We start from the raw sequence: 117,104 nt of genomic DNA on the forward strand, positions 1-117,104 counted from the left end.
GGACGAGGCACTGGCGCCGGAAGTTCTGGACGAGGCACTGTCGCCGGAAGTTCTGGATGAGGCACTGTTGCTGGAAGTTCTGGACGAGGCACTGTTGCCGGAACGCCTGGTGCGTGGGGCTGGCTTAGGACGTGCCAGACTGTAGACACGCACCACATGGCTAGTACGAGGAACATGGACAGGACGTGCTGGACTGGGCTGACGCACTGAAGCCTGGTGCGTGGTGCTGGTAATGGAGGTACCATACTGGAGACACGCACCCTAGGGCTAGTGCGAGGAGCGGGAACAGGACGTACTGGACTGGGCTGACGCACTGGAAGCCTGGTGCGTGGTGCTGGTACTGGATATGCCAGACTGGAAACACACACCTTAAGGCTAGTGCGTGGAGCGGGAACAGGACGGGTTGGACTGGGCTGACGCACTGGAAGCCTGATGCGTGGTGCTGGTACTGGATATGCCAGCCTGGAAACACACACCTTAGGGCTAGTGCGTGGAGCGGGAACAGGACAGGTTGGACTGGGCACTGGAAGCCTGGTGCGTGGTGCTGGTACTGGATATGCCAGCCTGGAAACACACACCTCACGGTTAGTGCGAGGAGCGGGAACAGGATATATTTGACCGTGAAGGCGCACTGGCGGTCTCGAGCACAGTACTGGCACCACCCTTCCTGGCTGGATGCCCGCTTTCCCCTGACAAATGCGGGGTGCAGGTACTGCGCATACCGGCCTGTGAATACTAGGCCTCGACACCGTGCACCTCACTCCAACGCACGGGACCTGACTAATAATAGGCGGCCCCCAATAAGCAGGGGGATTTCGCTTGCGGCTCAATCCTGGCCCTGCCAAACTATCCGTGTGCCCCCCCCCAAAAAAATTTATTGGGGCTGCCTCTCCGGCTTAAACGCCAGTCGTGTTCCCCTGTAGCGTTCCCGGTCTTCGCTCCATTTTCTCCATGGGCCCTCTCCGGCCATAATCTGTTCCCATGTCCATTTCTCTCGTTGGTCCAACTCAAATTCCCTTTGCTCCTCAAAGTCCACCTGTTGCTCCTTCCTCCGCTGCTTGGTCCGGATTTGGTGGGAGGTTCTGTAACGGCGGTCGTCAGGAATGGACCAAGGCGCAGCGGGTTGAGTGCTCATAATTAACTTTAATGAAAACACTTATACAAACAAAACAAAACGATGGATGACGAATACAGACTTGAAGGCAAACGACAGCAATTCAAGTGACAACCTCCCACAAATTACAAACACACCCTAATATATAGGACTCTCAATCAAAGGCAACTAGACAACACCAGCCTTCAATTGAGAGTCCACACCCCAATTAACTAAACATACAAACAGACTAACTAGAAAGAACATAGACTAACAGAGCAGTGACCAAAAAACCCCGGAATACATAAATCAACTACCCTCTACATAATACACACACCCCAAACCACATAAACCAAATACCCTCTGCCACGTCCTGACCAGCCTACACTAACACAATAACCCTCATACTGGTCAGAACGTGACAGGCGTTGTTTAATGCCCCCTAACCCCCCTCTCGCTTGCTCTCTGTCTGTCTGTCTCTCTCTTTCTCTGCCTGTTTCTCTCTCTCTCGCTCTCTCTCTATCACAATGTATTGTATGTTCTTAGTGAGAGCAGAGTTGACCTCAACATTTTCTGGAACATGAGGGAAGTTTCACGTCAGGAGAGAGACCCTACAGACCACAAGCATCGTCATGGAAGCTCTGCGTGGGTGTGTGTGGGCATGATTTATTTGCTGTTTAAACATCAGTCAGTTCTGTAGAAAAAGGGGTGGGTGGAAACAAGAAGTGTTACGCCGGTCACGCAGAAGATACCTACTTCCTCTACTGAAACACTTCTCAATTCTGCTAATATTAATAAATAAATGGTCTTAAATATTGTATCAACTGCTTCCACTGGGCCGTCATCACGTCTCTGTAAACATTTTCAGTGGTGTAAACTTCTTAAGTAAAAATAGTTTTAAATACCACTTACAGTAAGTAGTTTTTTGGGGTATCTGTACTTTTTCCTTAGTATTTATATTTGTGACAACTTTTACTTAGACTTCGCTACATTCCAAAATAAAATAATGAACTTTTTACTCCATACATTTTCCCTGACACCCAAAAGTACTCGTTACATTTTGAATGCTTAGCAGGATAGGAAAATGGTCCAATTCACACACTCATCCCTACTTTCTCTGATCTGGCGGACTCACTAAACACAAATGCTTTGTTTGTAAATTATGTCTGAGTTTTGGAGAGTGCCCCTGGCTGTCTGTAAATAAAAACATAAAATAGTGCTCTCTGGTTTGCTTAATATAAGGAATTTCAAATGACTTTGATACTTAAGTATATTTACTTAAGCCATTTCCTATTATGGTATCTTTACTGTTACTCAAGTATGATAACTGTGTGCTTTTTCCACCACTGAACCTTTTGCAGGTGCAAGTTTAACAGAAAATGACTGTGGTTAACTACTGTGAAAAGGGGGGTGGGAGAGGAACGTTTCTGTTATACGCCTTGATAGGTTCATAACACGTGCCCTAGAATTGTTCTCAAATGAGCACCTTTCTGTTTATGCTAGCCTAGTATTGGGATGATATTGATAATTATGTTCATAGTTAGAGTTCACGATAAGGAATATTTCAAAAGGAACTGTGTGTGTTACTTTTTGGGCTTGCACACAATACCCCACAATGACAAAGTGAAAACATGTTTAAAAAAATTTGGCAAATGTATTAAAACATGAAATACATAAGTATCTAATTTAATGTTGAAGTCGGAAGTTTACATATACCTTAGCCAAATGTATTTAAACTAAGTTTTTCACAATTCCTGACATTTAATCCTAGTATAAAGTATAGTCTTAGGTCAGTTAGGATCACCAATTTATTTTAAGAATGTGAAATGTCAGAATAATAGTAGAGAGAAAAATTTATTTCAGCTTTTATTTCTTTCATCACATTCCCAGTGGGTCAGAAGTTTACATACACTGTAGTATTTGGTAGCATTGCCTTTAAATTGGGTCAAACGTTTTTTGGTAGCCTTCCACAAGCTTCCCACAATACGTTGGGGGAATTTTGGCCCATTCCTCCTGACAGAACTGGTGTAAATGAATTAGGTTTGTAGGCCTCCTTGCTCACACATGCTTTTTCAGTTCTGCCCACAACTGTTCGATAGGATTGAGGTCAGGGCTTTGTGATGGCCACTCCAATACCTTGACTTTGTTGTCCTTAAGCCATTTTGCCACAACTTTGGAAGGATGCTTGGGGTCATTGTCCATTTGGAAGACCAATTTGCGACCAAGCTTTAACTTCCTGACTGATGTCTTGATGTTGCTTCAATATATCCACATCATTTTCCTTCCTCATGATGCTAACTATTTTGTGAAGTGCACCAGTGTCATGTCCTGACCATAGTAAGTTATTTTCTATGGTAGAGTGGTCAGGGCGTGACAGGGGGTGTTTGTCTGTTTTTGTATTTCTATGTTTAGTTTCTAGTTTTTGTATTTCTAGATTAGTTTTGTTTGGCATGACCTCCAATTAGAGGCAGCTGGTTGTCGTTGTCTCGAATTGGAGGCCATATTTAAGTTGTTTGTGTCACTGGTGTTTGTGGGTGATTATTTTGTGAGTAGTGTATGCCTGCGTCACGGCTTTCTTATTTTGTATTCCCAGTTTATTGTTTATTGCATTTAGTGTCACTATTGAATAAAAGATGTGGAACTACGATCACGCTGCGTATTGGTCCGATCCTTCCGAAAGCCCTGACAACCAGTCCCTCCTGCAGCAAAGCACCCCCACAACATGATGCTGCCACCCCGTGCTTCACGGTTGGGATGGTGTTCTTCAGCTTGCAAGCCTCCCCCTTTTTCCTCCAAACATAACGATGGTCATTATGGCCAAACAGTTCTATTTTTTATTCATCAGACCACAGGACATTTCTCCAAAAAGTACAATATTTGTCCCCATGTGCAGTTGCAAACCGTTGTTGGGCTTTTTTATGGCGGTTTTGGAGCAGTGGCTTCTTCCTTGATGAGCGGCCTTTCAGGTTATGTCGATATAGGACTCGTTTCACTGTGGATATAGATACTTTTGTACCTGTTTCCTCTAGCATCTTCACAAGGTCCTTTGCTGTTGTTCTGGGATTGATTTGCACTTTTCGCACCAAAGTACGTTCATCTCTAGGAGATAGAACGCGTTCCCTTCCTGAGTGGTATGACGGCTGCATGGTCCCATGGTGTTTATACTTGCATACTATTGTTTGTACAGATGAACGTGGTACCTTCAGGCGTTTCGAAATTGCTTCCAAAGATCAACCAGACTTGTGGAAGTCTCCAATAATTTTTCTGAGGGCTTGGCTGATTTCTTTTGATTTTCCCATGATGTCAAGCAAAGAGGCAGTGAGTTTGAAGGTAGGCCTTGAAATACATCCATAGGTACACCTCCAATTGATGCAAATGATGTCAATTAGCCTATCAGAAGCTTCTAAAGCCATGACATAATTTTCTGGAATTTTCCATGCTGTTTAAAGGCACAGTCAACTTATGATACAGCCAATTATAAGTGAAATAATCTGTCTGTAAACAATTGTTGGAAAATGTACTTGTGTCATGCACAAAGTAGATGTCCTAACCGACTTGCCAAAACTGTAGTTTGTTATTAACAACAAATGTGTGGAGTGGTTGATAAACAAGTTTTAATGACTCCAACCTAAGTGTATGTAAACTTCCGACTTCAACTGTACATAAGTATTCACACCCATGAGTCAATACTTTGTAGAAGCACCTTTGCTGGCGATTACAGCTGTGAGTATTTTGGGATTAGTCTCTAAGAGCTTTGCCCAGTTGAAATGTACAGTATTTGCCCATTATGTTTTTTTTAATTCTTCAAGCTATTTCAAGTTGATTGTTGATCATTGCTATACAGACATTTTTAAGTCTTGCCATAAATTTTCAAAGCCGATTTAGGCAACAACACAAAATGTACTAGACCACTTATGAACATTCAATGTCATCTTTGTAAGCAACTCCACTGTAAATGTGGCCTTGTGTTTTAGGTTATTGTCCTGCTGCTCTGTGAATTTGTCTCCCAGTGTCTGTTGGAAAGCAGACTGAACCAGGTTTTCCTCTAGGACTTTGCCTGTGCTTATAGCTGTATTCCATTTATTTTTATACAAAAAAACTCCCTAGTCCTTGCAGATGACAAGCATACCCATAACATGATGCAGCCACCACCATGCTTGAAAATATGAATAGTGGTACTCAGTGATGTGTTGTGTTGGATTTGTCCCAAACATAACGCTTCCTATTCAGGACAAAAAGTTTTTGCAGTATTACTTAAGTGTCTTGTGCAAACAGGATGCATGTTTTCGAATATTTGTATTCTGTACAGGCTTCCTTCTTTTCAATGTCATTTAGGTTAGTATTGTGGAGTAACTACAATGTTGTCGATCCATCCTCAGTTTTCTTATATCACAACCATTAAGCTCTGTAACAGTTTTAAATCCCTATTGGCCTCATGGTGAAATCCCTGAGCAGTTTCCTTCCTCTCCGGCAACTGACTTAGGAAGGACGCCTGTATCTTGTCGTGACTGGTTGTATAGATACCCCATCCAAAGCCTAATTAGTAACTTCACCATGCTCAAAGGGATATTCAGTGGCTGCTTTTTATTTTGTTTTATTTTTAACACAACCACCAATTGGTGCCCTTCTTTGTGAGGGATTGAAAAACCTCCCTGGTCTTAGTGCTTGAATCTGTGCTTGAAATTCACTAGTCGATTGAGGGAGCTTACAGATAATTGTATGTGTGGGGTATAGAGATGGAGTAGTCATTCAAAAATCATGTTAAACACTATTACTGAACACAGAATAAGTCTATGCAACTTATTATGCAATTTGTTAAGCACATTTTTACTCCTGAAATTATTTAGGCTTGGCATAACAAAGTTGAATACTTATTGACTTAAGAATAAAAAATAAATAAAAAAATGTTCTACAAACAAAATTCCACTTTGACAAGATGGGGTATTGTGTGTTGATCAGTGACACAAAATGTCAATTTAATAAATTTTAAATTCAGGCTGTAACACAACAAAATGTGGAAAAAGTAAAGTGGTGTGAACGCATTCTGAAGGTGCTGTAAATAGCAGAAATAGGAAGTTGACGCTATAAGTAAGACGCTATGTCAGAGAGGAACAGGCTCCATTTTAAAAGTCCTGTTGAAGATGATACGTGTAGAACTTTTAGTTCTCTCTCTCCTAACAGTCTTATCAGGTAGGCTGCTTGCTGTACTTTTCCATTTTGCTTGGTAGTGTTGAAGGCCACTCTAAATGTCTGTCGTTGTTGATATTGTCTGTCATCTTTGAGAAATTAGCTACAAGAGGCAGGATTGGGGTGAATTCCATTTCAGTCTAGGATGTCAATTGAAATTATATTACTGGAATTTAAAGAAAATCTTTGAATTGGACTTTTAAATTATCTTCTGAATTTAAATGGGATTGACCTCAAACCCTGACGAGGGCACTTGCCATGATGTCATCCTTATCACTTTAAGAAATCTAATGGTGTGCAGTGGTGTAAAGTACTTAATTAAGTAAAAATACTTTAAAGTACTACTTAAGTAGTTTTTTTGGGTATCTGTACTGTACTTTACTATTTACATTTTTGACAACTTTAACTTTTACTCCACGACATTCCTAATGAAAAATGAAATCATTTTTACTCCATACATTTTCCCTGACACCCAAAAGTACTATTACATTTAAAATGCTTAGCAGGACAGAACCTTATTCCAATTCACACACTTATCAAGAGAACATCCCTGGTCATCCCAACTGCCTCTGTAGTAAATTTTAGCAATTACATTAACTTTTTGTACTAAAGTATATTTAAAACCAAATACTTTTAGACTTTTACTCAAGTAGAATTTAACTGGGTGACTTTATAGTTTTTCTCAATCGCGTTTAACGTACTGTATCTATATCAGAACAGCAATGATCAACTGATCAAATACATGTATAGAACTTCTGATCAGTTTCTTGCCTTTGTACCTGACTTGCATATCTTAGACCGCCTTTTCCAAAATATTAAATACAAATGTCATAACTGAATACACAATTCACTGCTAAGTGTTTTGTTCACAGAACATAAACACATTGTTTTCATCAGAAGAGAAACAGTGCAATTTTGTTCACTGTTTCCGTCTGTCAGTAAATACTACAGCACGGCATTGTGAATCATTCCATCAGTGTCAAACCATGTACAATATATGGAAAGATCTAGGCATGAAGAGATGCAGAGACTCAAGTTGGGTTACCTATATGTAACTTTGGGTTACTCCTAAGTCTCCAACATTGTGACCTTCCATTATAGAGCTTTGCTTTGGTGTGGATTGAGGCCTATATATTCAGTTGTGTTGCTCCATTCTATTCACCTTTCCTTTCTATTTCTATTGTGGATTGTGTTTCCGTATGCCAATGGAAAGTCTACAAAACTATGAGAAAACCAATCTTTGTTTTGAAAACATGGAATTTAATTGTGATGATACCGATGCATGAATCCTGCACACAATGTTCTTATTTTAATACTTGAAAAAAAAAGTCTGTAATAATATTTGGTTTGATGTGTATGAAATTGTTTGGTGATCTATGCATCAAATGGAGAGCAATTTCCCATAATTTTGCATCTTTGGATAGTTATACTTCCAATTTTGAACATCTTGATTTAGTGACCGCAAATTTTTTTATTGATCTTATGGGATTTTTAAAACATACTGTTTTGTCTGCTTGGATTCAAGAGATAAGTATGGTTACGTTCATATTTTTGCAGGGAGTCGTGTTTTCTTTTGATGAATGTATTTGCAATTTTGACAGTATAATATATACTGCTCAAAAAAATAAAGGGAACACTTAAACAACACATCCTAGATCTGAATGAAAGAAATAATCTTATTAAATACTTTTTTCTTTACATAGTTGAATGTGCTGACAACAAAATCACACAAAAATAATAAATGGAAATCCAATTTATCAACCCATGGAGGTCTGGATTTGGAGTCACACTCAAAATTAAAGTGGAAAACCACACTACAGGCTGATCCAACTTTGATGTAATGTCCTTAAAACAAGTCAAAATGAGGCTCAGTAGTGTGTGTGGCCTCCACGTGCCTGTATGACCTCCCTACAACGCCTGGGCATGCTCCTGATGAGGTGGCGGATGGTCTCCTGAGGGATCTCCTCCCAGACCTGGACTAAAGCATCCGCCAACTCCTGGACAGTCTGTGGTGCAACGTGGCGTTGGTGGATGGAGCGAAACATGATGTCCCAGATGTGCTCAATTGGATTCAGGTCTGGGGAACGGGCGGGCCAGTCCATAGCATCAATGCCTTCCTCTTGCAGGAACTGCTGACACACTCCAGCCACATGAGGTCTAGCATTGTCTTGCATTAGGAGGAACCCAGGGCCAACCGCACCAGCATATGGTCTCACAAGGGGTCTGAGGATCTCATCTCGGTACGTAATGGCAGTCAGGCTACCGCTGGCGAGCACATGGAGGGCTGTGCGGCCCCCCAAAGAAATGCCACCCCACACCATGACCGACCCACTGCCAAACCGGTCATGCTGGAGGATGTTGCAGGCAGCAGAACGTTCTCCACGGCGTCTCCAGACTCTGTCACGTCTGTCACGTGCTCAGTGTGAACCTGCTTTCACCTGTGAAGAGCACAGGGCACCAGTGGCGAATTTGCCAATCTTGGTGTTCTCTGGCAAATGCCAAACGTCCTGCACGGTGTTGGGCTGTAAGCACAACCCCCACCTGTGGACGTCGGGCCCTCATACCACCCTCATGGAGTCTGTTTCTGACTGTTTGAGCAGACACATGCACATTTGTGGCCTGCTGGAGGTCATTTTGCAGGGCTCTGGCAGTGCTTCTCCTGCTCCTCCTTGCACAAAGGCTGAGGTAGCAGTCCTGCTGCTGGGTTGTTGCCCTCCTACGGCCTCCTCCACGTCTCCTGATGTACTGGCCTGTCTCCTGGCAGCGCCTCCATGCTCTGGACACTACGCTGACAGACACAGCAAACCTTCTTGCCACAACTCACATTGATGTGCCATCCTGGATGAGCTGCACTACCTGAGCCACTTGTGTGGGTTGTAGACTCCATCTCATGCTACCACTAGAGTGAAAGCACCGCCAGCATTCAAAAGTGACCAAAACATCAGCCAGGAAGCATAGGAACTGAGAAGTGGTCTGTGGTCCCCACCTGCAGAACCACTCCTTCATTGGGGGTGTCTTGCTAATTGCCTATAATTTCCACCTGTTGTCTATTCCATTTGCACAACAGCACGTGCAATTTATTGTCAATTAGTGCTGCTTCCTAAGTGGACAGTTTGATTTCACAGAAGTGTGATTGACTTGGAGTTACATTGTGTTGTTTAAGTGTTCCCTTTATTTTTTTGAGCAGTGTAGTTTGGATGAATGCATTTAGGTTTTGTGAAGGCAAATACATTTTGAAAATGTGTTTCCTGTTTTTCAAAAAGTCATAGAGTTCTGTGTCTTGACAACATTGTTCTAGCTTTTATACAATGTGTTTAAAGTTAAGATACCAAACCTCCATTTGATATGTATTGTGAAAGTCTCACCACATGATCGAAACAGAAAAAGGAAACTCAGAGAAAGTTCCAGATTTAAAAAACATGGTCATGTGAATGTCGTATGTATCCTAAATATATACTAATCTAATTCAATTAATGGACAGTTATCATAAAACATTCTATGCAGTTTTTTCTGCTGAATAATAATTAATTTAGCTAATAATGTATATAGTAATTTATGTTGATACCATCAGAATATTGATGATGATGATGATTATTATTTTATATCCAAAGAGAAACATATACTGTTATATTACTATTATATAAATGATGTGTTTCATCTAGTTATTCCTGTAATAATTACCACCACCATCAGAACAGACATTCTATTACAGTAACAGATTGGTTGTTATGTTTCAGTGGTGATGGGAGATACCATTGGTTACCTGGGAGAGTCTGTCACCTTATCCTCTGGAGCCAATCCATCCTGGCACATCACCAAGATAACGTGGTCCATATACAACAACGACACTTGGATCGCAACATTCAAGGGCAAAAATAGCCACACAGAATGGTTCGGGCAGTTTAAGAGTCGACTGAGTCTCAACACCTCGTCTGGTGACTTGGAGATCAGAGATGTTCAGAGAGGGGATGAACTGGTTTACTCTGTTCTCCTCACACACAGTCAGGGGGAGCAGCAGATCAGTAAGGTACCGCTCACTGTGACAGGTAAGGGTCTCAATCACAACTGTACCCTGTTTTAAAGGTGCACTCTGTAAGATCTATACAGGATTTGCCTCTAGGGGTGCAAAGTGAGCAAAAATGTCAAGGGTCCCCAAAAATGTAACTCATTGGACATAGATCACCCTCCACAGTTTGGGAATTTTACATTTTTACAAGACCTTCCTTTGTTTCTCTTCAAATGTCCAGAGCGTCTCGTTGAGCCTAGTGTTCGAAAGGTCTTCAGCATTTTGAAGGACGGACACTGTGTGATGGCTCTTCAGTGCTCCTCTTCGGTGAAGGGCACCAGCTTTTCTTGGGAACCAGAGGCTTCCTTTGACGGCTCCTTCTGGAGGGGGAGTCCCAACGCCTCTGTTGTCTGGACGTCTTACAGCCCCAACAGAAATGTCACCTTCATCTGTACTGCCAGCAACGGGCTCACTAACGCCTCTAAGGTTGTGAGGGAGACATGCCAAGGTACAGTCATTTCTAGGGCCAGGATTTATTTTTGTAACACGACTTGACCAGGAAAAACCGGTGTATTCATCAACCTTTGGGCGGGGAATTCTTACGCCAGTGTAACGGCTGTCGGGAGAGAGAGTAGACCAAGGCGCAGCGGAGTTAGTGTTCATCATGATTTTAATGGACGAAAGAACACTATACACAAAAACGAGAAAACTGACAGCCAAACAGTACTGTCAGGTTGTCACGTCCTGACCAGTATAAGGTTAATTGGTATTGTAGTTTGGTCAGGACGTGGCAGAGGGTATTCGTTTTATGTGGTTTGGGGTGGTGTGTTTTGTTGAAGGGGCATTTGGTTTAAGTATTCCGGGGTTTTTGGGCACTGTTTGGTTTTCAGGTATTCTATGATTTTGTCTAGTATGTCTGTTTCTATGTTTGGTTAATTGGGGTTGGGACTCTCAGTTGAAGGCAGGTGTTGTCTATCTGCCTTTGATTGAGAGTCCCATATATGAGGGTGTGTTTGTGTTTGTTATTTGTGGGTGAGTATTCTGTGTTTAGCCTTGTGCCTTACCAGACTGTTTTTTGTCGATCGTTCGTTCTTTGTTATTTTTGGTGTTCATTTTGTATTTATTAAAAAGCAAGATGAGCATACACATACCTGCTGCGTTTTGGTCCTCCATTTCCAACGACAAGCGTGACACAGGTGCAATACGTAACAGAAACAATTACCCACAAAACCCCACCGGAAAAACAGGCACTTATGTGTGACTCCCAATCAGCAACAACCAACAACAGCTGTGCCTGATTAGAAGCCACACGGCCAAAATCAATGAAACAGACAACATAGAAAATGAACATAGAACGCCCACCCAATGTAACACCCTGGCCTAACCAAAATAAAGAACAAAAAACCCCTCTCTATGGCCAGGGCGTTACAGCCAGCCAGCTATGCAGTGAGACAGGAAGGAATTATTGTAGATGCTGTTCAAGCTTGCGGCTGATTTTTTTAACAAAGTGGGTCCTTATTTGTGTTCTTACCTTGCCACCATACTATTTGTTCTCTCCCTATGTCTTCAGATGAACAGCCAAATCCTGACGTGGTGGTAGAGGGGGAGAACCGCGTCCCCGGGATCATAAAGTTGCTCTTAGGATTTCTGTTCGGATGTCTTTTAACATATATTTTCAGAGGTGAGTGGGAATTAAATGACAACACATTTTAATTTCTATCAAATTTAACAGTGCCTTGTGTATACAAATATTCTCCCTTAATTTAAATTCAAGCTGAAATGAAGACGCAATCTTTTGTGTACTAGGTGCAAAATAGAAGATATCACTCACTGACTGCCTTGTTTAATGTCTATCATAGAGTCCCTCACATGCTTATCAACCAGGTTCAACAAGTAAGTAGCTTTTCTTCAGAATCTACTTTGCACTGGGCACAGACATCAATCAGTTGTCAACTAATGTGAATTCAACATGAAATCAACCCCCAAAAATCTGCATGTTATTGGATTTAGGTTAAAAGTTAGGTGGGAAAAAAAAGATTAAATGCCCTTACAATGATTTTTTGCAAACCCAATCACTTTTCCACGTTGATTCAATCTCCTCAAACATATTGTATTGGTTGAATTGACATGGAAACAATGTTGATTCAACCAGTGTTTGACCAGTGGGTATGTACATCACATGTCTATACCAAGGTGTGTTGATATTTTTGGGTGTTTTTACAGGGGTCAAAGCATCAACCAGGTGGGTCCTACACTTTCGGGAGTTGAAAAAAACTCCAGCCTACCTATAGAGAGGAGCTGAACATCGTAGCTGTCAAACCAAAACCCCAGCCAACCTGTAGACAGGAGCTGAACATCGTAGCTGTCAAACCAAAACCCCAGCCTACCTGTAGACAGGAGCTGAACATCGTAGCTGTCAAACCAAAACCCCAGCCTACCTGTAGACAGGAGCTGAACATCGTAGCTGTCAAACCAAAACCCCAGCCTACCTGTAGACAGGAGCTGAACATCGTAGCCTGATGAAGAGCATCTGCCCTGACTGACATTTCTCCCTGGCTGTACCATCTACAGTGCCTTGCAAAAGTATTCACCCATCTTGGTGTTTTTCCTATATTGTTACATTACAACTTGTAATTTAAATGGATTTTTATTTGAATTTCATGTAATGGACATAGACATTATAGTCTAAATTGGTGAGGTGAAATGAAAAAAAGAACTTCACCCCCTTTGCTATGAAGCCTCTAAATAAGATCTGGTGCAATCAATTACCTTCAGAAGTCACATAATTAGTTAAATAAAGGCCACCTGTGTGCAATCTAAGTGTCACATGATCTGTCACATGATCTCAGTATATGCAACTTTTCAGGAAAGGTAGGAACCAATCTGCACAGGCAGTTAGGAAAGCAAAGGCTAGCTTTTTCAGACAGAAATTTGCATCCTGTAGCATAAACTCCAAAAAGTTCTGCGACACTGTAAAGTCCATGGAGAATAAGAGCACCTCCTCCCTGCTGCCCACTGCACTGAGGCTAGGAAACACTGTCACCACCGATAAATCTACGATAATCGAGAATTTCAATAAGCATTATTCTATGGCTGGCTCCAGGTCATCTATAAGTCTTTGCTAGGTAAAGCCCCGCCTTATCTCAGCTCACTGGTCACAATAGCAGCACCCACCTGTAGCATGCGCTCCAGCAGGTATATTTCACTGGTCACCCCCAAAACCAACTCCTGCTTTGGCCGCCTTTCCTTCCAGTTCTCTGCTGCCAATGACTGGAACAAATTGCAAAAATCACTGAAGCTGGAGACTCATATCTCCCTCACTAACTTTAAGCATCAGCTGTCAGAGCAGCTTACAGATCATTGCACCTGTACATAGCCCATCTGTAAATAGCCCACCCAACTACCTCATCCCCATATTATTTTTTCATTGTTGCTACTTTGTACCCCAATATTTCTACTTGCACATTCATCTTCTGTTCATCTATCACTCCAGTGTTTAATTGCTAAATTGTAATTATTTTGCCACTATTGCCTATTTATTGCCTTACGGCCTTAATCTTACTTCATTTGCACACACTGTATATGGACTTTTCTATTGTGTTATTGACTGTACATTTGTTTATTCCATGTGGAACTCTGTGTTGTTTGTGTCGCACTGTTTTGCTTTATCTTGGCCAGGTCTCGGTTAATGAAAACTTGTTCTCAACTGGCCTACCTGGTTAAATAAAGGTAAAATAAATAAATAAAAAGTTGGATGGGTTCCGCTGGTGTACAACAATCTTTGAGTCATACCACAGATTCTCGATTGGATTGAGGTCTGGGCTTTGACTAGGGCATTCATTCCAAGAAGCCAATCGCCAAAGAAGCCAATCACCTTGTTAAAGCCAATCGCCCAAGAATCTGCCAGATCCTTTTGTTTTTGTGTTTGTTTTTTAAAGGGACTTTGACGTTCTTAAATGAAAGTGCTATATAAAATACATATATTATTATTATTCACACACCTGAAAAATATATATCTTTTTTCTGTTGTAATTCATGTTTTTCTATCACTAGAAGGTAGCCTTTCTAAAATACTGCACTTTTATCTTTACTGTGAATCATTGTATGATCTATGCGTTATGATTGCTACAAATCGTTGTATTTATTAGGATGTTCTCTCCTTTTTCTCAATATGTAAAGATGGTATTATTGTATTAAGGTCTATTCAATATCTGATTTCACACAACAACAAAAGATAGTTTGTGAGCATATGCTTGATGTGAATGTGGCCTATGTGATTTCTACAAAGCATGTCTGTGGATTGTAAAACGTTTTACTGTACAATAGACACATCTAAACTAAAATACATACAAACATAAATAACTTGTTTTCAAACAGAAACATCGGTAATCTTTAAGAATATCATTTTGAATTGCCATTAGTTGTTATTACACAAATATAAACAGTTAATGCAACAATAGAATGCAATAAAACCTAACAAAAAGTTATGTAACTCTGAATATCTTGAAAATAACAAGTTGTACAACACAAAGATCATGAACAGACGAAGGTTGCAGCTCTGAACAAGTAAGAAAATCAAAACAGACATTTGCAGGTTGTGATGAAATTAAACTGTAACATCTATCACAGAAGGTACACATGTATGATGCAGAGGATGCAGAGGGTTCTATATCTATAGAACCCCAGCTTATGACCACATCCTGTTCAGCTCACAGTACTTCCTGGTAGGAAGAAGAGGGGTCTTCGGGCTGGCGTCCAAATGTGATCTTGTCATACAGAGTCTGCGGCTAAATGTTAAAAGCAAACAAGAACAAACTGTTTCAGCATTATGAAATGTAGACAATTTCCAAGTAGACTACATAGTCTCCCGTTCACACAGAGACTGTTTTATTTTATTTATGTTCAAAGATATCAGGTACGACCATTCATATCTCACTCTCACCATGTTCAGTATTGGGACAGCCAGATCTTCTACGGTCTCATAGATGGACATTACTTGACTGTTAGATCTTGTCTGGAATAAAAACAGCAAAAGGTACTTAAACCCATAAACAAAATGGATGAACATTGCACAAAAACATAAAAATACTGCCTAAAAAATACACAGAAATCAGCAATTACAGTACACAGTATAGTGTAATACAGTGCACATACATGGGTTGTTCCACGAAAGAGTGCCTGGACATCAGAGACAGTCTCCATAGTTACCAGTTGATACATACAGCTGAAGTCGGAAGTTTGCATACACCTTAGCCAAATACATTTAAACTCAGTTTTTCACAATTCCTGAAATGTAATCCTAATAAGAATGACCTGTCTTAGGTCAGTTAGGCTCACCACTTTATTTTAACTTCTCTAGGGCAGGGGCAGTATTTTGACGTCCGGATGAAAGGTGTGCCTGTACTAAACTGCCTGCTACTCAGGCTCAGAAGGTAGGATATGCATTAGTAGATTTGGATAGAAAACACTCTGAAGTTTCTAAAACTGTTTGAATGATGTCTGTGAGTATAACAGAACTCATATGGCAGTCAAAACCCTGAGAAAAATCCAACCAGGAAGTGTGGAATTCTGAGGTCTGTAGTTTTTCAAATGATTGCCTATCAAACATACAGTGACTTAGGGTTCATTTTGCACTTCCTAAGGCTTCCACTAGATGGCAACAGTCTTTAGAACGTTGTTTCATGCTTCTACTGTGAGTAGAAAGAGAACAAGAGGTCATGGAAGTTGATGACTCAGAAAATGACACAAGCTCAGTGGCGCACGTTCACATCGAGTTAGCTGTGTTCCTGTTCTTTTCTGAAGACAAAGGACTTGTCCAGTTGGAATATTATGGAAGATTTATGATAAAAACATCCTAAAGATTGATTCTATACATCGTTTGACATGTTTCTACGAACTGTAATATAACTTTTTTGACGTTTCGGCTGAACTAACTGCGCGAGGACAGTGCATTTGGAGTACTCGACCGAAAGCGTGAACAAAAAGGAGGTATTTGGAGATATAGATGGACTTTATCGAAACAAATGAACATTTATTGGGGAACTGGGATTCCTGGGAGTGCATTCTGATGAAGATCATCAAAGGTAAATTAATATTTATGTTATTTCAGAGTTTTGTTGACACCACAAAATGGCGGGTTTGGTTTCATGTTTGAGCGCCGTACTCAGATTATAGCAAAGTGTGCTTTCGCTGTAAAGTTTTTTTGAAATCTGACACAGCGGTTGCATTAAGGAGAAGTGTATCTATAATTCTTTGAATAACAGTTTAATATTTTATCAATGTTTATGATGAGTATTTCTGTAAATTGATGTGCTCGTTCACCGGAAGTTTTGGGAGGCAAAACATTTCTGAACAATGTAAAATGTGGTTTTTGGATATAAATATGAACCTTATCGAGCAAAACATACATGTATTGTGTAACATGAAGTCCTATGAGTGCCATCTGATGAAGATCATCAAAGGTTAGTGAATAATTTTAGCTGTATTTCTGGTTTTTGTGACGCCTCTCCTTGCTTGGAAAATGGCTGTGTGGTTTTTCTTGTCTATGTGCTGTCCTAACATAATCTAATGCTATGCTTTCGCCGTATAGCCTTTTTGAAATCGGACAATGTGGTTGGATTAACGAGAAGTTTATCTTTAAAATGGTGTAAAATAGTAGTATGTTTGAGAAATTTGAATTATGAGATTTTTGTTGTTTTGAACTTGGAGCCTTGCTATTTCATTGGCTGTTGGGGAGTGTGTCCCGCAGGTGGGACGCTAGCGTCCCACATACCCCAGAGAGGTTTAAGAATGTGAAATGTCAGAATAATAGTAGAGAGAAGTATTTATTTCATCTTTTATTTCTTTCATCACATTCCCTGTGGGTCAGAAGTTTATATGCACTCAATTAGTATTTGTGTCACAAAAAGAGCCGTGTTGAATAGACCAAACTGCAGCGGGAATATGGATGCTCATGTTTTAATTCAAAAAAGGAGTAACGCATCCACTGGAAAACAATATACACGACAGGAACAGTTTTGCAGGCACACAACACGCAGTGCAAAAACAACTACCCACGAAAACCAAACAAACACACACCTACTTATGGGACTCCCAATCAGAGGCAACTAGAAACACCTGCCTCCAATTGAGAGTCCAGCACCCAAAACTACACATAGAAAATCAAACCTAGAACCTATACCAAACTAATACACCCCACACAAAACCCCATAATACAAAACAAATATACCTCTGCCACGTCCTGACCAAATATAATAGAAATAATACCTAAATATTGGTCAGGACGTGACAATTTGGTAGAATTGCCTTTAAATTGTTTAACTTGTGTCAAATGTTTCGAGTAGCCTTCCACAAACTTCCTACAATAAGTTGGGTGAATTTTGGCCCATTCCTCCTGACAGAGCTGGTGTAACTGAGTCTGGTTTGTAGGCCTCCTTGCTGGCATACGCTTTTTCAGTTCTGCCCACAAATTTTCTATAGGACTGAGGTCAGCACTTTGTGATGGCCACTCCAATACCTTGACTTTGTTGTCTTTAAGCCATTTTACCACAACTTTGAAAGTATGCTTGTCCATTTGGAAGACCCATTTGCGACCAAGCTTTAACTTCCTGACTGATGCCTTGAGATGTTGCTTCAATATATCCACATAATTTCCCTCCTCATGATGCCATCTATTTTGTGAAGTGCACCAGTACCTCCTGCAGAAAAGCACCCCCACAACATGACGCTGCCACCCCCGTGCTTCACGGTTGGAATGGTGTTCTTCGGCTTGCAAGCTTCCCCCTTTTTCCTCCAAACATAACAATGGTCATTATGGCCAAACAGTTATATTTTTGTTTTATCAGACCAGAGGAAAAATCTCCAAAAAGTGCGATCTTTGTCCCCATGTGCAGTGGCAAACCGTAGTCTGGCTTTTTTATGGCGGTTTTGGAGCAGTGGCTTCTTCCTTGATGAGCGGCCTTTCAGGTTATGTCGATATAGGACTCGTTTTACTGTGGATATAGATACTTTTGTCCCTGCTTCCTCTAGCATCTTCACAATGTCCTTTGCTGTTGTTCTGGGATTGATTTGCACTTTTCGCACCAAAGTACGTTCAACTCTACGAGACAGATTGCGTCTCCTTCCTGAGCGGTATGATGGCTGCGTGGTCCCATGGTGTTTATCCTTGTGTACTATTGTTTGTACAGATGAACATGGTACCTTCAGGCATTTAAAAATTGCTCCCAAGGATAAACCAGACTTGTGGAGGTCTACATTTGTTTTTCTGAGGTCTTGGCTGATTTCTTTTGATTTTCCCATGATGTCAAGCAAAGAGGCAGTGAGTTTGAAGGTAGGCCTTGAAATACATACACAGGTACACCTCCAATTGACTCAAATTATGTCATTTAGCCTATCAGAAACTTCTAAAGTCATGACATAATTTTCTGGAATTTTCCAAGCTGTTTAAAGGTACAGTCAACTTAGTGCATGTAAACTTCTGACCCACTGAAATTGTGATACAGTCAATTATAAGTGAAATAATCTGTCTGCAAACAATTGTTAGAAAAATGACTTGTGTCATGCACAAAGTCGATGTCTTAACCGGCTTGCCAAAACTATAATTTGTTAACAAGAAATTTGAGGAGTGGTTGAAAAACCAGTTTTAAAACCTCTCTGGGATATGTGGGACGCAACAACAGCCAGTGAAATTGCAGGGCGCCAAATTCAGAACAACAGAAATCTGATAATTAAAATTCCTCAAACATACAAGTATTATACCATTTTAAAGCTTAACTTCTTGTTAATACAGCCATAGTGTCTGATTTCAAAAAGGCTTTACGGCGAAAGCATACCATATGATTATGTTAGGTCAGCGCCTAGTCACAAAAAAACATACAGCCATTTTCCAAGCCAAAGAGAGGAGTCACAAAAAGCAGAAATAGAGATAAAATTAATCACTAACCTTTCATGATCTTCATCAGATGGCACTCATAGGACTTCATGTAACACAATACATGTATGTTTTGTTCGATAAAGTTCATATTTATATACAAAAATCTCTGTTTACATTGGCGCGTTATGTTCAGTAATGTTTGCCTCTAAAACATGCAGTGATTTTGCAGGGAGCCACATCAATTTACAGAAATACTCATCATAAACGTTGATATAAGATACAAGTGTTTTACATAGAATTAAAGATACACTCTCCTTAATGCAACCGCTGTCAGATTTCAAAAAAGCTTTACCGAAAAAGCACACCATGCGATAATCTGAGTACAGCGCTCAGCCACCAAAACAAGCCATACAGATACCCGCCATGTTGTGGAGTCAACAAAAGTCAGAAATAGCATTATAAATATTCACTTACCTTTGATGATCTTCATCGGAATGCACTCCCAGGAATCCCAGGTCCACAATAAATGTTTGTTTTGTTTCGATAAAGTCCATATTTATGTCCAAATACCTCCTTTATCCTTTTTTTATATCTGTGTCCCAGTGGTGGACAAAGTACCCAATTGTCATACTTGAGTAAAAGTAAAGATACCTTAGAAGAAAATGACTCAAGTAAAAGTGAAAGTCACTCAGTAAAATACTACGATTAAAAGTATTTGGTTTTAAAAACACTTAAGTATGAAAGGTAATTGTAATTGCTAAAATATCAAAAGTCAAAGTATGAATCATTTCAAAACCAGATGGCACAATTTTCTTGTTTTTGAAATTTACTGATAGCCATGGGCACAATCCAAAACTCAGACATAATTTACAAGCAAAGTATTTGTGTTTGGTGAGTCCCCCAGATCAGAGGCAATAAGGATGACCAGGGATGTTCCCTTGATAAGTGCATGAATAGGACCATTTTCCTGTTCTGCTAAGTATTCAAAATGTAACGAGTACTTTTGGGTGTCAGGGATAATGTATGGAGTAAAAAGTACATTATTTTCTTTAGGAATGTAGCGGAGTAAAAGGAAAAGTTGTCAAAAATATAAATAGTTAAGTAAAGTGCAGATACCCCAAAAAACAACTTAATACATCTAGATGTTCCGCTAGCGGAACGCCTCGCCAATATCCAATGATAGAGAGTGGCGCGAATTACAAACTCCTCAAAAATCTATTTTCTATTTTTCAAACATATGACTATTTTACACAATTTTAAAGACAAGACTTTCCTTTATCTAACCACATTGTCCGATTTCAAAAATGCTTTACAACGAAAGCAAAACATTAGATTATGTCAGGAGAGTACCCAGCCAGAAATAATCAGACACCCATTTTTCAAGCTAGCATATAATGTCACAAAAACCAAAACCACAGCTAAATGCAGCACTAACCTTTGATGATCTTCATCAGATGACACTCCTAGGACATTATGTTATACAATACATGCATGTTTTGTTCAATCAAGTTCATATTTATATCAAAAACCAGCTTTTTACATTAGCATGTGACGTTCAGAACTAGCATACCCACCAAAAACTTCCGGTGAATTTACTAAATTACTCACGATAAACGTTCACAAAAAACGTAACAATTATTTTAAGAATTATAGATACAGAACTCCTTTATGCAATCGCGGTGTCCGATTTTAAAATAGCTTTTCGGTGAAAGCACATTTTGCAATATTCTGAGTAGATAGCCCGGCCATCATGGCTAGCTATTTTGACACCCACCAAGTTTGGCACTCACCAAACTCAGATTTACTATAAGAAAAATTGGATTACCTTTGCTGTTCTTCATCAGAATGCACTCCCAGGACTTCTACTTCAACACCCAATGTTGTTTTTGTTCCAAATAATCCATAGTTATATCCAAATAGCGGCGTTTTGTTCTTGCGTTCAAGACACTATCCGAAGGGTGACGCGCCGGTGCATATCGTGACAATTTTTTTTCTAAATATTACATTACCGTACTTCGAAGCATGTCAAACGCTGTTTAAAATACATTTTTATGCGATTTTTCTCGTAAAACAGCGATAATATTCCGACCGGGAGACCTTGTTTTCGTTCAAACACTGAATATAGAAAATGGAGTCTTCACATGCATGCGCGCACCCGTGTCATTGTTCTCAGAACGACCACTTTCCAAAAACCCTACTGTTTTTCGCCCAGGGACTGCAGAGTCATCATTCCCCGTTCTGGCGCCTTCTGAGAGCCTATGGGAGCCTTAGAAAATGTCACGTTACAGCAGAGATCCTCTATTTTCCATAAAGAGGCTATAGAAGGACAAGAAATGGTCAGAGAGGGCACTTCCTGTATGGAATCTTCTCAGGTTTTGGCCTGCCATATGAGTTCTGTTATACTCACAGACACCATTCAAACAGTTTTAGAAACTTTAGGGTGTTTTCTATCCACATCTACTAATTATATGCATATTCTAGTTTCTGGGCAGGAGTAATAACCAGATTAAATTGGGTACGTTTTTTATCCGGCTGTGAAAATACTGCCCCCTATCCTAAACAGGTTAATCAGCTGTGTATGACAAGAACAAAATATCAACCAATCAGATAGATACCAAACCGGATATCTACAAACATACCCAAGAATGAATAAATTACACACTTATGAGGTTCCACACTCTTTTTCCGATATTCATCCATACTTTTAAGTACTTTACACCTCTGCTGTGTCCATATTGTCTGTGAGTTTCTAGTGGATTGTCACGTTCTGACCAGTAAAGGGGTTATTTGTTATATTAGTTTCTTCAGGACGTGGCAGGGGGTATTTGTTTAGAGTGTTCTGGGGTTTTGGTTTATGTTCTATGTTAGTATTTTTCTATGATCTAGTCTTTCTAGTTCTATGTTTAGTTTATTGATTTGGCCTTCAATTGGAGGCAGCTGTTCCTCGTTGCCTCTGATTGAAGGTCCTATGTATAGGGGTGTTTTGGTAATGGGAATTGTGGGTAGTTGTCTCCTGTTTAGTGTCTATGCACCTGATAGGACTGTTAGTGTCGGTCGGTCGTTCGTTTTTGTATACGTGTTTCTTTTGGTTTTTCCTTCTTTTATAATAAATAAGAAGATGAGTATACATTTTCCCACTACACCTTGGTCCACTATATACGACACCCGTTACATGGCTAGACCATATGGTTCAAGAGAAAATAGTGTAATTAATTTAAGAAATAGCAATTAACTCTGTAACTATTCTATTAACAGTTTTCACAACAGACAACAGTATGACCCCAAATTCTTTGTTAAGTGTGTAAAACAAATATAATGTCACGCCTGCTCCAGCTCCCCCTATCTGGTGCTAGGCGGCCCATCATTACGTACACCTGTCACCATCGTTACGCGCATCAGTGATTCATGGGACTCCCCTGGACTTTATTACTTATTGATTGCCTCCCCTATATCTGTCACATCCTCAGTTTCTTCCCGTATCTGCATTTACGTCGTTCTGTTATTAATTAAATATTCACTCCTCACATATAAAGAATATTTCATGCTGAAACCCTCATATTAAACATCAGTGGTATTCACTAAGTTGATGGTTTATATTTCAGATACATTTTTACAGCTTTGTGATTGGATTTTTATATTTTAAAATCATCTTACTTAATTATTTCATATATTTTACATGTGATAAGACCACACAGGGGGCCAGAGATAATTGCAGACACCTGTGAAAATCTGAAATACCCAAAAGGGGCACTAGTTACATAAATTACATAAAAATCTTGAAAGTAACCAAAATTCTGGTAGTTTACTGGTAAACTTTGAAAGTTTCCAGCAATATTTCCTCCCTTTGCAACCGTGGGTGGAACGACCCACATGGGCTTACACACATTCAGATACAGAATAACGGCAATGCATACTCACATCTTTCATTCTTGTGTCGTCAGTTAGATCAGCTGTGTATGACAAGAACAAAATATTAACCAATCAGATAGATACTAAACCGGATATCTACAAACATACCCAAGAATGAATAAATTACACACTTATGAGGTTCCACACTCTTTTTCCGATATCCATAATATTCCTAAAGCCAACATTTTGGGTTAAGGGATACTAAGAATACTTCAAGAGCCTAAAATGTCACTTTAAGTATAGACGAGACCCCTATGCTGTACATACCCGTGTTACAGCGCCCCCTGCAGTAATACACTGCCACAGCTACAGTGAGGATCAGCACCACAGCGACGCCTACTGGTACCACGATGTAGATCATATACCACTTCATCCATGTATCATACTCTATAACACAAATGTGATTAGACTGGTGTTTCTTAAACCTGGTCATGGAGACCCAAAGGGGTCCACATTTTATTTTTTGCCCTAGACATGATTACACTAATCAACTCATCATCATACCTTAGTGGAATCACGTGTGTAGTGTTAGCGCATTAACCTAAATGTGCACCCTTTTGGGTCCCCTGGACCAAGATTAAGAAACACTGACCACTAACTTCAGTCCTAGTCTAGTACCCCCAACAGCACACATTTTATGTTGTAGCATCAGAAAAAAAAAATCCTGAATGAACTAATTGAGGGCCTGATGATGAATGACAAGTAGAATCAGGTGTGCTTGTCTCAGGGCTACAATAAAAATGTGTACTGTTGGGGGTACTGGAGGACTGGAGCTGGGAACCACTGGATTAGACTATGCAATATGCTAAAGCCCACAGAGTTCCATATTTACATCTACCCAATGTCATCACATGTATTACATAATACTGTATATTATATCTACCCAATGTCATCACATGTATTACATAATACTGTATATTATATCTACCCAATGTCATCACATGTATTACATAGTACTGTATATTATATCTACCCAATGTCATCACATGTATTACATAGTACTGTATATTATATCTACCCAATGTCATCACAAGTATTACATAGTACTGTATATTATATCTACCCAATGTCATCACATGTATTACATAATACTGTATATTATATCTACCCAATGTCATCACATGTACTACATAATACTGTATATTATATCTACCCAATGTCATTATTATGATATTTAGTTACCTGGGATGGTTGTGTCATTACTACACTTTACAGTTGCCGAGGAAGATTTCTCACTGACTGAGTTGGAGGCAGTGCAGGTTACACTGATGTCTCCGTCTGCTGGTGACAGAGAGAAGTGTATCTGCTGGTCGTCCCTGTACGTCTCATTCCCTCTCTCCCAGGTGTAGGAGAGGTTGGAGCCGACTGACACGTTGCACAGCAGCCACACTGAACAGGACTGGTTGGCCAATAGCTTGATCTCCTTCTGGATCTCCACCTTGGATATAGGCTCTGAGAGAGAGAGAGAGAGAGAGAGAGAGAGAGAGAGAGAGAGCAAGAGAGAGAGAGAGAGAGAGAGAGCGAGAGAGAGAGAGAGAGAGAGAGAGAGAGAGAGCAAGAGAGAGAGAGAGAGAGAGAGAGAGAGAGAGAGAGAGCAAGAGAGAGAGAGAGAGAGAGAGAGAAACAGAGAGAGAGAGAGAATTATTCTAAATGGACCATACCTTCAGGAGAAAGACTATACAAGATAAAACGATGGAATAACACAAAGCAGCCTACCATGGACTTGAAGATGGATGGTCTTGGTTGGGATCTGGTGTCCTTTGTTTGATGCGGCAGAAACTAGAAATTCCCCTGAGTCTTGCAGTGACAGTTCTCTTATTATTAAACTGAGGTTACTGTCGTTCATCTCCAGTCTCCCCTCAAACTGTGATTTTGGTAAGGAAACGTTCCCATCAAATTCTGCAATGACCATTTCTTTATACTTCCACTCCATTGAATTGATACCTTCCCTTTCTAAGCCTGAGGGCAGCTCCACAGAGTCCCCCACTGCTTTGTTGAACAGAGAAATACCCACACCTGAAACACACAAGTACACATGATATTCTGACATTGATCAATGGTTACACTTTACACTACAGGGCTCTTATTACTGTGTAATTATTGTTAATGAAAGTACAGTGTAGAAAGTATTGTAATTGCTCATGATAGACTGTACACAGTGTACCTACAGTGTGCCTACACAAATAATGACACAATAATAGACTGCAATGTAAAGTCTTACCCCATCAATGAATAGATAATAATGGATTTCATTTAAATAGCACTTTTACAAGTTTATATATACTGTATGACACTTTACATATCTGCATTTAACATATCTTTACATATTTGAGTGTGTGGGTCTACTTCACTTCATTCAAGTCCACTCCTCCCCCACATTCAGCAGAACAGGATGAGATTACAGGAAAAGAGAAGTGGGGGTGGATCTTTATCAATATATGCTCCTCTGCTCACATACAAACCAACTGAACTCAGCATAAAAAGAAACTTCCCTTTTTCAGGACCCTGTCTTTCAAAGATAATTCGTAAAAAATCCAAATAACTTCACAGATCTTTAAACAGTGTTTCCCATGCTTCTTTCAATGAACCATAAACAATTCATGAATTCATGAGCTTACAGACGGTAGGCAATTAAGGTCACAGTTATGAAAACTTAGGACACTAAAGGGGCCTTTCAATTTACTCTGAAAAAAGCAAAATAAAGATGCCCAGGGTCCCTGCTCATCTGTGTGAATGTGCCTTAGGCATGCTGCAAGGAGGCATGAGGACTGCAGATGTGGCCAGGGCAATACATTTCAATGTCCGTACTGTGAGACGCCTAAGACAGCGCTACAGGGAGACAGGATGGACAGCTGATCAACCTCGCAGTGGCAGACCACGTGTAACAACACCTGCACAGGATCGGTACATCCGAACATCACACCTGCGGGACAGGTACAGGATGGCAACAACAACTGCCCAAGTTACACCAGGAACGCACAATCCCTCCATCAGTGCTCAGACTGTCCGCAATAGGCTGAGAGAGGCTGGACTGAGGGCTTGTAGGCCTGTTGGAAGGCAGGTCCTCACCAGACATCACCGGCAACAACGTTGCCTAAGGGCACAAACCCACCGTCGCTGGACCAGACAGGACTGGCAAAAAGTGCTCTTCACAGACGAGTCGTGGTTTTGTCTCACCAGGGGTGATGATCGGATTTGCGTTTATTGTTGAATGAATGAGCGTTACACTAAGGCCTGTACTCTGGAGCGGGATCGATTTGGAGGTGGAGGGTCGGTCATGGTCTGGGGCGGTGTGTCACAGCATCATCGGACTGAGCTTGTTGTCATTGCAGGCAATTTCAACGCTTTGCATTACAAGGAAGACAACCTCCTCCCTCATGTGGTACCCTTCCTGCAGGCTCATCCTGACATGACCCTCCAGCATGACAATGCCACCAGCCATACTGCTCGTTCTGTGCGTGATTTCCTGCAAGACAGGAATGTCAGTGTTCTGCCATGGCCAGCAAAGAGCCAATCCCATTGAGCACGTCTGGGACCTGTTGGATCGGAGGGTGAGGGCTAGGGCCATTCCCCCCAGAAATGTCTGGGAACTTGCAGGTGTCTTTGTGGAAGAGTGGGGTAACATCTCACAGCAAGAACCTGCAAATCTGATGCACTCCACGAGGAGGAGATGCACTACAGTACTTAATGCAGCTGGTGGCCACACCAGATACTGACTGTTACTTTTGTTCAGGGACACATTATTCAATTTCTGTTAGTCACATGTCTCTGTGAACTTGTTCAGTTATGTCTCAGTTGTTGAATCTTGTTATGTTCATACAAATATTTACACTTGTTAAGTTTGCTGAAAATAAACGCAGTTGACAGTGAGAGGACGTTTCATTTTTGCTGAGTTTATGTGGAAATGCAAACACCACATCTAAGAGACTTTGGATCCTTGAAAAGCGCTATATAAATGCCAAAGTTTCTTATTATTCCTATTACTTTTATTGTTATTATTATAATTGTTATTATTATTTGAACTATTATTATTACATAATGTGTTTACAGTGTAATTATGCACCAGAAATGCATCATACACTGCATGGGCAACATTATAAATACATGGCAGTCTACAATCAATCATATATTATTAACCTTTAAACAATGTTTTCTTTCATTATGTAAGAATTAAAGAATACAGTTACAATGAAGCAAACTTTAATATGTAGGACATAACAGCAGTTGTTCTTGTCCTGCAGTGTAACTTATTATGCAAGAGTTATTTGGTCACACTTTATTTAGATAGTCCCAAATAGAGTGCATTCAGAAAAGTATTCAGACCACTTGACTTTTTTCCACACTTGTTACGTTACAGTGTTATTCTAAAAGGGATAAAAAAATGTTTTTCCCCTCATGAAATCTACACACAATACCCCATAATGACAAAACATAAACAGGTTTTTATAAATGTGTGCAAATGTATATATATAAAAAAAATGAAATATAACATTTACATAAGTATTCAGACCCTTTACTCAGTACTTTGTTGAAGCACCTTTGGCAGCGATTACAGCCTCAATTATTTTTGCTTTTGACTCTACAATCTTGGCACACCTGTATTTGGGCATTTTCTCCCATTCTTCTCTGCAGATCCTCTCAAGCTCTGTCCAGTTGGATGGGGAGCGTCACTGCACAGCTATTAACAGGTCTCTCCAGAGATGTTCGATCGGGTTGAAGTCCGGGCTCTGGCTGGGCTACTCAAGGACATTCAGAGACTTGTCCCAAAGCCACTCCTGTGTTGTCTTGGCTGTGTGCTTAGGGTCGTTGTCCTGTTAGAAGGCGAACCTTCGCCCCAGTCCGAGGTCCTGAGCGCGCTAGAGCAGGTTTTCATCAAGGATCTCTTTATACTTTGCTCTGTTCGTCTTTCCCTCGGTCTTGACTAGTGTCCCAGTATTTGTCGCTGAAAAACATTCCCACAGCATGATGCTGCCACCACCATGCTTCACCGTAGGGATGGCGCCAGGTTTCTTCCAGATGTGATGGTTGGCATTCAGGCCAAAGATTTCAATCTTGATTTCATCAGAAAAGAGAATATTGTTTCTGCATGCTCTGAGAGTCCTTTAGGTGTTTTTTGGCAAACTCCAAGAGGGCTGTTATGTGCCTTTTACTGGGGAGTGGCTTCTGTCTGGCCACTCTACCATAAAGGCCTGATTGGTGAGGTGCTGCAGAGATGGGAGAAACTTCCAGAAGGACAACCATCTCCACAGAGGAACTCTGGAGCTCTGTCAGAATGACCATCGGGTTCTTTGTCACCTCCATGACCAAGGCCAGCTCTAGGAAGAGTTTTGGTGGTTCCAATCTTCCTCCATTTAAGAATGATCGAGGCCACTGTGTTCTTGGCGACCTTCAATGCTGCAGACATTTTTTGATACCATTCCCCAGATCTGTGCCTCGACACAATCCTGTCTCGGAGCTCTACGGACAATTCCTTCGACCTCATGGTTTGGTTTTTGCTCTGACAATTGTGGGACCTTACGTAGACAGGTGTGTGCCTTTCCAAATCATGTCCAATCAATTTAATTTACCACAGGTGGACTCCAATCAAGTTGTAGAAACATCTCAAGGATGATCAATGGAAACAGGATGCACCTGAGCTCAATTTCGAGTCTCATGGCAAATGGTCTGAATACTTATGTAAGTAAGGAATCCGTTTCTTTATTTTTTATATATTTTTAAAAAATCCTAAAAACCTGTTTTCGCCTTGTCATTATGAAGTATTGTGTGTAGTTTGATGAGAATTTGTATTTATTTATTCCATTTTAGAACAAGGCTGTAATTTAAGAAAATGTGATAAAGGGGAAGGGGTCTGAATACTTTCTGAATGCACTGTAGATGATCTACAGATGGTCATACTATCAACAAACTATCATTTGATAAGCATCTGCTTGCTAAGGTTAAGTTAAGGTTAGGTTTAAAATAATGTTTAGGGTAAAGGTTAAGGTTAGGATAAGGGTTAAAGTTAGTTAAAACCAACAAGGAAGTTAACCGTTTAATCCTAACTTTATCATGCAAGCAAGCAAATGTAATTGATACAAAACATGAGCAGCAGAAAGTAAAGATTCCATACAATACTAACCATAGTGGAGGATAGAGAGTAGGAGTATTCCCTGTTTGGAGAAGGAGGAGAGGGTACCACCAGACATCTCTGTTAGGTGTTGTATGTCTGTTTCATCTGTCTTTACGTCCTCCCTATCTCTCTGTGACTGACTCGTAGCTAGCTAGACTCACCAAAACACGCACTGAGAAGAGTAGAGAAGAGAGAGAAGAGATTTCCTTTGATGAGCGCTGCTGTTCTAGAATACTCCCGATATGTTAGCTGAAAAGGAAGTCACACTCTATAGTCATTCTCTGAAAATACCCCTTCACTCAGCTTGAGAGTTAGACCACGAGGAGTGGGTGTGTTTGGGGTCTTTTACTGTACGGATCAGGCTGATGGTATCAGAACAGTGTCTGTGTGTATTGTCATGTAGGTGTCGTATGCCTGCAGAAGGGTTTGCGTGAGTTCTCCTGCATGCTCATTGTTCAGTGTGGCTGAGGTACATGAAAAACCCGGAAACTTGTGTGTTTTTGGGAGGAAGTGGGTCCTAGCTTACTGACAAAGGTCCCCTTCTACGTTTCAGGTAACATCTTGTGTCACTTCCTGTCTGGTGGTCTCCGTGACACACACACACAGTCAGTCAGTCAGTCAGTCAGTCTGTCTGTCTGAAATTAGAAAGTATTCAGACCCCTTGACCTTTTCCACATTTAGTTACAATACAGCCTTATTCTAAAATGGATTAAATACATTTTTGACATTTCTCTTCTAGTCTATCGATAATAGCCTATAATATTCTATTCTGTTTTATTACCAGGGGTATTTCAATGTAATGTCAGACATTCAATTATAGAGTTTTGCTGTCAGCAATGTGGTTGAAACTGAAATGTTGCCACCCCAGCACTTTTCCTGGTTTGTTAAAGAGGAAGTGATACACAGTACCAGTACTGACCAGCTCATCAGAACTGCTGCAGAGAGGATATGACATTAGAAACTGTCCTTTTCAGACACACCCTTCCCTAAAAAGTCATTATGAAAATCTCAATGGGTCTTCAGCTGATGAGGTACGGCAGTTGAACTTAGCTCATGAGACATTTATAAGTTATATTCTTCAAGATTCAATGGGTATATATCATTAAAGAGATTCTCCAACACTTTTGTATACTTTTTAGCCAGTAGTGGTGAAAGTATCGCTCATGAGCCAAAAGTGGTCCTTGAAATTACGTATTACGTCACATATGTGCAGATTGCTCTCTCTCTCACTCTGCTGTGGGTGCATGATGTTGCTAGATGCTTGATGGATGTCACTCATATGGCAAGGGGCTGAAGCTCATTGGTTGAACTCAAATTGCTAGGAGGCTGGCCCAGGTGGGGGAAATTAAGGGAAAATGGTGCAGCACAGCTTCCAGAGAAACCCTAGACTTCCTTGCTAATTAGGGTAAGACAGTACTTCTGCTCATACTACATAATACATTACAGTATATTTACAAAAATATGTGGACACCCCATCAAATGATTGGATTTGGCTATTTCAGCCACACCCGTTGCTGACAGGTCTATAAAATCATCACATAACCATGCAAACGCCATACCCAAACATTGGCAATAGAATGGCCTTACTGAAGAGCTCAGTGACTTTCAACGTGGCACCGTCATAGGATGCCACCTTACCAACAAGTCATTTAGAAAAATGTATGCACTGCTAAAACTGCCCCGGTCAACTGTAAGTGCTATTATTGTGAAGTGGAAACGTCTAGGAACAACAACGGTTCAGTCGTGAAGTGGTAGTTGTAATAAAGATAATCTAACGTTTTACCTAATGATATATAAGGAGGGCATTTGCACAACATGTTTCACAACAGCACACAACAAAATTCCAGAGACATATTGAGCGACCAACTGATACCAATCACGACCACACCCAGAGACAGATGGCTGACTTAAGCCCTAGCCACACGAACTGACCACTGGTGTAAAGAACAACATTCCATGAATATCGAAAGCACCCAGACACGAATTACCAGAAATACACACACACACACACACACACACTTAGGTGTGTTGGACTCCGAGGACAAAGGACACTGCCAAGGGCCAATGGGAAGTCGACACCACCTGGAGAGTGGACCGTCCCTCCACTCATCGACCAGTCAGGAGAGCGGACCTACTAGACTCAACGTCAACACACTGTTATTTCATTGTATAAATTGGATGAATACTATGTTTCGGGGCTCTCTTCTGCTAGTTCCCTATGCGCTAAACGAAGGAGTCCGTGCACGCTCAGCCAAATATCTTTGTCTCATAATAAACTGCCTTACTATAAACTGAATCCACCTGGTACAGCGTCTTGACTTGGTCTCCTTCTCAAGTAATTGATCATCAACATAGTCCACATGAGCTCACAGAACGGGACCGCCGAGTGCTGAAGCACGTAGCGCATAAAAATCGCGTGTCATCGGTTACAACACTCACTACCGAGTTCTAAACTACCTCTGGAAGCAACATCAGCACAGTAACCTTTAATCTGGAGCTTCATGAAATGGGTTGCCATGGCAGAGCATCCGCACACAAGCCTAAGATCCCCACGCGCATTGCCAAGCGTCGGCTGGAATCGTGTAAAGCTTACTGCCATTAGACGCTGGATCAGTGGAAACATATTCTCTGGAGTGATGAATCAGTCTTTACCATCTGGCAGTCCAACAGACAAATCTGGGTTTGGCAGATGCAAGAAACCCGCTACCTGCCCCAATGCATAGTGCCAACTATAAAGTTGGGTGGAGGAGGAATAATGGTTGGGGCTGTTTTTCATGGTTCGGGCTAGGCCCTTTAGTTCCAGTGAAGGGAAATCTTAACGCTACAGCATACAATAACATTCTAGACAATTCTGTGCTTCCAACTTTGTGGCAACAGTTTGGGGAAGGCCCTTTCCTGTTTCAGCATGACAATGCCCCCGTGCACAAAACGAGGTCCATACAGAAATGTTTTGTCGAGATCGGTGTGGAAGAACTTGACTGGCCTGCACAGAGCCCTGACCTCAACCCCATCAAACACCTTTGGGATGAATTGGAACACTGACTGTGAACCAGGCCTAATCGGCCAACATCAGTGCCCGACGTCACTAATGCTCGTGGCTGAATGGAAACAAGTCCCGGCAGCAATATTCCAACATCTAGTGGAACGCCTTCCCAGAAGAGTGGAGCATAGGGGGACCAAGTCCATATTAATGCCTATGATTATGGAATGAGATGTTCAACGATGTTCAGGTGTCAACATGCTTTTGGTCATGTAGTGTACTTTGTAGTCTCCAAATTTTCAGAGCATGTCTTTAATTTAAAAGTCACAGAATGGATGTACCAATCACAGATTGACCCTTTCACTCACACATTGACGATCCCAATAACTTAATTAGGCTGAAGGGAAGGCTGGCCAAAGCAGGTTGTATGAAAGAGTTGACAATGATGACAACATCCACTCATGCCATCTTGTGGATGAAAAACTAAAGTTTATTAAAAAAGCGCAATGCAAAGATATTCAAAAAGTACAGTTGAATAGAACAAAACGTATAATACTGATAATATTGTGTAAAATTCATAAAGAAATATGATATTTTATCATGGAATGACAGAAATAATGAATAAAAGATAATACATTTCAGACATTGACAACAAACAATAAATAAAAAAGAGCCATGATGGTGCCACTATGGAAGCCATGGATGATCGTTTTCATAAATGTATTATACATTTAATCATATTTAGTGGTTTTTAAAGGTCCAATGCAGCCAATTTTATCTCAATATCTTATCATCTGGGTAACAAGTAAGAATCTTACTGTGATTGTGGTAAAAAACAAAACAAAAATAGTTTCTAAGCATAGAGCAATTTGTCAAACAAGAATGATGCTATGAATGTCTGGGAGTGGTCTGAGTGGGAAGGGGAAATCTGAATATTAGATAGTAGTTCCTAATGTCTGGTATACTCAGTGTATATACACAACACAGGAAATCACATTTTTGACTGCACTGGGCCTTTAAGTTTTTTTGTATTGCCATTTTTCTATCAGCTTTCTGTTTTTTTATTGGTAATTTAGAATCCATAATTAAGTCATCAATAATGATTTTAAAGTTCGAATTTGCCAGTTTTGGCTCAATTGCTAACTAACAAGCTAGCTTGGAGACTGTTTGGATGTGAATGGATTAGAATGCCACAACACTGGTTTGGAGAGAAGCAGAAGAAGTGAGAGGACTGCATGAAGAGATGGCTGGGACTAGTGGATAAGCTACTCTGACTGTTAATATTATTATTCTAGCGACTGTGTGGCAGCATAATAGCATCACCCAAGTGGGAACTACATAGAGTTAGTGGAGAGGAGTGGCTAGCCAGCTAAGATAACTATCACCAGCCCAGATCACGGAGGACATGAGGGGACAGCATGGGGTTCTGCTGAGGATACGGACCCTGACTGTCTTTCTACTCTGACTGGCTCCCTCCTCTGTTTATAGGATCATCAGACCATCAATGGTTCCTCAGATCTCAATGACATCAGATCTGCTTCCTAGTTCATCCCTTCCAGTTCTATTACTCTCACAATTTATAGTTTTTTTTAATGTTTCATACAATACAAAGCAGATACAATTACTGTAGCTGCAGATAAGATCTATCATCATTACACCATATCATTGTTTAAAAAGCTGTTGCAGTTATACACAGTTAAACCAATATTAAATCAAATATATATGTTGTTATATTATACATATAAATTCTTATGTGTATGTATGAGTGCGCTTGCGTGGGTGTGATGGTGCGCTGTGTGTGTGTGGGTGCGCTGTGTGTGTGTATAATCCATATTTCCAGGTTTCTCCTGCTCCGATGGTGTGTCCCTCCATCTCCCTCAAGGACCTGTAACATATCACCACACAATGTTATTTATCCCTCAAGGACCTGTAACATATCACCACACACTGTTATTTATCCCTCAAGGACCTGTAACATATCACCACACAAAGTTATTTATCCTTCCATCTCCCTCAAGGACCTGTAACATATCACCACACAAAGTTATTTATCCCATCTCCCTCAAGGGCCTGTAACATATCACCACACAACATTATTTATCCCTCCATCTCCCTCAAGGACCTGTAACATATCACCACACAAAGTTATTTATCCTTCCATCTCCCTCAAGGACCTGCAAAATATCACCACACAAAGTTATTTATCCCTCCATTTCCCTCAAGGGCCTGTAACATATCACCACACAAAGTTATGTATCCCTCCATCACCCTCAAGGGCCTGTAACATATCACCACACAAAGTTATTTATCCCTCCATCTCCCTCAAGGACCTGCAACATATCACCACACAAAGTAATTTATCCCTCCATCTCCCTCAAGGGCCTGTAACATATCACCACACAAAGGTATGTATCCCTCCATCTCCCTCAAGGGCCTGTAACATATCACCACACAAAGGTATGTATCCCTCCATCTCCCTCAAGGACCTGTAACATATCACCACACAACCCCCTAAGAATAAAACATAGACATATTTTAAATAGATACATTTCATATCAGAACATTTGTCACTTTCTGAGCATAGAAAGCTGTTATTTTCTATGGTAGAGTAGGTCAGGGCGTGACAGGGGTGTTTTCTAGTTTAGTTTTTCTGTTGTTATGTTCTAGTTTTGTATTTCTATGTTGTGTTTTGTTTGGGATGATCTCCAATTAGAGGCAGCTGGTCATCATTGTCTCTAATTGGAGATAATACTTAAGTAGGTGTTTTTCCCCACCTGGGTTTGTGGGAGATTGTTTTTGAGTTAGTGTATGTTTCACCTCTGCGTTACAGTTTGTTGTTTTTTGTTCTTTAGTTTTGTTTATGTGTATGTATTGCATAGTTTCACAGTGTAAATAAAATGTGGAACGACACACACGCTGCACTTTGGTCCGCTCCTTCCTACGACAACCGTGACAACATTTGTTCCATATTTATATCATTTTAGTATCAATAACAAATGGCTATTATTCTTACCGGGGCATGACCGTGGCTTCAATCGGGAATAAACTGAATCTGCCTCTGGTGGGGTTGCTCTTTCTATAGAGGACAGGGTTATATACAGAATAATATACACTTATATACAGAATAATATGCAGAAATATACATAATATACAGATATATGCAGAATATTACAATGATATATACAGAGTAATATACAGAAATATATACACTTATATACAGAATAATATACACTTATATACACTTGTATACAGAATAATATGCAGATATATATACATTATAATATGCAGAATATTACAATGATATATACAAAGTAATATACAGAAATATATACACTTATATACAGAATAATATGCAGAATAATATACAGATATATACAGAATAATATACAGAATAATATAACAGTTATATACAGAATAATATAACAGTTATATACAGAATAATATGCAGAATAATATAGCAGTTATGGACATAATAATACACAGAATCATATATCAGTTATATACAGAACACTGTACAGAATAATATAACAGTTATATACAGAATGCTGATTGTCTGACATCCGTGGTATATATCAGACCGTATACCATGTGTATGACAAAACATATATCTTTACTGCTCAAACTACGTTGGTAAGCAGTTTATAATAGCAATAAGTCAGCTCGGGGGTTTGTGGTATATGGCCAATATACCACGGCTAACGGCTGCATCGAGGCACTCCGCGTTGCATTGTGCTTAAGAACAGCCCCCTCCTGCCTTATCGCTTAAATATGCAGAACAATATAAGAATTATATACAGAATAATATAACAGTTATATACATAATAATATACAGAATAATGTAACAGTTATATACAGAATAATATACAGAATAACATAACAGTTATATACAGAATAATATAACCGTTATATACATAATAATATACCGAATAGCATGACAGTTATATACAGAATAACATGACCGTTATATACATAATAATATACAGAATAATGTAACAGTTATATACAGAATAATATACAGAATAACATAACAGTTATATACAGAATAATATAACCGTTATATACATAATAATATACCGAATAGCATGACAGTTATATACAGAATAACATGACCGTTATATACATAATAATATACAGAATAATGTAACAGTTATATACAGAATAATATACAGAATAACATAACAGTTATATACAGAATAATATAACCGTTATATACATAATAATATACAGAATAGCATGACAGTTATATACACAATAACATGACCGTTATACATAATAATATACAGAATAATGTAACAGTTATATACAGAATAATATCCAGCTTTTCAATATGGGGTCAAAGAGTTAAAAGGTTCTGATAGGGAGAATATGGAAGAAGGGATGTCCAGACTTACCTCTCTTCTTCTTGACTATGGCCTTCTTTTGGAGGTCAACCTCAGCATAGGTCACATCAACAGGTCCAGCTGCTGCTGACAATGGACATTTCCAATCAACAAATGGATGGAATTAGCTTAATGCATATTCTGCTTTCCAATTGGCCGGCCTGTATCTTCAGACAATTTAGTTGCAAAATAATATTTGCTTTGAGAGTGTAAATCCAAACGTATGTTAACATCAACACTATAATCCATAGTGCATCACACTGATGATAAAAAGGTAACACGTGATCATGAACATTTCTCACCAGTTTCTTAGGACATACTTAGATATAGTTTCATACCCTTTCAATAGATTGTTGATTTAGTCTTACCGGGGGCTGTGTATGGCTTCACTAGAGAATAGACAGATTCTGCCTTAGGTGGAGTTGCTGTTTCTATAGGGGGTGAGGATAACACATCTGAATAATATAACAGTTATATATACAGAATAATATAAAGAATAGTGTACAGTTATTTACAGAATAATATACAGTTCTATACAGTTATATATGGAATAATATACAGTTACATACAGATTAATATCTAGAATAATTAACTGAATAATATCCAGACTAATATCCAGAATAATATATACATTTATTCAATATGGGGTCAAAGAGGTGTGAGGTTCTGATAGGGGGAATATGGAAGAAAGGATGTCCAGTTTTACCTCTCTTCTTCTTGGCTTTGACCTTCTTTTGAAGGTCAACCTCAGCATAGGTCACATCAACAGGTCCAGCTGCTGCTGACAATGGACATTTCCAGTCAACAAATGAAGGACTTAGATTATTGCATATTCTGCCTCTTCGTCCCAAACTCAGAAATTATGAATTAAGGTTTTAATGACTGCCAACCTGTAGAATGGGTCTTACCTGTGGCTTTCCCTGTCTTCACCTCAGAGTAGACTGGATTTTCTTGAGGATAATTTCTCTTTTCTGAGGAGGAGGGAGAGCAGAGAATTTGTAAATATATATTTATGTACACACATCTACATGAAATGTATTTTACAGTTTTGCAGTGAATTGCCATGATTTTTTTTGTTACAGAACAGTCTCAACAGCCAGTTATTGCAGAATGTACAAGGATAGGCAGCAACAACAACTATCAGTATTTCAGTTCTCAAATCATAGCACCATTTTCTCACACTCTTTTCAATACAATTATCAATACAATACAATTACATTAGATGATTTTTCCCTCTGGGATACACTGCTACATTTCTCACAGTTGAGAGTCACCTTTCTTTTTCTTGTCCAACTTTTTGAGTTGAATCTGGGCGTAAGTCACATGACTTGGTCCAGCAGCAGAAGCACCAGCAGCATCTGAGACATAATACACAAACACCTCCACTTAGTCAAACTACATGTCATATTAAATGAAGAGCAGCAGACTACCACACATTCACACTGAAAACATTACATTACACTACCATTATCATTGTTGTCTGAGGGATTGATCGTATCGTAGATGTTAGTGTCACCTGTTGGTCAAAGAAGAGATTTTGTTTTGGTTTTTAGGTTGGTTATCCCTTAGCTTGTCTAGGGATAGAGAACACAGTAACATGTTGTTATCAGGCTTGAGGTCAGTTCAATTTAAATTCCAGTCAATTCAGGAAGTATAATGAATTTGGTTTACTTTCTGAATTGACCGGAATTTAAATGATTTTGACCCCAAAGCTGGTTGTTATAAAAAGTACATGTTGAAGAGTCAGTGTATGAGGTTACAGAGAGAGGAGTGGCAGAGGTCTGGACTGAGAGACTGACCATGCTGCTGATGTGTATACCCAGATCCTTGGTCCTGTTGGGGGTCCTGGTTGGTGGTCTGGGGCTGAGGGGGCCTACAGGAAGAGAGATACTCAGCATTAGAAGCACAGAGAAGATGTTATACTGTACGCATCAATATGGTTGAGAGACAGGTGTACTCACCAGAATATTCTGTTGAAACAGGAACCTGTAATGACAAACACATTGTTTTATGTACTGAACTTTCTTCAACTATTTATATTTTTATTTAGACATTTTTATCCTAAACATAATAATATTAAATGAGAAATGATAAAAGTCTCACCTTTGCTGTTTTGATATCTCCACAGCAGGACCAGGAGAATGACCAGTAGAACACCAAAAACAACCAGACCCACAACCACTCCTACTAGGACTGATGTAGAGGATCCAGGAGATACGACTGGAGAGACTGGAGAGAGAACAGCACAACACCATCAGACTCTGAGGTAGAAAATAAAGTAGTTAAATTCTTGTATGTTTCTGAGACTGGCGAGAGAACAGCACAGACAGAGGTTATATAGGTTTACAGTATAGAGCATGAAAAGAAAGTAGGATGGCCCATCTTTTGACCATTTAGTTGACAGATCATATTTTCGAGGGGAGTGGAAATCCAGAACTATTTTAACATTAACACTAAAATAACATGTTTTTCACACAGAAAGTAAAAAGTAACTAAATTGTGATCATAAATGTTTTCTGACCTCTCACTGTCACCCAGCTCTCTGGTGATTCTCCTTTACCAGATTTACACTTATAGAATCCTTCATCTGACTTGGATACTGTAGGGATGGTCATCTCTCCTGTGGTCTCATTCTTGATGAGTACTCCATCTTTGTAGATATCCGCTTTGAAGTTTGAGCTGATTGTCCGGTATTTACAGCTCAGAGTCACAGAGTTTCCTTCAGTCACGGGATGGACAGGGCTCTCCAGGATCACATCACCATCTGTGTAACATAATATATCAATCATACTGTAAATCTGGAGTCATCACTCACAATATATCAACGTCTTACGAGCTTGTATTTTAGGAGATGCAATCATTCAGTTACAGAATTGAACATATTATCATACATGCATTTAAAAAAGCTAGTGAATGTTGTACAATAGACGTACCATTTACTGTGATGTTGACAGCATTACCGTACTCTCCTGATCCAGACTCACACCAGAACACTCCACTGGACCATGTGTTCAATGATGTGATGGTGCAGGTGGATTCTGTTACTGATCTCCAGGTAGATGGACACTGTGACGGCCATGCTGTCTCTGTGTATCTCTTCAGTCTCCATCCAGTAGAGTTCCCCTTCTCCTCACAGATCAGTGAGAGAGACTTTGATGTAAAGTGTTGAGTTGTGTTGGGATTTACTGTAAGAGACACTGAAGGCTGCAGATCTGAAACAAAGAGAGACAGAATCAAACCTATAGTTATATATACATGAGGGTGACTTAAATATAATTCAATACAGTTTCAATGCAGTTAGTTACCTCCTGACCAGAGAAACTGAGGTTGACTGTAGAGTGTATGATAGACTGGGTCTCCTCTCCCAGCTCTACACACATATCCTCCTGTGGGAGTAGCACCAGCAGGGATCAGAGTGTAGGAGTCTTCACTAGTCACATTGTCAGATATGGGCTGTAGAGAGTAAGACTTGTCTGATAGGGAGGGTAAACCAGCTCTGTAGGGAACAGTCCTGTACCAGGAGAACCTCCAGCCTGTAGAAGTCTTGTCAACTTCACAGCTCAGAGTCACTAAGTCTCCAGGGTTCAGCCACTGAGGAGAGATACTCAGGACAGGTTGGGGTTGATCTGTGATTTGATAGAGGACAGGTTTCAACCTTTCAGTCTTAGAAAGTATTCTAGTGAACCCAATTTATTTTATACATGATTAGATAGACTTACCAGACACGGTCAGTTTTACAGCCTCACTGATCTTGGAGAACTTGTTTCCCTTTACACCCTCACAGGTATATGAATCACTGTTAGACCTGTAGACAGGACTGATTCTGTACTCAGGCTTTGTGTTAAAGGGGCTGAATAACTGACTATTCTTATACCATCTGTAGTCCCAGTCAGGGTCTCCTCCTCCCTGTATGTCACATCTCATAGTAACAGTCTCTCCTCTGAATATCTGCGTCCAGTTGGGTTGGAGGATCAGAACAGCAACAGGTCTCTCTGCACAGACACAACTAACTGAATAAACAGTTGCACTATAGCTTCAAGTTAACTATCATTGTTGTGATACAGTAAACAGACAACATATTATACCATAGATTACCATCTATCCATATAAAATAACACTTTATCATAAAACTGTTTTAGACTGACCAGTAATGTTGATCTGGACTGGGTCACTGTACAGGGTGTAGTAGACTGGGTCTCCTCTCCCAGCTCTGCACCAGTACTGTCCTCCATCAGAGACATTGACCCAGCTGAGTGTGTAGGGGTATCCAGAGGTTGTGGTTACTGGTGTAGAGTCTGGTCTGTGTCTGTACCAGTAAAACTTCCATCCAGAAGACTCTACAGTACAGCTCAGTGTCACACTGTCTCCTGTGAATATGTTCTCTTTGTCTGAAGTCAGTGTGGTCTTTGGCTGATAATCTGTTGGTATTTCAATGGGTTTGAGTGATAAGATAACAACAACAACAACAACAACAACAACTAAAATTGTCACTATTCACAGTAACAGTGACAGCATCACTGATGGATGAAGATGTGGGTCTGGATCTTCTCTCTCCCTGACACCAGTAGAGACCCTGGTCAGACTCAGTAACTCTACTGATGGTGGATCTAGTATTAAGGTATTTATACTGGGACAAGCTAATCTCACTGTTGTCTTTGTACCATTTATAGCTCCAGTCACTGTAAGACCCAGCTGAACACGTCAGAGTGATGTTTCTCCAGGGTACACAGGGTTTGGATTTACGATCACTGTAGTTTCAGGCAGAGCTGAGAGAAAAGAGCACTGAATATCAAAACATATGGAAACCTTAGAAATTTCCATCAATTTAGGGATCGGCTAAACTTTGAACATTGAGATATTAAATTAATGATAGGAAATGAAAGAGACTGGGTTATGTTAGAAGTTAATGGTTCTCAGAAGAAAGAGGAAGGCTTTGGAAGGTGTTTGATGGAGGAGAGGAGAGAGATGTGTTGATACAGGGGAGACAGATGGACATCTGCGTATTAGATGAAAGAGGGGTTGAGGTCAGGAGGTGAGGACAGATTCTCTTAAGAGAGTAATAAATGTTTGGAATCCTGTTACCCTCTTTATTAGCTTCCTGTAGAGCCATAAAATGTAAGGATTGGAGAGAAAGGGGAGTGTCTTAAGTAGGATGCATATAAACTGTGAAGTCTGAAATCTTTAGCTGTCTGTTTTCAGCTGTACAGAACCTTTGAGGAATGATTAAACTTGGTTAAAGCTTCTCTAGTGTCCGTGAGTTATTTACTCTGAAAAATAAGAACCTAACAGTGGTTTTGGAAAGTTCATTATAGGTGTATGTTGAATTTAAAGCTAGAATAGTTAGTTGCTACATCCATTTTTGGACTTATAAATGAATGATATAATGTATACCGGTATTGATTCTTGAAGAATATAATCTGGTTTTACTCCAATGTTTGTAAACAATGTAAATGTAAACAAACAATGTAAAGCCTCAAAACAATGTTAAAACTATCATTTGTTTATGGATCATTCTACAGAAGTGGTGCACATTGGGGCTTTACATTTGTTTTCTAATTTGTATCCTATTTTTCCCAACTTTCAACACGTCTTCCAACATCTGTCAGATAGACGTATATACTTCTCACACACTTTGTTTCTATTGCATACCTGAATTCCTTACTGCCACACTAAACTGGTCACTACAGAAACATAGTGAAATAGAAGCAGTAAAGGGAGCACCATGAACAGTAGTGGTCATTTTGATTAACCTATTACAGATTCATTTTAGAAACTGTATTTGCATAACAAATGAACTAAACAGTAAAAACATGATTTTTAACCAATTTTCAAAACCTTTAAATTGAATTTACAGAAATATATTCTCTATTTTTCTCTGTAAAATGTTCAATGTTGATTGTATTAATCTGGAACTTGATTGATTTAATTACTTATGCATCTAATTAATTATGTTGTTAGATGTTTAATTATCACTTTTCCTATCATTATTTTGGCAAAATAGCAGGCGTTTCGGTGTAAGGTTTCAAAAATAGAGAAAGCTAGATGTATAAAACTCATTTTACTATAAACATTGCCATTGACGGCTTCCACCATTTAAAGAAGTCAACTGGGTGGGGATTTCTATGGTTTGGGAGTGATCAGCCAATGATCAGAGAGTATTTTCTTCCTCCAATTGGGTTGCCTCATAGAGAAAGATAGAGGACTCTAGTGCCCAAAAGCATGTTTTAGCATGGGCAGCACTATTGAGGACTTTCACAATTTTTAAGTATTCAACTGGGTTGGACTTCCTATGGGTTAAGAAAGATCACATAATTCCATCCAGGTCATCAGTGGGGATACCCAATTAATTAGAATCGTGAGTAAACATTCCATAACTGCAGGTGGCAGTAAATCCTCAACCTTGACTTTATACCTGTCCACACACACTAGGTGGCAGTGTACACCCTTTCAATTTGTTTGCCAACTCATAGAAGTAGTAGAAGTAGACAGTTGAGGATTTCAAAATGGAGATGGCCTCAATGAAGTTGCCCATGCTCTCATAGATGCCATAATGGGACATACAGGTAGACAATGAGGCAATGTCTATCTAAGTCCATGGGTTACCTATGGTTTGTAAACCAAGTTTAAGACCAGAACATTGGTCCCAATATCCAGAACCAGTGAACTGAGACCATAACAAGTTAAAGACCAAATGTATGTGTTATTGAGTGGTCTCAAGACCAAGTCCACTAGATCCTGAGTCCATGGGCCCTTTCTTCAATTGTAAGAAACTCAAGTTGAGTAAACTTGAGTACAGTAGAACACAGTAGAGTACAGTAAAGTAGGGTACAGTAAAGCAAAGCACAATACAGTAGAACACAGTACAATACATTCAAGTAGAGTACAGTAGAGTAGGGTAAAGTAGAGTTCAGTAGAGCACAGTAAAGTAGAGTACAATAGAGTAGGGTACAGGTCAATAGAGCACAGTAAAGTAGAGTACAGTAGGGTCGAGTACAGCACAATAGAGTAGGGTTCAGTTGAGCACAGTACAATAGAGTAAGATATAGTTCAGTAGAGTACTGTGCAGTATTGTAGAGCACAGCACAACAGAGTAGGGTACAGTTCAGTAGAGCACAGTACAATAGAGTAGGGTACAGTTCAGTAGAGCACAGTACAAAAGAGTAGGGTACAGTTCAGTTGAGCACAGTACAATAGAGTAGGGTACAGTACATTAGAGCACAGTGCAAAAGAGTAGGGCATAGTTCAGTAGAGCACAGTACAGTAGAGCAGGGTACAGTAGAGCAGGGTAGGGTACAGTAGAGTACAGTACAACAGAGTAGGGTACAGTGCAATAGAGTAGGGTATAGTACAGTACAGTAAAATAGAGTAGGGTCCAGTTCAGAACACAGTGCAATACATTCAACTAGAGTACAGTAGAGTACAGTAGAGTACAGTAGAGTAGGGTACTGTTCAGAAGAGCACAGTACAATAGAATAGGGTACAGTACAGTTGAGCACAGTACAATAGAGTAGGGTACAGTACAGTGGAGCACAGTACAATAGAGTAGCGTAGAGTTCAGTAGAGCACAGTACAATAGAGTAGCGTAGAGTTCAGTAGAGCACAGTACAATAGAGTAGGGTACAGTTTAGTTGAACACAGTGCAATAGAGTAGGGCAGAGTTCAGTAGAGTAGGGTACAGTACAGTAGAGTAGGCTATAGTTCAGTAGAGCACAGTACAGTAGAGTAGGATAAAGTACTGTAGAGTACAGTACAATAGAGTAGCGTAGAGTTCAGTTCAGCACAGTAAAATAGAGTAGGGTACTATACAGTAGAGCACAGTGCAAAAGAGAAGGGTACAGTTCAATAGAGCACAGTAAAGTAGAGTACAGTTCAGTTGAGCACAGTACAATAGAGTAGCGTAGAGTTCAGTAGAGCACAGTACAATAGAGTAGCGTAGAGTTCAGTAGAGCACAGTACAATAGAGTAGGATATAGTTCAGCAGAGTACAGTAGAGTAGGGTACAATTCAGTAGAACACAGTGCAATACATTCAACTAGAGTACAGTAGAGTACAGTAGAGTAGGGTACAGTACAGCACAGTACAATAGAGTAGGGTACAGTACAGTGGAGCACAGTACAATAGAGTAGGGTACAGTACAATAGAGTAGGGTCCAGTTCAGCAGAACACAGTGCAATACATTCAACTAGAGTACAGTACAAGTTGGGTAAAATTCAGTAGAGCACAGTGCACTAGAGCAGTGTATAGTTCATTAGAGCACAGTACAGTAGGGTACAGTACAGTACAACAGAGTAGGGTAGAGGTCAGTAGAGTAAAGTAGATTAGGGTACAGTAGACAGAGCAATAGAGTGGGGTACAGCTCAGTAGACCACAGTACAGTAGAGTAGGGTACAGTTCAGTAGAGCACAGTGCAATAGAGTAGGTACAGTTCAGTAGATCACAGAACAATAGAGTCAGGTACAGTTCATTAAAGCACAGTGCAGTAGAGTAGGGTACAGTAGAGTAGGGAATTGTACAGTAGAGCACAGTAGGGTAGGGTACAGTACAGTACGGTAGAGTAGGGTAAAGTTCAGTCGAGCACAGTACAGTAGAGTAGGGTATAGTACAGTAGAGCACAGTACAATAGAGTAGGGTACAGTTCATTAGAGTACAGTACAATATAGTCAGGTACAGTTCAGTAGAGCACAGTACATTAGAGTAGGGTACAATTCAGTAAAGTACAGTACAATCGGTTAGGGTACAGCACAGTTGAGCACATTGCAATAAAGTAGGGTATCGTTCAGTAGAGCACAGTACAGTAGAGCACAGTACAGTAGAGTAGGGTACAGTACAGTAGAGTACAGTACAGTAGAGTAGGGTACAGTACAGTAGAGTACAGTACAGTAGAGTAGGGTACATTACAGTAGAGTACAGTACAATAGAGTAGGGTACAAATCAGCAGAGCACAGTGCAAAACATTATATTAGAGTACAGTAAAGTACAGTTCAGAAGAGCACAGTACAATAGAGTAGGGTACAGTACAGAAGAGTACAGTACAGCACAGTACAATAGAGTAGGTTACAGGTCAGTAGAGCACAGTACAGCAGAGTAGGGTATAGTTCAGTAGAGTAGGGCACAGTATAGTACAATATAGTAGAGTAGGGTAGGGTACAGTACAGTATAGTACAGTACAGTACAATAGAGTAGGGTACTGTTCAGTAGAACACAGTGCAATACATTCAACCAGAGTACAGTAGAGTACAGTTCAGTAGAGCACAGTACAATAGAGTAGGTTACAGGTCAGTAGAGCACAGTACAACAGAGTAGGGTACAGTGCAATAGAGTAGGGTATAGTACAGTAGAGCACAGTACAAATGAGTGGGGTACAGTTCAGTAGAGTACAGTACAGTAGATTAGGTTACAGTTCAGTACAATAGAGCAGGGTATATTTCAGTAGAGCACAGGTCAGTAGTGTAGGGTACAGAACAGTAGGGTACAGTACAGTAGAGTACAGTACAATTTAGTAGGGTATAGTACAGTAGTGCACAGTTCAATATAGTAGGGTACAGTTCAGATGAGCACAGTACAATAGAGTAGGGTACAGTTCAGTGGATCACATTAAAATAGAGTAGGGTACAGTTCAGTAGAGCACAGTACAATATAGTAGGTTACATTTCAGTAGAGCACAATACAATAGAGTAGGGTACAATACATTTCAGTAGCGAACAGTACAGTGGAGCACAGTACAATAGAGTAGGGCACAGTACAGTAGAGCACAGTGCAATGGGGTAGGGTATAGTTAAGTAGAGCACAGTACAGTAGAGTAGGGTACAGTTCAGTAAAGTACAGTAGAGTACAGTACAATAGAGTAGGGTACAGTTCAGTAGAGCACAGTACAGTAGAGTAGGGTACAGTTCAGCAGAGTACAGTACAATAGATTAGGGTATAGTTCAGTAGAGCACAGTACAGTAGAGTAGGGTAAAGTTCAGTAAAGTACAGTAGAGTACAGTACAATAGAGTAGGGTACAGTTCAGTAGAGCACAGTACAGTAGAGTATGGTACAGTTCAGCAGAGTACAGTACAATAGATTAGGGTATAGTTCAGTAGAGCACAGTACAGTAGAGTAGGGTACAGTTCAGTAAAGTACAGTAGAGTACAGTACAATAGAGTAGGGTACAATGCAGTTGAGCACAGTACAATAGAGTAGGGTACAGTTTAGTTGAACACAGTGCAATAGAGTAGGGCAGAGTTCAGTAGAGTAGGGTACAGTACAGTAGAGTAGGCTATAGTTCAGTAGAGCACAGTACAGTAGAGTAGGATAAAGTACTGTAGAGTACAGTACAATAGAGTAGCGTAGAGTTCAGTTCAGCACAGTAAAATAGAGTAGGGTACTATACAGTAGAGCACAGTGCAAAAGAGAAGGGTACAGTTCAATAGAGCACAGTAAAGTAGAGTACAGTTCAGTTGAGCACAGTACAATAGAGTAGCGTAGAGTTCAGTAGAGCACAGTACAATAGAGTAGCGTAGAGTTCAGTAGAGCACAGTACAATAGAGTAGGATATAGTTCAGCAGAGTACAGTAGAGTAGGGTACAATTCAGTAGAACACAGTGCAATACATTCAACTAGAGTACAGTAGAGTACAGTAGAGTAGGGTACAGTACAGCACAGTACAATAGAGTAGGGTACAGTACAGTGGAGCACAGTACAATAGAGTAGGGTACAGTACAATAGAGTAGGGTCCAGTTCAGCAGAACACAGTGCAATACATTCAACTAGAGTACAGTACAAGTTGGGTAAAATTCAGTAGAGCACAGTGCACTAGAGCAGTGTATAGTTCATTAGAGCACAGTACAGTAGGGTACAGTACAGTACAACAGAGTAGGGTAGAGGTCAGTAGAGTAAAGTAGATTAGGGTACAGTAGACAGAGCAATAGAGTGGGGTACAGCTCAGTAGACCACAGTACAGTAGAGTAGGGTACAGTTCAGTAGAGCACAGTGCAATAGAGTAGGTACAGTTCAGTAGATCACAGAACAATAGAGTCAGGTACAGTTCATTAAAGCACAGTGCAGTAGAGTAGGGTACAGTAGAGTAGGGAATTGTACAGTAGAGCACAGTAGGGTAGGGTACAGTACAGTACGGTAGAGTAGGGTAAAGTTCAGTCGAGCACAGTACAGTAGAGTAGGGTATAGTACAGTAGAGCACAGTACAATAGAGTAGGGTACAGTTCATTAGAGTACAGTACAATATAGTCAGGTACAGTTCAGTAGAGCACAGTACATTAGAGTAGGGTACAATTCAGTAAAGTACAGTACAATCGGTTAGGGTACAGCACAGTTGAGCACATTGCAATAAAGTAGGGTATCGTTCAGTAGAGCACAGTACAGTAGAGCACAGTACACTAGAGTAGGGTACAGTACAGTAGAGTACAGTACAGTAGAGTAGGGTACATTACAGTAGAGTACAGTACAATAGAGTAGGGTACAAATCAGCAGAGCACAGTGCAAAACATTATATTAGAGTACAGTAAAGTACAGTTCAGAAGAGCACAGTACAATAGAGTAGGGTACAGTAGAGAAGAGTACAGTACAGCACAGTACAATAGAGTAGGTTACAGGTCAGTAGAGCACAGTACAGCAGAGTAGGGTATAGTTCAGTAGAGTAGGGCACAGTATAGTACAATATAGTAGAGTAGGGTAGGGTACAGTACAGTATAGTACAGTACAGTACAATAGAGTAGGGTACTGTTCAGTAGAACACAGTGCAATACATTCAACCAGAGTACAGTAGAGTACAGTTCAGTAGAGCACAGTACAATAGAGTAGGTTACAGGTCAGTAGAGCACAGTACAACAGAGTAGGGTACAGTGCAATAGAGTAGGGTATAGTACAGTAGAGCACAGTACAAATGAGTGGGGTACAGTTCAGTAGAGTACAGTACAGTAGATTAGGTTACAGTTCAGTACAATAGAGCAGGGTATATTTCAGTAGAGCACAGGTCAGTAGTGTAGGGTACAGAACAGTAGGGTACAGTACAGTAGAGTACAGTACAATTTAGTAGGGTATAGTACAGTAGTGCACAGTTCAATATAGTAGGGTACAGTTCAGATGAGCACAGTACAATAGAGTAGGGTACAGTTCAGTGGATCACATTAAAATAGAGTAGGGTACAGTTCAGTAGAGCACAGTACAATATAGTAGGTTACATTTCAGTAGAGCACAATACAATAGAGTAGGGTACAATACATTTCAGTAGCGAACAGTACAGTGGAGCACAGTACAATAGAGTAGGGCACAGTACAGTAGAGCACAGTGCAATGGGGTAGGGTATAGTTAAGTAGAGCACAGTACAGTAGAGTAGGGTACAGTTCAGTAAAGTACAGTAGAGTACAGTACAATAGAGTAGGGTACAGTTCAGTAGAGCACAGTACAGTAGAGTAGGGTACAGTTCAGCAGAGTACAGTACAATAGATTAGGGTATAGTTCAGTAGAGCACAGTACAGTAGAGTAGGGTAAAGTTCAGTAAAGTACAGTAGAGTACAGTACAATAGAGTAGGGTACAGTTCAGTAGAGCACAGTACAGTAGAGTATGGTACAGTTCAGCAGAGTACAGTACAATAGATTAGGGTATAGTTCAGTAGAGCACAGTACAGTAGAGTAGGGTACAGTTCAGTAAAGTACAGTAGAGTACAGTACAATAGAGTAGGGTACAATGCAGTTGAGCACAGTGCAATAGAGTAGGGTACAGTTCAATAGACTACAGTACAGTAGAGCAGAGAAGGGTACACTTCAGTAGAGTACAATAGAGTAGTCTACAGTACAGTACATTTACATTTTAGTCATTTAGCAGACGCTCTTATACAGCGCGACTTACAGTAGTGAATGCATACATTCCATACATTCTTCTCCGTACTGGTCCCCCGTGGGAATCGAACCCACAACCCTGGCGTTACAAACACCATCACTCTACCAACTGAGCCACACGGGATCAGGGTACAGTACTGTCGAGCAGAGTACAATAGAGTAGGGTATAGTACAGTAGAGCACTGTACAGTAGAGTAGGGTACAGTTCAGTAGAGTACAGTAGAGTACAGTACAACAGAGTAGGGTATAGTTCAGTAGAGCGCAGTACAGTAGGTAACAGTTCAGTAGAGTATAGTGTAATACATTCAACTAGAGTAGAGTACAGCTCAGTAGAGTACAGTAGAGTAGGGTACATTACAGTAGAGTACAGTACAATAGAGTAGGGTACAGTACAATAGAATAGGGTTTAGTTCAGTAGAGCACAGTACAGTAGAGTAGGGTACAGTTCAGTAGAGTACAGTGCAATACATTCAACTACAGTACAGTAGAGTACAGTTCAGTAGAGTACAGTATAGTAGGGTACAGTACAGTAGAGCACAGTTCAATAGATTAGGGTACAGTTCAATCGAGCACAGTACACTAGAGTAGGGTACAGTTCAATAGATTACAGTACAATAGAGTAGGGTACAGTTCGGTAGAGCACAGTTCAGAAGAGTAGGGTACAGTACAGTAGAGCACAGTACAATAGAGTAGAGTACAGTACAATAGAGCACAGAACAATAGAGAAGGGTACAGTTCAGTAGAACACAGTGCAACAGAGTAGGGTACAGTACAATAGAGCACAGAACAATAGAGAAGGGTACAGTTCAGTAGAACACAGTACAATACATTGAAGTAGAGTACAGTAGAGTAGGGTGCAGTTCAGTAGAGCACAGTAAAATAGAGCAGGGTACAGTTCAGTAGAGTACAGTACAATAGAGTAGTGTACAGTACAGTTGAGTACAGTAGAGTAGGGTAAACTTCATTAGAGCACAGAACAATAGAGTAGGGTGCAGTTCAGTAGAGCACAGTACAATAGAGTAGGGTACAGTTCAGTAGAGCACAGTACAGTAGAGTTGGGTACAGTACAGTTGAGTACAGTGGAGTAGGGTACCGTTCAGTAGAGCACAGCACAATAGAGTACGGTACAGTACGGTATAGTACAGTATAGTAGGGTACAGTTCAGTAGATTACAGCACAATAAAGTAGGGTACAGTACAGTAGAGTAGGGTACAGTTCAGTAGAGCACAGCACAATAGAGTAGGGTACAGTACAGTATAGTACAGTAGAGTTGGGTACAGTAGAGTAGAGTAGTATATAGTAGTAGTAGTGTTTTGGTCAAATTGATGTCAATGTTTGGGGTCTTAGAGGGTTGGAACCCCCTGTTGGCTATTCATCTCAATACTCTACTCTTTTTCCTGAAGTGTCCACTACCCACATGGTGGTCCTCTGTAACACAGTTGGTAGAACATGGACCATGCAACATTAACATGTAGATGTGCTGCCCGTGTTGTAACAGACACCATAATGGCACAGATACAAAGATGAAACCTCTATATAAATGTTTTCCTTTATGTTCAAACATGAAGTTTAGGAGTCAGTGTACAGGACAGACTCTTCTCAATAGAAATAGGTGTATAAACAATGACTCTGTACTATAATAAATTAACAATATGTTTGTTATTGATTCACAGAACAACAGAAAATATTTCCCCGTCCCAATCATTTTTAGAGCTCACTGTAACTAAGAATTCTGACATGCAGACCATGATTGACTCAATATAAATAGTCAACAACATCAATAAAGCACAACAAAGTAACTCACCTTTTACAGTGAGAGTGACAGGATCACTTGGTTGTGAAGATGTGGGTCTAGACACTCTGTTCCCTTCACACCAGTACCGACCCTGGTCAGACTCAGCAGCTCTCCTGATGGTGAGGGTGTCTCCTGTTATAGTGTGTCTGACAGACTGGGACACTACATTATAATTCCTGTCTTTGTACCACTGATAGTTCCAGATACTGTCAGACCCTACTGAACACGTCAGAGTAACTGTCTCTCCAGTGTATGCAGTGTTTGGCTTTACAGTCAGAGTAGATTTGGGAAGAGCTGTGAAAATAAAGCACAAAACATCTGGATACATGCCTGGTAATTCAGCTGATGCTGTAACGTTGTGATAAAAGTATATTTTACATATGTTGACTCCATTCAGTTAGAATTTACATACATTTATATAAAGACAAATGCAGTCAGAGCAACAATCTTTCCAAAGTATTGCCTGACTTCAGTAAGTAGTACGGTAACTGTTATTTTAGACATATAAACTATATATGCAAAAGTATGTGGACACCCTTTCAAATGAGTGGATTCGGCATTTTCAGCCACAGCTGTTGCTGACGTGTATAAAATCAAGCACACGGCCATGCAATTTCCATAGACAAACACTGGCAGTAGAATGGCCTTACTGAAGAGCTCAGTGACTTTCAATGTGATACCGTCATAGGATGCCACCTGTCTAACAAGTCAGTTTGTCATATTTCTGCCATGCTAGAGCTAACCCGGTCAACTGTAAGTGCTGTTATTGTGAAGTGGAAACGTCTAGGAGCAACAACGGCTCAGCTGCAATATGGTAGGCCACACAAGCGCACAGAACGATACCGTCAAGTGCCGAAGTGCGGAGCGCGTAAAAATAGTCTGTCATCGGTTGAAACGCTAACTACTGCGTTCCAAACTGACTCTAGAAGCAAACTCAGCACATTAAACGCTCGTCGGGAGCTTCACGATATGGGTTTCCATGGCAGAGAATTTGCACACAAGCATAAGATAACCAATACAATAGAGCAGGGTATAGTTCAGTAGAGCACAGTACAGTAGATTAGGGTACAGTTCAGTAGAGCATAGTACAGAGAATTAGGGTACAGTACAGTACAGTTGAGTAGGGTACAGAACAGTACAATAGAGTAGGCTACAGTTCAGTTGAGCACAGTACAATAGAGTAGGGTACAGTACAGTAGAGCACAGTGCAATAGAGTAGGGTAATGTTCAACAGAGCACGGTACAGTAGATTAGGGTACAGTACAGTACAATAGAGTATGGTATAGTTCATTAGATCAAAGGTCAGTAGTGTAGGGTACAGTACAGTAGAGTACAGTTGAATAGGGTACAGTACAGTAGAGTACAGTACAATAGAGTGGGGTACAGTTCAGTAGAGCACAGTACAGTAGAGTAGGGTACAGTTCAGTAAAGTACAGTAGAGTACAGTACAATAGAGTAGGGTACAGAACAGTAGAGCACAGTACAGTAGAGTAGGTTACAGTTCAATAGAGTGCAGCAGAGTACAGTACAATAGAGTAGGGTATAGTTCAGTAGAGCACAGTACAGTAGAGTAGGGTACAGTTCAGTAAAGTACAGTACAATAGAGTAGGGTACAATGCAGTTGAGCACAGTGCAATAGAGTAGGGTACAGTTCAATAGACTACAGTACTGTTCAGTAGAGCAGAGAAGGGTACACTTCAGTAGAGTATAGTACAATAGAGTAGTCTACAGTACAGTACATTTACATTTTAGTCATTTAGCAGACGCTCTTATCCAGAGCAACTTACAGTAGTGAATGCATACATTCCATACATTTCATACATTCTTCTCCATACTTGTCCCCCGTGGGAATCGAACCCACAACCCTGGCGTTACAAACACCATCACTCTACCAACTGAGCCACACGGGACCAGGGTACAGTACTGTCGAGCAGAGTACAATAGAGTAGGGTATAGTACTGTAGAGCACAGTACAGTAGAGTAGGCCACAGTTCAGTAGAGTACAGTAGAGTACAGTACAACAGAGTAGGGTATAGTTCAGTAGAGCGCAGTACAGTAGGTAACAGTTCAGTAGAGTATAGTGTAATACATTCAACTAGAGTAGAGTACAGCTCAGTAGAGTACAGTAGAGTAGGGTACATTACAGTAGAGTACAGTACAATAGAGTAGGGTACAGTACAATAGAATAGGGTTTAGTTCAGTAGAGCACAGTACAGTAGAGTAGAGTACAGTTCAGTAGAGTACAGTAGAGTAGGGTACAGTACAGTAGAGCACAGTTCAATAGATTAGGGTACAGTTCAATCGAGCACAGTACACTAGAGTAGGGTACAGTTCAATAGATTACAGTACAATAGAGTAGGGTACAGTTCGGTAGAGCACAGTACAATAGAGTAGAGTACAGTACAATAGAGCACAGAACAATAGAGAAGGGTACAGTTCAGTAGAACACAGTACGATAGAGTAGGGTACAGTAGAATAGAACACAGTACAATACATTCAAGTAGAGTACAGTAGAGTTTCGTGCAGTTCAGTAGAGCACAGTAAAATAGAGTAGGGTACAGTTCAGTTGAGTACAGTAGAGTAGGGTAAACTTCATTAGAGCACAGAACAATAGAGTAGGGTGCAGTTCAGTAGAGCACAGTACAATAGAGTAGGGTACAGTTCAGTAGAGCACAGTACAGTAGAGTTGGGTACAGTACAGTTGAGTACAGTGGAGTAGGGTACCGTTCAGTAGAGCACAGCACAATAGAGTACGGTACAGTACGGTATAGTACAGTATAGTAGGGTACAGTTCAGTAGATTACAGCACAATAAAGTAGGGTACAGTACAGTAGAGTAGGGTACAGTTCAGTAGAGCACAGCACAATAGAGTAGGGTACAGTACAGTATAGTACAGTAGAGTTGGGTACAATAGAGTAGAGTAGTATATAGTAGTAGTAGTGTTTTGGTCAAATAGATGTCAATGTTTGGGGTCTTAGAGGGTTGGAGCCCCCTGTTGGCTATTCATCTCAATACTCTACTCTTTTTCCTGAAGTGTCCACTACCCACATGGTGGTCCTCTGTAACACAGTTGGTAGAACATGGACCATGCAACATTAACATGTAGATGTGCTGCCCGTGTTGTAACAGACACCATAATGGCACAGATACAAAGATGAAACCTCTATATAAATGTTTTCCTTTATGTTCAAACATGAAGTTTAGGAGTCAGTGTACAGGACAGACTCTTCTCAATAGAAATAGGTGTATAAACAATGACTCTGTACTATAATAAATTAACAATATGTTTGTTATTGATTCACAGAACAACAGAAAATATTTCCCCGTCCCAATCATTTTTAGAGCTCACTGTAACTAAGAATTCTGACATGCAGACCATGATTGACTCAATATAAATAGTCAACAACATCAATAAAGCACAACAAAGTAACTCACCTTTTACAGTGAGAGAGACAGGATCACTTGGTTGTGAAGATGTGGGTCTAGACACTCTGTTCCCTTCACACCAGTACTGACCCTGGTCAGACTCAGCAGCTCTCCTGATGGTGAGGGTGTCTCCTGTTATAGTGTGTCTGACAGACTGGGACACTACATTATAATTCCTGTCTTTGTACCACTGATAGTTCCAGATACTGTCAGACCCTACTGAACACGTCAGAGTAACTGTCTCTCCAGTGTATGCAGTGTTTGGCTTTACAGTCAGAGTAGATTTGGGAAGAGCTGTGAAAATAAAGCACAAAACATCTGGATACATGCCTGGTAATTCAGCTGATGCTGTAACGTTGTGATAAAAGTATATTTTACATATGTTGACTCCATTCAGTTAGAATTTACATACATTTATATAAAGACAAATGCAGTCAGAGCAACAATCTTTCCAAAGTATTGCCTGACTTCAGTAAGTAGTACGGTAACTGTTATTTTAGACATATAAACTATATATGCAAAAGTATGTGGACACCCTTTCAAATGAGTGGATTCGGCATTTTCAGCCACAGCTGTTGCTGACGTGTATAAAATCAAGCACACGGCCATGCAATTTCCATAGACAAACACTGGCAGTAGAATGGCCTTACTGAAGAGCTCAGTGACTTTCAATGTGATACCGTCATAGGATGCCACCTGTCTAACAAGTCAGTTTGTCATATTTCTGCCATGCTAGAGCTAACCCGGTCAACTGTAAGTGCTGTTATTGTGAAGTGGAAACGTCTAGGAGCAACAACGGCTCAGCTGCAATATGGTAGGCCACACAAGCGCACAGAACGATACCGTCAAGTGCCGAAGTGCGGAGCGCGTAAAAATAGTCTGTCATCGGTTGAAACGCTAACTACTGCGTTCCAAACTGACTCTAGAAGCAAACTCAGCACATTAAACGCTCGTCGGGAGCTTCATGATATGGGTTTCCATGGCAGAGAATCTGCACACAAGCATAAGATAACCAATACAATAGAGCAGGGTATAGTTCAGTAGAGCACAGTACAGTAGATTAGGGTACAGTTCAGTAGAGCATAGTACAGAGAATTAGGGTACAGTACAGTACAGTTGAGTAGGGTACAGAACAGTACAATAGAGTAGGCTACAGTTCAGTTGAGCACAGTACAATAGAGTAGGGTACAGTACAGTAGAGCACAGTGCAATAGAGTAGGGTAATGTTCAACAGAGCACGGTAGAGTAGATTAGGGTACAGTACAGTACAATAGAGTATGGTATAGTTCATTAGAGAAAAGGTCAGTAGTGTAGGGTACAGTACAGTAGAGTACAGTTGAATAGGGTACAGTACAGTAGAGTACAGTACAATAGAGTGGGGTACAGTTCAGTAGAGCACAGTACAATAGAGTAGGGTACAGAACAGTAGAGCACAGTGCAATAGAGTAGGGTACAGAACAGTAGAGCACAGTACAAACGAGTAGGGTACAGTACAGTAGAGCACAGAACAAATGAGTAGGGTACAGTACAGTAGAACACAGTACAGTAGATTAGGTTACAGTTCAGTACAATAGAGCAGGGTATATTTCAGTAGAGCACAGGTCAGTAGTGTAGGGTACAGAACAGTAGGGTACAGTACAGTAGAGTACAGTACAATATAGTAGGGTACAGTACAGTAGTGCACAGTTCAATATAGTAGGGTACAGTTCAGATGAGCACAGTACAATAGAGTAGGGTACAGTTCAGTGGATCACATTAAAATAGAGTAGGGTACAGTTCAGTAGAGCACAGTACAATATAGTAGGTTACATTTCAGTAGAGCACAATACAATAGAGTAGGGTACAATACATTTCAGTAGCGAACAGTACAGTGGAGCACAGTACAATAGAGTAGGGCACAGTACAGTAGAGCACAGTGCAATGGGGTAGGGTATAGTTAAGTAGAGCACAGTACAGTAGAGTAGGGTACAGTTCAGTAAAGTACAGTAGAGTACAGTACAATAGAGTAGGGTACAGTTCAGTAGAGCACAGTGCAATGGGGTAGGGTATAGTTAAGTAGAGCACAGTACAGTAGAGTAGGTTACAGTTCAATAGAGTGCAGCAGAGTACAGTACAATAGAGTAGGGTATAGTTCAGTAGAGCACAGTACAGTAGAGTAGGGTACAGTTCAGTAAAGTACAGTAGAGTACAGTACAATAGAGTAGGGTACAATGCAGTTGAGCACAGTGCAATAGAGTAGGGTACAGTTCAATAGACTACAGTACTGTTCAGTAGAGCAGAGAAGGGTACACTTCAGTAGAGTATAGTACAATAGAGTAGTCTACAGTACATTTACATTTTAGTCATTTAGCAGACGCTCTTATCCAGAGCAACTTACAGTAGTGAATGCATACATTCCATACATTTCATACATTCTTCTCCATACTGGTCCCCGTGGGAATCGAACCCACAACCCTGGCGTTACAAACACAATCACTCTACCAACTGAGCCACACGGGACCAGGGTACAGTACTGTCGAGCAGAGTACAATAGAGTAGGGTATAGTACAGTAGAGCACAGTACAGTAGAGTAGGGTACAGTTCAGTAGAGTACAGTAGAGTACAGTACAACAGAGTAGGGTATAGTTCAGTAGAGCGCAGTACAGTAGGTAACAGTTCAGTAGAGTATAGTGTAATACATTCAACTAGAGTAGAGTACAGCTCAGTAGAGTACAGTAGAGTAGGGTACATTACAGTAGAGTACAGTACAATAGAGTAGGGTACAGTACAATAGAATAGGGTTTAGTTCAGTAGAGCACAGTACAGTAGAGTAGGGTACAGTTCAGTAGAGTACAGTGCAATACATTCAACTACAGTACAGTAGAGTACAGTTCAGTAGAGTACAGTAGAGTAGGGTACAGTACAGTAGAGCACAGTTCAATAGATTAGGGTACAGTTCAATCGAGCACAGTACACTAGAGTAGGGTACAGTTCAATAGATTACAGTACAATAGAGTAGGGTACAGTTCGGTAGAGCACAGTTCAGAAGAGTAGGGTACAGTACAGTAGAGCACAGTACAATAGAGTAGAGTACAGTACAATAGAGCACAGAACAATAGAGAAGGGTACAGTTCAGTAGAACACAGTGCAACAGAGTAGGGTACAGTACAATAGAGCACAGAACAATAGAGAAGGGTACAGTTCAGTAGAACACAGTGCAATACATTGAAGTAGAGTACAGTAGAGTAGGGTGCAGTTCAGTAGAGCACAGTAAAATAGAGCAGGGTACAGTTCAGTAGAGTACAGTACAATAGAGTAGTGTACAGTACAGTTGAGTACAGTAGAGTAGGGTAAACTTCATTAGAGCACAGAACAATAGAGTAGGGTGCAGTTCAGTAGAGCACAGTACAATAGAGTAGGGTACAGTTCAGTAGAGCACAGTACAGTAGAGTTGGGTACAGTACAGTTGAGTACAGTGGAGTAGGGTACCGTTCAGTAGAGCACAGCACAATAGAGTACGGTACAGTACGGTATAGTACAGTATAGTAGGGTACAGTTCAGTAGATTACAGCACAATAAAGTAGGGTACAGTACAGTAGAGTAGGGTACAGTTCAGTAGAGCACAGCACAATAGAGTAGGGTACAGTACAGTATAGTACAGTAGAGTTGGGTACAGTAGAGTAGAGTAGTATATAGTAGTAGTAGTGTTTTGGTCAAATAGATGTCAATGTTTGGGGTCTTAGAGGGTTGGAGCCCCCTGTTGGCTATTCATCTCAATACTCTACTCTTTTTCCTGAAGTGTCCACTACCCACATGGTGGTCCTCTGTAACACAGTTGGTAGAACATGGACCATGCAACATTAACATGTAGATGTGCTGCCCGTGTTGTAACAGACACCATAATGGCACAGATACAAAGATGAAACCTCTATATAAATGTTTTCCTTTATGTTCAAACATGAAGTTTAGGAGTCAGTGTACAGGACAGACTCTTCTCAATAGAAATAGGTGTATAAACAATGACTCTGTACTATAATAAATTAACAATATGTTTGTTATTGATTCACAGAACAACAGAAAATATTTCCCCGTCCCAATCATTTTTAGAGCTCACTGTAACTAAGAATTCTGACATGCAGACCATGATTGACTCAATATAAATAGTCAACAACATCAATAAAGCACAACAAAGTAACTCACCTTTTACAGTGAGAGAGACAGGATCACTTGGTTGTGAAGATGTGGGTCTAGACACTCTGTTCCCTTCACACCAGTACCGACCCTGGTCAGACTCAGCAGCTCTCCTGATGGTGAGGGTGTCTCCTGTTATAGTGTGTCTGACAGACTGGGACACTACATTATAATTCCTGTCTTTGTACCACTGATAGTTCCAGATACTGTCAGACCGCGTTGAACACATCAGAGTAACTGTCTCTCCAGTGTATGCAGTGTTTGGCTTTACAGTCAGAGTAGATTTGGGAAGAGCTGTGAAAATAAAGCACAAAACATCTGGATACATGCCTGGTAATTCAGCTGATGCTGTAACGTTGTGATAAAAGTATATTTTACATATGTTGACTCCATTCAGTTAGAATTTACATACATTTATATAAAGACAAATGCAGTCAGAGCAACAATCTTTCCAAAGTATTGCCTGACTTCAGTAAGTAGTACGGTAACTGTTATTTTAGACATATAAACTATATATGCAAAAGTATGTGGACACCCTTTCAAATGAGTGGATTCGGCATTTTCAGCCACAGCTGTTGCTGACGTGTATAAAATCAAGCACACGGCCATGCAATTTCCATAGACAAACACTGGCAGTAGAATGGCCTTACTGAAGAGCTCAGTGACTTTCAATGTGATACCGTCATAGGATGCCACCTGTCTAACAAGTCAGTTTGTCATATTTCTGCCATGCTAGAGCTAACCCGGTCAACTGTAAGTGCTGTTATTGTGAAGTGGAAACGTCTAGGAGCAACAACGGCTCAGCTGCAATATGGTAGGCCACACAAGCGCACAGAACGATACCGTCAAGTGCCGAAGTGCGGAGCGCGTAAAAATAGTCTGTCATCGGTTGAAACGCTAACTACTGCGTTCCAAACTGACTCTAGAAGCAAACTCAGCACATTAAACGCTCGTCGGGAGCTTCATGATATGGGTTTCCATGGCAGAGAATCTGCACACAAGCATAAGATAACCAATACAATAGAGCAGGGTATAGTTCAGTAGAGCACAGTACAGTAGATTAGGGTACAGTTCAGTAGAGCATAGTACAGAGAATTAGGGTACAGTACAGTACAGTTGAGTAGGGTACAGAACAGTACAATAGAGTAGGCTACAGTTCAGTTGAGCACAGTACAATAGAGTAGGGTACAGTACAGTAGAGCACAGTGCAATAGAGTAGGGTAATGTTCAACAGAGCACGGTAGAGTAGATTAGGGTACAGTACAGTACAATAGAGTATGGTATAGTTCATTAGAGAAAAGGTCAGTAGTGTAGGGTACAGTACAGTAGAGTACAGTTGAATAGGGTACAGTACAGTAGAGTACAGTACAATAGAGTGGGGTACAGTTCAGTAGAGCACAGTACAATAGAGTAGGGTACAGAACAGTAGAGCACAGTGCAATAGAGTAGGGTACAGAACAGTAGAGCACAGTACAAACGAGTAGGGTACAGTACAGTAGAGCACAGAACAAATGAGTAGGGTACAGTACAGTAGAACACAGTACAGTAGATTAGGTTACAGTTCAGTACAATAGAGCAGGGTATATTTCAGTAGAGCACAGGTCAGTAGTGTAGGGTACAGAACAGTAGGGTACAGTACAGTAGAGTACAGTACAATATAGTAGGGTACAGTACAGTAGTGCACAGTTCAATATAGTAGGGTACAGTTCAGATGAGCACAGTACAATAGAGTAGGGTACAGTTCAGTGGATCACATTAAAATAGAGTAGGGTACAGTTCAGTAGAGCACAGTACAATATAGTAGGTTACATTTCAGTAGAGCACAATACAATAGAGTAGGGTACAATACATTTCAGTAGCGAACAGTACAGTGGAGCACAGTACAATAGAGTAGGGCACAGTACAGTAGAGCACAGTGCAATGGGGTAGGGTATAGTTAAGTAGAGCACAGTACAGTAGAGTAGGGTACAGTTCAGTAAAGTACAGTAGAGTACAGTACAATAGAGTAGGGTACAGTTCAGTAGAGCACAGTGCAATGGGGTAGGGTATAGTTAAGTAGAGCACAGTACAGTAGAGTAGGTTACAGTTCAATAGAGTGCAGCAGAGTACAGTACAATAGAGTAGGGTATAGTTCAGTAGAGCACAGTACAGTAGAGTAGGGTACAGTTCAGTAAAGTACAGTAGAGTACAGTACAATAGAGTAGGGTACAATGCAGTTGAGCACAGTGCAATAGAGTAGGGTACAGTTCAATAGACTACAGTACTGTTCAGTAGAGCAGAGAAGGGTACACTTCAGTAGAGTATAGTACAATAGAGTAGTCTACAGTACAGTACATTTACATTTTAGTCATTTAGCAGACGCTATTATCCAGAGCAACTTACAGTAGTGAATGCATACATTCCATACATTTCATACATTCTTCTCCATACTGGTCCCCCGTGGGAATCGAACCCACAACCCTGGCGTTACAAACACCATCACTCTACCAACTGAGCCACACGGGACCAGGGTACAGTACTGTCGAGCAGAGTACAATAGAGTAGGGTATAGTACAGTAGAGCACAGTACAGTAGAGTAGGGTACAGTTCAGTAGAGTACAGTAGAGTACAGTACAACAGAGTAGGGTATAGTTCAGTAGAGCGCAGTACAGTAGGTAACAGTTCAGTAGAGTATAGTGTAATACATTCAACTAGAGTAGAGTACAGCTCAGTAGAGTACAGTAGAGTAGGGTACATTACAGTAGAGTACAGTACAATAGAGTAGGGTACAGTACAATAGAATAGGGTTTAGTTCAGTAGAGCACAGTACAGTAGAGTAGGGTACAGTTCAGTAGAGTACAGTGCAATACATTCAACTACAGTACAGTAGAGTACAGTTCAGTAGAGTACAGTAGAGTAGGGTACAGTACAGTAGAGCACAGTTCAATAGATTAGGGTACAGTTCAATCGAGCACAGTACACTAGAGTAGGGTACAGTTCAATAGATTACAGTACAATAGAGTAGGGTACAGTTCGGTAGAGCACAGTTCAGAAGAGTAGGGTACAGTACAGTAGAGCACAGTACAATAGAGTAGAGTACAGTACAATAGAGCACAGAACAATAGAGAAGGGTACAGTTCAGTAGAACACAGTGCAACAGAGTAGGGTACAGTACAATAGAGCACAGAACAATAGAGAAGGGTACAGTTCAGTAGAACACAGTACAATACATTGAAGTAGAGTACAGTAGAGTAGGGTGCAGTTCAGTAGAGCACAGTAAAATAGAGCAGGGTACAGTTCAGTAGAGTACAGTACAATAGAGTAGTGTACAGTACAGTTGAGTACAGTAGAGTAGGGTAAACTTCATTAGAGCACAGAACAATAGAGTAGGGTGCAGTTCAGTAGAGCACAGTACAATAGAGTAGGGTACAGTTCAGTAGAGCACAGTACAGTAGAGTTGGGTACAGTACAGTTGAGTACAGTGGAGTAGGGTACCGTTCAGTAGAGCACAGCACAATAGAGTACGGTACAGTACGGTATAGTACAGTATAGTAGGGTACAGTTCAGTAGATTACAGCACAATAAAGTAGGGTACAGTACAGTAGAGTAGGGTACAGTTCAGTAGAGCACAGCACAATAGAGTAGGGTACAGTACAGTATAGTACAGTAGAGTTGGGTACAGTAGAGTAGAGTAGTATATAGTAGTAGTAGTGTTTTGGTCAAATAGATGTCAATGTTTGGGGTCTTAGAGGGTTGGAGCCCCCTGTTGGCTATTCATCTCAATACTCTACTCTTTTTCCTGAAGTGTCCACTACCCACATGGTGGTCCTCTGTAACACAGTTGGTAGAACATGGACCATGCAACATTAACATGTAGATGTGCTGCCCGTGTTGTAACAGACACCATAATGGCACAGATACAAAGATGAAACCTCTATATAAATGTTTTCCTTTATGTTCAAACATGAAGTTTAGGAGTCAGTGTACAGGACAGACTCTTCTCAATAGAAATAGGTGTATAAACAATGACTCTGTACTATAATAAATTAACAATATGTTTGTTATTGATTCACAGAACAACAGAAAATATTTCCCCGTCCCAATCATTTTTAGAGCTCACTGTAACTAAGAATTCTGACATGCAGACCATGATTGACTCAATATAAATAGTCAACAACATCAATAAAGCACAACAAAGTAACTCACCTTTTACAGTGAGAGAGACAGGATCACTTGGTTGTGAAGATGTGGGTCTAGACACTCTGTTCCCTTCACACCAGTACCGACCCTGGTCAGACTCAGCAGCTCTCCTGATGGTGAGGGTGTCTCCTGTTATAGTGTGTCTGACAGACTGGGACACTACATTATAATTCCTGTCTTTGTACCACTGATAGTTCCAGATACTGTCAGACCGCGTTGAACACATCAGAGTAACTGTCTCTCCAGTGTATGCAGTGTTTGGCTTTACAGTCAGAGTAGATTTGGGAAGAGCTGTGAAAATAAAGCACAAAACATCTGGATACATGCCTGGTAATTCAGCTGATGCTGTAACGTTGTGATAAAAGTATATTTTACATATGTTGACTCCATTCAGTTAGAATTTACATACATTTATATAAAGACAAATGCAGTCAGAGCAACAATCTTTCCAAAGTATTGCCTGACTTCAGTAAGTAGTACGGTAACTGTTATTTTAGACATATAAACTATATATGCAAAAGTATGTGGACACCCTTTCAAATGAGTGGATTCGGCATTTTCAGCCACAGCTGTTGCTGACGTGTATAAAATCAAGCACACGGCCATGCAATTTCCATAGACAAACACTGGCAGTAGAATGGCCTTACTGAAGAGCTCAGTGACTTTCAATGTGATACCGTCATAGGATGCCACCTGTCTAACAAGTCAGTTTGTCATATTTCTGCCATGCTAGAGCTAACCCGGTCAACTGTAAGTGCTGTTATTGTGAAGTGGAAACGTCTAGGAGCAACAACGGCTCAGCTGCAATATGGTAGGCCACACAAGCGCACAGAACGATACCGTCAAGTGCCGAAGTGCGGAGCGCGTAAAAATAGTCTGTCATCGGTTGAAACGCTAACTACTGCGTTCCAAACTGACTCTAGAAGCAAACTCAGCACATTAAACGCTCGTCGGGAGCTTCATGATATGGGTTTCCATGGCAGAGAATCTGCACACAAGCATAAGATAACCAATACAATAGAGCAGGGTATAGTTCAGTAGAGCACAGTACAGTAGATTAGGGTACAGTTCAGTAGAGCATAGTACAGAGAATTAGGGTACAGTACAGTACAGTTGAGTAGGGTACAGAACAGTACAATAGAGTAGGCTACAGTTCAGTTGAGCACAGTACAATAGAGTAGGGTACAGTACAGTAGAGCACAGTGCAATAGAGTAGGGTAATGTTCAACAGAGCACGGTACAGTAGATTAGGGTACAGTACAGTACAATAGAGTATGGTATAGTTCATTAGAGAAAAGGTCAGTAGTGTAGGGTACAGTACAGTAGAGTACAGTTGAATAGGGTACAGTACAGTAGAGTACAGTACAATAGAGTGGGGTACAGTTCAGTAGAGCACAGTACAATAGAGTAGGGTACAGAACAGTAGAGCACAGTGCAATAGAGTAGGGTACAGAACAGTAGAGCACAGTACAAACGAGTAGGGTACAGTACATTAGAGCACAGAACAAATGAGTAGGGTACAGTACAGTAGAACACAGTACAGTAGATTAGGTTACAGTTCAGTACAATAGAGCAGGGTATATTTCAGTAGAGCACAGGTCAGTAGTGTAGGGTACAGAACAGTAGGGTACAGTACAGTAGAGTACAGTACAATATAGTAGGGTACAGTACAGTAGTGCACAGTTCAATATAGTAGGGTACAGTTCAGATGAGCACAGTACAATAGAGTAGGGTACAGTTCAGTGGATCACATTAAAATAGAGTAGGGTACAGTTCAGTAGAGCACAGTACAATATAGTAGGTTACATTTCAGTAGAGCACAATACAATAGAGTAGGGTACAATACATTTCAGTAGCGAACAGTACAGTGGAGCACAGTACAATAGAGTAGGGCACAGTACAGTAGAGCACAGTGCAATGGGGTAGGGTATAGTTAAGTAGAGCACAGTACAGTAGAGTAGGGTACAGTTCAGTAAAGTACAGTAGAGTACAGTACAATAGAGTAGGGTACAGTTCAGTAGAGCACAGTGCAATGGGGTAGGGTATAGTTAAGTAGAGCACAGTACAGTAGAGTAGGTTACAGTTCAATAGAGTGCAGCAGAGTACAGTACAATAGAGTAGGGTATAGTTCAGTAGAGCACAGTACAGTAGAGTAGGGTACAGTTCAGTAAAGTACAGTAGAGTACAGTACAATAGAGTAGGGTACAGAACAGTAGAGCACAGTACAGTAGAGTAGGTTACAGTTCAATAGAGTGCAGCAGAGTACAGTACAATAGAGTAGGGTATAGTTCAGTAGAGCACAGTAGAGTAGAGTAGGGTACAGTTCAGTAAAGTACAGTAGAGTACAATGCAGTTGAGCACAGTGCAATAGAGTAGGGTACAGTTCAATAGACGACAGTACTGTTCAGTAGAGCAGAGAAGGGTACACTTCAGTAGAGTATAGTACAATAGAGTAGTCTACAGTACAGTACATTTACATTTTAGTCATTTAGCAGACACTCTTATCCAGAGCAACTTACAGTAGTGAATGCATACATTCCATACATTTCATACATTCTTCTCCATACTGGTCCCCCGTGGGAATCGAACCCACAACCCTGGCGTTACAAACACCATAACTCTACCAACTGAGCCACACGGGACCAGGGTACAGTACTGTCGAGCAGAGTACAATAGAGTAGGGTATAGTACTGTAGAGCACAGTACAGTAGAGTAGGCTACAGTTCAGTAGAGTACAGTAGAGTACAGTACAACAGAGTAGGGTATAGTTCAGTAGAGCGCAGTACAGTAGGTAACAGTTCAGTAGAGTATAGTGTAATACATTCAACTAGAGTAGAGTACAGCTCAGTAGAGTACAGTAGAGTAGGGTACATTACAGTAGAGTACAGTACAATAGAGTAGGGTACAGTACAATAGAATAGGGTTTAGTTCAGTAGAGCACAGTACAGTAGAGTAGAGTACAGTTCAGTAGAGTACAGTAGAGTAGGGTACAGTACAGTAGAGCACAGTTCAATAGATTAGGGTACAGTTCAATCGAGCACAGTACACTAGAGTAGGGTACAGTTCAATAGATTACAGTACAATAGAGTAGGGTACAGTTCGGTAGAGCACAGTACAATAGAGTACAGTACAGTACAATAGAGCAGAGAACAATAGAGAAGGGTACAGTTCAGTAGAACACAGTGCAACAGAGTAGGGTACAGTACAATAGAGCACAGAACAATAGAGAAGGGTAAAGTTCAGTAGAACACAGTACGATAGAGTAGGGTACAGTAGAATAGAACACAGTACAATACATTCAAGTAGAGTACAGTAGAGTAGGGTGCAGTTCAGTAGAGCACAGTAAAATAGAGCAGGGTACAGTTCAGTAGAGTACAGTACAATAGAGTAGTGTACAGTACAGTTGAGTACAGTAGAGTAGGGTAAACTTCATTAGAGCACAGAACAATAGAGTAGGGTGCAGTTCAGTAGAGCACAGTACAATAGAGTAGGGTACAGTTCAGTAGAGCACAGTACAGTAGAGTTGGGTACAGTACAGTTGAGTACAGTGGAGTAGGGTACCGTTCAGTAGAGCACAGCACAATAGAGTACGGTACAGTACGGTATAGTACAGTATAGTAGGGTACAGTTCAGTAGATTACAGCACAATAAAGTAGGGTACAGTACAGTAGAGTAGGGTACAGTTCAGTAGAGCACAGCACAATAGAGTAGGGTACAGTACAGTATAGTACAGTAGAGTTGGGTACAGTAGAGTAGAGTAGTATATAGTAGTAGTAGTGTTTTGGTCAAATAGATGTCAATGTTTGGGGTCTTAGAGGGTTGGAACCCCCTGTTGGCTATTCATCTCAATACTCTACTCTTTTTCCTGAAGTGTCCACTACCCACATGGTGGTCCTCTGTAACACAGTTGGTAGAACATGGACCATGCAACATTAACATGTAGATGTGCTGCCCGTGTTGTAACAGACACCATAATGGCACAGATACAAAGATGGAACCTCTATATAAATGTTTTCCTTTATGTTCAAACATGAAGTTTAGGAGTCAGTGTACAGGACAGACTCTTCTCAATAGAAATAGGTGTATAAACAATGACTCTGTACTATAATAAATTAACAATATGTTTGTTATTGATTCACAGAACAACAGAAAATATTTCCCCGTCCCAATCATTTTTAGAGCTCACTGTAACTAAGAATTCTGACATGCAGACCATGATTGACTCAATATAAATAGTCAACAACATCAATAAAGCACAACAAAGTAACTCACCTTTTACAGTGAGAGAGACAGGATCACTTGGTTGTGAAGATGTGGGTCTAGACACTCTGTTCCCTTCACACCAGTACCGACCCTGGTCAGACTCAGCAGCTCTCCTGATGGTGAGGGTGTCTCCTGTTATAGTGTGTCTGACAGACTGGGACACTACATTATAATTCCTGTCTTTGTACCACTGATAGTTCCAGATACTGTCAGACCGCGTTGAACACATCAGAGTAACTGTCTCTCCAGTGTATGCAGTGTTTGGCTTTACAGTCAGAGTAGATTTGGGAAGAGCTGTGAAAATAAAGCACAAAACATCTGGATACATGCCTGGTAATTCAGCTGATGCTGTAACGTTGTGATAAAAGTATATTTTACATATGTTGACTCCATTCAGTTAGAATTTACATACATTTATATAAAGACAAATGCAGTCAGAGCAACAATCTTTCCAAAGTATTGCCTGACTTCAGTAAGTAGTACGGTAACTGTTATTTTAGACATATAAACTATATATGCAAAAGTATGTGGACACCCTTTCAAATGAGTGGATTCGGCATTTTCAGCCACAGCTGTTGCTGACGTGTATAAAATCAAGCACACGGCCATGCAATTTCCATAGACAAACACTGGCAGTAGAATGGCCTTACTGAAGAGCTCAGTGACTTTCAATGTGATACCGTCATAGGATGCCACCTGTCTAACAAGTCAGTTTGTCATATTTCTGCCATGCTAGAGCTAACCCGGTCAACTGTAAGTGCTGTTATTGTGAAGTGGAAACGTCTAGGAGCAACAACGGCTCAGCTGCAATATGGTAGGCCACACAAGCGCACAGAACGATACCGTCAAGTGCCGAAGTGCGGAGCGCGTAAAAATAGTCTGTCATCGGTTGAAACGCTAACTACTGCGTTCCAAACTGACTCTAGAAGCAAACTCAGCACATTAAACGCTCGTCGGGAGCTTCATGATATGGGTTTCCATGGCAGAGAATCTGCACACAAGCATAAGATAACCAATACAATAGAGCAGGGTATAGTTCAGTAGAGCACAGTACAGTAGATTAGGGTACAGTTCAGTAGAGCATAGTACAGAGAATTAGGGTACAGTACAGTACAGTTGAGTAGGGTACAGAACAGTACAATAGAGTAGGCTACAGTTCAGTTGAGCACAGTACAATAGAGTAGGGTACAGTACAGTAGAGCACAGTGCAATAGAGTAGGGTAATGTTCAACAGAGCACGGTACAGTAGATTAGGGTACAGTACAGTACAATAGAGTATGGTATAGTTCATTAGAGCAAAGGTCAGTAGTGTAGGGTACAGTACAGTTGAATAGGGTACAGTACAGTAGAGTACAGTACAATAGAGTGGGGTACAGTTCAGTAGAGCACAGTACAATAGAGTAGGGTACAGAACAGTAGAGCACAGTGCAATAGAGTAGGGTACAGAACAGTAGAGCACAGTACAAACGAGTAGGGTACAGTACAGTAGAGCAAAGAACAAATGAGTAGGGTACAGTACAGTAGAACACAGTACAGTAGATTAGGTTACAGTTCAGTACAATAGAGCAGGGTATATTTCAGTAGAGCACAGGTCAGTAGTGTAGGGTACAGAACAGTAGGGTACAGTACAGTAGAGTACAGTACAATATAGTAGGGTACAGTACAGTAGTGCACAGTTCAATATAGTAGGGTACAGTTCAGATGAGCACAGTACAATAGAGTAGGGTACAGTTCAGTGGATCACATTAAAATAGAGTAGGGTACAGTTCAGTAGAGCACAGTACAATATAGTAGGTTACATTTCAGTAGAGCACAATACAATAGAGTAGGGTACAATACATTTGAGTAGCGAACAGTACAGTGGAGCACAGTACAATAGAGTAGGGCACAGTACAGTAGAGCACAGTGCAATGGGGTAGGGTATAGTTAAGTAGAGCACAGTACAGTAGAGTAGGGTACAGTTCAGTAAAGTACAGTAGAGTACAGTACAATAGAGTAGGGTACAGTTCAGTAGCGCACAGTGCAATGGGGTAGGGTATAGTTAAGTAGAGCACAGTACAGTAGAGTAGGTTACAGTTCAATAGAGTGCAGCAGAGTACAGTACAATAGAGTAGGGTATAGTTCAGTAGATCACAGTACAGTAGAGTAGGGTACAGTTCAGTAAAGTACAGTAGAGTACAATAGAGTAGGGTACAATGCAGTTGAGCACAGTGCAATAGAGTAGGGTACAGTTCAATAGACTACAGTACTGTTCAGTAGAGCAGAGAAGGGTACACTTCAGTAGAGTATAGTACAATAGAGTAGTCTACAGTACATTTACATTTTAGTCATTTAGCAGACGCTCTTATCCAGAGCAACTTACAGTAGTGAATGCATACATTCCATACATTTCATACATTCTTCTCCATACTGGTCCCCCGTGGGAATCGAACCCACAACCCTGGCGTTACAAACACCATCACTCTACCAACTGAGCCACACGGGACCAGGGTACAGTACTGTCGAGCAGAGTACAATAGAGTAGGGTATAGTACAGTAGAGCACAGTACAGTAGAGTAGGGTACAGTTCAGTAGAGTACAGTAGAGTACAGTACAACAGAGTAGGGTATAGTTCAGTAGAGCGCAGTACAGTAGGTAACAGTTCAGTAGAGTATAGTGTAATACATTCAACTAGAGTAGAGTACAGCTCAGTAGAGTACAGTAGAGTAGGGTACATTACAGTAGAGTACAGTACAATAGAGTAGGGTACATCACAATAGAATAGGGTTTAGTTCAGTAGAGCACAGTACAGTAGAGTAGGGTACAGTTCAGTAGAGTACAGTGCAATACATTCAACTACAGTACAGTAGAGTACAGTTCAGTAGAGTACAGTAGAGTAGGGTACAGTACAGTAGAGCACAGTTCAATAGATTAGGGTACAGTTCAATCGAGCACAGTACACTAGAGTAGGGTACAGTTCAATAGATTACAGTACAATAGAGTAGGGTACAGTTCGGTAGAGCACAGTTCAGAAGAGTAGGGTACAGTACAGTAGAGCACAGTACAATAGAGTAGAGTACAGTACAATAGAGCACAGAACAATAGAGAAGGGTACAGTTCAGTACAACACAGTGCAACAGAGTAGGGTACAGTACAATAGAGCACAGAACAATAGAGAAGGGTACAGTTCAGTAGAACACAATACGATAGAGTAGGGTACAGTAGAATAGAACACAGTACAATACATTCAAGTAGAGTACAGTAGAGTAGGGTGCAGTTCAGTAGAGCACAGTAAAATAGAGCAGGGTACAGTTCAGTAGAGTACAGTACAATAGAGTAGTGTACAGTACAGTTGAGTACAGTAGAGTAGGGTAAACTTCATTAGAGCACAGAACAATAGAGTAGGGTGCAGTTCAGTAGAGCACAGTACAGTAGAGTTGGGGACAGTACAGTTGAGTACAGTGGAGTAGGGTACCGTTCAGTAGAGCACAGCACAATAGAGTACGGTACAGTACGGTATAGTACAGTATAGTAGGGTACAGTTCAGTAGATTACAGCACAATAAAGTAGGGTACAGTACAGTAGAGTAGGGTACAGTTCAGTAGAGCACAGAACAATAGAGTAGGGTGCAGTTCAGTAGAGCACAGTACAGTAGAGTTGGGGACAGTACAGTTGAGTACAGTGGAGTAGGGTACCGTTCAGTAGAGCACAGCACAATAGAGTACGGTACAGTACGGTATAGTACAGTATAGTAGGGTACAGTTCAGTAGATTACAGCACAATAAAGTAGGGTACAGTACAGTAGAGTAGGGTACAGTTCAGTAGAGCACAGCACAATAGAGTAGGGTACAGTTCAGTAGAGCACAGTACAGTAGAGTTGGGGACAGTACAGTTGAGTACAGTGGAGTAGGGTACCGTTCAGTAGAGCACAGCACAATAGAGTACGGTACAGTACGGTATAGTACAGTATAGTAGGGTACAGTTCAGTAGATTACAGCACAATAAAGTAGGGTACAGTACAGTAGAGTAGGGTACAGTTCAGTAGAGCACAGCACAATAGAGTAGGGTACAGTACAGTATAGTACAGTAGAGTTGGGTACAGTAGAGTAGAGTAGTATATAGTAGTAGTAGTGTTTTGGTCAAATAGATGTCAATGTTTGGGGTCTTAGAGGGTTGGAGCCCCCTGTTGGCTATTCATCTCAATACTCTACTCTTTTTCCTGAAGTGTCCACTACCCACATGGTGGTCCTCTGTAACACAGTTGGTAGAACATGGACCATGCAACATTAACATGTAGATGTGCTGCCCGTGTTGTAACAGACACCATAATGGCACAGATACAAAGATGAAACCTCTATATAAATGTTTTCCTTTATGTTCAAACATGAAGTTTAGGAGTCAGTGTACAGGACAGACTCTTCTCAATAGAAATAGGTGTATAAACAATGACTCTGTACTATACTAAATTAACAATATGTTTGTTATTGATTCACAGAACAACAGAAAATATTTCCCTGTCCCAATCATTTTTAGAGCTCACTGTAACTAAGAATTCTGACATGCAGACCATGATTGACTCAATATAAATAGTCAACAACATCAATAAAGCACAACAAAGTAACTCACCTTTTACAGTGAGAGAGACAGGATCACTTGGTTGTGAAGATGTGGGTCTAGACACTCTGTTCCCTTCACACCAGTACCGACCCTGGTCAGACTCAGCAGCTCTCCTGATGGTGAGGGTGTCTCCTGTTATAGTGTGTCTGACAGACTGGGACACTACATTATAATTCCTGTCTTTGTACCACTGATAGTTCCAGATACTGTCAGACCCTACTGAACACGTCAGAGTAACTGTCTCTCCAGTGTATGCAGTGTTTGGCTTTACAGTCAGAGTAGATTTGGGAAGAGCTGTGAAAATAAAGCACAAAACATCTGGATACATGCCTGGTAATTCAGCTGATGCTGTAACGTTGTGATAAAAGTATATTTTACATATGTTGACTCCATTCAGTTAGAATTTACATACATTTATATAAAGACAAATGCAGTCAGAGCAACAATCTTTCCAAAGTATTGCCTGACTTCAGTAAGTAGTACGGTAACTGTTATTTTAGACATATAAACTATATATGCAAAAGTATGTGGACACCCTTTCAAATGAGTGGATTCGGCATTTTCAGCCACAGCTGTTGCTGACGTGTATAAAATCAAGCACACGGCCATGCAATTTCCATAGACAAACACTGGCAGTAGAATGGCCTTACTGAAGAGCTCAGTGACTTTCAATGTGATACCGTCATAGGATGCCACCTGTCTAACAAGTCAGTTTGTCATATTTCTGCCATGCTAGAGCTAACCCGGTCAACTGTAAGTGCTGTTATTGTGAAGTGGAAACGTCTAGGAGCAACAACGGCTCAGCTGCAATATGGTAGGCCACACAAGCGCACAGAACGATACCGTCAAGTGCCGAAGTGCGGAGCGCGTAAAAATAGTCTGTCATCGGTTGAAACGCTAACTACTGCGTTCCAAACTGACTCTAGAAGCAAACTCAGCACATTAAACGCTCGTCGGGAGCTTCATGATATGGGTTTCCATGGCAGAGAATCTGCACACAAGCATAAGATAACCAATACAATAGAGCAGGGTATAGTTCAGTAGAGCACAGTACAGTAGATTAGGGTACAGTTCAGTAGAGCATAGTACAGAGAATTAGGGTACAGTACAGTACAGTTGAGTAGGGTACAGAACAGTACAATAGAATAGGCTACAGTTCAGTTGAGCACAGTACAATAGAGTAGGGTACAGTACAGTAGAGCACAGTGCAATAGAGTAGGGTAATGTTCAACAGAGCACGGTACAGTAGATTAGGGTACAGTACAGTACAATAGAGTATGGTATAGTTCATTAGAGCAAAGGTCAGTAGTGTAGGGTACAGTACCGTAGAGTACAGTTGAATAGGGTACAGTACAGTAGAGTACAGTACAATAGAGTGGGGTACAGTTCAGTAGAGCACAGTACAATAGAGTAGGGTACAGAACAGTAGAGCACAGTGCAATAGAGTAGGGTACAGAACAGTAGAGCACAGTACAAACGAGTAGGGTACAGTACAGTAGAGCACAGAACAAATGAGTAGGGTACAGTACAGTAGAACACAGTACAGTAGATTAGGTTACAGTTCAGTACAATAGAGCAGGGTATATTTCAGTAGAGCACAGGTCAGTAGTGTAGGGTACAGAACAGTAGGGTACAGTACAGTAGAGTACAGTACAATATAGTAGGGTACAGTACAGTAGTGCACAGTTCAAAATAGTAGGGTACAGTTCAGATGAGCACAGTACAATAGAGTAGGGTACAGTTCAGTGGATCACATTAAAATAGAGTAGGGTACAGTTCAGTAGAGCACAGTACAATATAGTAGGTTACATTTCAGTAGAGCACAATACAATAGAGTAGGGTACAATACATTTGAGTAGCGAACAGTACAGTGGAGCACAGTACAATAGAGTAGGGCACAGTACAGTAGAGCACAGTGCAATGGGGTAGGGTATAGTTAAGTAGAGCACAGTACAGTAGAGTAGGGTACAGTTCAGTAAAGTACAGTAGAGTACAGTACAATAGAGTAGGGTACAGTTCAGTAGAGCACAGTGCAATGGGGTAGGGTATAGTTAAGTAGAGCACAGTACAGTAGAGTAGGTTACAGTTCAATAGAGTGCAGCAGAGTACAGTACAATAGAGTAGGGTATAGTTCAGTAGAGCACAGTACAGTAGAGTAGGGTACAGTTCAGTAAAGTACAGTAGAGTACAGTACAATAGAGTAGGGTACAATGCAGTTGAGCACAGTGCAATAGAGTAGGGTACAGTTCAATAGACTACAGTACTGTTCAGTAGAGCAGAGAAGGGTACACTTCAGTAGAGTATAGTACAATAGAGTAGTCTACAGTACAGTACATTTACATTTTAGTCATTTAGCAGACGCTCTTATCCAGAGCAACTTACAGTAGTGAATGCATACATTCCATACATTTCATACATTCTTCTCCATACTGGTCCCCTGTGGGAATCGAACCCACAACCCTGGCGTTACAAACACCATCACTCTACCAACTGAGCCACACGGGACCAGGGTACAGTACTGTCGAGCAGAGTACAATAGAGTAGGGTATAGTACAGTAGAGCACAGTACAGTAGAGTAGGGTACAGTTCAGTAGAGTACAGTAGAGTACAGTACAACAGAGTAGGGTATAGTTCAGTAGAGCGCAGTACAGTAGGTAACAGTTCAGTAGAGTATAGTGTAATACATTCAACTAGAGTAGAGTACAGCTCAGTAGAGTACAGTAGAGTAGGGTACATTACAGTAGAGTACAGTACAATAGAGTAGGGTACAGTACAATAGAATATGGTGTAGTTCAGTAGAGCACAGTACAGTAGAGTAGGGTACAGTTCAGTAGAGTACAGTGCAATACATTCAACTACAGTACAGTAGAGCACAGTTCAGTAGAGTACAGTAGAGTAGGGTACAGTACAGTAGAGCACAGTTCAATAGATTAGGGTACAGTTCAATCGAGCACAGTACACTAGAGTAGGGTACAGTAGAATAGAAAACAGTACAATACATTGAAGTAGAGTACAGTAGAGTAGGGTGGAGTTCAGTAGAGCACAGTAAAATAGAGCAGGGTACAGTTCAGTAGAGCACAGTACAGTAGAGTTGTGTACAGTACATTTGAGTACAGTATAGTAGGGTACAGTTCAGTAGATTACAGCACAATAAAGTAGGGTACAGTACAGTAGAGTAGGGTACATTTCATTAGAGCACAGAACAATAGAGTAGGGTACAGTTCAGTAGAGCACAGTACAGTAGAGTTGGGTACAGTACATTTGAGTACAGTATAGTAGGGTACAGTTCAGTAGATTACAGCACAATAAAGTAGGGTAGCTCAGTTGGTAGAGCATGGTGTTTGCAACACCAGGGTTGTGGGTTCGATTCCCACGGGGGGCCAGCACCGAAAAAAAAAATGTATGAAATGTATGCATTCACTACTGTAAGTCGCTCTGGATAAGAGCGTCTGCTAAATGACTAAAATGTAAATGTAAAAATGTACAGTACAGTAGAGTAGGGTACAGTTCAGTAGAGCACAGCACAATAGAGTAGGGTACAGTACAGTATAGTACAGTAGAGTTGGGTACAGTAGAGTAGAGTAGTATATAGTAGTAGTAGTGTTTTGGTCAAATAGATGTCAATGTTTGGGGTCTTAGAGGGTTGGAACCCCCTGTTGGCTATTCATCTCAATACTCTACTCTTTTTCCTGAAGTGTCCACTACCCACATGGTGGTCCTCTGTAACACAGTTGGTAGAACATGGACCATGCAACATTAACATGTAGATGTGCTGCCCGTGTTGTAACAGACACCATAATGGCACAGATACAAAGATGAAACCTCTATATAAATGTTTTCCTTTATGTTCAAACATGAAGTTTAGGAGTCAGTGTACAGGACAGACTCTTCTCAATAGAAATAGGTGTATAAACAATGACTCTGTACTATAATAAATTAACAATATGTTTGTTATTGATTCACAGAACAACAGAAACATATTTCACTGTCCCAATAATTTTAGAGCTCACTGTAACTAAGAATTCTGACACGCAGACCATGATTGACTCAATATAAATAGTCAACAACATCAATAAAGCACAACAAAGTAACTCACCTTTTACAGTGAGAGTGACAGGATCACTTGGTTGTGAAGATGTGGGTCTAGACACTCTGTTCCCTTCACACCAGTACCGACCCTGGTCAGACTCAGCAGCTCTCCTGATGGTGAGGGTGTCTCCTGTTATAGTGTGTCTGACAGACTGGGACACTACATTATAATTCCTGTCTTTGTACCACTGATAGTTCCAGCTACTGTCAGACCCTACTGAACACTTCAGAGTAACTGTCTCTCCAGAGTAGAGGAGACCCAGAGGAGAGACACTCACTGAGGCCACAGGCAGAGCTGTAGAAATACACATGAAGTTAGTTGATTCATACATAAAATCTGCTCTATCATGATTAAATGTAGTTAGTTGATTCATACATAGAATCTGCTCTATCATGATTAAATGTAGTTAGTTGATTCATACATAGAATCTGCTCTATCATGATTAAATGTAGTTAGTTGATTCATACATAGAATCTGCTCTATCATGATTAAATGTACTTAGAGCACCAATCTTTCCAAAGTATGATCACCATACTTCTTTAATTAAACATGTCTATGTTTTTCTATCATAACTATGAATACTGACACACAGACCATGACTGACTTAATGTAAATAGTGTCTATCTGTATGACACTACTCACCATTGACAGTGATAGTGACAGGGTCACTGATGGATGAAGAAGTGGGTCTGGACTCTCTTTTTCCCTGACACCAGTAGGGACCCTCATTCACTGTTGATCCACTGATGGTGAGAGTGTCTCCTGTTATAGTGTGTCTGACAGACTGGGACACTACATTATCATTCCTGTCTTTGTACCACTGATAGCTCCAGATACTGTCAGACCCAACTGAACATGTCAGAGTAACTGTCTCTCCAGGGAACACAGGGTTTGGTTCTACAGTCAGTGTAGCTTTGGGCAGAGCTGATGAAACAGAGGTTAGACACATACATTGGCTATTTCATATTACACTGATATAGTGATACAAGCTATAGTAGGGAACTTACCAGTGACACTTATGGTGACATCATCACTGGGTTGTGACCTCTGGGGATGATCTCTCCTCTCCCCTCCCTTCGACCAGTCTGTCCAGCTGACCAGTCTGAGTGATGGGGAATGTGATGCTCCTTTACTGGTCTGACTGGGAAGGTGTTGGTTGTCTCTGAACCAGAGGTACGTCCAGTCTGTGTAGTCTGGTATGACACACTGCAGACTGACTGTCTCTCCAGAGTAGAGGAGACCCTGTGGAGTGCACTCACTGGGCTCTGGCGAGCTGAGGCCACAGGCACGAGCTGCTCAGAAACGACACATGTAGGTTAGTTGATTCATACATAGAATCTGCTCTATCATGATTAAATGTAGTTAGTTGATTCATACATAGAATCTCCTCTATCATGATTAAATGTAGTTAGTTGATTCATACATAGAATCTGCTCTATCATGATTAAATGTAGTTATTGCACAAATCTTTCCAAAGTATGATCACCATACTTCTTTAATTAAAAAAGTATTTGTTTTTCTATCATAACTATGAATACTGACACACAGATCATGATTGACTTAATGTAAATAGTGTCTATCTGTATGACACTGCTCACCATTGACAGTGATAGTGACAGGGTCACTGATGGATGAAGAAGTGGGTCTGGACTCTCTTTTTCCCTGACACCAGTAGGGACCCTCATTCACTGTTGATCCACTGATGGTGAGGGTGTCTCCTGTTATAGTGTGTCTGACAGACTGGGATACTACATTATCATTTCTGTCTTTGTACCACTTATAGCTCCAGCTACTGTCAGACTCTACTGAACACGTCAGAGTAACTGTCTCTCCAGGGAACACAGGGTTTGGTTCTACAGTCAGTGTAGCTTTGGGCAGAGCTGCAGAAACACACAACATATGTTTTTAAAACAACTAAACAGCATCCTTAAAATGGTGCCCAATGTCAACTGGTTATAAGTACGGAGGCACAGATGTGAATGAGAGATAAGATGAAGTACGTGTCACTGTCAGTCTGACTGCATCACTCCATTTAGAACCGCGCGAGGACCATCCTGTAGTCACCACGTGGGCTCAGCGCACGAAATACATCAGCATTCTGTGGACATTGATCTGGACTGGGTGTTAACCATCTGTACTCCCAGTCAGTGACTCATCCCCCCTGTATGTCACATCTGAGAGTGACAGACTCTCCACTGAATATCTGGGAGCTGTTGGGGTGTATGGTCAGAACAGCCTTCGCCGCTCCAGCACAAAATCAAACCAGCATGATACACATGTTATTTCGAGAGACTCAAAACTCAAAATATGTCCAGCCAAAATCAGCTTTAAAAATCACAAATAAAGAAATAGGATGAAGCATTAAGAGATGGAGGCTTGATGAAGAGAACAAATATCTACCATCATCATCTTCAGAGTGTCCAGAGTTGATGTGTGTATTCAGCACTACAACAAAGAAAGTCACATTGCACCAATATTAGCTTGAAATAAATAACCCCATGCCATATTCAGGTTAGTGATTACCAAATACTTTATACTTACTGTACTTTATTTTAAAGGTGCAATTTGCAATTTCCATTTTTTTTTAACACCTTTAAATGGCTAATAGCCTTTCATTCTGAAAGAGTGTAACTTGTTATTGCCTCATTCTGAAAAAACACATGATTCCAGAACAAATCAAATGTTTTGGAACACTACACATATCAAATCAAATCGTATTTGTCACATGCACGGAATGCAACAGGTGTAGACCTTACCGTGAAATGCTTACTTACAAGCCCTTAACCAACAATGCAGCTCAAGAAAGAGTTAAGAAAATATGTACTCAATAAACTAAAGTAATAAATAGTCAAATTAAAATAACAGTACACTAAAAATAACGATAATGAGGCTATATACAGGGGATATGGGTACCAAGTCAATATGCGGGGGAATGGTAGTAGAGTTATTTTGTACATGTAGGTAGGGGTAAAGTGACTATGCATAGATAACACACATTGAGTAGCAGCAGTGTAAAAACAATGGTAGGGGGGCATGTCAATGTAAATTGTCCAGATGCCAATTTCATTAATTGTTCAGCAGTCTTATGGCTTGGGGGTAGAAGCTGTTAAGGATCATTTTGGTCCTAGACTTGGAACACCGGTACCGCTTGCCGTGCGGTAGCAGAGAGAATAATCTATGACTTGGGTGACTGGAGTTTTGAACATTTTTTTTGCCTTCTTCTGACACCGCATAGTATATAAACTCAGCAAAAAAAGTAACATCCCTTTATCAGGGTACTGTCGTTCAAAGATAATTCGTAAAAATCCAAATAACTTCACAGATCTTCATTGTAAAGGGTTTAACCTGTTATGGCTAGGGGGCAATATTTTCACGGCTGGATAAAAAACGTACCCGATTTAATCTGGTTACCACTCCTACCCAGTAACTAGAATATGCATATACTTATTACATATGGATAGAAAACACCCTAAAGTTTCTAAAACTGTTTGAATGGTGTCTGTGAGTATAACAGAACTCATTTGGCAGGCAAAAAACTGAGAAGGTTTCATGCAGGAAGTGGCCTGTCTGACAAGGTGTCGTTCTTCTTGTCTCTGTTTATTGAAGAGTGAGGATCTTAGCTGTCCCGTGACACTTCCTACAGCTGCCATAGGGTCTCAGAAGGCGGTAAAAAGCTGAATCGTGGCTTTTCAGGCTCTGGCTGAAAAAAAGTAGCGCGTTTGGGTAGTGACTGGTTACAGTACTGTGAGACTCAGGCTTGTGCCCGCGTCGACCGAAAGCTTTGTTTACTTTCCTCTGTTTAGCTAAATGGACATTCCCGGTCGGAATATTATCGCTAATTCCTCCGGAAGTTTGCGGGGGGTATGCTAGTTCTGAACGTCACATGCTAATGTAAAAAGCAGTTTTTTGATATAAATATGAACTTGATTGAACAAAACATGCATGTATTGTATAACATAATGTCCTAGGTGTGTCATCTGATGAAGATCATCAAAGGTTAGTGCTGCATTTAGCTGTCTTCTGGGTTTTTGTGACATTATATGCTAGCTTGAAAAATGGGTGTCTGATTATTTCTGGCTTGGTACTCTGCTGACATAATCTAATGTTTTGCTTTCGCTGTAAAGCCTTTTTGAAATCGGACAGTGTGGTTAGATAAAGGAGAGTCTTGTCTTTAAAATGCTGTGAAATAGTCATATGTTTGAAAAATTGAAGTTTTTGTATTTTTGAGGAATTTGTCATTCGCACCACGCCTATCATTGGATATTGGAGCAGGTGTTCCGCTAGCGGAACGTCTAGATGTAAGAGGTTAAACACTGTTTCCCATGCTTGTTTAATGAACCATAAACAATTAATGAACATGCACCTGTGGAACGGTCGTTAAGACACTAACAGCTTACAGACGGTAGGCAATTAAGGTCATAGTTCTGAAAACTTAGGACACAAAAGAGGCCTTTCTACTGACACCAAAAGAAAGATGCCCAGGGTCCATGCTCAACTACGGGAACGTGCCTTAGGCATGCTGCAAGGAGGCATGAGGACTGCAGATGTGGTGCAGTCATGAGTGAACAGGGAGTACAGGAGGAGACTGAGCACCCACCCTTGAGGGGCACCTGTGTCGAGGATCAGCGTGGCAGATGTGTTGTTACCTACCCTTACCACCTGAGGGCAGCCCGTCAGGAAGTCCAGGATCCAGTTGCAGAGGGAGGTGTTTAGTCCCAGGGTCCTTAGCTTAGTGATGGTCTTTGAGGGCACTGTGGTGTTGAACACTGAGCTATAGTCAATGAATACCTCATAGGTTCTCACATAGGTGTTCCTTTTGTCCCAGTGGGAAAGGGTAGTGTGGAGTGCAATAGAGATTGCATCATCTGTGGAGCTGTTAGGGCGGTATGCAAATTGGGGTGGGTCTAGGGTTTCTGGGATAATGGTGTGTATGTGAGCCATGACCAGCCTTTCAAATCACTTCATGGCTACAGACGTGAGTGCAACTGATCAGTAGTCATTTAGGCAGGTTACCTTAGTGTTCTTGGGCACAGGGACTATGGTAGTCTGCTTAACTTCTTTAGGATAGGGGGCAGTATTTTCACGGCCGGATAAAAAATATACCCGATTTAATCTGGTTACTACTCCTGCCCAGAAACTACAATATGCATATAATTAGTAGATTTGGATAGAAAACACTAAAGTTTCTAAAACTGTTTGAATGGTGTCTGTGAGTATAACAGAACTCATATGGCAGGCCAAAACCTGAGAGGATTCCATACAGGAAGGCCCTGTCTGACAATTTGTTGTCCTTCTGTTGCATCTCTATCGACATTACAGCATCTGTGCTGTAACGTGACACTTCTAAGGCTTCCATTGGCTCTCTAAAGTCGCCAGAAAGTGGAATGGCATGTTTGCTGTGTCTGGGCAAAGTACAGCAGCTCTGTTTGTGAGTGGTCAGCCTGGGGACAGTGAGACTGGAGATGCGCGGTCACGAGACTTCTCCATTTTGTTCTTTCAGCCTTTGAATGAATACAACGTTGCCCGGTTGGAATATTATCGCTATTTTACAAGAAAAATAGCATAAAAATTGATTTTAAACAGCGTTTGAAATGCTTCTAAGTACGGTAATGGAATATTTTGAATTCTTTTGTCACGAAACGCGCTCGTGCGTCACCCTTCGGATAGTGACCTGAACGCACGAACAAAACGGAGGTATTTGGATATAACTATGGATTATTTGGAACCAAAACAACATTTGTGGTTGAAGTAGAAGTCCTGGGAGTGCATTCTGACAAAGAACAGCAAAGTTAATCCAATTTTTGTAATAGTAATTCGGAGTTTAGGTTGTCCCAAACATGGTGGTTGTCAAATTAGCTAGCCTGTGACGGCCGAGCTATGTACTCAGAATATTGCAAAATGTGCTTTCGCCGAAAAGCTATTTTAAAATCGGACATAGCGATTGCATAAAGGAGTTTAGTATCTATAATTCTTAAAATAATTGTTATGTATTTTGTCAACGTTTATCATGAGTAATTTAGTAAATTCACCGGAAGTGTTCGGTGGGTATGCTGGTTCTGAACATCACATGCTAATGTAAAAAGCTGGTTTTTGATATAAATATGAACTTGATTGAACAAAACATGCATGTATTGTATAACATAATGTCCTAGGAGTGTCATCTGATGAAGATCATCAAAGGTTAGTGCTGCATTTAGCTGTGGTTTGGGTTTATGTGACATATATGCTTGCTTGGAAAATGGCTGTGTGATTATTTGTGTCTATGTACTCTCCTAACATAATCTAATGTTTTGCTTTCGCTGTAAAGCCTTTTTGGAATCGGTCAATGTGTTAGATTAACGAGAGTCTTATCTTTAAAATGGTGTAAAATAGTTCATTGTTTGAGAAAATTGAATTGTGGCATTTTAGTTGGTTTTTGTATTTCGCGCCGTGCGACGCCATTGGCTGTTGGCTAGGGGTTCCGCAGGTGGAACGGGGTTCCGCTAGCGGAACGTCTGTCCTCAACAGGTTAAAATATGTTGGTATTGCAGACTCGGACAGGGAGAGTTTGAAAATGTCATGAAGACACTTGCCAGTTGGTCAGCGCATGCTCGCAGTACACTTCCTGGTAATCGGTCTGGCCCTGTGGCCATGTGAATGTTGACCTGTTTAAAGGTCTTACTCACATCGGCTGTGGAGAGCGAGATTACACAGTCTTCCGGAACAGCTGGTGCTGTCATGCATGTTTCAGTGTTATTTTCCTCGAATAGAGCGTAGAAGTAGTTTAGCTCGTCTGGTAGGCTCGTGTCACTGGGCAGCTCTCGGCTGTCCTTCCCTTTGTAGACTGTAATGGTTTGCAAGCCCTGCCAAATCCGATGAGCGTCAGAGCCGGTGTAGTACGAGCCTGTGTAATATGATTCAATCTTAGTCCTGTATTGATGCTTTGCCTGTTTGCGTCTCTGTGTGTGAAGTAAAGTTGGTCCAGAGTTTTTTCCCCCCCTCTGGTTGCACATTTAACATGCTGATAGAAATTTGGTAAGATGGATTTAAGTTTCCCTGCATTGAAGTCCCTGGCTAATTGGAGCTTCGCCTCTGGGTGAGCTTTTTCCTGTTTGCTTATGGCGAATACAGCTCATTGAGTACGGTCTTAGTGCCAGCATCAGTCTGTGGTGGTACATAGACGTCTACGAAAAATACAGATGAAAACTCTCTAGGTAGATAGTGTTGTCTACAGCTTATCATGAGATACTCTACCTCAGCCGAGCAAAACCTCGAGACGTCCTTAGATATCGCGCACCAGCTGTTATTTACAAAAATACATAGTCTGCCGCCCCTTGTCTTACCAGATGCTTCCGTTCTATCCTCCCAATACAGAGTATAACCAGCCAGCTGTACTGTATGTTTATAATGTCGTCGTTCAGCCATGACTCCGTGAAGCATAAGATATGACAGTTTTGAATGTCCTGCTGGTAGTTTAATCTTCCGCGTAGGTCATCAGATTTATTTTCCAACGATTGCACGTTTTCTAGCAGAATGGAAGGCAGTGGGGGTTTATTCCATAGCCTACGAATTCTCAGAAGGCAGCCTGCCCTCCGGCCCCTTTTTCTCTGCCTTCTCTTCACGCAAATGACGGGGATCTGGGCCTGTTCCCGGGAAAGCAGTATGTCATTCACATCGGGCTCGTCGGACTCAAAGGATAAAAAGGAGTATGCCAGTTTGTGGTGAGTAATTGCAGTTTTGATGTCCAGAAGTTATTTTCAGTCATAAGAGACCGTAGCAGCAACATTATGTACAAAATAAGTTACAAAATAAGTTACAAACAACGCAAAGAAACGAACAAAAAACACAATTGGTTAGGAACACGTAAAACGTAGGCCTTCTTCTCCGGTGCCATCTTGTGTCATGGCTCACATCAACACCATCATCCCGGAAACCCTAGACCCACTCCAATTCACCTGTTCCCTGGAACAGGCACCACACTGCCAGGTCTCTGACCTCCTCCCTATACGCTTTGCCTATTTGATGGTTCGTCTGAGGGCATAGCGAGATTTTTATAAGTGTCCGGATTAGTGTACCGCTCCATGAAAGCGGCAGCTCTAGCCTTTAGCTCAGTGCGGATGTTTGCTGTAATCCATGGCTTCAGGTTGGGATCTGTACGTACGATCACTGTGGGGACGACGTCGTCCATGCATTTATTGATGAAGATGGTGACCGAGGTGGTATACTCCTCTATGTCATTGGTCATCTGACCACTTCCGTATTGAGCGAGTCACTGGTACTTCCTGCTTTGGTTTTTGCTTGTAAGCAGGAGTCAGGAGGATAGAACTATTGTCAGATTTGCCAAATGGAGGGCGAGGGAGAGCTTTGTATGCGTCTCTGTGTGTGGAGTAAAGGTGGTGTAGGGTTTTTTTCCCTCTGGTTGCACATGTGACATGCTGGTAGAAATTTGGTAAAACTGATTTAAGTTTGCGTGCATTAAAGTCCCCGGCCACTAGGTGCACCGCTTCTGGATGCACATTGTCTTGTTTGCTTATGGGCTTATACAGCTCGTTGAGTACGGTCTTAGTGCCAGCATCGGTTTGTGGTGGTAAATTGATGGCTACGAATGATATAGATGAGAACTCTCTTGGTAGATAGTGTGGTCTACAGATTATCATGAGGTACTCTACCTCAGGCGAGCAAAACCTTGAGACTTCTTTAATATTGGAAATCGTGCCCCAGCTGTTATTTACAAACGGACACACACCCCCACCCCTCGTCTTACCAGACATAGCTTCTCTGTCCTTCCGATCCTCACATATGCATTCCTATTTTCCAGGTGGTTGAGAGCTGTGTACATGGATCTTCACATGTGATCACATAACCTTTCACATGTGGAATCAATGAAAACCATTTGGTTTTAGAACACTTCACATGTGATGATATTTCATATGAAGTTTCAGATGTGGATATTTTTAACACTACATTTCACAGTTGATGCCCTAAAATGTGTCGTTAGGATGTCCCCGCGCCGTCACACAGTCACAGTGTTTTCAACTTTCATATTTGACACACTTTGACATGATTACATAGTGATTGTTTATTTATACTGTAATTATTATTCAAGATATCCACTTGACCAAGAAAGAGAAAGTAACTTAACTAAATGACTACCGACCCATTGCACTCACTTCCATCATTATGAAATACTTTGAGGGGCTTGTCAAAGACTACATCACATCCTCCCTCCCCGACACACTCGACCCTCTCCAATTCCCCGACTGTCCCGATAGATCCACGGACAACACAATCGCCATTTCACTGCACACAGCCCTCACCCACCCGGACAAGAGGAATGCATATGTGAGGATGCTGTTTATTGACTACAGCTTGGCTGTCAATACTATAGTGCCCTCTAAGCTCACCAGAAAACTCTCAGCCTTGGGACTGAACTCCTCCCTATGCAACTGGGTCCTGGACTTCCTGACGGGCAGCCCTCAGGTGGTGAAGATAGGCAACATTACCTCATCAACACGGTTTCTCAACACAGGTGCCCCACAAGGGTGCATCCTCAGTCAACTGCTGTACTACCTGTAATAACACAACTGCATGGCCTCACACAGTTCCAACTCCATCATCAAGTTCACTGGCGACACAACAGTACTAGGCCTGATTATCAACAGCGGCGAGACACCATACATTGAGGAGGTAGGCACGCTGCCAGTGTGGTGCCAGATAAAAAAACACTCCCTCACCTTCAGCAAAACAAAGGAGCTGATTGCAGACCTCAGGAGGAACCAGGTTGGACATGCCACATCCTCATCAATGGGGTCACAGTAGAGACGGTCAAAAACGTAAAGTTCTTTGGCGTACATATGTTAGAGGAGCTGAAATGGTCAAACCACATGGACACCGTGGTGAGGAGGGCTCGGCAGCAACTCTTTAACCTCAGGAGGCTTATGAAATTCTGCCTTTTCCCAAGGGGCCTCACAGTACCCTACAGGAGCACCATCAATAGCATGCTTTCGGGCTGCATAACAGCCTAGTATGTCAACTGCATCACAGCCTGATACCGACATTTACACTGCCCACACCCTAATGGACATTTGTATTTTTCATTGTCACAGTTGTAAATATGTATATATTATTTGATTTATTTTTATTATTGTTTCATTTACACCTGAACTGTTGGATCTCAGAGCTTAAGTATTTCAGTGTACACTGCAATTACATCTGTGACCTTATGCATGTGACTAAATAAACAACTAATCTAAATGCAACATGTCCTCACAAGCATTTCACTACACCCGCAATAACATCTGATAAATATGTGTACGTGACCAAGAAAATGTGATTTGATTGAAACTCACAATCTCTTGGTTCATGGCATTCCAATCTTCCACGGCACCGTTTCTGTGTCAATAACTGATTTCACCTGTATTCCTAAATGTTGAACTTTACTGTAAATCTCAGTTTTGTTTAAAAATACACTCAATCAAACCTATTATATTTATCATAGTCATTCAGGAGTAACATTAAAACAGAATAATATGCCCCACCAACATTAGACAATTATACAGAAAACCCTCAAATTACTGAATCCAGTCAATTAAATCAATGATGACAGAATAGTCAGATTAACTGATAAGTAAAATAGCAGTGCAGATGGCATTATTTTGCGAAGTGCGGAGATGTATAGGTAATTCCTCTGTGGGGGACATCTGAGAATGCAGAAGTACAGACTTGTTAGCACAGCAGAAATATCAGCGTACCCCAAATTTAGAGGTTGTGAGTTTCAAATCCCAGGTGGGGTCATATTGAAGTGATCATGTCAAATGTACAGCATGTCACTCACCTTAAAACTCCTACACCATTTAATTACATCCCTTGCAAAAAAGACTGTTTTCACATGTTGATCTGACATTTTCACATGTGAAAACAAGAGACTTGAGGTAAATCTTGCAAACCATATGTTCACCTGTATTAAATTAATATTAGCGCCACCTTTTCACGAGAGAAAAATTACGTTTACACCTCACATGTGAACTGCAACAATTTCACGTGTGAAAGATTTTCACATGGGAAAACCTCTCTGTAGAATTGCATTTTCACATGTGAAAAAATGGTAAACTTGAAAATTGAAATTTGCTGTTTTAGTTGTGAAAATGTTATCACGTTTAGTTTCATGGTATCACATTGAAATTGTGTTGTCACATTTATTTCACGAGATCATGTTTTCATGTGCTAAAATATTTTCACGTGTAGTTTAATGTTGTCACATGTCACTTTACATGTTGTCATCTACAGTACGAGCAGCATACCACCCTTCATCCCACTGCTGTCTTGCCTCTGAAGCTAAGCAGGGTCGGCCCTGGACTATCTCTGGATGGGAGACTGCTAGAGGTGGTGTTGGAGGGTCAGTAGGGGCCACTCTTCTCTCTGGTCTAATTAGATCCCAGGGCAGTCTAGGTGACATTTCCCTGCTTAGGGTGCTGTCTTTTTGATAGGAAGTTAAACGGTTGTCCTGACTCTCTGTGGTTATTAAAAATCCCAAGGCACTTATTGTAAGACTAGGGATGTTAACCCTGGTGTCATGGCAACATTCCCAACCTGGCCCCCTTCCATCATAGCCGCCTAATCATCCCCCTCATTACTAATTGGCATAATACAGTGTCTTCATAAAGTATTCACACTCCTTGCCTTTTTCCACATTTTGTTGTGTTACAGCCTGAATTTCAAATGGATTAGATTGAGATGCTTTGTCACTGGCCTACACACAATACCCCCTGGGATAATTACAAATGAAAAGCAGACATTTCTTGAGTCAATAAGTATTCAACCCCTTTGTTATGGCAAGCCTAAATAAGTTCAGAAGTGAATTGTGCTTAACAAGTCACATAATAAGTTGCATGGACTCACTATCTGTGCAATGATAGTGTTTAACAAGATTTTGAATGACTACCTTATCTCTGTACCCCACACAGACTATTATTTCTAAGGCCCCTTAGTTGAGGTGAATTTCAAACACAGATTCAACCACAAGACAAGGTTTTCCAATGCCTCTCAAAGATGGGCACCTATTGGTAGATGGGCAAAATAAAAAAAAAAGCAGACTTGAATATCCATTTGAACATTTTGAAGTTGGTAATTACACTTTGGATTGTCTATCAATACACCCAGTCACTAGAAAGATACAGGTGTCCTTCCTCACTAACTTGCCGGAGAGGAAGGAAACTACTCAGGGATTTCACCATGAGGCCAATGGAGAGTTTTTAAAACAGTTAAAGTTAAATGGCTGTAATAGGAGAAAACTGAGGATCGATCAACATTGTAGTTACTCTACAATACTAACCTAATTGACAGAGTGAAAAGAAGGAAGCCTGTACAGAATACAAATATTCCACAACATGCATCCTGTTTGCAACTACACACTAAAGTAATTCTGCAAAAAATGTGGCAAAGCAATACCGTTTTTTGTACTGAACACAAAGTGTTATGGTTGGAGCAAATACAGTACAATACATTAAAAATGAGTACCACTCTTCATGTTTTCAAGTGGGGACTGCATCATGTTATGGGTATGCTTGCAATCGAGGACTGGGGAATTTTTCAGGATAAAAAATAAACAGAGTTAAGCACAGGCAAAATTCTAGAGAAAATCTGGTTGTCTGCTTTCCACCAGACCCTGTAGATTAATTCACCGTTCAGCAGGACAATAACTTAAAACAGAAGGCCAAATCTACAATGGAGTTGCTTACCATGAGGATTGTCAATGTTCTTGAGTGGCTGAGATACAGTTTTGACTTTACTTGAAAATCTATGGCAAGACCTGAAAATGGTTGTCTAGCAATGATCAACAACCAATTTGACAGAGCTTGAATCATTTAAAAAATAATAATGGGCAAATATTGCACAGTCCAGGAGTGGAAAGCTCTTAGAGACTTACCCAGAATAACTCACAGCTGTAATCGCTATCAAAGATGATTCTATAAAGTAATGACTCAGGGGTGTAAATAATTATGTAAGATATTTCTGTATTTCATTTTCAATAGATTTGCAAACATTTCTAAAAACATGTTTCACTTTGTCATTATGGGTATTGTGTGTAGATGGGTGAGAAAAGTAAACAATTTAATACATTTTGAATCAGGCTGTAACACAACAAAATGTGAAATTAGTCAAGGGGTATGAATACTTTCTGAAGGCACTCTATCACTCTTCACTTCTCCACCTAATAGCTGATGTGTGGTGAGCGTTCTGACACACAAATGGTCGCCTTGCATCACCCAGGTGGGTGCAACACATTGCTGGTGGATGAGGTGAGTTTCCCCCTACTATGTAAAGCGCTTTGAGTACATCTGGTAAAAAAGTGCTATATAAATTCAAAATATAACAGAATATACTGTTATTTCATGACAATGTTTGTTAACAATATCAGTGTAAACAAACATTGTACATTAATTAATTCCCCTAGCAACATTCCTCAGCTGTATACCACAGCAAGTGGTAAGGTGGCCGTTTTGTGGTAGTTTCAATTACGGACTAATAAGCATTTGTACTGTTTTATCAATAAGGAATAAAACACAAAAAAGCTAAAGCATTAAACTGTACATGCATGTCTTATTCCTTTTTTCCATCAAAGGTTTAGTAAATCAGGTAATTAGTGTTCATACACAAACACACTAACTCATTCTACAGAAATGAACAAAGGCTGTGAGAAAAAATAGTAGCGTTTAAAGGCGTATTTATTTTCTGACCAACTTCTCTGTATGGCCCCAAACTGCATGATCTCACACTGGTTCCTTCCTCTTTATTGGAGGAAAAGAGGATGGAACGAGAATAGAATAGATGCTTGTAGGCCCTTTGCTAAGTTGTCAGGTTTCAATACTACCCAGCTAATTTCAGTTGTTCCACTGATCACCAAGTAAATTTAACAACTTCAGCCTCCACCCACTTAACAAACACACACACGTGTACACACTTACATGCATCCACCCGCACATACACACACACATGCATGCATGCTTGCACGCGTGTGTCCTTAGAGACAACCCAACAGCTGAGGATAAACTGTTGCACTGTCTTTCACTAAAGGACCAACAACGGTGAACTTTCTCTCCGTCTAATAGATTCTGCAAGGAGCATAGGACCATGGAAAACAGAGAGTAGGAAGGAACAACCTGTTTAGTTACACCACTTCTCCAAGAGAAAGTCAAAAAGTGTTAAACAGAGAGTGTACATAAGGAGTTGACACTCTTCTCCAAGAGAAAATCAACAAGTGTAAACAGAGAGTGTACATAAGGGGCTGACACTCTTCTCCAATAGCTTGTCTCTTTCCCTTCTTTCTTTTCTCTATTCTTTAACCTTTCTCCCCGGCTCTGCCCCGAGGGCTAAAGCATCCGGGTGAGGATTGCCATGCCCTGATCTGTTTCACCTGTTCCTGTGATTGTCTCCACCCCCTCCAGGTGTCGCTTATTTTCCCCAGTGTATTTATCCCTGTGTTTCCTGTCTCTCTGTGCCAGTTCGTCTTGTATGTTTAGTCAAGTCAACCAGCGTGTTTTTCCCGTACTCCTTTTGCTATTCCCCTTTTTCTAGTCTTCCCGGTTTTCACCCTTGCCTGTTTCTAGACTCTGTACCAGCCTGCCTGACTATTCTGCCTGCCTTGATCACGAGCCTGTCTGCCACTCTTTACCTCCTGGACTCTGATCTGGTTTTGACCTTTTTGCCTGTCAACGACCATTCTCTTGCCTACCCTTTGGATTATTAACCTGTTTAGGATAGGGGGCAGTATTTTCACGGCCGGATAAAAAAACGTACCCGATTTAATCTAGTTATTACTCCTGCCCAGAAACTAGAATATGCATATAATTGTTTGATTTGGATAGAAAACACCCTAAAGTTTCTAAAACTGTTTGAATGGTGTCTGAGTATAACAGAACTCATATGGCATGCCAAAACCTGAGAAGATTCTAAACAGGAAGTGCCCTCTCTGACCATTTCTCGGCCTTCTATAGCCTCTTTATCGAAAACAGAGGATCTCTGCTGTAACGTGACATTTTCTAAGACTCCCATAGGCTCTCAGAAGGCGCCAGAACGTTGAATGATGACTCTGCAGTCCCTGGCTGAAAAACAGTAGCGCATTTGGATAGTGGTCGATCTGAGAACAATGAAACGGGTGTGCGCGTGCACGTGAAGAGTCCATTTTACATTTTCAGTCTTTGAACGAAAACAACGTCGCCCGGTCGGAATATTATCGCTATTTTATGAGAAAAATCGCATAAAAATTGATTTTAAACAGCGTTTGACATGCTTCGAAGTACGGTAATGGAATATTTTGAATTTTTTTGTCACGATACGCGCCGGCGCGTCACCCTTCGGATAGTGTCTTGAACGCAAGAACAAACGCCGCTATTTGGATATAACTATGGATTATTTGGAACCAAACCAACATTTGTTGTTGAAGTAGAAGTCCTGGGAGTGCATTCTGACGAAGAACAGCAAAGGTAATCCAATTGTTCTTATAGTAAATCTGAGTTTGGTGAGTGCCAAACTTGGTGGGTGTCAAAATAGCTAGCCATGATGGCCGGGCTATCTACTCAGAATATTGCAAAATGTGCTTTCACCGAAAAGCTATTTTAAAATCGGACATAGCGATTGCATAAAGGAGTTCTGTATCTATAGTTCTTAAAGTAATTGTTATGTTTTTTGTGAACGTTTATCGTGAGTAATTTAGTAAATTCACCGGAAGTTTTCGGTGGGTATGCTAGTTCTGAACGTCACATGCTAATGTAAAAAGCTGGTTTTTGATATAAATATGAACTTGATTGAACAAAACATGCATGTATTGTATAACATAATGTCCTAGGAGTGTCATCTGATGAAGATCATCAAAGGTTAGTGCTGCATTTAGCTGTGGTTTTGGTTTTTGTGACATTATATGCTAGCTTGAAAAATGGGTGTCTGATTATTTCTGGCTGGGTACTCTCCTGACATAATCTAATGTTTTGCTTTCGTTGTAAAGCCTTTTTTGAAATCGGACAATGTGGTTAGATAAAGGAGAGTCTTGTCTTTAAAATGGTGTAAAATAGTCATATGTTTGAAAAATTGAAGTTTTTGGATTTTTGAGGAGTTTGTAATTCGCTCCACGCCCCATCATTGGATATTTGAGCGGTGTTCCACTAGCGGAACATCTAGATGTAAGAGGTTAAACATTGTAAGACTCCAACCATCTGCCTCCTGCATCTGGGTCTCGCCTTGTGCCTTGATAGAGGAGAGGAGGAGAGACAATTTCTTTGTTCACTATGGTACAGTTTTAACCCTATGTGACAATAGTATGCCATTTTTCATTGCTAACACTGGTGCTCCCAAAAAGTTAGGATCAGCACATGAAATTTAGGACCACCAGAAAATAATGTGTTATATTGATTGATATAGAGCTTATATTGGACCTACAGTGAGGGAAAAAAGTATTTGATCCCCTGCTGATTTTGTACATTTGCCCACTGACAAAGAAATGATCAGTCTATAATTTTAATGGTAGGTTTATTTCAACAGTGAGAGACAGAATAACAACAACAAAAAACAGAAAAACGCATGTCAAAAATGTTATAAATGGATTTGCATTTTAATGAGGGAAATAAGTATTTGACCCCCTCTCAATCTGAAAGATTTCTGGCTCCCAGGTGTCTTTTATACTGGTAACGAGCTGAGATTAGGAGCACACTCTTAAAGGGAGTGCTCCTAATCTCAGCTTGTTACCTGCATAAAAGACACCTGTCCACAGAAGCAATCAATCAATCAGATTCCAAACTCTCCACCATGGCCAAGACCAAAGAGCTCTCCAAGGATGTCAGGAACAAGATTGTAGACCTACACAAGGCTGGAATGGGCTACAAGACCATCGCCAAGCAGCTTGGTGAGAAGTTGACAACAGTTGGTGCGATTATTCGCAAATGGAAGAAACACAAAAGAACTGTCAATCTCCCTTGGCCTGGGGCTCCATGCAAGATCTCACTTCGTGGAGTTGCAATGATCATGAGAACGGTGAGGAATCAGCCCAGAACTACACGGGAGGATCTTGTCAATGATCTCAAGGCAGCTGGGACCATAGTCACCAAGAAAACAATTGGTAACACACTACGCCGTGAAGGACTGAAATCCTGCAGCGCCCGCAAGGTCCCCCTGCTCAAGAAAGCACATATACATGCCCGTCTGAAGTTTGCCAATGAACATCTGAATGATTCAGAGGACAACTGGGTGAAAGTGTTGTGGTCAGATGAGACCAAAATGGAGCTCTTTGGCATCAACTCAACTCGCCGTGTTTGGAGGAGGAGGAATGCTGCCTATGACCCCAAGAACACCATACCCACCGTCAAATATGGAGGTGGAAACATTCTGCTTTAGGGGTGTTTTTCTGCTAAGGGGACAGGACAACTTCACCGCATCAAAGGGACGATGGACGGGGCCATGTACCATCAAATCTTGGGTGAGAACCTCCTTCCCTCAGCCAGGGCATTGAAAATGGGTCGTGGATGGGTATTCCAGCATGACAATGACCCAAAACACACGGCCAAGGCAACAAAGGAGTGGCTCAAGAAGAAGCACTTTAAGGTCCTGGAGTGGCCTAGCCAGTCTCCAGACCTTAATCGCATAGAAAATCTGTGGAGGGAGCTGAAGGTTCGAGTTGCCAAACATCAGCCTTGAAACCTTAATGACTTGGAGAAGATCTGCAAAGAGGAGTGGGACAAAATCCCTCCTGAGATGTGTGCAAACTTGGTGGCCAACTACAAGAAATGTCTGACCTCTGATTGCCAACAAGGGTTTTGCCACCAAGTACTAAGTCATGTTTTGCAGAGGGGTCAAATACTTATTTCCCTCATTAAAATACAAATCATTTTATAACATTTTTGACATGCGTTTTTCTGGATTATTTTGTTGTTATTCTGTCTCTCACTGTTGAAAGTAACCTACCATTAAAATTATAGACTGATCATTTCTTTGTCAGTGGGCAAACGTACAAAATCAGCAGGGGATCAAATACTTTTTTCCCCTCACTGTATATGAATTCTAGCTACTTTTGAAGCACATATTGTGCCCGGGAAACTAATATGTAACAATGGAGAGACATTGGTTTGTTATAAAAGCTAAAATGTGTATATGAATACCTGTCATTGAAATTGCTGTACTTTCTGGAATATTAGGATTCTACACTGTGTAAAAACACTATTTTCCTATTGAGTTGCATTACATAGAAAATTGTACACTGTCTCTCTAAAACGTCAGGTGACTGAACAAAGTGTAAACCAGGTATTCCCAAACTGGGGTATGCACACGGGGTGTACGCCAAATAAAAAATTTCACATTTTCAAACAGTCCATTTATATTTTCCAACGGGGCTATACATTTGGGCTAGTTTTTTTTCTTCACCTGAGTAGCCTCGTTTCACTGCCAAAAATGTTGTTAAACCATCTAGTGTTCAGCGAAATAACAACGTCAAATAAAGGTAGCCTAGTCAAATAATTAACATCCGCGTCCACATAACATCCACGTCCACATTAACCGTCACTCTCTCGCGGGAATTCCACTAACGGTCCGTATGTAGACAAACGTGGCTATGAAAAAGCCAACTGACACTTACTCTTGTGTTACTGACTTGTTGCACCCTCGACAACTACTATGATTATTATTATTTGACAATGCTGGTCATTTATGAACATTTGAACATCTAGGCCATGTGCTGTTATAATCTCCACCCGGCACAGCCAGAAGAGGACTGGCCACCCCTCATAGCCTGGTTCCTCTCTAGGTTTCTTCCTAGGTTTTGGCCTTTCTAGGTAGTTTTTCCTAGCCACCGTGCTTCTACACCTGCATTGCTTGCTGTTTCGGGTTTTAGGCTGGGTTTCTGTACAGCACTTTGTGATATCAGCTGATGTAAGAAGGGCTATATAAATACATTTGATTTGATTAGCTGCTGCTCACTCTGTTTGCCATTGATAAATGGTTAAAAGTAAGGCCCGCGTCCAGAAACACATAGCAGTATACTGGTAGTATAGTATAGCTACGAGCAGTACTACACCTGCACCTGTCGATAACACAAGTTGTTCTGCTTCCACGAGCACATCCAATGCCAGCATCAGTAATTCTACATTTGTTGTGTTACAGCTGGATGAGTCAACAGACGTGGAGGGCCTGGCACAGCTCCTGGTTTATGTCCGTTACGGTTATGGGGGCTCAATTAAGGAAGACATCCTCTTCTGCAAACCACTGGAAACCAGGACAACAGGAGAGGATATTTTTAAAGTACTGGACAGGCCTGACAATGTGGGGCAGAACCTGTTATGAGCCTCACATTTTTAGCAAAAATAAATTAAATGCAAATATTATTATAATTTTTCTTTTTTGGGGGGAGCTTGCCTTTTTGCATGTTATTTTGGCATTAATATGTGTCATATCAGTTTGCAAACATTGTAAAAATATATAATTGTTAATAAAGCCGCATACAAACATGGTGTCACGGTTGTCGTAAGGATTTGACCAAAATGCAGCGGGAATGTGTATACTCATCTTCTTTTTAATAGGCAGAAAGAAGGAAAACCGAAACAAAACACACGTATAGAAAAACAACGACGAAACAGTCCTGTAAGGCAACTAGGCTATACAAAGAACAACTACCCACAGAAAAACACCCCTCTTAAATAGGACCTTCAATTAGAAGCAACTAGGAGCAACTGCTTCCAATTAAAGGTCAACCCCATTAACTAAACATAGCCCAACAAACCCCGAAAAACTCTAAACAAACACACCCCTGCCACGTCCTGACAAACTACAATAACAAATAACTCCTTTTACTGGTCAGGATGTGACACATGGGCTGAGTCCGAATACCCATACTAACATAGTATATACTACATAAACTCAGAAACGTCAGTATCTGGTGTGGCCACTAGCTGCATTAAGTACTGCAGTGCATCTCCTCCTCATGGACTGAACCAGATTTTCCAGTTCTTGCTGTGAGATGTTACCCTACTCTTCCACCAAGGCACCTGCAAGTTCCCGGAGATTTCTGGGGGGGAATGACCCTAGCCCTCACCCTCCAATCCAATGGGTCCACACATGCTCAATGGGATTGAGATCTAGGCTCTTAGTTGGCCATGGCAGAACACTGACATTCCTGTCTTGCAGAAAATCACGCACAGAACGAGCAGTATGGCTGGTGGCATTGTCATGCTGGAGGGTCATGTCAGGATGAGCCTGCAGGAAGGGTACCACATGAGGGAGGAGGATGTCTTCCCTGTAATGCACAGCGTTGAGATTTCCTGCAATGACAACAAGCTCAGTCCGATGATGCTGTGACACAACGCTCCAGACCATGACGGACCCTCCACCTCCAAATCGATCCCGCTCCAGAGTATAGGCCTCGGTGTAACGCTCATTCCTTCGACGATAAACGTGAATCTGACCATCACCCCTGGTGAGACAAAACCGCGACTTGTCAGTGAAGAGCACTTTCTGCCAGTCCTGTCTGGTCCAGAGATGGTGGGTTTGTGCCCATAGGCGACGTTGTTGCCGGTGATGTCTGGTGAGGACCTGCCATACAACAGGCCTACAAGCCCTCAGTCCAGCCTCTCTCAGCCTATTGCGGAAAGTCTGAACACTGATGGAGGGATTATGCGTTCCTGGTGTAACTCGGGCAGTTGTTGTTGCCATCCTGTACCTGTCCCGCAGGTGTGATGTTTGGATGCACCGATCCTGTGCAGATGTTATTGCACGTGGTCTGGCACTGCGAGGACGATCAGCTGTCCGTCCTGTCTCCCTGTAGCGCTTTCTTAGGCGTCTCACAGTACGGACATTGAAATGTATTGCCCTGGCCACATCTGCAGTCCTCATGCCTCCTTGCAGCATTCCTAAGGCACATTCACGCAGATGAGCAGGGTGTTTTTCAGAGTCAGTAGAAAGGCCTCCTTTGTGTCCTAAGTTTTCATAACTGTGACCTTAGTTGCCTACCGTCTGTAAGCTGATAGTGTCTTAACGACCGTTCCACAGGTGAATGTTCATTAATTGATTATGGTTCATTGAACAAGCATTGGAAACAGTGTTTAAACACTTTACAATGAATATCTGTGAAGTTACTTAGATTTTTATGAATTGTCTTTGAAAGACAGGGTCCAAAAAAATGGAAGTCTTTTTTTTGCTTTTTTTTCCTATTTAGTAATTTAAGTATACTGTAAACGAACAGTATCCTTTCAGTTGAGCATACTTGCGTAGCGCTATGCCTGTCTACTGGAAGTTGATGCTTGAAGTCGGAGCGTTCAGCCGTTCTGACCATCACAAGTGTTCATCACAAGTGTTCTGACCATCACAACGGCAGTCAAGCACACATCACAAGCTAACTGGCTAGCTACTTCCAGGCACAAATGAGAGAACACTTCACTCTGACAATTTTACTCACCACAGCGGAGCTGGTTAGGCTGTTTTCTTGTTATCCAGAGCATTGGTGACTAACTGTGTTGCTGGTAACAGTTTAATGATGCTTTTTTGCCAATGTTTACTGACACCGGCCATATTCAACGGGTGTTGAGCATTCGCAAATTCATCAATTATTCTGCGCTCTTGCACACTCAGACCAGAGTGCTCTAAAATTAGAGTAGATAGCCTGAGCGAATTTATGTTCATTGAGAACGCACAAAGACTATACCACTTAGCTAAGAATGACGTGAATAATCAAGTCAATAAATGTTGGGTAGTTAGGTAGCATGTAGACAAATTTGTGGTATTAGTAGCCAACTTACTAGGTAGCTAGCTAACATACCAGTACCTACTGTTGACTTACCCCATTCCGTACGAATTTGCGAGGCTACATTCAAACGAGGCTGCAATGAAAACTAATGCGACTGTGTTGGCATCACAATCTGGGGTGTGTTTCTATCCAAGCGTTGATTGACATGGGCCCTCAGACGCTGTACGTTAAATTGTGACGTGTCATAACGTAATGTACAGCACGCATTAAAAACAAGAAAGGGACAGGGTAAGGGGGGATACCTAGTCAATTGTACAACTGACTGCATTCCTTTTTTGCATCATCATTGGAAGCCATCATGACTCTCAAAAGCCGCGTCAGCCGCTGTTTACTTCTGAAGATAACTTTAACGCCGCCCTAAAAGCCCGATTCAAATTCGACACAAACCTTCAAATAGGTATGCAATGACACATATAAACTCTTTACAGGGTTTTATTTACATTTTAGAGGTGATAAGTTGGACAGATCGGGTGAAAAAGCTTTTTTCCAACATGGTTTATCTCTCCCTTCCCTTTCACTATGTTTCACTTCCCCATCCGCTATTTTTAAAAAGACCCGACAGAGCTCATTGCCTTCTTTAATCATGCAGAGACGGGCGGCATGAAGGTCTCGTCAATGATTTTGCTGGAAAGGGGAGAAATCGAACTTTACAATGATATTCATATTACTTTTGACCTGGAATTATTACGTTTTTTGGGGCGCTAAAATACGGTCAATTGTACATTACAGCGCAATATACAAAAGTGCGTTTGCGAACTATACTGCTATAAAGATACGCTATGTGGTTCGTAACGATAGCGTAGCCAACACATTGTCAGACAAAATAACGTGTAGCGTAACTTATTTGAAAAGTCATTATTTTACTACATTGCTCAACATTGTCTTAGCTTTGACATAATTAGTTAAAGCAATGAATTTGTATCCGCTCTCGTTGGACTTCAGCTGAATATTTTCCACCTTTTTCCTCAAATTTGAAAACGTTGTGAAGCCACACCCATTTTCTAAAGAATTGCATTATGGGCCCTTAAAGTACGGAAATAGTGTCCACTGCGTGTATACTTCGTATTTCGGCAAATGTAGTACGACATCCAGAAACTTTTGGCATACTAACTCTATCCATACTATGACCAATAAGCATACTACATACTCAACTTACATCACAAATAGTAGGTTCGTGTGGTTAGTTTGAGTATTCAAACAGAGCCATGGTCTCTTTTTTGTTTTCTTGAGTAAGGCAGCTCCAAAATGGTGGTTCAGCCTAGCTCAGTGCTTTCTGTGGTGGTGGGGCAAGCCAGCAGAAAATACGGAGCGTTGCGCTGTGATTGGCTCAGTGTTCTGTCACTCACGGGGACACTACGTCACCACCAAGTCTAAGGGTAGACCTCTAAAATTGTAGCCCCTTGGGTGCTGCCATATTTACGTTAGAAGTGCCCATCCAAGAAGGCTCAAGGTCATTGGACACAGATAAAATGACGTCAAATCATGTACAGTAGCTTTGATTGGACTGATCCTTTCAAAATCTTAGGTAGCAGTCATCATCATGAATCAAGTTAACAATCTACTGGCTGTCGTGGACGAATCAGAATTAGTTGGGTAACATAGATAATTAAGATGTTTTATTAGTATAATATGCTTATTTGAGGTACTTGTCATTAGAAAGTGTCCATTGGACTCTGGTGTCTTTTCAGTTACACATTTCCCTTAGCTGGGGCTCAGACACTTGGGGCCCAGAGAGGGGAAGAGGTCAGACTTGTCTTTTACTTGTCTCTGTTGCTCTGCAGAATATCAGCAAGAGAGGAGGACAGAATGAAATATTGTCTTTATATGTGAATGTCTCTTTACCTATGCTTAAACCATGTGAAGGGATGGCGTGATTACTGGGGAACCAATGACTTGTCTCCACAATGTCTGTGAGCAAGTCACACCCTCCTTTTCCTTATTGTGGGGAGGTTTATGGCAGTGTCTGGGACCATGGTCTCTTAGATCTCACACTTATCCTGTGATAATATATGGCCTAGAGGCTCACTCCCTCCAGTGAGCCTGTCCAGGAGTGGGGTCAAGAGGGGGTTTGCTTGAGATGGGAGTATCTAGAGTTGACAATTGATATATGCCATTGGATGAAATAGTTCTGTTCAATACCGTACCAGGGAGGGACAGTTCTAAGGAGACCAGATACTGGGCTATACCATTAATCCTGTTGACATAGCAGTTACTGTCTGATGTGTTTTATTGATATCTGTCATACAAAACTTAACCTTTGTGAACTGTTACTAAGTATCTGTGGTTTGTCAATGTACGTTGAAGGGGCTGTATCGTTGCTATAAAAGATCCCTGAGCCATTCTGCAAGTACCTCATTAAATGATTCATTCGAGAGGATGCATTATTGGGGGTCAAGAACTTTTGCAAAAGTATCTTAAGTATTAAAGATGTAGTTTAACTCGAACTGGTGTGTTTGTAACTCCTCATTTGGTAATGCGGAAATTAGCTACCACATGGCAAATCCTTTTTAATCCTTGTCATATGAAGACAAATAATGAAGAGAAATTATAGATAAAACTTATCGGTGCTCATCGGCCGTTGGAGATAAACATAACACAACAAGTTGGAAATCGCAAATTCAACAATGAGTGGTTTGGAAGGAATCAGTGGCTAACTGCAAGCATTGCAAAGCAATCATTAGCCTGCTATTCAGGGGAGTGGCTGTGTGGTCTCAAGTCTAAGATTAGGGGTCTATTTTCCTATTTTAAAATTATAAACAATCAACATTGGCAATGCTGTCAATGAAGCATGATTTGTGCCTTGATCAAAGCAACTGTTAACTCGGAACTGCAAAATCTGAAAAATGTACATGCTTAAATTGCGACTGGTAATAGTAGACAGTAATTAGTGTGCATCAGGTGCCAAGTGACTCGTGCTCACCAGAGGTAGTGGCGTCTAAGAGGTGACATCAAACAAGCACTTCAAGCAAAATAACTCACGTGGACCGAATCCCCACAAAGTGGGGCTGGTTCAGTTAGTAGGCACAAAGCAACTCAATGCAAGGCTAACTAAATACAAGAGCTAAAATAGCTAAACCCAGATGGTGGTTAGCTAGCTTTCATTAGCCGTGAGGACTAGGAGTGTAGCTTAAGCTCAGCACAGGCCGGTACTCAGTAAAACCTTACAAAGCTCACTGGTTTTGATTGAGAGCTGCCTGAGGATGTTTGTTTTCCATGGGGTACAGGGGCCCATAATAACTTTGGGGAAAAAAGAATTGCTTAACTGGGTTTTCCGTGTGCAATTTGATGATTAGCCATGAGCTTTTGGTGTTAGCTAGCTAGTGTTCACCTAGTTGGCTAATAGCCTAGCTAGATAGTACCACGTTAGCTGAAGACAACCTTATGAATAGCATTGTCAGTCTTCAGTCTTGATAGTCTCTTTGACCACAGCACCATGAGGTATGCTTGCAGCCAAGCATACCTATGCTTGCAGCCAAGCATTACAACACTCAATAATCTCTTAGTACAGTTTACTATAACTGTAGTGATGGAACTCTCAACCATTTACAAAAATCACAACTTGATACTAGAACACATCCAACAAATATAGCATTCTGCATTCATTGTCATTGACAGCACATTCAGCAACCACTGAGTTAGCGCTACTCTTTAGTTCCTGAGTGGTGACCTCGTTAAATGCACACCACACCACCACACCATCTGCTATACAAGCTCAGGTTCTCACAGAGATGCTACTTCAATGTAGGGTGGTCATTCGTCTCCACCTCATATACAGATATATGATCTTAATTTAAACTATACTGTCACAGCAAAATAATCCTGCAGCCTCCGGATTTAAACGTTTAGTCCAAAATGTTGCTTGATTGGTGGTTAGGCTATTAGCAGGCCAAAAGTAGGCGACATGAAAAGTGCAATACAGTTAATATAACCATGTGTTGGTTTTCAGTTAATTCATGTAAATCACAAAGCTCATCTGCATTTCCTGTGGTTAACGACAATTCTTAGCAACAAAAGAGTGATCAAATTAAGATCCTACATCTTTAGACCTACACCATATTTGCTGCTATCCAACTTTAGTGTAATTTACTAATAAGTATTTGCACTGTTATATCAATAAGGTATAAAACACACTAAAAAGCTAAAACGTTTAACTGTCTTAATTTGCGTGATTGTCTTATTCCTTTTTTCCATCAAAGGCTTAGTAAATCAGGTAATTAGTGTTCATACACAAACACACTAACTCAGTACTTACAGAGTAACACACAGAGCAAGGTGTGCTCCATTCTGTCCTGACGATGATCTCTGAACTACAGTTCTTCTGACGAACGCCTCTACTTCCTATATGATGACAGACGGATTAGTTCACGCCTCTTTACCGTCACACAGAGAAATAGAGAGAAGCATTCTACAGAAATGTACGAAGACTGTGAAAAAAAAAGAGTAACAGTTACTGGTGAGTTTATTTTCCGACCAACGTCTTGTGATTAGCTACATGACCTCACACTGGTTCCTTCCTCTTTACTGTATAGAAGGAGGATGAAATGAGAATAGATACCTGAGATGAGATCAGAGCTTGTGATTTGATATCAGAATGTGCAGATGGTTGTTTCATCATTCCACCCACAATGCACAGATAGATAGATAGATAGATAGATAGATAGATAGATAGATAGATAGATAGATAGATAGATAGATAGATAGATAGATAGATAGATAGATAGATAGATAGATAGATAGATAGATAGATAGATAGATAGATAGATAGATAGATAGATAGATAGATAGATAGATAGATAGATAGATAGATAGATAGATAGATAGATAGATAGATAGATAGATAGATAGATAGATAGATAGATACTGACTATAGGCCTCCCTTCAAGCCTAGGGTGCTAACCTCAGTTGTTCCACTGAGCCCAAATAGACATCTTCACCCCCACCTCTTTCCCTCTCCTCACCCTCTCTCTTCACACACACACTACTGCTCAGTAATAGCATGTGTCAAAACCACAGTCAGCTAGCTAACTCACTCATTACTCAGATGGTCCTGAGGGACACATTTAGTTAAAAATGGTCTACATAGATATGTATTTGTTATTGTGTTGTTAATGTGATGTGTATCAGGATAATTGTTCATGTATTTTTCATGTGTGTGTGCGTTAGTGTGGTGTGTGTGTGTGTGTGTGTGTGTGTGTGTGTGTGTGTGTGTGTGTGTGTGTGTGTGTGTGTGTGTGTGTGTGTGTACTTCAGAGGCATGCACATGCATTACCACAGACGAGAGAAAGGAGGAGTTTCAAAGCTGTAACTGGGTACATGAATCAAAACATTTTAGAATTTTCCACTTTATTCCAACAGTTTACCTCTAAGTATATGAAAGTGTATTTTTGTAGAGTGTAGTGTGTGACACACGTACAACATGTGAAGGAGCTAACATAAATAGAGAGAGAAAGGTTACAAGGGAAAAGCAGTCAGACTTCTCCATTAGTGGGTATAGCAAGGTAAACATCTGGGGTTTCTTATCGCCGCCTTCAGGGACAGGCCTGTAACTACTCCACATTCTAGTGGATCACAATATAGAAACTAATATGGTCGTTGATCAAATAGCAACAGCATAAGCCCTCAGTCTACTGGGTCTGCCCTCTTATTCCTTCCTCTCTCTATCTCATCATAATAGTACAGACATGGGACACTTCTGTATGGGTTCATATCAGTAGAAGTCAATCTGAATGTGGTTTACAGAAGACTGACAGCACTATGGTGCGTAGAGATTTTGTTAGAAAGTGTTGCTTTACATAATTAGATGTTTCAACTCAGAAAAACAGAGTCAAATTAATATGTCCTTAAATCAAGTTATATTTCAAAGCAATACAATGATGAGGTGAATCATCACTTTTTATTTGATATATGAGAATTCATACAAAATATAACACACCTTCTCCATTTTAAGTTCCATGGTGGTACACTCATCTGGCTCCTATAACAACTTCTGAAATTATTTTACAAAAGACTTACATGTTGAAAATGTTTTACAAAATACTTAGACGGTATTTCAAAATTATTATAAGTCAAAAGTTTGTGGAGTTTGTGGAGCTGGTAGACTCAGCGATATGACGTAGATTTAGAAAGTAAACTGCATAGTGGTTCAATTTCCATAACAACTAAGAGCATTGAAGCATGAGACTCAACTTCTCCTCTGTTTTGATCCTGTGGCTATGACACTGTGAACACCGTGAAGTGAACCTGTGCATATGTGCAGATACTGTGTGTGCCTGTGTGAGAGTGAAGTCTTGCATCTCGCTCATCTCAATATCTGCAGTGCTACTCGTGGCAACATAATTTTGCTGATTCTATCCTTAATATAAAAATAAGCATTAAAGCTGCATTATGTAAAGATACATTTTTAATAACAAACTATAGTTACGTGTCCCATCTTAACTGTTACAGTAGGTTGACCAACCAAGTATAAACACATCTTTAGGCTTTAAAATTCTAATTAAAAATGGAAACGATTCACGTATAGTTTATATCCACCTGCATGTAAAAAGAGACACTATGCTCTTGTTTAATTAAAAAACTGAAATAAAGGGAGGTAAGTCTAATATTTCAAGAAAAACAAAATTACAATGCCGCCATTGGACTCTGAAGCAGTTGAAACAAGTTCTCTGGCGGGATGAATCACACTTCACCATCTGGCTGTCCGATGTGAAATTCTGGATTCTGGATGATAGAGAACACTACCTCCCCGAATGCATAGTGCCAACTGTAAAGTTTGGTGGAGGAGGAATAATGGTCGGGGGCTGATTTTCATTGTTCTGGCTAGGCCCTTTAGTTCCAGTGAAGAGAAATCTTAATGCCACATTACATTATACAATGACATTGTAGACAATTCTGTGCTTCCATCTTTGTGGCAACAGTTTGGGGAAGGACCTTTGCTGTTTCAACATGACAATGCCCCGTGCACAAAGCGAGGTCCATACAGAAATGGTTTGTCGAGATCGGTGTGGACGAACTTGACTGGCCTGCACAGAGCCCTGACCTCAACGTTGGAAGCAAAGGTGGGGACCAACTCCATATTAATTCCCATGATTTTGGAATGAGATGTTCAACGAGTACTTCTGTGACAAAAACAACAACACAGAGTTACACATGGGATAAACAAACGTACAGCCAATAACACAATAGAAAATCTGTATACAGTGTGTGCAAATGAAATAGGGAGGTAAGGCAATAAATAGGCCATAATGGCGAAGTAATTACAATTCAGCAATTAACACTGGAGCAATAGATGTGCAGATGAGGATGTGCAAGTAGAAATACTGGTGTACAAAAGAGAAGAAAAAAGAAAAAACAAATATATGGGGTAGGTAGTTGGTTGGATGGGCTATTTACAGATGGGCTGTGGACAGCTGCAGCGATCAGCTGCAACGATCGGTAAACATAAAGTGGTTTTTCCTTTAAAAGTTGCAGTGTACTGCGGCACAGCTTGCGTGGTGCCGCAGAATTCTATGGCACGTTATTTAAGTGCCAACCACTGGTACCATTAATGCTAGTTAATGCTAGTTTGACCACGAGAGGGCACCTGTATGAAGCATGTGATAGCCTTCAATAGTGGCTGTACTAGAGAATTTAAAACCTTTTTTTGTGAGAACATAGTATATGAGACTGATTTTAAGAAATTTTGCTAAATTAATTTGATTAATATTATGGTGTTTGTATTCCAAGAAAAACTAAAAACCCTTTGGGTTTCCATTAGGATGGAACGGAAAATATGCTGCTGTACAACGTGACGTCGGGACTAGGCTACAGTACTGGACTATTTTGCTAAAGAATCCCGTGTCGTGCGGGCACGCGGGAGACGGTGGTTCAATACCCTGATGGGGAGGAAGAAATAGGCTGTCCTTGTAAATAATATTTTTTTCTTAACTGACTTGCCTAGTTAAATAAAGGTTTCACTATGAGCATAACATTTCTACATCCTAATTGTATAATTGTAGTCTAACCAATACCCAAACGGAGATTCAGTGAAAATAAAATCTCATTGATTTATCAAGACCTGTCCCCATGCTTGTCTCAGAGAAGATCAAAACGATGCTAAAATAGATGTAGGCTATTGCTTCAAATCCTTTGTCAATACATTTTTATAAATAATACACACCACTTTTAACAACACATTACTCAACACTAGTGAGACTCGTGTTGCCTACGGTAGGCCTACAGTATATCGAAAAATATGACGTGACTCTCAACCAATAATTACATATAGAGGATTGGAGGATTCTAAATTAAAACCAAAAGCTGCCTCATGGGTCTCCCGGTAAAGGCCGGCACGGGTATCTGTAGAAACGCATTTTGCGGTGACTTAGACAGCTGGGCCACTGGGGAGGCCCCATCCACAAAGTATGAAAATACAGAGAGGTGTTGGTAAAGATATATTATCCTGCTAATAATGGGCTAATGGGCTATTATAATACTTTATATGGTGTCCAGGTCAGGATAATCAAAACATTTCTTTATTAAAGACTATCAGAAAGAATGTTGGTAGTTATTTATTTTCATCCAAAGCCATGAATGACTGAGTCACTCAGCTTTATGTAGGTGCCGCTACAGTATATGACTGTGCCATCAACTTGATAATATATAACGATATTTTGGAGGTTATTTCATTTTCAAAAAAACAAAAATGATCGATTGTAATCTGAATAAAGACCAAAATAGTATTTGGAAAGGCCAAAACATTATTTTCTGTTTTTAGATGGAGAGAAACGCTGGGCCAATTGTGCGCCGCCCTATGGGACTCCCAATCATGGTCGGATGTGATACGTAATAATAACAATAATACTTTTTGTTGTATTATTTGTTTTGTCTTTTCTGGTGGATTAAAGTGAAATTGCAACCAATCAAATCAAATCAAAGTTTGTCACGTGCACTGAATACAACAGGTGTAGACAATACAGTGAAATGCTTACTTACAGGCTCTAACCAATAGTGCAAAATAAAGGTATTAGGTGAACAATAGGTAAGTAAAGAAATAAAAACAACAGTAAAATGATAGTTGAAAAAAGCAGTAGCGAGGCTATATACAGACACCGGTTAGTCAGGCTTATTGAGGTAGTATGTACATATGGTTAAATTGACTATGCATATATGACGATCAGAGAGTAGCAGTAGCGTAAAAGAGGGGTTGGCGGGTGGTGGGTGGCGGGACACAATGCAGATAGCCCGGTTAGCCAGTGTGCGGGAGCACTGGTTGGTCGAGCCAATTGAGGTAGTATGTACATGAACATATAGTTGAAGTGACTATGCATATATGATAAACAGAGAGTAGCAGCAGCGTAAAAGAGGGGTTGGGGGTGGCACACAATGCAAATAGTCCGGGTAGCCATTTGATTACCTGTTCAGGAGTCTTATGGCTTGGGGGTAAAAACTGTTGAGAAGCCTTTTTGTCCTAGACTTAGCACTCCGGTACCACTTGCCATACGGTAGTAGAGAGAACAGTCTATGACTGGGGTGGCTGGGGTCTTTGACAATTTTTAGGGCCTTCCTCTGACACCGCCTGGTGTAGAGGTCCTGGATGGCAGGCAGCAATCACAGCCGGTTCTGATACAGCCAACCTAACTAAGAAATACATATGACGATAGAATTCTCCCCCTACCCTCCTTCTAGGCAAGTTTATTGTCCAGCTACCTGCTAATAGCCATAATGACGCTGTACAACATGACCGTGTGTGTTTGAAAGAGTATTTTCCAGTAAGCAACAATTTGTTTACCTTCTTTGTTTAAATAGTTCTGTAATTTAGTGATATTTATTCCCATAGTAATTCATTATCGATCCATAACCAAATAAACATTGTCATTTTGAAAGAGTATTTGTATCATTATTTTATTAACGAAAGCATAAAGATGCCATTATTAGTTACATTGTTTTAGTTTGAACGTGCAGACCGGCATTAAAAACAACGGGAACGTTTCCCTTGTCAGTGCCATTATTAGTGCAATGCCCCTTAAAGTGTTGCTCTGTGCGACCCAGTGTGGCGGGGTATCCCATGGGCTAGGTCCGTCTTCTGTGCGTGGCTCTGCGGCCCATCCCATGCCCCCTGCCCTCATGCCTTGAACCATGCGCGCTTTCTGTGGATACAGCTGGAGAACTGCAAGGCAATCCCATTGTGCGCCACTCGGGATCCATGATCAATATGACCAATATACAGTTGAAGTCGGAAGTTTACATACACTTTGGTTGGAGTCATTAAAACTCGTTTTTCAACCACTCCATAAATTTCTTGTTAACAAACTATAGTTTTGGCATGTCGGTTAGGACATCTACTTTGTGCATGACAAGTCATTTTTCCTACAATTGTTTACAGACAGATTATTTCACTTATAATTCACTATATCCAGCGGGTCAGAAGTTTACATACACTAAGTTGACTGTGCCTTTAAACAGCTTGGAAAATTCCAGAAAATGATGTCATGGCTGATAGGCTAATTGACATCATTTGAATCAATTGGAGGTGTACCTGTGGATGTATTTCAAGGCCTACCTTCAAACTCAGTGCCTCTTTGCGTGACATCATGGGAAATCAAAATAAATCGGCCAAGACCTCAGAAAAAAATTGTAGACCTCCACAGGTCTGGTTCATCCTTGGGAGCAATTTCCAAATGCTTGGAGTTACCACCTTCATCTGTACAAATAATAGTACGCAAGTATAAACACCATGGGATCGCGCAGCCGTCATACTGCTCAGGAAGATGATGCGTTCTGTCTTTTAGAGATGAACATACTTTGGTGCGAAAAGTGCAAATCAATCCCAGTACAACAGCAAAGAAAACAGGTACAAAAGTATCTATATCCACAGTAAAATGAGTCCTATATCGACATAACCTGAAAGGCCGCTCAGCAAGTAAGAAGCCACTGCTCCAAAACCGCCATAAAAAAGCCAGACTATGGTTTGCAACTGCACATGGAGAAATCTCCTCTGGTCTGATGAAACAAAAAAAGAACTGTTTGGCCATAATGACCATCGTTATGTTTGGAGGAAAAAGGGGAGGCTTGCAAGCCGAAGAACACCATCCCAACTATGAAGCACGGGGTGGCAGCGTCATGTTGTGGGGGTGCTTTGCTGCAGGAGGGACTGGTGCACTTGACAAAATAGATTGCATCATGAGGCAGGAAAATTATGTGGATATATTGAAGCAACATCTCAAGACATCAGTCAGGAAGTTAAAGCTTGGTCGAAAATAGGTCTTCCAAATGGACAATGACCCCAAGCATACTTCCAAAGTTGTGGCAAAATGGCTTAAGGACAACAAAGTCAAGGTATTGGAATGGCCATCAAAATGCCCTGACCTCAATCCTATCAAAGATTTGTGGGCAGAACTGAAAAATCGTGTACGAGCAAGGAGGCCTACAAACCTGACTCGGTTACACCAGCTCTGTCAAGAGGAATGGGCCAAAATTCACTCAACTTATTGTGGGAAGCTTGCGGAAGGCTACCCGAAACGTTTGATCCAAGTTAAACAATTTAAAAGCAATCCTACCAAATACTAATTGAGTGTATGTAAACTTCTGACATGCTGGGAATGTGATAAAATAAATAAAAGTTGAAATAAATCATTATCTCTACTATTATTCTGACATTTCACCTTCTTAAAATAAAGTGGTGATCCTAACTGACATAAGACAGGGAATTTTTACAAAGAGTAACTGTCTCTCCAGGGTACAGAGTGCTGTTGGGCTGGATGGTCAGAACATAGACACAATACACAGACACAATCAACACACTACCATTACCTTATACTTGTTACAGTATTATGAGACAAATAAAACACATTTGTTTTACTTTTCTATACAGAGCATACAAACACAACCAAATACTGACACATACATCATGAATGACTCAATATAAATAGTGTATCAATCACCTATTTCAATTGAATCACCTATTTCTTAAAAGAAATTATGACTGAGAAAGGAAAAGCAGTGACAGAGACAAAGAGGATGAAACATAGAGATGGAGGCTTGATCAGATAAATGAATATCTACCATCATCTTCACCACAGTGTCCACAGTAGATTCAACAAAAACAAAGAAAGTCATTACAGTACAGACAATAATACATCGACAGTACTTACAGTGTAGCACACAGAGCAAGGCGTTCTCCATTCTGTCCCACTGACCATTTCCGAACTACAGTTCTTCTGACAAACCCCTCTACTTCCTGTATGATGAGTCTGATTACATCACACAGAGAAAAAGAGAGACAAGATTCTACAGAAATGTATAAAGACTGAACAAAAGAACAGTAACTGTTATTTTCTGAGGAACATATTTTGATGGTTGGCTACATTAGCTACATGACCCCAGCTCTTTATTGGAGGAAAGAGGATGGAACCAGAATAGAAAGGAGATCTTGTGGTTTGACATCAGAATGTGCAGATGTTTGTTTCATGTTGCACTATGCACAGATAGATGGATACTGAAAGACAGACAGAAAGACAGAAAGACATGCACTGAGTGTACAAAACATTAAGGACACCTGCTCTTTCCATGACATAGACTGAACAGTTTAATCGAGGTGAAATCCACTTCAATCAGTGTAGATGAAGGGGAGAAGACAGGTTAAAGAAGGATTTTCAAGCCTTAAGACAATTGATACATGGGTTGTGTATGTGTGCCATTCAGAGGGTGAACTGGCAAGACTAAAGATTGAAGTACCTTCGAAAGGGGTCTGGTAGTAAGTGCCAGACACACCAGTTTGTTTCAAAAACTCTAACGCTGCTGGGTTTTTCACGCTGAACAGTTTCCCTTGTGTATCAAGAATGGTCAAAAACGCTTTCTCTCGATAGATAGATAGATATATAGATAGATAGAAGCAGGCCTAGCTAGCTAACCTAATTTGTTCCACTGCCCACAAAGGAAATGGACATCTTCAGCCACCCCCTCCTTTCATACACACACACACACAGCTCTTCTCACCTCTCACTGTCACACTGCTGCTTAGGAGAGCATTTCAAAACCACAGTCAGCAAGCTAAGTAACTAACTCCTCTCAGGGGTTTTGTGGTTGACTTGTTCATTAGACAGTTGAAGCTCAGTCTCAGCCGGCAGCTAGCCACCTAACTAACATATATATATGCGACTATTTCCCAATTGTGCACGCGATCATTCTCTGAGGGACTGTTTTTGTTTGCTTGGGTGACGTGGCAGGAGTCGAGGGAGGGTTAAAAATAAAGCCTTTTGTCCGGCATCTCGCAAACAGTGTCAGCAGCGTATCTAGACTATTTGCCTACTGAACCGACTGCGAGCTGGGGTAGTTTTTTCACATCTCATGCCCTCGGCCTGTCTTAGTGTGTTGCCTAACTGTGTGCTAACAGTAAACTACCTACTACATAGCACTCTACATCAAGTTGAGAGTTGCAATTGGGACATAGCGTTCCAAAGTTAGTGTCCAGTGTCCCCTACAGTTCCTGTGGCTGTGACACAAATGGGGCTTTTTGTCAGAATTAGAAAGCTACAGATGCTTTAAAGAGAAACAGAGTAAATTAGCATGTCCTGTTTATCTCAAGTCAACTTCCTCTTTCTGTAAAAGGAGTGGACACAGCAACACTGTGGTCTTTCTGTGGGTGGAAAAGATCTGAGGAAGGAGTTTTTGGATAACAACATACTGAATTTATGATACCCGGTCATGTTTACATTTTCAGTAGAATCTGTAGTTTCACTAGGAAAGGTGGAAAGGTGTCAACGGTTTGACTTCATGGCACATGTGACATTTATAATTTGGTTTAGGAGTTATTTGGAGATCAACTGTGTGTGAATGTTGAAGCGTTACAGTACAAACAAGGTAGGTCTGTCAACTGTTCAAGTGAATAACCTGGGAAAGTAGTGATCAGAGTGATAGATTAAATGTAAAGGAGAAATAATATGACACGCGAACTACAGTATACGGTAAAGGAAAATAACATTGCCATTCATCTCTCTGATAAACAGAAAAAGCCCCACACACACACAAACAACTGACCTGGTCCAACCTTTGTTTTGTACGGTCAAAAAGGTGACAAACGTATGTGGAATAGGGACCTACTCTCTGTGAGAGAGTAGGCGAAGATGCCATGAAGTACAAAATATCAAGTAAGTAGCCTAGATTTACAAAATATACACAGGCAACAGCTCAAAAGGAAAAGCCTCTGTATCAGGCTTAACCTGTCCTATCTACATGTAGAGAGCAAGACTGAGACAAACCAGAGAGGAAGAGTTGAAACGAGACGGATAAATGTCCCAAAAATCTGTCTTCTCCATCATGTGGTGTTTTCAGTATTTTTCGCTTACCAAGCAAGGAGTTTTTGTATGGAGGGCAATAAGAAAATATAAAAATGGAATGGCTTACTTGCTACTTGTGGTTTGTTTGATCAAACAGAAGTTTCGTAATGATTAGGTTGTTTTGAGTGTACTCAGGTAAGTAGGACACGTGACATCCCGGAACTGTTGAGAATAAACACTCTTCAGTAAGAAGGTTCTAGAGCTCAACATGTCTTCTCCATGCAACACATTACAGAGATCTGTTACAGTATCTGACAACAACACATTGATGCACATTGATCTCTCTTTTTGTTGAGTCATGCTAGAATAACACAGTGGGATATAAGGATATTTGTAAAATGTATTGTAGGACATTGTAGGTAATACAGTAGTAGTAGTGGTAGTGGTAGAGGTATAAGTAGTTGCATAGTTCATACACACTGGTTGATATTTTGTCATTTTGAAACCATGAAAAAGGATCAAATGACATAATATCTCATCTGAATACACCTCACCACATAATTTACCTGCCTTGGACAACAGGCTGCAGATACAGTATGTAAATATGAGAATAGTGTCACTGTCACCGATTTATACGAATAGATTCACCAAAAACTACAGTTGCTTCCACAACTGTCAGTATCACCCACAAATAGATGTGCTGTCATTTTGTGCTGTCATTCTGAAGTTAATTTACACTGTAACTACAGCGAGCTAGAATCCTACCTGCAGTACATTCTAATGAGCATGACAAGCCAACTGTCTCGGTACTGCCTTTAGAGATGGTATCAATATGACTGCAGTACATTGATATTACCACAATATTCAAATAAAACCGAGGGGAAATTAAGAACTGAATATGAGTTCTGCAATGCACCTCACCACCCCACTGTTCTTACCCAGCATTCTCCTGGGACGTGTGTGTGTGTGTGTGTGTGTGTGTGTGTGTGTGTGTGTGTGTGTGTGTGTGTGTGTGTGTGTGTGTGTGTGTGTGTGTGTGTGTGTGTGTGTGTGTGTGTGTGTGTGTGTGTGTGTGTGTGTGTGTGTGTGTGTGTGTGTGTGTGTGTGTACACATCAGAGGCAGAGCTGTTGTGAGGTCACTCCCACAGACCAGAGACTCAATGAGGAAGACAGTATTCAATCCAAAACTATAACCAGTAAGTGGGTTTTGAGGATAAGCCATGAAGCTTAATTGTTCATGGTCTTTTAGCGCCCCCTTCAGAGCTGGGCCTGTAAATACCACATAGACTCACATCCCATGCATTTAGTCATGATCAAATATGTTTTTGTCACTGACATTTCATTGTGTTCAAATGTATGACAAACATATTTATTAAACTGGATGGGAAGAGTAAAACTGGAAATTGTACTGTAAAATTATTTTATATTTTTGGGGGTTAATTCATGATAATTGATATACTGTAGTAAATGTCCCCTATTGACCTTTCATGATCTCTTTGTTTTGAGGTGTTTCTCACATACTGTGAAAGTGGACTCTGAGCACTGAAACATTTGTCTATTGTGTCTAGATGTTTTCAGAAATACTTCATAAAACAGAGAAGAAATGTCAATTTCAACACCTTTATTTAAAAATGAATTATGAAAATCTCAATTGGCAACTAAGCTCATGAGGCATTTACAAGTTATATTCTTTAAGATTCCCAAAATGTATGTACCAATCACAGATTGTCCCTTGAACTCACACATTGGGGAGCCCAAAAACGACTTTAGGCTGAAAGGAAGGCTGAAAGAAGGTGGCATGGATGAGTTGACTATAACCGTTTACTTGTGCATTCATGCCCTTTTGGGGATGATTTAAAAAAAGTGAATTACAAAAGCAAATATATTGTAAGAGTAGTCTTTAAAAAAAGTGTATAATTCTAATATTCGGTGAAATGAATATACAAATACACTGAACAAAAATATAATCTCAACATGCAACAATTTAAAAGATTTTACTGAGTTACAGTTCATATAAGGAAATTAGTCAAATTAAATAAATTCATTAGGCCCTAATCTATGGATTTCCTATGACTGGGAATGTAGATATGCATCTGTTGGTCACAGATACCTTTTAAAAATGTAGGGGCATAGATCAGAAAACCAGTCAGTATCGGGTGGGACCACAATTTGCCTCATGCGGCAGAGATGATTAGGCTATTGATTGTGGCCTGTGGAATGTTGTCCCACTCCTCTTCAATGGCTGTGCGAAGTTGCTGGATATTGCCGGGAACTGGAAAACACTGTTGTAGACGTCGTTCCAGATCATCCCAAAGAAAGCTCAATGGCTGACATGTCTGGTGAGTATGCAGGCCATGGAAGAACTTGGACATTTTCAGCTTCCAGGAAATGTGTACAGATCCTTGAGACATGGGGCATGCATTATCATGCAATTGTGTTAGTTGTCCATAGCTTTTGCCTGCCTATACCATAACGGTTAGAGTGTTGGGCCAGTGAATCCCCATGCTGACAAGGTAAAAATCTGTCATTATGCCCCGGAACAAGGCAGTTAACCCACTGATCCTAGGCTTTCATTGTAAATTAGAAATTGTTCTTAACTGACTTGCCTAGTTAAATAAATGTACATAAAAAGCAATAATGAAAAATAATATAAAATAAAAAACACTGCCACCATGGGGCACTCTGTTCACAACGTTGACAAAAGCAAATCGCTCACAAACAGGATGCCATACCCAGTACAGCTTTAACCGTTATTAATCTGTGAAGAGCAAACTTCTCCAGCGTGCCAGTGGCCATCGAAGGTGAGCATTGCCTCTGATGTCGTTTACCACACCAAATTGCAGTCAGTTCAAGACCCTGGTGAGGACGATGAGCAAGCAGATAAGTTTCCCTGAGACCGGGTGGCTTGTCTCAGACCATCCCACAGGTGAAGAAGCCGGATGTGGAAGTCCAGGTTACACGTAGTTGTGAGGACGGTTCTCAGAAACAACGTTGGAGGCGACTTATGGTGGAAAAATAAACATTAAATTCTCTAGCAACAGCTCAGGTGGACATTCCTGCAGTCAGCATGCCAGTTACACGCTCCCTCAAAACTTGAGACATCTGTGGCATTGTGTTGTGTGACAAAATAGCACCGTTTAGCCTGTTAGGGCTAGGGGGCAGTATTGACACGGCTCGATAAAAAACATACCCGATTTAATCTGGTTACCACTCCTACCCAGTAACTAGAATATGCATATACTTATAACATATGGATAGAAAACACCCTAAATTTTCTAAAACTGTTTGAATGGTGTCTGTGAGTATAACAGAACTCAAATGGCAGGTCAAAACCTGAGAGATTCCTTTACAGGAAGTGGCCTGTCTGACCATTTCTTGAACTTCTTTTCCATCTCTATCATTTACTAAGGATCTCTGCTCTAACGTGACACTTCCCACGTCGTCCATAGGCGCTCAGAGCCCGGGAAAAAACAGAATGTCGTCATTCCAGCCCCAGGCTGAAACACATTATCGCCTTTCTCAAGTGGCCGATCAAGGGACACTGGGCTTATGCTCGTGACCCCGACCGCCCCCGCCTTTGGGATTTTTTCCTCTGTTTGCCGAAAAGGAGATTCCCTGTCGGAATATTATCGCTTTTCTACGAGAAAAATGTCGTAAAAATTGATTTTAAACAGCGGTTGACATGCTTCGAAGTACGGTAATGGAATATTTAGAATTTTATTGTCACGAATTGCGCCATGCGCGCGACACTTCTTTACTATTTCGGATAGTGTCTGGAACGCACAAACAAAACGCCGCTATTCGGATATAACGATGGATTATTTTGGACCAAACCAACATTTGTTATTGAAGTAGCAGTCCTGGGTGTGCATTCTGACGAAGACAACAAAAGGTAATGAAACTTTTATAATAGTAAATATGATTATGGTGAGTGCTAAACTTGCCGGGTGTCTAAATAGCGAGCCCGTGATGCCTGGGCTATGTACTTAGAATATTGCAAAATGTGCTTTCACCAAAAAGCTATTTTAAAATCGGACATATCGAGTGCATAGAGGAGGTCTGTATCTATAATTCTTAAAATAATTGTTATGCTTTTTGTGAACGTTTATCGTGAGTAATTTAGTAAAATGTTAGCGAATTCCCCGGAAGTTTGCGGGGGGTATGCTAGTTCTGAACGTCACATGCTAATGTAAAAAGCTGGTTTTTGATATAAATATGAACTTGATTGAACAAAACATGCATGTATTGTATAACATAATGTCCTAGGGTTGTCATCTGATGAAGATCATCAAAGGTGAGTGCTGCATTTAGCTGTCTTCTAGGTTTTGGTGACATTATATGCTGGCTTGAAAAATGGGTGTCTGATTATTTCTGGCTTGGTACTCTGCTGACATAATCTAATGTTTTGCTTTCGTTGTAAAGCCTTTTTGAAATCGGACAGTGTGGTTAGATTAACGAGAGTCGTGTCTTTAAATGGCTGTAAAATAGTCATATGTTTGAGAAATTGAAGTAATAGGATTTTTAAGGTTTTGAAAATCGCGCCACAGGCTGGCAGTGGCTGTTACGTAGGTGGGACGCAAGCGTCCCACCTAGCCCATAGAGGTTAGAGTGGTATTTTACTGTCCCCAGCACAAGCACCACCTGTGTAATGATCATGCTGTTTAACACCTGTCAAGTGTATGGATTATATTGGCAAAGGAGAAATGTTCACTAACAGGGATGTAAACAAAGTGCCTCCACTTTAATGGGATATCTTTCCACTAGATGTTGGAAAATTGCTGCGGGGAATTGCTTCCAATCAGCCACAATAGCAGCAGCAGCATACCACCCTGCATCCCACTGCTGGCTTACTTCTGAAGCTAAGCAGGGTTGGTCCTGGTCAGTCCATTGATGGGAGACCAGATGCTGCTGGAAGTGGTGTTGGAGGGCCAGTAGGAGGCACTCTATCCTCTGGTCTAGAAAATATCCCAATGCCCTAGGGCACACACACTGCCCTGTGTAGGGTGCTGTCTTTTGGATGGGATGTTAAACGGGTGTCCTGACTCTCTGAGGTCATTAAAGATCCCATTGCACTTATCGTAGGGGTGTTAACCCCGGTGTCCTGGCTAAATTCCCAGTCTGGCCCTCATACCATCACAGCCACCTAATCATCCCCAGCTCATTCATCCTCCTCCTCTGACCTGAAACTATTCCCCAGGTCATTGCT

General features: G+C 40.8%; 3 protein-coding genes, 2 long non-coding RNA genes and 6 other non-coding genes across 20 annotated transcripts; 1 reads left to right on the top strand and 10 right to left on the bottom strand.

The window, feature by feature from the left end:
• Positions 1–6,193: 6,193 nt before the first annotated feature.
• LOC106577851 (CD48 antigen) lies at positions 6,194–14,045 on the top strand. Its single transcript, XM_014156244.3, has 6 exons — positions 6,194–6,283; positions 10,018–10,326; positions 10,528–10,794; positions 11,857–11,967; positions 12,146–12,179; positions 12,510–14,045. Exons 1-6 carry the CDS (start codon positions 6,235–6,237, stop codon positions 12,586–12,588), a joined length of 849 nt encoding a protein of 282 aa, XP_014011719.2. The 5' UTR covers positions 6,194–6,234; the 3' UTR covers positions 12,589–14,045.
• A 533-nt stretch (positions 14,046–14,578) lies between these two features.
• Positions 14,579–29,611, bottom strand: LOC106577850 (SLAM family member 5). 2 transcript variants are annotated; one of them, XM_014156243.3, is made up of 7 exons: positions 29,186–29,611; positions 24,784–25,083; positions 24,250–24,519; positions 23,335–23,454; positions 23,077–23,108; positions 15,229–15,300; positions 14,579–15,073 (listed from the first exon to the last, which is right to left on the bottom strand). In XM_014156243.3, the coding sequence occupies exons 1-7, from the start codon at positions 29,250–29,252 to the stop codon at positions 14,996–14,998; spliced, it is 939 nt and encodes a 312-aa protein (XP_014011718.3). In that variant the 5' UTR covers positions 29,253–29,611; the 3' UTR covers positions 14,579–14,995. The 2 variants fall into 2 exon arrangements, with proteins under 2 accessions (XP_014011718.3, XP_045556413.2); XM_045700457.2 differs by lacking the exon at positions 29,186–29,611 and adding an exon at positions 25,289–25,412.
• A 3,014-nt stretch (positions 29,612–32,625) lies between these two features.
• On the bottom strand, positions 32,626–72,145 carry LOC106577870 (Fc receptor-like protein 5). 9 transcript variants are annotated; one of them, XM_082965203.1, is made up of 22 exons: positions 71,812–72,145; positions 67,216–67,500; positions 62,950–63,234; positions 58,774–59,058; positions 54,604–54,888; positions 51,178–51,462; positions 40,681–40,953; positions 40,255–40,527; positions 39,841–40,161; positions 39,469–39,747; positions 39,057–39,299; positions 38,639–38,764; positions 38,497–38,521; positions 38,335–38,408; positions 38,001–38,051; positions 37,810–37,893; positions 37,444–37,506; positions 37,242–37,313; positions 36,904–36,966; positions 36,548–36,622; positions 35,170–35,232; positions 32,626–34,041 (listed from the first exon to the last, which is right to left on the bottom strand). In XM_082965203.1, exons 1-22 carry the CDS (start codon positions 72,128–72,130, stop codon positions 34,034–34,036), a joined length of 3,837 nt encoding a protein of 1,278 aa, XP_082821329.1. In that variant the 5' UTR covers positions 72,131–72,145; the 3' UTR covers positions 32,626–34,033. The 9 variants fall into 9 exon arrangements, with proteins under 9 accessions (XP_082821329.1, XP_082821328.1, XP_082821326.1 ...); XM_082965202.1 differs by having other exon boundaries at positions 36,548–36,619; positions 37,242–37,316; XM_082965200.1 differs by having other exon boundaries at positions 37,242–37,316.
• Positions 53,005–53,079, bottom strand: trnat-ugu (transfer RNA threonine (anticodon UGU)). Its single transcript has one exon. It is a non-coding gene; the product is annotated as a tRNA-Thr (tRNA).
• On the bottom strand, positions 57,020–57,095 carry trnat-ugu (transfer RNA threonine (anticodon UGU)). Its single transcript has one exon. It is a non-coding gene; the product is annotated as a tRNA-Thr (tRNA).
• On the bottom strand, positions 61,195–61,271 carry trnat-ugu (transfer RNA threonine (anticodon UGU)). The gene has a single exon. It is a non-coding gene; the product is annotated as a tRNA-Thr (tRNA).
• trnat-ugu (transfer RNA threonine (anticodon UGU)) lies at positions 65,511–65,587 on the bottom strand. The gene has a single exon. It is a non-coding gene; the product is annotated as a tRNA-Thr (tRNA).
• Positions 69,617–69,693, bottom strand: trnat-ugu (transfer RNA threonine (anticodon UGU)). The gene has a single exon. It is a non-coding gene; the product is annotated as a tRNA-Thr (tRNA).
• A 2,087-nt stretch (positions 72,146–74,232) lies between the features above and the next one.
• trnat-ugu (transfer RNA threonine (anticodon UGU)) lies at positions 74,233–74,309 on the bottom strand. The gene has a single exon. It is a non-coding gene; the product is annotated as a tRNA-Thr (tRNA).
• Positions 74,310–75,457: 1,148 nt separating this feature from the next.
• LOC145861773 (uncharacterized) lies at positions 75,458–76,964 on the bottom strand. Its single transcript, XR_014381420.1, has 3 exons — positions 76,900–76,964; positions 76,535–76,816; positions 75,458–76,186 (listed from the first exon to the last, which is right to left on the bottom strand). It is a non-coding gene; the product is annotated as an uncharacterized LOC145861773 (long non-coding RNA).
• Positions 76,965–77,496: 532 nt separating this feature from the next.
• Positions 77,497–102,121, bottom strand: LOC145861774 (uncharacterized). The gene is made up of 3 exons (XR_014381421.1): positions 101,899–102,121; positions 78,293–78,337; positions 77,497–77,772 (listed from the first exon to the last, which is right to left on the bottom strand). It is a non-coding gene; the product is annotated as an uncharacterized LOC145861774 (long non-coding RNA).
• Positions 102,122–117,104: the final 14,983 nt, after the last annotated feature.

Source organism: Salmo salar, chromosome 18, assembly GCF_965601325.2.
Source record: "Salmo salar chromosome 18, fSalSal1, whole genome shotgun sequence".
Lineage (NCBI taxonomy): Eukaryota > Metazoa > Chordata > Actinopteri > Salmoniformes > Salmonidae > Salmo > Salmo salar.

Excerpts from the sequence above, each read along its gene's own strand:
- LOC106577870 (XM_082965200.1), bottom strand. The coding sequence starts at position 72,130 with ATGTATCCAGATGTTTTGTGCTTTATTTTCACAGCTCTTCCCAAATCT. Across the intron at positions 67,501-71,811 it reads TGTCTCTCTCACTGTAAAAG|CTCTTCCCAAATCTACTCTG; the intron begins GTGAGTTACTTT and ends TTATTTTCACAG. Across the intron at positions 39,300-39,468 it reads TGTCAACATCACAGTAAATG|ATGGTGATGTGATCCTGGAG; the intron begins GTACGTCTATTG and ends TATGTTACACAG.
- LOC106577851 (XM_014156244.3), top strand. The coding sequence starts at position 6,235 with ATGATACGTGTAGAACTTTTAGTTCTCTCTCTCCTAACAGTCTTATCA. Across the intron at positions 10,795-11,856 it reads TGTGAGGGAGACATGCCAAG|ATGAACAGCCAAATCCTGAC; the intron begins GTACAGTCATTT and ends CTATGTCTTCAG. Across the intron at positions 12,180-12,509 it reads TTATCAACCAGGTTCAACAA|GGGTCAAAGCATCAACCAGG; the intron begins GTAAGTAGCTTT and ends GTGTTTTTACAG.
- LOC106577850 (XM_014156243.3), bottom strand. The coding sequence starts at position 29,252 with ATGTCTGGTGGTACCCTCTCCTCCTTCTCCAAACAGGGAATACTCCTA. Across the intron at positions 24,520-24,783 it reads CATCCATCTTCAAGTCCATG|AGCCTATATCCAAGGTGGAG; the intron begins GTAGGCTGCTTT and ends TCTCTCTCTCAG. Across the intron at positions 23,455-24,249 it reads TAATGACACAACCATCCCAG|AGTATGATACATGGATGAAG; the intron begins GTAACTAAATAT and ends TTTGTGTTATAG.